This window comes from Artemia franciscana, chromosome 3 (assembly GCF_032884065.1).
Source record: "Artemia franciscana chromosome 3, ASM3288406v1, whole genome shotgun sequence".
In the NCBI taxonomy this organism is placed as follows: domain Eukaryota; kingdom Metazoa; phylum Arthropoda; class Branchiopoda; order Anostraca; family Artemiidae; genus Artemia; species Artemia franciscana.
Genome location: NC_088865.1, coordinates 41,593,845 through 41,707,765, shown reverse-complemented (window position 1 = coordinate 41,707,765; position 113,921 = coordinate 41,593,845). Strand labels below are relative to the sequence as shown.

General features: G+C 34.5%; 1 protein-coding gene across 1 annotated transcript; it reads left to right on the top strand.

The window, feature by feature from the left end:
* Positions 1-14,915: 14,915 nt before the first annotated feature.
* Positions 14,916-112,541, top strand: LOC136025275 (sodium-independent sulfate anion transporter-like). The gene is made up of 11 exons (XM_065701155.1): positions 14,916-15,049; positions 28,200-28,414; positions 32,552-32,747; positions 34,958-35,178; positions 44,244-44,403; positions 82,795-82,876; positions 84,673-84,791; positions 93,873-94,175; positions 104,995-105,140; positions 110,595-110,750; positions 112,279-112,541. Exons 1-11 carry the CDS (start codon positions 15,037-15,039, stop codon positions 112,444-112,446), a joined length of 1,779 nt encoding a protein of 592 aa, XP_065557227.1. The 5' UTR covers positions 14,916-15,036; the 3' UTR covers positions 112,447-112,541.
* The last annotated feature ends 1,380 nt before the right edge of the window (positions 112,542-113,921 follow it).

Genomic DNA, 113,921 nt, shown 5'->3' with positions numbered 1-113,921 from the left:
TTTTAATTTGGTGAGATCTGATGCAATATGGACATTATCATCTAATACCGAACCAAGTTGCTTGATCGTAGAAATTCTTAAATAAAGACAATATCTCTTAATAAACTGGAAAGAGTGTATTAATGCTTTGAAAATTCAATTACAGATCAAATTGCAAATCTATTTGAATGGTGCTAATATTGGTATGGAATAAAATTGAAAAAAAGTCTAATGGCTAGTAAATTAATTTTAATTACTTCCTTTTTTATAAATGATTCTTTAAAAATGATAAATAAATTTTTTAATATAATAAATGTCGCTTAATAAAAAACAATAAAGAAAATACACAAGACAATACGGTAGTAGTATTGGTATTTTCTTGAAAAATATAACAAATTCGGAATTATTCTACACTTCCCTGAAAAATATAAAAGATAGAGTTTTATCAATGTATAATGATATGTTTAAACCCTAAACAGAGATAGTAAGAAATAGAGGTATTGAATACAGGAAAGAATTAATCGACTTAAATAGAAAAAAATAGGGGATGTATTTAAAAATGAAAAACTGATGAAAGGAGCTATTGGAAATAATAAAAGGTATATAGATAGAAGAGGTTGAGATCTCTTAAATTCGTTGATTACAGTTGTTGCTCCTCATTGGCATATATTTGAAAAGCCTATTGTTGACGATTCAACAATAAAATATGAATTTACAGAAATTAAAGAAAAAATGTTAATATTTCAATATTATCTAATTTTAACTTTATGATGAAAGATTTATAATCTTGGATCCTTCCTAGTGATAGCTACATTCGTGCAGAAATAAAAATAATAAGAGATGATAGGTCGAATATGAGTGCTGAAGATATGACTGCTTTAATAAAGAATGGGTATTTTGTTTAGAAATGCTGAAAATATAATTAATGATAAATTAATCTCTTCACTATGCCGATATATCTACAACTGCTAAAAATCGATTTGAATTTTCTGATGATTATTCAAGAAGTGCAGCCACAAATATGTTTTAGTATAAAAAATACAAACAATTGGTTCATTTACATAAGAAAGTGAGTTTTTAAGTTCTTTTAAAGCTACTGCAAAAGCAGTTGAAAAATCCAACAATTAAAACAAAGAAAAATGATGAATTTAACAGCGGTCTATGGAAAAGAAATCATAAAACAAAAGAAAGTCAGCTAGTTAGTATGTACTTACCATTATCGAGACTATTTGGATTTTGTCAAGATGTTAATCGCGCGTTTAGAAGTATTACACACTAAATTGCGTCGAAAAGAAATAGTAACAATGATACGATAATAGAAAAGGGTCATAAAATATTAAAGTAAATATAATGTATTTATCTTGGATTCTACCAACACTAAATCCTAGTTTATTCATTAGAAATGACTTAGAAGGTAAATTAGTTAAAAAGAGTTAGAATCAAGATGGGAAACGTGTAATTCTTATACAAGTGATAATAGAAATAAGAAAGAATTAACATGGAGAGTTGTTTCTGAAAGATAGTGTACAACTAAAATTCTTATAATATTACAGATAACAGAAAAAAAATGATAATGCTTCAAAAAATAATATGGTATTTGATCTTATGAATGTGATTGGAATTGAAGTGAGAGTGAATGGATATAAATATCCATAAGAAGATTAAAAATGCGATTTTATTAAGAATAATGAGGATTTTTCCGATGCTTGTCAAAGATTTTTAGGATACAAAGATCGAAACGTTTATGGTGGAACTATTGTTAACTATAATGATTTTAAAATAGCATATCCATTGTTTTTAAACTGTTTTTAGATGAAAGGCCTGATAATCCATACAGTATTTACTCCGTTATTTTTTTCAGAAAGAAAAGCAAATATTTATGTCATTAATCATAAATTACATGTTAATCTATAAACTGTTTCCGATTCAGAAAAAAACAATCTAATAAAATTCTCGCCTAATAAATGGAGGAACTTTAAAGCAAAATGAAAATGGAAAATAAATATAATTGAATCATTAGGAAGGTAGATTTAGACCTTGAAATTGAATACACGGTTAAAGCAATAAAATATGATACAAATAATATGGAAAGAAAATTGTTATCATTATTCATTTTAAAGGTGAAATGGCTGATCTATTTGCACCTAAGCGTTTTGATTTTAGAGCAGCTGATTTTGAAAAGAAACTCAAAACATTAGCTAAACGTATTGTTTTAAAGTTTATAGAATGAAAAGGGAAAGATAATAATAATTATTTAGATATTGACATCGAATTATCCGCTAAATATCAAATCATATTAAATTATAACATTTTATTAGGAGTTTAAGAAAATTGGAATATAATTAAACTCTAATTTCACAAATTCATAAAATTCTTCTTTCATAAGACGGTATTGATCTTAAAGCTCATGATGGGAAGTTGTAAAAATGTTGGAATTTTCATCTAAAGTGGTGTGAATTCAAATGAAAATGGGGTAAATTGATGGAATGATCTAGGTGGGGCCGGAATTCATGTTCACATTGTGAAAAAGTAAAAAATGAGACCAAACTTTGATTTTCAAGGACATGTCGTGATAGAAAATGCTTAAAATGTGTAATATTTGATGTTAAAAGGATATAAAATGGACTGAAAATGACATAAATTGATGGGCCGGTCCAGGTGGTCCAGAATTGGTAATTGATATACTACTTACAACAAAAAATTATACAAACTGATTAATTTACTGCAAAATCATCGTTATATTCCGAAAACTCATTGAAAATTAAATAAAGATTAATATCGTTTGTCAGATAATGTATAGTATTGTATTTTAAATCGTAAGAGAATTAAAAAAAAAGAATGAAGATCTAAAAAAAAGAAAAAAATTACCGATGATGTTTCTCTGATCATCTTAGCACCCTGCTGTCAATACAATCACAGTATATCTGATTTATCAATTAAACCGTATAGATAATAACTATTTATGTTTTTTTTCTGCCTGGTGTTGTAATTACATAAATTTGACTACTAGGAAAACGACCCCCCTCCAGTTTAAACAAAGAAACAGGAACTTCTTCGATGTTAATTTTAGGCTTGAAAATAAATGCTTAAAAAATAATTCTTCAAGCTAATTACCGGACATAATTAAATAGGGTTTGCGGAAGGTATACTTTCTAATATTATTTAACCAACTTCTATTATCAAAGGGCAAATCTGTCCTTAACTAATTAATATCATTTTGATGAGAATTGATTTAGGATAATATCTTATAAGGCTCTCGTTAAATGTTAGTTGTGTTGTAATATTATATGTTTCATCTCTAAATCTTATCAGTTTCTATTCTGCAGTTGTGGCTTTCTATCTAATTAACTAGGGGACAATCTATTTCTAAGGCTACCAATTAAATTCTATCCCCACAGCCTAGGAGATAACTTTGGTTCAGCAATTGATATTATAAACACCGTAGCGTATATAAGTTTATGTATTCTAAATTGGTTACTAAATATCTGGCCTCACTAAACAAATATGCTTAAGGCATTTAACAAATGCCTTTAAAAAAAATTATTTTTGGCCTACATATATGAATACTGATGTGGAACGTAATCAAAAGAAATATAATAAATTACTGGAGTCTAATATCAACACTATTATTCCTTTCTTTCTGAAAACAAATGCAACAGCACAATATTTTAAAAATAAATTTTCAATTTTTACCAGAGAGGTTCAAATTCTTGATTAAGGAATGTTTTTATTTTCCGAATCTTTTAATATCGAAAGAAATTTATGTATAAATTTTTTGGTGGAACACGAAATAAGACAGTTGGGAGCTGCTAATGCTGGAAAGCTGGTTGGAAATTGCATATTTTTTTTCTGAGTCTTTTTTGGAAAATGTTTTTTTTCTGCGTCTTCTAATATCGGAAGAAATTTATGTATAATTTTGTTTGGTGGAGCACAAAATAAGAACGTTGAGAGCTGCTGATGTTGGAAAGCTGGTTGGAAATTTCATTTAATGATTAAAGTAGTGTTGAAAGTACGGGCGATTTAAAAAAGTTTTAATGTTGAAAAACATGCTCTTGTCCACAAAATGAGAAATCAAATTTGGTTAATTACGAAAAGCACTCAAAGATAGATTTCAGACTTTGACAGTTCCTGGACATTTTCCCTAATTAAATAAGAAAACAAGTTTTTTCAACTGAAAGTAAGGAGCAACATTAAAACATAAAACGAACAGAAATTGTTACGTATATGAAGGGAGTTACTCCTCCAGAGCACCTCGCTCTTTACGCTAAAGCTTTGTAGTTCTTAAAAAAAGCTTCTTTCTGCTCCAATTAAGCGAAAACTTTTTTATTTAAATTCTGATCGTTTTTTGAATAATGCCAGGAAATCTGACTTTCCCTTCACCGAAAAATCCCTCCTCCCCAAGGATTTATTCTCTACACAATTCAATCTCTGTGAAAATTCACCCCGGACACTTACCCTTAACATCTCCAAGCGTAAAATTCAGTCGGCAAAGAGAAAGCAAGACATAAGAAGAATTTCGCATAAGAATTCTGACAAATTCGCCCTGTGTAAACTGGGCAAAAACTGAAAAAATTGAAGTTAAACTCTAGTGTAAATTTTTTTTTCAATTTTCCCTGAAAAATTCACCCCTGGAAACTTCCCTCCCCATGGAAAATTATTCTCGTGGAAAATACCACCAGCAGAATTCCCCCCCCCCCGAAAATGTATGCATACTTCGCAATAATAAATACTATACATAAACCACTGGGAAATTTTATGACTTAAAGACCTTTCTCCAGGGGCTATGAGAGGGTCATGATATCCCCAAAGGTATAGTTATTCGGCCTTTCAAATATGCTGAATAAAATACCTGTGTCAAAATTTTGATCAGACAAATTTGAGAAAAAGGGGGGTGGGAGGGGATATCATTGCCCTCCAATTCTTTTGGTCACTTAAAAAGGGCACTAGAACTTTTAATTTCCGTTTGAATGGGCCCTCTCACAATATTCTAGAACCACTGGGTCGATAAACTCACCCCTTGAAAAAAATACAAACAAACAAATAAACACGCATCCGTGATCATTTTTCTGGCAGAAAAATGCAAAAGTCTCTTGTTTTAGATAAGCGCTTGAAACTTCCACATTAGGGTTATAGGATATGCTGAATCTGATGGTGTGATTTTCATCAAAAATCTATGACTTTTATGGGGTGTTCCCCTTTTTTTTCAAAAATCAAGAAAATTTTCTCAGGCTCGTAACCTTTGATGGGTAAGATTAAACTTATAAAAACTTAGATATTCTTTTGATATATCTATTGGTACATTACTTGATACACCACCGCAGAAAAATCCCCCACAAAAATTTCCGAATATTTCCCAATAACAAATACTATCTGCTTGCAATGAACAAATCACAAAACTTAAAAATGTACTTGAGCTTCTACAATGGGGTTCTCTTATTGTTTTGTAGATTGATTCACCAGATAAATATAAAATCAGTCCTAAGGGAAAGAAGAGGGGGTAAGGAGTAGAAATTAATGTACGATCTCCAGTAAACAGGATTTTCGTTTGTGGGAGAGGGGGGGGGGTACAGAAGAAACTTTAAAAAGCGCATCAAAAATATGAAATTAATGTCCACTCCCTTGTGATTTATGGGAATACTTCTGGCTTACATTGATATTAAATAAACAAGAACAAGTTTTTTTTAACTGAAAGTAGGGAGTGATATTAAAACTTAAAACGAACAGAAATTACTCCGTATATGAAAGAGGCTGTTTCCTCCTCAACGCCTAACTCTTTACACTAAAGTTTGACTCTTTCTCTCAGCTCTACTTTTTGAAACAGTAAAAAACTTTAGCGTAAAGAGCGGGCTTTTTTTACTTTTTCAAAAATCAAAAATGAATCGAGGTAGACCAACACCCCTCCAATGTCCCCCCCTCAGCCTCCAAAGCCATTCATTCATAACTTTGAGACGACCATTTTGTTCAAGACAGTTGAAAGGTCCAAAAACCGTGGCTCTAGATATGACATGACCCCCAAGATCATGGGGCAACGAATGTAAATTATGTGACTGTTCAAATATTAAAAAAAAAAAAAAAACAACAAGATTTTTAAATGAAAGTAAGAGCGACATTAAAACTTAAAACGAACAGAAATTACTCCGTATATGAAAGGGTCTTTTCCTCCTCAATACCCCGCTCTTTACACTAAAGTTTGACTCTTTCTTTTAACTCTGTTTTTAAAACAGTAAAAAACTTTAGCGTAAAGAGCGGAGCGCAAGGGGGTTTTAGGGGGTGTTTCCCCCTATTTTCTGAAATGAGGCAAATTTACTCAGGCTCGTAACTTTTGATGGGTAAGAAAAATCTTGATGAAACTTATATATTTAAAATCAGCATTAAAATGCGATACTTTTGATGTAACTATTGGTATCAAAATTCCATTTTTAGTGTTTCGGATACTATTGAGCCGGGTCGCTCATTACTACAGTTCGTTACCACGAACTTTTTGATATTTTTATGGCACTTGGTATTAACCAAGTGACATATAGCAATCCCAAATTCTGTCGGTCTGTCTGTCGGTCCCGGTTTTGCTACTTTAGACACTTCCAGGTAAGCTAGGACGATGAAATTTGGCAAGCGTATCGGAGACCAGACCAGATTAAATTAGAAATAGATTAAATTAGAAAAATCTAATTTTCCCGATTTGACCATCTGGGGGGAGTGGAGGGCCACTCCCCACTTCAGAAAAAATAGAAAAAATGAAGTATTTTTAACTTATGACCGGGTGATGGGATCTTAATGAAATTTGATGTTTGGAATGATATTGTGTCATAGAGCTCTTATTTTAAATCCCGACTGGATCTGATGATATTGGCGGGAGTTGGAGGAAGGAAACCTAACATCTTGGAAAACACTTAGAGTGAAGGGATCGGAATGAAACTGGATGGGAAAAATAAGCTTAAGTCCCATATATATGATTGCATCGGAACGGATCCGCTCTCTTTGGGGTAGTTGGGGGGGGAGAGGGTAGTTCTGAAAAATTAGAAAAAATGAGGTATTTTTAACTTACGAACGGGTGATCGAATCTCAATGAAATTTGATGTTAAGAAGGATATCGTGTCTCAGAGCTCTTATTTTAAATTCGGACCGGATCTGGTGACATTGGGGGGAGGGGGATTTGGGAGGGGTAAACCTAAAACTCGGAAAACACTTAGAGTGGAGGGATCGGGATGAAACTTGGTGGGAAAAATAGTTGGGAGAGGGGTTAATTCTGAAAAATTAGAAAAAATGAGGTAATTTTAACTTACGAACGGGTGATCGGATCTCAATGAAATTTGATATTTAGAAGGATATCGTGTCTCAAAGCTCTTATTTCAAATCCTGACTGGATCTGGTGACATTGGGGGAAGTTTGGGGTGGGGGAGCGTAAAATCATGGAAAACGCTTAGATTGGGGGGATTGGGATGAAACTTGGTGGGAAAAATAAGCAGAAGTCTTGCATACGTGATTTACACAATTGGAACGGATCCGCTCTATTGGGAGGGGGGTTAATTCTGAAAAATAAGAAAAAATTATGTATTTTTAACTTACGAAGGAGTGATCGGATCTTCACGAAACTTCATATTTATAAGGATCTCGTAACTCAGATCTCTTATTTTAAATCTCAACCGGATCAAGCGTAAATGGGGGGGGGGAGCAGTTGGGGGACCGGAAATCTTAGAAAATACTTAAAGCAGTGATATCAGGATGAAACTGGATGGGAAGAACAGAAACCTGTCTAAGATACGTGACTGACATAACCGGACCGGATCTGCTCTCTTTGGTGGAATTTGCGGTTGGGGTAATTTTGAAAATTGAGGTATTTGTAACTTACGAACGGGTGACCAGATCTTAATGAAATTTGATATTTAGAAGGACCTAGTGCTTTAAAGTTCTAATTTTAGTTCCGACCAGATCCTGTGTTATTGGGGAGAGTTGGAGGGGGAAACCGGAATTTCTGGAAAACGTGAAAATTGGGGTATTTTTATCTTACGAATAGGTGATCGGATCTTAATTAAATTTCATATTTAGAAGGAATTCATGTCTCAGAGCTCTTGTTTCAAATTCTGACCAGATCTTTTGACATTTGGGGGGAGTTGGAGGGGGAAATCTCGGAAAACACTTGGAGTGGAGGAATCGGGATGAAGATTGGTTGATAGAATAAGCAAATGTCCTTGATACGTGACTGACCTAACCGTACTGGATTCGCTCTATTTGGGAGAATTTAGGGGAGGGGTTCAGTGATTGGGCGAGTTTGGTGCTTCTGTACGTGCTAGGACGATGAAAATTGGTAGGCGTTTCAGGGAGCTGCACAATTTGATTTGACAAAGTGATTTTCCCAGATTCGACCATCTGGGGGGCTAAAGGAAGAGGAAAAATTAGAAAAAAATAGGTATTTATAACTTACGAGTGGGTTATCGGATCTTAATGAATTTTGATATTTAGAAGGACATCGTGACTCAGAGCTCTTATTTTAAATCCTGACCGGCATTAAGGCTCTTATTTTCCTTTTTAAATCAATCTATTGATTCATAGAATTTTGTTAGAGCTCATACCATATGATGTTTTGGCTCTTAGCTCTTCTCGCCTCGTCACAAGTGCCATATGAGCTCTTAGCTCTTGTTCATTGTTCGGATAGGAGATTTGTTTTATCCTGCGGGTCTGAAAAGGCTATGGCAGTTAGGTTAAGCCTTCAGGAAAGGTTGGGGAGTCAAACTAAAAAAAAAATGTCAAACTAAATGTCAAACTAAATAAAAAAAAAATACTATATGCATATATGGTGTCGGAAGGGGATACCTGCAATATCTCAGTAACAGCTAAGGTTATGAAGTCGAAAATTCCAAGGCATTTTGAAGGGGATATTGAAAGAAATCAAAAGCCATGACATGATCCAGATTTTCAAAAGGGCATACCTACGATTTTTAGGAACTAAGGGTATTAGCATGGTTTCTGAACTAGTTGATGGGGACGTTGAAATTAATTAAAAGAAAATATGTATATCCAGTTTTTTTCAAAAGGGCGTGTCTGCAAGATCTCAGAAATGGCTAGGAGTACCAATTTACACCTTTAAGAACATGTAGAGGAGAATGTTGAATTAAATAAAAATAATGTTGAACTAAATCTCCAATATCTCAAGAATGGCTAAGAGTATCAAGTTCAAACTTTCAGGGGAAGTCGAGGAGGATGTGTAACTAAATTAAACGGCAACATGTGCATTTTGTTAGTCAAAATAGTGCACCTACAGTAGGGACCGTATTCAGAATTTTTTCGGGGAGGGGCTGGGTTGAAAAAAAAAACTATTAGAAACACATCAATAATTTGCTTATGTTCATTTTTGTTACGCTTTTACGAGTCATAAAAACCTTTTTTTTCTGGGGGAGGGGTCGAAACACTCCATTCTCCCCTCCTCCAGATATGATCTTGCAAGCATTATGGCATGGACGGCTAAGAAAATGAAGTTGAAACCTAAAAATGGTGAAGGTGAAGTGATCCGAAATCAAAAGACACTCTGTGCTTCTAGGTTGTCAAAAGGACATATCTACAATATCTGCCTAACGGCTAGGGATAGAAAGGTGAAGCTCTCAGGGAAGGGTGAGGGAAATACTAAACTAAACCATAGACACTAAGTGAATCAATGTTAACAAAATTGCAAGGGTGCAATATCTCAGGTACGGCTATGTCTTTTAAGTCGAAACTGCAAGGGTGAGTTGAAGGATCATTGAACTAAGTCAAAAGACACTATGTGCACTGTATGTACATCAGGATATACATTATATGTAAATCATGATTCAATTTCCACAGGAATCTGTGATATCAGACTCAGAGGTAAACTTTTATTGATAAATTTAATCCAGATAGGGGTAAAATATGAGTAAAAAAAATCCTCACAGGATAAGTAACTGCGGTGACATATTTTCCTCCCTAGTTTCTTTTTTCTCTCAAGACAGAAAACTCTCTGCCTGTGAAAGTGAGTTCTGAAAACACCGAGTTACACCTGAACGTGGAACGTGTTACTAAATCACAAGAATTATGATCAACAAATATCAAGTTTCTTCAGCAAATTGGTACACTTTTTTCCATCTTTGTTAGTATATAAAACCTCAACTTTGTGGAAATCCCAATCACTTTGTTTTGTAGTCATGATGATCCAGCAGTCTAAGAACTGGTTTTCACATTTTATCATTTTTTGTCCAGCTATCAAAGGCGATTTTGAAAGAAAAAAGGTTGAAGTGTTTATTTCAATAGCTCCCTAATTCGGATTCTTATTATTAAAATAAAAAAAACAAGTTTTTTTAACTGGAAGTAAGGAGCGACATTAAAACTTAAAACGCACAGAAATTACTTCGTATATGAAAGAGGCTGCTACCTCATCAACGCCCCGTTCTTTACGCTAAAGTTCGACTCTTTCTCTCAGTTCTTCTTTTTAAAACAGTAAAAAATTTTAGCGTAAAGAGCGGGGCGTTGATGAGGTAGCAGCCTCTTTCATATACGAAGTAATTTCTGTGCGTTTTAAGTTTTAATGTCGCTCCTTACTTCCAGTTAAAAAAACTTGTTTTTTTTTTATTTAATTTCTGAACGTTTTTGAATCAATGCATGTTTTGATTTTGGCTCTCCGCAGAGGAATAATCAAAACGAAATTTGCATGTTTTGTTTTTTTTGGCTAAATAGCTTTCTCATAATTTTGATCGAATGATTTTGAGAAAAAAAGAGCGGGGGACGAAGCCTAGTTGCCCTCCGATTTTTTGGTTAATTAAAAAGGCAACTAGAACTTTTAATTTTTTACGAATATTTTTATTGGTAAAAGATTTACGTAACTTATAAATTAGCTTACGTAAAGAACTTTTGTATTCCCATGTTTTTATTACATATATGAGGGGATTCGCACCATCGTCAGTACCTCGCTCTTTACACTAAAGCTTAAATTTTATCCCAATTCATTAAGAATGACCCCTGAATCACAAAAGCCGTAGAATAAATAGTTGAAATTACTAAAAATACTTTAACGTAAAGAGCGAGGTATTAGAAGGAGGTGAGCCCCTCATATGGGTAATAATTTCTGTTTGTTTTAAGTTTTATTGCTATTCCTTACTTCCAGCTGAAAAAGCTTTTCCACATTTATTTTTTAATTGTTTTTTTTTAAATAATGCTAGTAAATCCTGCTCTCCCTTCATGGAAATTTTCTTCTCCCATGACAAATTCTCGATGGAAAGTTCCCCCAGCATATCCCTCTCTTCTCAACCCCTCCCCCCAACCAAAAAAATCCTCCTGAAAACCCCTGTATACTTCCCAATAACCATTACTATATGTAAGCACAGGTCAAAGTTTGTAACTTGTTGCCCCTCCCACGGGGACTGTGGGGGAGTAAATCGTTCCCAAAGACATAGTTATAAGGTTATTCGACTACACTGAATAAAATGGCTATCTCAGAATTTTGATCCGTTGACTTTGGGAAAATAATTAGCGTGGGAGGGGGCCTAGGTGCCCTCCAAAATTTTTGGTCACTTAAAAAGGGCACTAGAACTTTACATTTCCGTTAGAATGAGCCCTTTTGCAACACTCTAGGACAACTGGGTCGATACGATCACCCCTGGGAAAAAAAACAAAAAAAACAAAACAAATAAACACGCATCCGTGATCTGCCTTGTGGCAAAAAATGCAAAATTCCACATTTTTGTAGATAGGAGCTCGAAACTTCTACAGTAGGGTTCTCTGATACGCTGAATCTGATGGTGTGATTTTCGTTAAGATTCTATGACTTTTAGGGGTGTTTCCCCCTATTTTCTAAAATAGCGCAAATTTTCTCAGGCTCGTAACTTTTGATGGGTAAGACTAAACTTGATGAAACTTATATATTTAAAACCAGCATTAAAATGCGATTCTTTTGATGTAGCTATTGGTATCAAAATTCCATTTTTTAGAGTTTTGGTTACTATTGAGCCGGGTCGCTCCTTACAGTTCGTTATATATACTAGCTATTGGGGTGGCGCCAATAGCTATACCCATTGGGAATGGGTATAGAGAGAAGGAGGGTATGGAGGGCTGTAATCATACAGGACTACATCTGATCTAAAGTTCCAATTAAAATTGTTACAATATGTTCGCGTTTCTGCTAAGGTCTTTCAATTGCCCCTTGGGCCCAAAATAAGGGGTTTGCATGAAAAATGGATCGTCAGTACGATCTCATGTTCGATTCAGCTAAAATGTGTCATCCAATCCTAAAAAAAAAACATTTTCACATTTCTAACACAACTAAATGGTGATCTCCTTCATCTTGAATTAGCCCAAGCTGCTCCTTAAACTGTACACGATAACTTAATGCTTTAAAGCCCTCCAAGCCCCCCGCGCCCGTAAGTCGTTACGCGCCATATTAGTTACGCGCCATTGTAGTTGTGTCCCTATGTCCCACCTGTGATATATATATATATATATATATATATATATATATATATATATATATATATATATATATATATATATATATATATATATATATATATATATATGTTTTCAACCACGTAAAACTTGCGAATATACAACATTCTTTGCTGTCCCATTGTCTGTGCGTATAAATAGATTGTCAGGTTTACCGACTCTTGAACTTGCAACATATAATGGTCCATGGGAAAACAATCCGTATTCAGATCTATACCTCATGATTCTAATGATTGCCCTTGAGCTTTGTTGATGGTGATTGCTAATCGACCATTCCCTGTGTCGCCGTCGTCATTTATATATCCATCCCCCTGTGCCCCCCGGCGTCCCCGTTGTAGTTGTGTCCCTGTGTCCCGGTCGTCATTTATATTCCCTGTGTCCCGGTCGTCATTTGTGTCCCGGTGTCCCAGTCTGTGATTTCTCTTTGAGTGTCCCGGGCGTCATTTATATTCCTTGTGTCCCGGTATCCCGGTCGTCATTTGTGTCCCGGTGTCCCGGTCTGTATATACATTCGTTTTTGAATTGGTCTTTTTTTTAGTTTTTAGTTTTTTACCTTTTTTTTAGTTTTTTTAGTTATACCTCATGATTCTAATGATTGCCCTTGAGCTTTGTTGATGGTGATTGCTAATCGAACATTCCCTGTGTCCCCGTCGTCATTTATATATCCCCCTGTGCCCCCCGGCGTCCCCGTTGTAGTTGTGTCCCTGTGTCCCGGTCGTCATTTATATTCCCTGTGTCCCGGTCGTCATTTGTATCCCTGTGTCCCGGTCTGTATATACATTCGTTTTTGAAATGGTATATGATGAAATAAATTTTTGTATTTTCCCCCATTTTTTTCTTTTTAGTTTTTTTTTTGGTTTTTACTTTTTTTCAGTTTTTTTTTTTTTTTTTCTTTTTTCTTTTTAGTTTTTTTTTATTTTTATTTTTTTTTTTTAGTTTTGTTTTTCTACTTTATTTTTAATTTTTTTTCCTTTTTTTATTTTTTTTCTTTTTTAGTTTTTTTAGTTTTTAGCTTTTTTAGTTTTTTATTAGTTTTTAGTTTTTTTTTCTTTTTAGTTTTTTTGTAGTTTTTACCTTTTTTTTAGTTTTTTTAGTTTTTTTTTACTTATGTCCTGGTCGTCATTTATACTCCCTGTGTCCCGGTCGTCATTTGTGTCCTGGTGCTTTGTTGATGGTGATTGCTAATCGAACATTCCCTGTGTCCCGGTCGCTTTCTCTTTGAGTGTCCCGGTCGTCATTTATATTCCCTATGTGCCGGTGTCCCGGTCGTCATTTGTGTCCCGATGTCCCAGTCTGTAATTTCGTCAGTCGAAAACATGACGTCAGTCGACACACAAACATGACGTCACTCGACAGACACACACACACACAGACAACTTATTTTTATATATATATAGATATATATATATATATATATATATATATATATATATATATATATATATTATATATATATATATATATATATATATATATATATATATATATATATATATATATATATATATATATTATATATATATATATATATATATATATATATATATATATATATATATATATATATATATATATATATATATATATATATATATATATATATATATATATATATATATATATATATATATATATATATATATATATATATATATATATATATATATATATATATATATATATATATATATATATATATGGAGGCAATATATATTTGCCTCCTCTCCTATTATGGAGGCAATAGGTTTTTGGATTTTAATACTTTATTTCAAAAGACAAATACACTAGATGAGGTCTTTCACAAAGCACCTTTCTATTAAATTTCAACTTTTGTTTACAGTTTAAAGTTTGAATGAGTGCAGTTAATGTACTTTATGGATAACTACATGTGTTAATTGACTAAATGCTTTTTAAAACATTCAATACGAAAGTTTTGCTGTTTAAAGCAAATACATATTAATAAGCTCTTGCGTTCTTGACTAATTGTGGGAAATTATTTTTATTCCATTCCATTTGCCCTTTTGTTTGAGCAGTCGTCCTTAAAGCATTAGAAAAAAAAAAAACTTTAGCGTAAAAGTGACTAAATTTAACAACAAAAATAAAATAAACGATCGTGTGTGTGCTTGTGTCTGCGTCTGTCTTTATGTATTTGTGTATCTTTGAGTGAGTGTGGGCGAAAGGGGATTGGCATTAATCCTGGATTTTCGTCGGTGGTAGAGGATTGACTGGACACCCTAATTCCTTTTTTGAACGCCAAAAATATGCAAACAAACACATAAATTTTGTTATATATTCAAAACTAATGCCGTTCATCTCGAAACATCCTTTTACAAACTTTGGCTTACCCATTGGAAATGTTTGTGGGTTTGGACCCCCCATCCTTCCATTACCTGGGAATGTTCCAGTAGATATCTTGTCTGTGAAGCTCATCGGAGCTTGGCTAAAATGACTAATTTCTTGATCTCATGTGCCTTAAATAACACTACCATTTGCTATTGTGCCTTGGAACCGGATTGAAGGATCCGTTAGATATACTAGATATACACGAAATTCCAGACAGAGCGTTGGCAAGATTTGTATTTTTGAGGACATAAAAAACAGTGGATAGTAATGGATCCTTTGGGTACGTTTTTTTTTATTTATTTTAAATAGCTGCATCTTTTTATCAGTTAGCATCTCTGTGTGGGCATGTTTAGGAAAGGGTAGAAAATATGGTAGGCTTACACCTTCGCTTGAAGTTTTCAATTAGTGCTTACAATTCTATATAATTTTGGCAAAAAAGATTTTGCTTGTTGTTGCAATAATCTTCACAATCCCCAGCTTTAAACAAAGGCGCAATCGTGGTCTTCTCAAATAAAATCGTAAATATGCCATCTTTAAAACAACCATTCACCATTTTTATAAGTATAAGTAAAATTGATTGCAAAATAGACTTTAAAATTTTCAAGGACACACGATCAGAACCAGTGCCATTATTTCTAATTTCGTTAACAATATTAATTACTTACTGACCGCGGGTTTGCCTAAGTTAAAGATTAGTATGACTCGGGAAAGGTACGAAACGTTTCTCAGAAGTACCTTTATTTGCAACGCCTCTGATAAATGTACATTAGTACCAATCTGGGGAAACTAATTATAGTAGCTGTTTCATCATTAATTTCCACAAAATTAGACGATTCACGTCCTAAGCTTCTAACAGAGTTTCCACTAGCCTTTTCAAAATGTTGGACAGAGTAATTCCCTTTGCTTTTCTTAGCAAGCTATTTATAGCAATACTATATTTTTCCTAAAATTTCACAGTCAGTAAGATTGTTACTTATTATTCTTATATGGTTATGAATTATGGTTATGAATGGTTATGAATTATGGTTATGAATGGTTATAAATTATGGTTATTAATGGTTATGAATTATGTTTTATAAACTTCAAAGTCAAACGCTATTCCATGACAGTTAAAGAGATTAGTAACAGTATTGCTCTACTCCAAAAAACTCAGTTTATCGTTTTTAGCACTATTCTTCGATTTTTTTTCTTCTTATTCTTCTTCGATTCTTTTTTCTTCTTCTTTTTCTTTTTTCTTTTTCTTCTTTTTTCTTTTTTCCTCTTCTTTTTTTTCTTTTTCTTCTTCGATTTTTTTTCTTCTTTTTTTTCTGAAGATTGATCGCATTGTATTAATCTTGTCTCGCTTCGAGATTGAAACATTTTTGTTTCCTGTGAAGAAAGTGAAAAAAAAACTAAGTCAGTTTAGCAATCAATGTATGAAACATGAAATTTTTTTCTTTAAAAGTGTCCAAGCAAAAAGAAAAATAGGAAAAAAGAGCGTAAAGATACAAAAGATTAGAAAAAAAACCAGACTCGGAATAAAGTATATAGCAAGCTATAATTTTGACATGTCGACTAAAATTAAATGTATCTTAAACTTAAACCATCTTAAACTGGTTTATTATTGATGGAAATCATTATGTTCTGGGCTTAGAGGCACGTATAAGTCTTAAATCACGAAGATTGATGTGGAAGGGAAATGTAACCAATTGGAATAAGTTAGGACCCCCTTTAACTCACCTATGTAAATGCTAACAAAACCATGCTGAAGATAATAAATACTTGGAATAATTCGTCATACTTAAAACTAAAGGATAACAAAGGGTAAACACGGATTTTAAAACTTTTCAAGCTGGACAACTACTTTCATATACGGAATAATTTCTGTTCGTTTCAAGTTTTAATACCGCTGCTTAATTGCAGTTAAAAAAACTTCTTTTCTTTATTATTTAATTCTACTTCAAGATCCAAGCCTTATATGAACATCAAATACAGAAATTTCCAGTAAAACGTAAAGTTTCATAAAAAACAAAGAAATTCGGTATTTAGGATTGTCCCAGAATCATTCTACAGAAATCTAGAAGAGACACGGAATTTTACAATCTCAATACTGAGTTAAATAATATCATGCTCAATGTGAATTGGATCTAATATTATTCGAAAGAACTTTACTTTTGGAGTTGGTATAGTTTAATTCTGCGTCTTGTTTGTATCATTTAGGGGAAAAGAAAAAACAATGATTTCTATTACTTTCTGGAAAGCTACTGGGGAGATTTTTCAAACCTCAAAGGAGACTTTCTTCCTTATCCCACTATGCTTATTTACTTATTTCTTCAAATTTTTGCCTGTTATATATTTCAAAGCAATTGACCGCCGATTTCGATATGAAATCAAAGCTACAAAGCAGTAGAATTGCCCCAAAACATAGGCTTATATGTACATAGGTATGCTATGTACATAGGCTTACAGGTACATAGTTAAATCAGGATCATTATAGGTACATAGGTGCATCAAGTACATGGAATTTTTAGGTGTATCGTCTCTCATGAGTGTATCGTCTTTTCCAGATGAAGCATCAGGTTAAGGTATACTCTTACTACGGTATTACAGGAAACTTATCTCTCTAGTTTAATAAGATTCAAGCCTTTGCTCTAGAACTGTTGAAATTATAACTTGTCCAAATCATTATTGGTCTGCCCCGCCTCCTATGGAGTGTAAATGGTTTTAAAATGGGGCCAGTCAATCCAAGAAAGATTAAAAAAAAGTTTTTCGACTGAAAATAAAGAGTGACATGAAAAATTAAAACGAACTACCTCCCCCCTTCAAAAAAATTGTAAGCTTCTTCTGCAGAAAATTTCCCCGTGATGAATTTCTCAGCGGAAAATTTACCCATGGAGAATTTATTCTTAGATAAATCCCGCCCCTCACGGAAATTTCCTCCAGGTAATTCACCCTAGCATCGGCACATGTAAATTAAGTCGCCAAAGAAAAACAAAACAAAAAAGAACTTTGTATAGGAATTGCGGCAAATTCGCCCCGTGGAAAATTTTCTTCCAAGAAATTTCATCTATGGAAAATTCTCTCCCCAAGGAAAATTACTCCCGTGGATAATACCCCACATGAAATCTCCCTCTCCCTCTCAAAAGATTCCTGTTTACTTCCTAATTAAAATACCATATGTAAAGAGTCGGAAATTTCATAACTTCCAGACCTTTGCCCAAGGGCTGTGGGGAGTCATGTCATACATCATAGCCACAGATACTGGACTTTTTAACTATGTTAAACATAATGGCAATCTGAAAAATTTTATCGGATGACTTCGGGGAAAATGGGGCTGGGAAAGGGACTAGTTACCCTCCAGTCTTTTAAGTCACTTAAAAAGGGCACTAAAACTTTTAACTCCCGTTCTAGCGAGCCCGCTCCCAATTTCTCAGGACGGATACAATCACCCCTAAGAAAATAAATAAAAAGGCACCTGTGATCTTTCTTGGGGCAAAAAACAATAAGTTCAATATATTTGCAGACGGGAGCTTGAAGCCTCTACAGTAGTGCTCAATGGTACGCTGAATATGGTGGGGTGATTTTCATTGAGATTTCTGGACTTTTTGTTTGCTCCTCACTTTTATGTTTTCCTCACTTTTTTGAAAATCTGGCAAATTTTCTTAGGCTCTTAACGTTTGATAGGTAACACTAAATTTAGTGAATTTTATATGTCTGGAATCAGCATAAAAAACCAGTACTATTGATGCACGTTTTCGTATCAAAATTATGTTTTTTTTTAATGTCAGTGACTATTAGGGTGAGCCGCTCCTTACATACAGTTTTTTATCATAAACTGTTTGAAATATTTGTCACTTTCTGACTCATTTCCAGAGATAATATGTTGACATATGCCTTATAGTATGAGCCTAGCAATATTACAAAGGGCATTTCAAAGCTATATAAATCAACGAATCTAATAAAAATATTGTATTTTTGATTAAAAAGATGTCTAGATTTGGGATTTGACTTCGAGTCTAACTTCATCTTTCGACTTTATTTTCTGTGCCGTATTCTTTGGTTATTGGGCTTAAAGTGTACCCTTTCCCTTAAAATGGGGGAAAAAATATATGAAAGACAGTCACAGACGTAAAGGATATCCTTCTAAAAAAGACTGTCCCTAAGGTATTGAAAATTGCATTTCAAAATTTCCAAAGTAACAACAGAATCTCCCCAAATATGGTCACTGTGAAGTTAGAAAATGGTGACAGTGAAGATTTGTGAAAATGGAGAAGTACTTAGGGATTTTAGGAAAATTTTAATCTAGCCCCTCCATAAGAAAGATGATAAAATGAGTGTGGTGATAAGCGTGAGGTTTTAAGAAGGGGAATGGATGTATAGACCAAATTTTATCTCTCAGATTAATAATTGAGAAGTCGCTGAGTCATCGAATTCCTCTTATCCCCAGTTTTATAGGTTATAAACAAGCATTTAACTCAGCTGATAGAAGAGCTTTAGTGAAGATCCTGTCCTTTTATGGTATACCAGATAAATACATTAGAGAGATTAAGGCTATTAAAAAAAATTTGCTATGGTTAATGTAAGAAAGAGGCAAATTGCTGCTTACCCATTAAATTAGGATGTAAGCAGGGTTGCGTTCTAAGCCCGTTCATATGGATCATTATGTTGATTTTTGTCCTATGAAGCACAGCAAAGGCAGTGGAGAACACAGAATCAATTAGGGAAGTAAACCCTCCTTGAGTTAGATTGTGATGATGGCATAAGCAAATGTTAGTAAAATGAATAAATTCTTGGAGGTTTTGAGAGTTCAAGGTGCAAGAATAGGCTTGGAAATTGTTGTCAAGAAGCCTAGATTACTAAGACTAAGAATAAGTAAAGATGAAGAAGTGATGCTGGATAACGAAAAGATCGATCAAGTGGACAGTATTACATACCTAGGTAGTTTACTATTAGTGAAGACGGTAGGTGAAGTGCAGATGTTACAAGTATTTGCCCAGGGTAGAAAGAAGGGGAATTGCTAGATGTTGTCTTAAGTTTCTAGCTACATATTCTTTTGGGTATCCGTCTGAATAACCGCATCTCTAACAGTAAGCGGTACGGAAAATTTGATTCAATGCGGACTTGCTAGGACTATAATGATAGAAATATTTAGATGGTTAGGATACGTTCAGCAAATGAAGGATGACAGATTAGCAAATAATCGTCCTTGTCGGCCTACCAACTAGGGGTAAAAGAAAAGCTGGTCTTCCCCGAACTGGGTAGGACGGTGTCATAAGGAAAGATTTAAGGGAAATGTGAACTTCTTGGGGGGCTGCAAACAGGAAGGCTTCGAATAGACTGGGAGGGAGGATGAAACTGCGTAGCTGTATTGAAATCAGGTGGGTTGGAACTGCACTGAGTTGTTAGTAGTAGTAATAGTAGTATTGTGACGGACTTTATGGTAAGGAACAAGGCAAAGATTGTAGAAGAGCATGGAATAAAAAAGGGGGTGTAAACTCTCCTAGACTTAGATTATGCCGGTTTCTTATGCCTGTCTTAGAGAAAAATTCAGCAAAATAAATGATTTTTCGAAGGTTTGGGATTCTCAGGGCGCCAGAATGATTTAGAAAATTAATGTTCTGAAGTCTAACTCATTCAGACAAGGAACAAAAGAATGTGAAGAGTTGATGCTGTGTACTTAGAAAATCATTCAAGTGAATAGCTTGACTTACATGAGTAGTACCATTTGTGGAGATAGTGGATGCAGTGAATATATTAAAAGTAGAATAGCCAAGGCCTAGAGGGATGTTGCACAGTTGAAAAAAGGTTGGAAGAATAGGAAGATAAGTCTTCAAAACAAGATGAGAATATTGGAAGCTACGTTAATAAAAGTATTCGAGTATGGTTGTGAAACGTGGGCTCTACAAAAAACAGAAGAGCATTTCTTAGATCTTATAAAGAGGAATTGTTTACGGGCACTTTTGGATATCGGTTTGACTGATCTTATTTCAAACAGTAATCTGCATGAAGAATATGGCTCCATCCCACTTTTTAGGTCTATAGTGAGAGAAAGGTTGAAATGGCTAGGATGTATTTTTCTGATGAAGGATAACAGATTGGCAAAGATAATTTTTTTTCGGTCATCCATCTAGCGCCAAACACAAAGCGCGTTGTCGCTGAATGGGGTGGAAGAAGACATATAAACTGAATTAAAGGAAATTTGAACATCTTGGGAAGGGGTGTGGAAAAAAGCTTTGAAAAGATTAGTTTGGAGGAGGAACATGTGCTGGTATTTTACCCTTCGGGATGCTTGGTGGTGCAGTGAGGTATTATTAGCAGTGAGTAAACCTGGAATAAATTACAATGCCAGTGATATTTAATCTCTATTGATCAGAACAATTTTAAGAATATCGTAACATAGGTGTGTAAAAATCTGAAACCAGATATGACCCAAAATCTTACTTAAATACCCAAATTCCCCCCTCTCCATAATTAAAAAAAATGTTTTAAATTACTGTTTTTGAGGGTCATTTAGTATTTTTTCGGATGTACTGAGAACTAATATCACTTATGCCGAAAAAAATAAGAACCAAATTGCACGGAAATAAGCCCAAGAATTCAATTTTTTTCAAAAATGTTTTGGATTATCCTTTTATACCTCGGAACTACAGAAGATTTAGGCACGAAAGACCTTAGTGTCTCATAGTAACGTAGCCGAAACTTCTTGGGCAGGCCAAAATTGAACTAGAAGTAAAAAAAAACGCATGTTCTTTAAGCGTTTAAAGTTACGCAAAGACAACATATGCATTGTGTTTACGCATTAGAAATCATTACGTATTAGAGAAACTTTTTTCTATTAACGTTTGAAAGTAAGAGATGTCTCGAAAATATATTTCTTCCAAACTCCATTTATAAAGTATGTTCCATTTTAAACCTTGACTTCTTCAGTCTTTCCCACCACTACTATATTTATAGAGGGTTATTGCTGCAAAAGATACTATCAAACAGTTCGTGGTAACGAACTTAAGGAGCGACCCGGCTCAATAGTAAACGAAACTCTAAAAAACGGAATTTCGATGCTAAAAGATATATCAAAAGAATCAGATTTTTATGCCGATTTTAAATATATAAGTTTCATCAAATTTAGTCTTTGTCATCAAAAGTTACGAGCCTGAGAATATTTGCCTTATTTTAGAAAATAGGGGGTAACACCCCCTAAAAGTCATAAGATCTTAACGAAATTCGCACCATCGCATTCAGTGCATCAGAGAACCCTATAGAAAAAATTTCAAGGTCCAATCTACAAAAATGTGGAATTTCGTATTTTTTGCCAGAAGACGAATCACGGGTGCGTGTTTATTTGTTTTTTTCACCAGGGGTCATCGTATCGACCAAGAGGTCCTAGAGTGTTGCAAGAGGGCTCATTTTAACGGAAATAAAAAGTTCTAGTGCCCTTTTTAAATGACCAAAAAATTGGAGGGCACCTAGGCCCCCTCCCGCGCTCATTTTTTTCCCAAAGTCAATGGATCAAAATTTTGAGATAGCCATTTTGTATCACATAGTCGGAAACCCTAATAACTATGTCTTTGAGGATGACTTACCCCCCACAGTCCCTGGGGGAGGGGCTGCAAGTTACAAGCTTTGACCAATGTTTACATACAGTAATGGTTACTGGGAAGTGTAACGACGTTATCAGGGGTATTTTTTGGTTTGGGTGTGGGGTTCAGGGGAGGGGGCTATATGGGAGGATCTTTCCTTGGAGGAATATTTCATGGGAGAAGAGAAATTCAATGAAAAGGGCGCAGGACTTTCTAGCATTACTATAAAAAAAAACAATGAAAATATAAACATGAAAAAGTTTTTTTCAATTGAAAGTAAGGAGAAGCATTAAAACTTAAAACGAACAGAGATTATTACGCATATGAGGTGTTCTAAAAATACTTTAGCATAAAGAGCGAGGTATTTAGGAGGAGATGAATACTTCGCTCTTTATGCTAAAAATTTTTAAGTAATTTCAACTATTTATTCTACGGCCTTTCTGATTCAGTGGTCATTCTTAAAGAATTGGGACAAAACAAGATTTAGCGTGAAGAGCGAGGTATTAACGAGGGGACCAACCCCCTCATATATATAATCAAAAATATAAGAATATAATAGTTTGTTACGTAAGTTAATTCGTAAGTTACGTATTTTTTTACTAATAAAAACGTTCGTTAAAAATTAAAAGATCTAGTTGCCTTTTTAAGTAACCGAAAAATTGGAGGGCAACTAGGCCTCCTTCCCCACCCCTTATTTCTCAAAATCATCTGATCAAAACTAAGAGAAAGCCATTTAGCCAAAAAAAGAATTAATATGCAAATTTCATTTTAGTAATTTATGTACGGAGAGCCAAAATCAGACATGCATTAATTCAGAAACTTTCAGAAATTAAATAAAAAAAAACAAGTTTTTTGAAATGAAAGTAAGGAGCGACATTAAAACTTAAAACGAACAGAAATTACTCCGTAAATGAAAGGGGTTTTTCCTCCTCGACGCCCCGCTCCTTGCGCTAAAGTTTGATTCTTTCTCGAAACTCTACTTTTTAAAAAAAAATAAAAAACTTTAGCGTAAGGAGCGGGGCGTCGAAGAGGAAAAACCCCTTTCATAAACGGAGTAATTTCTGTTCGTTTTAAGTTTTAATGTCCCTCCTTACTTTCATTTCAAAAAATTGTTTTATTGGAAGTAAAGCCACGGGAGTATTTGGGATAACTGAGTGGCTTACTTGATGCAGCATTTTATAATATATATATATATATATATATATATATATATATATATATATATATATATATATATATATATATATATATATATATATATATATATATATATATATATATATATATATATATATATATATATATATATATATATATATATATATATATATATATATATATATATATATATATATATATATATATATATATATATAATATATATATATATATATATATATATATATATATATATATATATATATATATATATATATATATATATATATATACATATATATATATATGTATATATATAATATATATATATATATATATATATATATATATATATATATATATTATATAAATATATATATATATATATATATATATATATATATATATATATATATATATATATATATATATATATATATATATATATATATATATATATATATATATATACATATATAATATATATATATATATATATATATATATATATATATATATATATATATATATATATATATATATATATATATATATACTTATATAATATATATATATATATATATATATATATATATATATTATATATATATATATATATATATATATATATATATATATATATATATATATATATATATATATATATATATATATATATATATATATATATATATATTATATAAGTATATATATATATATATATATATATATATATATATATATATATATATATATATATATATATATATATATATATATATATATATATATATATATATATATATATATATATATATATATATATATATATATATTATATATATATATATATATATATATATATATATATATATATATATTATATATATATATATATATATATATATATATATATTATATAAGTATATATATATATATATATATATATATATATATATATATATATATATATATATATATATATATATATATATATATATATATATATATATATATATATATATATATATATATATATATATATATATAATATATATATATATATTATATATATATATATATATATATATATATATATATATATATATATATATATATATATATATATATATATATCCAAATCTGTTTTAGAGGATATGTTTCATAAAGGGAAAACATGTTTCATAGCTCGTTCAATGTACAACACAGCAAAGGTACTGTACAGTAACACAAATTTCTACCTTCTCGATTAAAATTTTTAGTAACACAGCATGTCTCGTACATTTTTCTTCAATCCACCTTCGCATGTGCGCAATGAACAATATTTAGTGATGGCTGGTCATTAATTGAGGCAAGAATTTAGAAGACCTGTTTTTAAGTGTTTTCTATAGCCATAGTGCCTATGCTGTGATCTGATTGCATGTAAAGGATGAAGTAGTGACTGGAGCTATTATGGAATTAAATAAAAAAAAACAAGTTTTTTAAATGAAAGTAAGGAGCGACATCAAACTTAAAACGAACAGAAATTACTCCGTATATGGAAGGGACTTTTCCTTCTCAACGCCCCGCTCTTTACTCTAAAGTTTGACTCTTTCTCTTAACTCTACATTTTAAAACAGTAAAAAAATTTAGCGTAAAGAGCGGGGCATTGAGAAGGAAAAGCCCCTTTCATATACGGAGTAATTTCTGTTCGTTTTAAGTTTTAATGTCGCTCCTTACTTTCATTTAAAAAACTTGTTTTTTTATTTATTTAATTTCTGAACGTTTTTGAATCAATGCATGTTTTGATTTTGGCTCTCCGCAGAGGAATAATTAAAACGAAATTTGTATATTTATTTGTTTTGGCTAAATGGCTTTCATATAATTTTTATCGAATGATTTTGAGAAAAAAGAGCGGGGGAGGAACCCTAGTTGCCCTCCAATTTTCGGTTAATTAAAAAGGCAACTAGAACTTTTAATTTTTTACGAATCTTTTTATAAGTAAAAGATATACGTAACTTACAAATTAGCTTACGTAAAAAACTTTTGTATTCTCATGTTTTTATTGCATATATGAGGGGGTTCGCCCCCTTGTCAGTACCTCGCTCTTTACATTAAAGCTTAAATTTTGTCCCAATTCATTAAGAATGACCCCTGAATCACAAAAGCCGCAGAATAAATAGTTGAAATTACTAAAAATACTTTAGCGTAAAGAGCGAGGTATCAGGAGGAGGTGAGCCCCTCATATGGGTAATAATTTCTGTTCGTTTTAAGTTTTAATGCTGCTGCTTACTTCCAGCTGAAAAAAAAACTTTTTCATATTTATTTTTTCATTGTTTTTTTTTAAGTAATGCTAGTAAATCCTGCGCTCCCTTCATGGAAATTTTCTTTCCCCATGACAAATTCCTCGATGGAACGTTCCCCCAGCATATCCCCCTCTTCTCAACCCCTGCCTCCAACCAAAAAATCCTCCTGAAAACGCCTCTACACTTCCCAATAACCATTACTATATGTAAGCACTGGTCAAAGTTTTGAAATTGTAACCCTTCCCATTGGGACTTTGGGGGAGTAAGTCGTCCCCAAAGACATAGTTGTGAGGTTTTCGACTACGTTGAATAAAATGGCTATCTCAAAATTTTGATCCGTTGACTTTGGGAAAATAATTAGCGTGGGAGGGGCCTAAGTGCCCTCCAATTTTTTTGGTCACTTAAAAAGGGCACTAGAACTTTCCGTTTCCGTTAGAATGAGCCCTCTCATTTCCGTTAGAATGAGCCCTCTCGCAACATTCTATGACAACTGGGTCGATGCGATCACCCCTCGGAAAAAAAAACAAAACAAAAAAACAAATAAACACGCATCCGTGATCTGCCTTCTGGCAAAAAATATAAAATTCCACATTTTTGTAGATAGGAGCTTGAAACTTCTACAGAAGAGTTCTCTGATACGCTGAATTTGATGGTGTGATTTTTGATAAAATTCTATGACTTTTAGGGGGTGTTTCCCCTATTTTCTAAAATAACGCAAATTTTCTCAGGCTCGTGACTTTTGGATAGCTCGTGGTAATCCATTACCACGAACTGTTTGATTAATCAATAGTTATGTACACATATAGTTAGGTACCACAGTTCCTTTGAGGAGCTAGGATGTGTCCCATTTCTGAAACAAATTTTCATTACTGTAGAGTAGCTATGGTGTGGTGTAAATGTTATACCCCATCGTCCACTCTCATTGTCATGTTTTGTGAGCATCTCAACACCAATTTATTCATCAAATAAGGTGAAGTTTAATTGAAGCCAATTTTAAAATTCCCTTGATATTTTTCGGGAAGTTGTTTTAGATGCTTGAAAGATTTTAATAAGTCTTCAACTCATGCTCTTCGATCTAACTAAATCAACATTTCAAAATTTCATTCAAATACTTATGAAAGGGAACTTGCTTACAAGTGACTGTTTGACACTCAAAGATAAACGAGAAATTTCCTTGAATTTTCCGTCACGAGAGAGCTATCCTATGAATGGATTACAGAAGCTATATTCATCCAATTTAGCTGTTCAGACTATAAATATAGCGTCTATCAGAAAACTAATGCCAATTATGCAAATACATCTAAGAAAATTCAATTTTACCTCGCAATGAAAGCTACTTGACCATGCTTTAAGGCTACCCATATAAAACGAGAATTATGAATGGTTTTAACGATGATAAATATAATGAAAAAATACTATGCTCTTAAGAGGGCTGCTTAAAATGCATTAGTATTTATACGACTAGTTTATTAAAGGTTCCTGTTGTGAAAAGCTGCTCAGCTGTTCTCTCCCAAAGCTAGTATCTACATAAAAACCAAGTTGGATTTAATATAATCCCCAATGCTTGGCATGTCGATTCCAATTGGGCTGTCGTTTTTTTTTTTTTTTTTTTTTTTTTTTTTTTTTTTTTTTTTTTTTTTTTTTTTTTTTTTTTTTTTTTTTTGTACTATTTGAGATACTCCGTAGAATCTGCAGACTAAAAAACATTTTTGTCGGTTTTACTCAGCCAAAATCTAGTATAATATGTTAAAATTGCAAAAACTGCTGTCTACTTCCAGCGAACAGCGCAAGTAGATTACATTCTACGTCATTTTGTTTTTTTCTCGCGTTCCAAATGAAAAAAAAAATTAATATTTTGTGGTATTCTCGTAACCTTACATAGTGAATAATTGGTTTTGGAATACGAAAGCCGTGGTAATATTAAGCAGTAATATCTTCATTTTTTTTCAGGTAAGACGTATCCAAAAAGTTGGGTGACTAATAAGACTTTGGACTGGCGTTAGAGTCAACAAAAGAAGTCATCAATGCCATCCATTGTTTGGCGACACTTGTCATCTTTTCCAGTATAATAACAAGAATAATCAATTTATTTAGTGTGATTGGTAAAATTAGGGTATTAATCAGTGTCTGAACTCAGTTCATGACAAAAAAAAACATTATAAAACATGTGAAACGCCAAGTGTCAGCAGACGCTAGATGGCTTTGGTAGTTTTTTTGTCAACTCTAGCACCAGTTCTCACTCTTATAAGTTACCCATACTCTTTAAGACGCATCTATGACTTTTCAAAACATATTTACTTTATTGAGGTAATATTTTACTGTACCTTTCATTTTTGTTTTTATTGCAGAATTTCCATCTATTATTTTTTTTTTAACTATTTTGTTTCAATTTATAACCTTTTATTTATTCCATTTCAAAATTTTATTTCAGGGGAACAAGGCTGTCTTTCGGATGAAGAAAAAAATAAACCGTATAAATCAAAACACGTAGCAGATTATCTACAAAAGAGACTGCCAATTTTGAAATGGCTGCCAGAGTACAAAATGCCCTTTTTATTCAATGACATTCTTGCAGGAACCACAGTCAGCCTTACAGTTATCCCTCAGGGTATTGCCTATGCAGCGGTTGCAGGTCTGCCTTTGCAGGTAATTCAATCTTTCAGTGCCTTATTATTAGATTAAATAAAAAAACAAGTTTTTTCCAATGAAAGTAAGGAGCGACATTAAAACTTAAAACGAACAGAAATTACTCCGCATATGAAAGGGGCTGTTTCTTCCGAAAACGCCCCGCTCTTTACGCTAAAGTTTGACCCTTTCTCCCAACTCTACTGTCTAAAACAATAAAATACTTTAGCGTAAAGAGCGGGGCGTTTAGGAGGCAACAGCCCCTTTCATATACGGAGTAATTTCTGTTCGTTTTATGTTTTAATGTCGCTCCTTACTTTCAGTTGAAAAAACTTTGCTTTTTATTTAATTTCTGAACGTTTTTTGAATTAATACATGTTTTGATCTTGGCTCTCCGCACATAAATGAATTTCATTTAATTCAGAAGTATTTACAGGTTTAAATACTTACAAAAAGTATTCAAGTAATGTTTCGAAATATTTTCGAAAAAATATTCAAAGACACTTTTAAATTCTCTAAAAAGTACGTTTTAAAATTCTTTTAGATGCTTGATTTGTATCTTAAAAACATAATATATCCATGATAGCAAGTGCGTTTACAGAGGTTACACACGTATTTTTTGATGGTACTACCTTTGGACCATCTTTCTTTGCTTGTAAAATCATCCTGTATGACTCTTCTTCTTATTGTTCATTGGAATCGAATTATTTTAATCTTGGCCTTAATATAAATAGACAATAATAAATTCTTTTTCTTTGTTATTGTTTCCCTACAAACGCGTTTGTACTGTTACAATAATCAAAAATATTTTTACTAATTTCCAATATCTTTCTTTTGTTAAATAATGGTTCAGTTTTTGTTGCTCTTTGACATTCCCATAATCCCGGATTAGCAACAAAATTAGACCCCGAAAAGGGATCCTAATACCCCCATGGGGTGATAGATAGTAAAAGAAGAAGCGAAATGGACGTCACTTTTATCCTATTGAGTTTGATTTAAGGAGAGGAACCTAGAAAAGGTCTAATTGCATATTCACTGACATTGCGAAAGGGTAAAACTGGTAATATACAACCATTGTAAATGTTGTGGAGATTATTTGAGCCGGCGCATAAATACTATTTGAATTGATAATGAGCAAATATTGGTTATAAACAAGGTATTAGTTTAACTTAAAGGAAAAACCAATAAGCTGGTGGGTGAGACAAACTAATTGACTGTGAGTTTCAGTTATAAAAGTGTAGAATAAGAGTTAGTCTACCCAAGAAACGCTACTGAGGCAATAAATGTTTTCCAGTCTTAAGAAAATAGGTCGGAGTCCTGAGGAAATGATATTTTTTGCGGCAAATTTAGGCAAAAAAAAGAACCCCGTCTCTTTGATTTTCCTAATCCTTTTACTTTTTTTCTTGTTTTTTAGTTATTTAAAATTAGTTAAAAATTCTTAAAAACAGATATTATTGGCTACTCGTGCTCTGAACTCTTCCATTGAAGAATTTCTGTTTTGTTGAAAGTTTCATTTTCGAACCATTTAGTTGAAAAAATAATTGGATGTGATTTGAATCTTTTTTATTTCAACAGTATTTTTTGTCTTAACTGTTCATATAAATATTAATGGTCAATATAGCTCTGTGATTATCTAAAATAAAGAGTTTTCAGAAGTTTTACAGAATATGACCAACCCACCTAGAAATCGCTTGACGGTCCATCCTAAATTCAACAGATTAAATAGACTGATAAAAAATGATTATAGTTAACCACATCAGCGGTTAGTTTATTCATCATGAACAGTCTCATGATTCAGTTTGCTAACAACAGATCCCTGAAGTCATTCCTCTAAATACATCGACTGGAATTCATTGTGCGTTCTAGTTACACGCTGAATTTGGAATTACTAGCAAGAAAACGATACCACAGAGAAAAAATCAGTCTGCTTCACCAAAACTGCCTGTTTCACTTCCTGGGAAGATGTAAAGAGGAAGACTTTAAAAAAATTGGGATGGAGGAGGGCTGTACGTAGCTGTGTTGACCTCAGGTGGGTTGTTGCTGAGTGAGTTGTTACTAGTAGTAGTTGTTTTTAAAAGAAAAAAACAAAAGTTTGTTGCTGACTCTGGAAGGGTGCCAGTAGGGTCCATGCCCCTATAAATGTCAAGATTTTTCCTTTTCAAAAATGTTTTTCTATGTTACTTTTTTTTTCCAATAGCGAATCTCGTAATTCGGAAAAATTTGATTAAAAGACTAAAAAATGATGTTAAAAAAGCAAAAGTATAACTTTTTAATTTATCAAGAAGTTGGACACTCAAGAAATGAATATTTTCATTTTTTCCATATCATTCCTACAAAGATAAGCACGACGCTAATATGACTAGCTTCATTTAGTAATTAAATAAAAAAAAATAATTTTTTTAGCTGAAAGTAAGGAGCGACATTAAAACTTAAAACGAACAGAAATTACTCCGTATATGAAATGGGTTGTCCCCTCCGCAATCCATCGCTCTTTACGCTAAAGCTTTTAATTGTTTGAAAAAGTAAAATTGTGGCAAAGAGTCAAACTTCAGCGTAAAGAGCGAGGGATTGCGGAGGGGACAACCCATTTCATATACGGAGTAATTTCTGTTCGTTTTAAGTTTTAATGTCGCTCCTTACTTTCAGCTAAAAAAATTATTTTTTATTTATTTAATTTCTGAACGTTTTTGAATTAATGCATGTTTGGTTTTGGCTCTCCGCACATAAATTATTAAAATGAAACTTGTATATTAATTCTTTTTTGGGCTAAATGGCTTTCTCTTAGTTTTGATCAGACGATTTTGAGAAATAAGGGGTGGAGAAGGAGGCCTAGTTGCCCTCCAATTTTTCGGTTACTTAAAAAGGCAACTAGAACTTTTAATTTTTAATGAACGTTTTTATTAGTAGAAAATACACGTAACTTAAGAATTAACTTACGTAACAAACTTTCATACCTTATATTTTTATTATGTATACGAGGGGGTTTGTACCCTCGTTAATAGCTCGCTCTTTACACTAAATCGTAAGTTTTGTCCCAATTCTTTAAGAATGACCCCTGAATCAGAAAGGCCGTAGAATAAATAGTTGAAATTATTAAAAATACTTTAGCATAAAGAGAAAGGTATTTATCTCCTCCTAAATACCTCGCTCTTTATGCTAAAGTATTTTTAGAACCCCTCATATGCGTAATTATCTCTGTTCGTTTTAATTTTCAATGCTACTTCTTCCTTTCATTTGAAAAAACGTTTTCATGTTTATTTTTCATTGTTTTCTTATAGTAATGCTAGAGAACCCTGCGCCCTTTTCATTGAATTCTTCTTCCCCCATGACAGATTCCTCCAAGGAAAGATCCTCCAATATAGCCCCCTCTTCTCATCCCCACCCCCAAACAAAATAAAATCCCCCTGAAAACGTCTGTACACTTCCTAATACCCATTACTATATGTAAACACTGGTCAAAGTTTGTAACTTGCAGCCCCTCCCCCAGGGATTGTGGGGGAGTAAGTCATCCCCAAAGACATAGTTATTATGGTTTTCGACTATGTTGAACAAAATGGCCATCTCAAAATTTTGATCCGTTGACTTTGGGAAAAAAATGAGCGTGGGAGGGGGCCTAGATGCCCTCCAGTTTTTTTGGCCACTTAAAAAGGGCACTAGAACTTTTCATTTCCGTTAGAATGAGCCCTCTTGCGACATTCTAGGACCACTTGGTCCATACGATGACCCCTGGGGAAAAGAAAAAAAAACAAAAAACAAACAAATAAACATGCACCCGTGATTTGTCTTCTGGCAAAAAATACAAAATTCCACATTTTTGTAGATAGAAGCTTGAAACTTCTATAGTAGGGTTCTCTGATACGCTGAATCTGATGGTGTCATTTTCGTTAAGATCCTACGACTTTTAGGGGGTGTTTCTCCCTATTTTCTTAAATAAGGCAAATTTTCTCAGGCTCGTAACTTTTGATGGGTAAGACTAAACTTGATGAAACTTATATATTTAAAATCAGCATTAAAATGCGATTCTTTTGATGTAGCTATTGATATCAAAATTCAATTTTTTAGAGTTTTGATTACTATTGAGCCGGGTCGCTCCTTACTACAGTTCGTTACCACGAACTGTTTGAAATGACTTAATATATTTTCTAATTTTTTTTTTAGTATGGCCTCTACACAGCTTTTGTTGCGCCATTTATCCTGGTGTTCTTCTCTACAGTACCTGCAGTCACCCTTGGCCCAACAGCTGTTATGGCACTAATGAGCTTACCGTATGTGACAGCCTTAGGGCCGGAGGCAGCAGGGCTGATGTCTCTCCTTGCCGGGATGTTTATTCTACTTTGTGGCCTTCTTAATTTAGGTAAAACAGTCAATTTACATTCACGTAACCATTTCATATTCATGGGATACATCTCGTAGGTTTTGAGGGGTGTGAACCCAATATTTTATATTTTATTAGAAGTATTTCAATTCAGTCGTATTAACGCTTTGGTGTCAAATGCCTGTATATTTTTACCAAAATCCTTCATCGGTTTTCCGATTATAATTGTTTGTGTGTCATTATTTTGTAATTGCACCGTATGTCCTTTCACGAGGATTTTTAGGTGAAAAAGAATTTTTAGTGTTTGATTCCAGGTTGGCACAAAAATTGAATTTGGAAAGAGCAAGTTATATTTCATTATTTTAATCCTATGCACAGATTCTATAAAACAATTGCAAGATTTCTGAACCTTTATGATACTCTCGAGCAATTGCTCGTGTTTAAGTCTAATCCTCTAGCCCCTAACGGCCATCAGGCTACTCGGTGCAGCATAAAGTGTTGAAGTACAAAGAAGTAAACACAACGTATAAAAGGAAGTTAATATTTCTTCTTTTATTGCTGTTATTCAGGGCAAGTTAATGAAAAACACAAGAATTTGTATGACTTTCAAAAACAAATAATTCAAGCATTGCAATTTGCATCGAATAGGCCCCATTCGCCGAAAGATTTACTTGTTTGCCAAGAAGCTTGTACTGCTTTACTTGTTTACCAAGAAGCTTGAATAGATTTACTTGTTCGCCAAGAAGCTTGTACTGATTTACTTGTTTGCCAAGAAGCTTGTACTGATTTACTTGTTTTCCAAGAAGCTTGTATTGATTTACTTGTTTGCCAAGAAGCTTATATTGATGTACTTGTTTATCGCGTTGAGGGTGCAAATCTTTGGTTCTCCTTCTTCTTGATGATTGTTATTCTTATTTATGACACATATTTTATTGTTATAGCGAGAAAGTGGTAAGGGTCTAAGCTCAAAGGTGTATAGAAAAGTGTGGACCTCCGGCCGGATTGATAAATATGATTTCACATTTTTGGAAGAATTTTGTTGTTTTTTTTTCCAGGGGCCACGTAACATAGTTTTACTAGTCCTTAGGCAAGAGCCTGTGTAGATGAAATTGAGTCTTATGTTCTCTGTCAAAGGGGAGCATTTAAAATTGGTCCACCCAGCTTTTGTTTCTTCGAATCATGTTTCTTTTAGCGAGTGAAATATAAAACAAGCAGGCACCAATGTCCAATCTTTGAGTATTTAACATGCGTGGTAACCCCTTATTCTATTTTGAAATTGTTTTCTTAGAATAATAACTAGAAAAGTTTATATATCAAAAGAGAAGCATTTTCCTACAGCCCCAAAAGTGCTACCATTTCTTTTGACAAGCCGTTTCTGCTTGTTATTCTAGTTGAGGTGGATTTTTGAATCTTCTTTACCAGGGACCGAGACAGAATGTTTCTTCTACGCTTTTATAGTTTTTCGTATCTAAGAATATTCAACTTATCCAATGCTCCTTACTTAGTGGCTATATTAGAAAGTCATCCCACGACAAGAAATCGACTTTTTAACCAAGTGAGACGAAATTTCTTTTATCACTGGTAAATAATTTGTATAGAGCAGATGAAAGAAATTTACATCAGTTTTCTTTTAATTGTTATTCTGATACGCTATTTTGAAAACTTCCAGGGACTGAAGACTTCTGTACTTTGGTATACATAAAAACAGGTAATGAATGAATAAGCAATCTAAGTCCTGGGCTAGTGTAAAGCTAAGAAATGATCCCTTAGAAAGTTCGCTTCACCTTCACTTCCACCCAAAGAAAGTTTAGCAGAAAGTTAGGTATATCGTATAATGTCGAAAACAGGAATAAGCAAATATTTTTTATCTGTATTGTTGTTTTAAAAGTGCGGGGCGGGCTTACGTTCCCTTCAATAAGTCATCTCCCCAAACCCTCACAGTGCAAATTCTTTAATGAAAGTTAAGGACATTACACCTTGTTTGAACCAGAACCATGCCTTGATTTTGAAGTTGTATGATTAACTTGCCAAAGGGGTCAAGAATCCTCTCATAAACCCTTTCAGCTGAATTTTTTATGTGTCAGGAATAGGTCATAAAGCCTTAGGCTGTATGCTAGATACATTTTAAAGATAAATGACATAGATATTTTAGTTGTAAAACACAAGGTATCTTCTAAATCCAATTTTGTAATAATTCATGATATACAATATGACTACTAAATTAAAGTTTAATTAAAATTTTGTTTTAGGTTTTCTGACTGAACTGATATCTGGTACAGTTCTAGCGGGATTTTGTTCTGCAGCTGCAACACGCATTATGACTATGCAGTTCCGGCAGTTGTTAGGGCTCAAGATTCCTGGAAATGGATTCATTGATGTTCTTAATGGAATAATCCTGAATATTCAAGATACAAAGATAACCGATTTTGTTCTGGGAATAATTACGATTTTAGCCATCATTTTCTTAAAAGTAAGTAGGCTGCGATTTCCAAGACTTTTTTTTTAATGGGAATGACATTCAAATAGCCTACGTTTTATTTTTAATAAAATTATTTCATAAAAGTTGGGGGGAGGAGGGGTTAGCTACTTGGTCGGAGTTAGTTGCAATTTTGTTTAAACCAGGAATTAGTGAAATTATAAATTCCCTTTCCTATATTGGACTGTAAAATTTCATAAGAATCCCCCTAAACCACAGTTTATTGCTGGAACAGCTAGATGTCCAACCCGCATTGCTGCTACTGACCTCCCTTTAATTTTAAAGGAAATTATGAACAAACTTCTTTTGTTCTGGTATTACAAAATTTTCAAATTTTAATCCATATTGGAGTGTTAATAATTTACTGCAGGTGATAGAATCTTTAACAATAGTTTCAGCTAAAAGAATTGAGTCTTTCGATTTTGCGACAATGTATACTAATTTATCACTCAATGTAGTGTTAGAAAATTTAAAAACGGTTATCTAGTAAGAGGTTCTTAAAAATAGACACTTATAATAAAAAAGCTATGGGCTATGGACAAACTGCTTTAAGATTTTCTTCAATACGTTTTTCAAAACATTTAAAGTTTTCTTTTAAGATATTTTCTTCAGGCGTTATTCTAGACGTTTCAAGACGTTTAAAGATGTTTTTAAGATATTTTTTTCAAGATATTTTTCTTCAAGATTTCTTTAAATCTCACGTAATAGGGAATGTTTACCAGTGTTAAGAATGATGCATCCTCGCGTGACTTGATTCTTGATTCAGGCTCCGCGTAAAATCCCTATTTGTAACTGAGAAGGTCATACGCGTGGGCTTTTACATAATGAAAATGCTCCTTTCGAATGCTATGATTTCATTTATCTTCAAACATATATTTTTTTTTCTTTCAAGGTTTTTATATTCCGAAGATTTTTCTCCCTTTTAGGAATCGAAAGTGTTTTCCCCTCAACAGGACGGCTAGACAGCTGGACCACGAAAACCAACCTTACGGTTGATTTGGGGTAAATTCCGAAAAATCTATGGACCGCGTGTTCCCTATATCTGCAATAATTGACATGTTGGGGAGAAAACCAATTACTGGATATCTTTTACACTAGATGTGTACCTTTTTTTTAAGTAACACCTTAGAGGGTATTATCAGACTATATTCGGGACTATTCTTAGCATAGTTTTTAGTAATAGGGTCTTTTACTCTATTGGAATTTGAATCACCTCTGGCGGTTGAACCACTATGAAATCACCTCTGATTTTATAATCAGAGGTTAAATAAAAGCCAGAGCATCATTATGGTTAGAATATTGCTTACCTTCATTTACGATCAAAATTCTATCTTTTCCTCTTCACTACAAAAAAATTTACACTTATATTAGAGGCGATCTTGAACGTGCATACCTATGCAAATAGGCTGAAGTATGCCTAAATACATTAGTGAAACAATTTGAACTTTTACCCAGGAACAAAAAATCTAGAGAATGAATGCTTTTTTGAACAAACAAGTCTTATTAATAAGAAAATATTTATAAGCATTATTAAAACACTATATTCTTAGGACACTGAAATTAATATTATATAGGTAGGAGACAAGTATTTTCAACTAGAAAGTCGTTCATTCGAGGATTATAAACATAAATACTGAGAAATTAGCAGTAAGTATTTCCACAACAATTAAAGTACAATACTGGATGAAAATCATTGCTTTTGACCAATAAATCTAGATTCTTTGAGAGTAGGGGTGACTTAATAGAGATAAATTAAAGAGGGTACGGAATATGTGACATAGTTTTATATTTTGTTCATTTTTTGGTATAGTTTTCTGACAATTACAGTCTGTAACGCTCAGTGGCGGACACACATCCCCCTCTGACAAGCATTATCACATATATGAAATTTTCCAGCACTTTCCTGCAAAAATACCCTTTCACACAAGAGCTGATCATTTAAACTTAATGAAAAATCCCCAATAGCGTTTCTTCTGATGGCTCCTGGCAATTTAGACCAGCGTGGCACAATGTACCAGCCTGACGACACGCTCTGGCGCACATTATCACACCGTGTTTTTGTCGTAACACTTTAAGTTAGGTTTTATTTTCGTAGATCACACTACCGTTCTATGATGATCATATAAATTTTCAAATGGGATAAATTTATTTATTTAGATAGTGAAAAAAGATGTACTAAAGTTAAGATATTTCGTTTACATATACATCGATTACTATCAGTAGAACTACAAAATAATATAGTTGAAACTAGCATATTTATAGACAAAAAAATAAATAACTTTTCGGGTCATTCACAAAATAATCAACTTCCAGATTATTCACTAGATTGTTTTCATAGAGAGTTCACTGAAAAAATTCCTCCCAAGTGTTGATGTAAATTTTCTTCTTAAATTTTAGTCGAAAAGTAAAGCAAATTTCTAATGAAGGTGGTAAAGCCTTCTGTGTGTTCTAATTGTGAACGGAATTTGGAGTTTATAGTTGTTCACTTGGTTTGTCTTGTTTCCCCAATGTGCGACGTATTTTCGAAGTAACACCTTAAGTTCTTTGACGAGCAAATAAATTTACAAATGAGGATAAATCAATTTATTTAGAAAGTGAAAAAAAACAGGTACAAATATTCAGATATTTTGATCAAATATTCCTCTATCCTCATTCAGTGAACACTCCCAGTAAACTCTCCCTTTCAGTAAACTCTTTCAGCAGCTTTCAGTAAACAGAATGAAAAACATTAATGAAGGAAATTTGTGTTAAGACTTCGAATGAACTTTTTCACTAAACTCTCCATGAAAATAATCTAGTGAATAATCCGAAAGTACTTTATTTAGTGAAAGACCAGAAAAGTTATTTATTTTTTGTGTATACACATGCACAAAGGGTCTGAAAAACCCTTAGGTGTGACAATGTGTGCCAAAGGGTTTGTTTTGCCACGCTTGCCTCAATGGACGGGATTCATCAGAATAAACCTGTGTTGGGGTTTCTCATGATTCTAGTGTAAACAGATATTTTTACAGGAAAATGCCCGACAAATTCCATATGTCTGATAATGGTTGCCGTAGGGTGCCCTGAGTCAGCCAGTGTGTATCAAACGCTGAAAATTGTCGTTGAACATCACAATCTAACAATAAAATAGCAATTTCAACCCGTTCAAAAAAAAATAAAAAAGTTCATTAAGTTTTATGCGGAGAAAAGATTTAAAACACTTAGGTGTGATAAGGTGCACAAGAGGGTGTCATCGATGGGTATATTGTGCCACACTAGATTCAATAGCCAGGAGTCGTCAGAAGAAGCGCTATTTGAGATTTTTATCAAGTTGAAACTATTGATTCTAGTGTAAACTGGTATTTGTACAGAAAAATTCCCGAAAAATGCCATATATGTGATAATGCTTGCCAGAGGTCGCAGTGTGTCAGCTATTGGGTGTTACAGGATTGGAATTTCCAGAAAATAATACCAACAAAAAAAGAGCAAAATATAGATTAAAGTTACATGTCCTGTGACCCCTTGAATACATCTCTAATAAGTCACCCCCTCCCCTTAATAGATTTAAATTTACTAGTTAAAGGTAAGGTTTTCATGCAGTATTATATTTGTGATGTTTTGGATATAATTATGGTGAATTTCTCAGTATTTATGTTGACAATCCTCGATTGAACGGCTTCCTAGTTGAAAATATCTCGCTTCTACCTAAATTAAATACAAAAAAACAAGTTTTTTCAACTGAAAGTAAGGAGTGACATCAAAACTTAAAACGCACAGAAATTACTTCGTATATGAAAGAGGCTGCTTCCTCATCAACGCCCCGCTCTTTACGCTAAAGTTTTTTACTGTTTTAGAAAGAAGAATTGAGAGAAAGAGTCAAACTTTAGCGTAAAGAGCGGGGCGTTGATGAGGAAGCAGCCTCTTTCATATACGAAGTAATTTCTGTGCGTTTTAAGTTTTGATGTCACTCCTTACTTTCAGTTGAAAAAACTTGTTTTTTTGTATTTAATTTCTGAACGTTTTTGAATCAATGCATGTTTTGATTTTGGCTCTCCGCAGAGGAATAATCAAAACGAAATTTGAATATTTTTTTTTTGGGGGGGGGGGGCTAAATGGCTTTCTCATAATTTTGATCGAATGATTTTGAGAAAAAAAGAGCGGGGGCGAAGCCTAGTTGCCCTCCGATTTTTGGTTAATTAAAAAGGCAACTAGAACTTTTAATTTTTTACGAATCTTTTTATTGGTAAAAGATTTACGTAGCTTATAAATTAGCTTACGTAAAGAACTTTTGTATTCTCATGTTTCTATTACATATATGAGGGGATTCGCCCCATCGTCAGTACCCCGCTCTTTACACTAAAGCTTAAATTTTATCCCAATTCATTAAGAATGACCCCTGAATCACAAAAGCCATAGAATAAATAGTTGAAATTACTAAAAATACTTTAGCGTAAAGAGCTAGGAATCATAAGGAGGTGAGCCCCTTATATGGGTAATAATTTCTGTTTGTTTTAAGTTTTATTGCTGTTCCTTACTTCCAGCTGAAAAAGCTTTTTCACATTTATTTTTTATTTTTTTTTTAAATAATGCTAGTAAATCCTGCTCTCCCTTCATGGAAGTTTTCTTTTCCCATGACAAATTATCGATGGAAAGTTCCCCCAGCATATCCCCCTCTTCTCAACCCCTCCCCCCAACCAAAAAAATCCTCCTGAAAACGCCTGTATACTTCCCAATAACCATTACTATATGTAAGCACAGGTCAAAGTTTGTAACTTGTTGCCCCTCCCACGGGGACTGTGGGGGAGTAAGTCGTCCCCAAAGACATAGTTATAAGGTTTTTCGACTACGTTGAATAAAATGGCTATCTCAGAATTTTGATCCGTTGACTTTGGGAAAATAATTAGCGTGGGAGGGGGCCTAGGTGCCCTCCAATTTTTTTGGTCACTTAAAAAGGGCACTAGAACTTTTCATTTCCGTTAGAATGAGCCCTCTTGCAACATTCTAGGACAACTGGGTCGATACGATCACCCCTGGGGAAAAAAAAAAACAAAAAAACAAAAAAACAAAAAAACAAATAAACACGCATCCGTGATCTGCCTTCTGGCAAAAAATGCAAAATTCCACATTTTTGTAGATAGGAGCTCGAAACTTCTACAATAGGGTTCTCTGATACGCTGAATCTGATGGTGTGATTTTCGTTAAGATTCTATGACTTTTAGGGGATGTTTCCCCCTATTTTCTAAAATAACGCAAATTTTCTCAGGCTCGTAACTTTTGATGGGTAAAACTAAACTTGATGAAACTTATATATTTAAAACCAGCATTAAAATGCGATTCTTTTGATATAGCTATTGGTATCAAAATTCCATTTTTTAGAGTTTTGGTTACTATTGAGCCGGGTCGCTCCTTACTACAGTTCGTTACCACGAACTGTTTGATAATATTGATTTCAGTGTCATAAGAATAAAGTGTCTTAGTAATGCTTGTAAATTTGTTTCATTTATAAGACTTGTATGTATAAAACAGCCTTCATTCTTTAGACATCTTGTTTCAGGATGAAACTTCAGTATATTTGACTAATGTAATGTAGGCATCCTATAGCCTATTTACATAGTTACACTCGTTTAAAACTGTCTCTATTGTTAGTGTAAAATTCTTTCTAGTGAAGAGGAAAAGATATACTTTTGACCATATATTAAGGTGCACCATATTCTAGTCGTAATGATACTCTTGCTTTTATTCCACCTATGATAGTGCATTCAAGTGCCAATTGAGTAAAAGACTCTATTACTAAAAATGTGCTAAGAACAATCTCCAATATTGTCTGATAATACCCGCTAAAGTATTACTTAACAAGTAGGTGCACATCAAATGTAATCTATTTCCAGTAACCCATTTTATCCCCCGCATGTCAATTGTCAAAGACATAAGAAACACACGATCCACAGAATTTTCGAAACCATTCAATTAAAAAATATTCCCCGAATTAAAAAATTAGGAAGGCTTTCTTAGTCCAGATGTCTAGCGCACCATTTAGTTGAGCATAAATCTCTTTTGATCCCCAAGGGGGACACAAATCTTTGGAATATAAAGGTTCCCCGAGCAAAAACACCCTTGAAAAAAACGCCTTGAAAAAAATGATATCCTGAAGAAAACATCTCTTATAGTATTATGTAATATCCTCCGTTCGCCTCGTCATTACGTAGCACCCCACACGTTTGCCCACCTTAGTTACAAGCGTTGATTCCCCACGGGGCCTGAAGAAACAAGTCGTGCGACAATGCGTCATCGTTAACACTAGTAAACATTCTCTATCAAGTAGGAACTGATGAAATCTTGAAGAAAACCGCCTTAAAACACCTTTAAATGTCTTGAAACGTCTTGAAAGAACTTCTTGAAGAAAAATGTCTTAAAAAACATTTTGAAATGTCCCAAAACGTCTTGAAGAAAAAATTCCTAAGACACTTCTTGAAATGTCTTAAAACGCCTTGAAAAGGATCTTAAAAACCCTTTGAAGAGAAACTTATTAAAAAATTGTCTTGAATTCTCTTGAAACGTTCTTTAAAAACGTCTTGACGGTGAATTTGGATGCTGGGAGCCCGATGGATTTTGCTGTTAGGCCCCGTTAGAAATCACTGCTAGGGGCCCCCACTGGAATTGGTGGCAAGGGTGCCCCGTTGGAATTGAAATCTAGGGGCCCCTGACGGAATTCCTTAATAGTGCCCCTTTTCGAATTGGATCTTAGTTCCCCAGTGAAATTGGATGCTAAGGCCCTGGTACTGATAGGGTCCGTTGATAGGGTCCTGATGGAAGTGGATGCTAGGGTCCCCTTTGGAATTTTAATCTTGACTCGAAATGTGAATTTCACCCATTTGAGTTTGTAATTGGCAATTTTTGAACTAAATATCTTACCTAGATATGAATCTTAAATGAAAAAAAGATCATTCTTTTTGTTTGTAACCAGTTTTATCAATCTCCTTGAAACTCGAAGCATTTGGATCTATAACAGGGGTTAGGGGGGAAAGTTAAGTGTATAGTTGTAATTTAAACTGAATAACTGATAATCCTTTAAATACGATTCATAGTTTTACTGCAGAACCATTTTTTTCGCCAATATCAAACAGTTCGTGGTAACGAACTGTAGTAAGCAGCGACCCGGCTCAATAGTAACCGATCTCTAAAAAACGGAATTTTGAAACTAATATTTACATCAAAATAATTGCATTTTAATTCTGATTTTAAATATATAAGTTTTATTAATTTTAGTCTTACCCATCAAAAGGTACGAGCCTGAATTTGCCTTATTTTAGAAAATAGGGGAAACCCCCCTAAAAGTAATGCAATCTTTCCTAGGGGTGATCGTATCGTCTCAACGATCCTAGAATGTCACGAGAAGGCTCATGCTAACGGAAATTAAAAGTACCAGTGCCCTCTTTAAGTGACCAAAAATTGGAGGGCACCTAGGCCCCCTCCCACCCTCTTTTTCCCCCAAAATCACCAGATCGAAATTCTGAGATTGCCATTTTGTTCAAAATAGCTATAAAACAAAATAACTATGTCTTTGGGGACGACTTACTCCCCCACAGTCCCCGTAGGAGGGGCTGCAAGTTACAAACTTTGACCGTTTTTTACATATACTAATGGTTATTGGGAAGTGTACAGACGTTTTCTGGGGGATTTTTTTTTTTGTTTTTTTTTTAGGAGGGTTACATGGCAGGATCTTTCCACGGAGGAATTTGTCATGGGGGAAGAAAATTTTAATGAAGGGGGCGCAGGACTTTCTAGCATTATTTAAAAAAATAATGAAAAAATTAATATGAAAGCTTTTTTAAATGAAAGTAAGGAGCAGAATTAAAACTTAAAACGAACAGAAATTAATACGCATATGAGGGGTTCACCTCCTCGTAATACCTCACTCTTTACGCTAAAGTGTTTTTAGTAATTTCAACTATTTATTCTACGGCCCTTGTGATTCAGGGGTCATTCTTAAGGATTTGGGACAAAATTCAAGTTTTAGTGTAAAGAGCGAGGTATTGACGAGGGGGTTAGCCCCCGCCCATATACGTAATAAAAACATACGATAATGGATGTTTGTTACATAAGTTAATTCGTAAATTACGTATATTTTTTACTAATGAAAACGCTCTTAAAAAATTAAAAGTTCTAGTTGCCTTTTTAAGTAATCAAAAAACTGGAGGGCAACTAGGCTACCTCCCCCGCTTGTTTTTTCTCAAAATATTCCGACTAAGACTATGAGAACGCCAAAAAAAAAACAATTTAAATGCAAATTTTGTTTTCATTATTTATGTGCGGAGAGCCAAAATCAAAGCTTGCATTACTTCAAAAACGTTCAGAAATTAAATAAAAAAACAAGTTTTTTTTAACTGAAAGTAAGGAGTGACATTAAAACTTAAAACGAACGGAAATTACTCCGTATATGAAAGGGGCTTTTCCTCCTTAACCCACGCTCTATACGCTAAGGTTTTGTACTGCTTTAAAAAGTTAAGAGAAAAAGTCAAACTTTAGCGTAAAGAACGGGGGGTTTAGAAGAAAAAGCCTCTTTCGTATACGGAGTAATTTCTGTTCGTTTTAAGTTTTAATGTCGCTCCTTACTTTCAGTTAAAAAAAATTGTTTTTTTATATTTAATAGCTATAGAGACAAATATAGCTAAGCGTCTCTCACTAATAGATTACATTTCAATTAATTGTCATTAAAAAGTATCATTGTATAGATTGAAATGGTGGAAGAAATAAAATTTATTTTTTCTTGGCAAAATGTGAAGTTTTTACATTTTTGTAGGTGGTGGTGATGGTTGACCAATTACATCTACTCAACGGCAATTAAAATTAGATGGTAGTTTTTTTGTAGATACTATATTTTTGTTAAACTCCAACGTGTCCACTAACGGTATACACATTTTGAAGTTAAGTAAATTTCAAGTAAGAATGTTTTTAACTATAATCAAAATGATGGTTTTGCATGCTAGCGCATCTCTTTATATAGGGTAGTTACCTATTGCCATAGAATCTTTCAAATTTTAATGTTTACATTATTTAAAATTTGTTTTCTTCCTATGTAGAATCTCTCGGCCCTGCTGCGTAAATGTCAGGTTCGTGACCCGAGGATACACAAGGTTACATGGTACCTCTGTGTAGGAAGAAATGCTCTGGCTATCGCAGCTGGATGTATAATCAGTTTTTACCTCTCATCAGGCGTGTCGAGCAGTCTCACTCTAACAGGTAGGTATATTTGCATCGAAGGCTTTAGGGCAGGCCTAATTCTTTGCAAAACATATTTAGGATTCTGTTTCGGGTGGGTGGGGGGAGAAGAAGGGGAGTCCCTATTCATGTTAATGTGAGTTTCTAAGACTTTATAGAATTTCTTAAGATTTTTTAAAAGAAAAAAACTCTAACCTATCCACCACGAAAACCATAAATTACCGTTATTACATTACTGGATCTCTTTTATTGTGGCCTTTTCTTTCGCGAATCAATGCAAACCAAATATACCTATAAAATCAACCATGCAGTACCTAGGTGTTTTAAGATAAACTAAAACCCCATCCTATTTCTGTCTACTTTTACGTTTTATTTCTTCTCTTTTTCATTTTATTTTATTCTCTTTCTCAATTTTCGCTTCTTTTTGATTGTTTGACACAGATTTAAATCGGTTTTGACATAAAATTTTCATTAGTAATACGATGAAGCTAGTAAACGCCACCAAGACTGTTTCAAAGGATTAAGTTCAATTGAATTTGCTTTTGAAAACATAAAAAGAGCTTATCTCTCATTTTTTATGAGGTAGAGAGTTTATCTCTAAACCTTTCTCTTATTACAGCCCATGAAAGCAGGATTGAATCAAACTTTTTGTAAAGCTTACTGATTGAGATTACTGATTAGGTAGCTGGTTACCAAAAACAGGCCTGAAGTTATATCTCTGAAGAACATCTAGCAAATCCTTCTGCGTTTCTACTAATACCTGAACTTCAAAACCCCATTTGACCACTGCAGCCTCCAATATTCTAATCTTGGCTTTTAGGATTTTCTTCCTGAATTCTATGCAATTTCGATACTTAGAGGAGAAATGAAAATTTGAAAAGTATAACTCTAGATAATTATTCTTAAGGTAATCTAAAGGGGGAAGGGAGGTAGTTTGGACTAATATTAGGAGGAAACACTAATATTAGGAGGAAACGTGTCCCTGCATAAACTTATAGGAGGATTATTATATCAGTTAGTATTTTTAGACTTAGAAAAATTCACACGAATTATTCAACGCTCTTAAAAAAATCATCTAGTTGCTTTTACCATAACAGCTGCTAAAAATCATTTTTATTTCTCACTCTTCTAAAGCCCACTTTTCTTACTAGTATTTATATTTTCTGCTTTTTCTATAAACAAACTAAATTTATATTTTTCCTATATTGTGATTGAATAAGCTAACTTATACGTAAACGTTATACGAGTTGGAAACATTAAAAACTATACACCTAGTATCAAAAATTATTCGAATATTAGTTATAATACCTCCTTTTTTTTCTGAACTGTTATCCTACTTTCTTTGAATTTCTCCCTTGGATTGGTTTATAAATAAAGAATTAAACATCCAAAAATAGAAATTTCCATCTTCAAATTTCATAGAACTAAAAAAAATTCTTGCTATGCAGAATAAACGAAGAATTTGATTGCTAAAACCGAAAGCAATTTGACACTAATGACGTATTGCTCAACTATTCAACAACAAATTTATATCATATTATTGCCCTGTGCTTTTATATTTGGTCTTGAAAAATTTTAATTTTTATAAACAACAGAGAAAAATACCTGTTGTTTCTATTTTTCTGTACTTTTTGGGATAAGGCACTTTCTCGCATTTTGTCTCATATTTTCATTATATTGTTTTTAGTATTTAGCACTTCTTCTAAAATATGAAAGTAAATTATTTCACACGTCAATCAAACAATGTGTAATTTATACCAATTTTATTACGTGTAAAACTTCATGCCGGTATTGCGCCTGTCTCTACTTCAAACAACTCATAATCATACCTGAGCATAGTGTATGGAACAATATAGCCTGTAAACCGGTTTTTATATTCTTCCAAAATACCATCTTTGAATATTTTATTCTCTGAACAGACAAAGTTGAAAAAAGTGCCATTTCCAAGCATAATGCCGATATTGTATTAGGTGTTGACAAAATAAAGCCTTTTTCCATTAGAGTTAAATATTTATTTCAAGTTATTTCTCATAATATTAAATCTACATTGAATAGAACTTACGGAATAAAAATTTGTCTCTTAGTTTATAATCCGTTCCATTCTTAGTGATCTTTGAAGAATAAAGCTTGCTGAATGGTCAAAAAGTTCGTGGTAACGAACTCTAAATAAGGAGCAATACGGTTACTCAATAGTAACCAAAACTCTAAAGACGAGATTTTGATACCAATAGATATAAAAAAGGATTAGATTTTTATTTTGATTTCAAGTATTTAAGTTTCATTAAGTTTAGTCTTACCCATCAAACGTTATGAGCCTGAGAAAATGTACCTTATTTACGAAAAAAGGAGAAACACCCTTTAAATGTTATTGAATCCTAATGAAAACAAAACTATCAGATTCAGCGTATCAGAGAACCCTTTCGTGGAGGTTTCAAGCTTCTATCTGAAAAACCGTAGAATTTCGTATTTTTTGCCAGAAGAAAGATCGCGGATACGTGTTTATTTTATTTTGTTTCATTTTTTCCCCAGAGGTGTTCGTATCGACCCAGAGGTGCTAGAATATTGTGAAAAGGCTCAATCGAATGGAAATTAAAAGTTCTAGTGCCCTTTTTAAGTGATCAAAAAGAATGGAGGGCAAATAGGCCCAATCCCCCACCCTTTCTCCCCCAAAATTGTTTGATTACAATTTGGAGATAACCATTTTGTTCATCATAGTTGAAAGGCTCAATAAATATGCCTGTGGATATAAAACGACCCCTCTAACCACAGACCCAGGGGAAAGGTCATTAAGTTATAAAAATTGCCCTTGTTTAAGCATAGTTTTCGTTATTGGGAAGCACGCATACATTTTAGGATGGGAAGAGGAATTTTTGCTTTTTTTCACTGGGGAACTTTCCATGTGGAGGTAAGTTTCCAGGGGTGAGCTTGTCAGAGGAAATTATACACTGGGGAAATTTGCCAGAATTTCGATACAAATTCTTTTTACATTTATTGCTTTCTCTTTTCCGTGGAGCTGTTAGAGGGGATTGCCCTGGGTAAATTTTCACCGGGATTGAATCGTCTTTACGGTATATCCGTAAAGAGGGTATTTCTCCGTAAAGGTGGGGCCAGATTTCCTGGGTTTATTTAAAAACGATAAGAAATTCAATAATAAAATATATTTTCAACCGTATAAGAAGGGGGTTGCCTTCTTCTCAACATCTTCCTCTTTGTGCTAAAGTTTTAATTTTGCCCCAATTCTTTAAGAACGACTCCTTAAACACAAGGGCCGTTTAATTGGAACAATAAGAAGCTTTTTTCAAAAGTACTAAAAAAGTTTAGCGTAAAGAGTGAGATATCATGGGCACCGACAGGGGAGGGGGGCGTGGCCCCTCGGATACTTTGGACTATAGAGTAAATGTAAGGAAACCAAAGGAAAGAGAGCAGAATGGGGGGAAATCCTGAAAAATGTGTGTAGCCCCATTAATGGCTGCCTGCCAATAGATTTTGACCATTATTCAAGAAAATAAAAGTTCTAATTTCTGACTGAGTGACCCCTTTCAAGTTGTTCCACAAAAATTTTTCCATATGATTTGATTGGAGCAACAAAAAATTCAAATCCTTCATAGTAATAAATGGTAAGTAAATAACGATCCTTGTCAATAACGGAGGTATAAGCGCCTAACTATTGATAACATTCAATAAAAGAATCAGCTGTTTATGGTAATCCTAAATATGTATTTGTGTATTAGTAATTAGTGCATTTATTAGCACACAAGAAAGTCTGTATAATTATAGAAAACACAAGGAGAACAACTTAATAAGGGACAATTTTGGTAAAAATATGCCGTCAACTTTTGCTTGCATTGCAAGGGTACCCATGAGCTGGTTTATACTACTACTACTACTAATAATAATAACTCACCGCAACACCAAGCCGCCTGAGGCCAACACAGCAACGCACGCTCCTCCTCCAACCTAATCTATTTAAAGCCTCCCTCTTTAAACCCTCCCAGGAAGTTCCCATTTCCTTTAAATCTTTATTTATGACATCCTCCCAACCCAGACAAGGACGACCTGCTTTCCATGTAGCCCCAGACGGTTGGCCAAAAAGGACAATCTTCGGTAATCTGTCATCCTTCATCCATAGAACGTGGCCTAGCCATCTCAACCTTTCTTTCATTATAGCCCTAGAAAGTGGGATTGAACCACATTTTTCGTACAACCTACTGTTTGAAATACAGTCAGTCAGCCGGGTTCCCAGAACAATCCGTAGGCAATTTCTCTGGAAAACATCTAGTAAATTTTCATCTGCTTTTCGGAGCGCCCATGCTTCGGAGCCATATTTGACCACTGTCATCACTGTAGCTTCCAATATTCTAATCTTGGTTTGCAGACTTATCTTTCTATTCTTCCAAACTTTTTTTAACTGTGAAAAAACACCCCGAGCCTTAGCCATTCTACTTATAACATCTTCACTGTTCCCACCATCTTTACTAATAATACTACCAAGATAACTGAAGCTCCCAACCTAGTAAATCTTTTTGTTTCCTAATGTCACCTGTTCATCTTCACTTATTCCTAGCCTTAGTGACTTAGTCTTCTTAGCATTAATTTTTAAGCCTGTTTTAGCACCCTGAACTCGCAAAACCTCTAAAAATTCATTCATTTTGCTCACACTTTGTTCTAATATAATATGATATTATATATGAATAAATATAATATAAATAAATATAATATCTAATATGAAGCTATAGTCAGAAATGCTTCCCCTGAACGAAATGCTGGAAATTTCTGTATTATAATATATAATACGTATTATGTATGAATAAATATAATATAAATAAATATAATACCTAATATGAAGCCACTATAATCAGAAATACTTTCCCTGAACGAAATGCTGGGAATTTCCGTATTTTCACCTTTTTTTGTGTTTTTCATTTACTTTTTTCCCAGGAGTGATTGTATCTCTCTAGTTGTCACTTTCAAAAAGATTGATTTTTTTTTTACAGTTATGAAGTACAACGTGGTCAAATATATTGGCTTTTGGTGTTCAAAATTAAATTAAACATATTGACTTAAAAATGTTTATCTGATTTTTTTAATCTTAGTTTTAATGTTTTACTTTGAACAAACTACTTTGATTATGCGTAACTTCTTATTAACACCGAGTCTAAAGGTATTTAATGTTTTGGCGTTTGATAGCCAAGTTCAAAACCGTCGATATTGTTAAAAAATATCCGTTCAATGCCTTGGCATTGCTCAGTAGAACCGAATGCTTGGAGTGTATATACTAGTTTGTGTACTTAGGCTATTGTTTTGTGTATTTTTTTTAGTTACTTACTTTTCTCATTTTTATATACTTTTACTTTGATTCACATGCTTTTTTCCATTGCCTTAAAATAAGGTTAGTCTGTAAGCTTCATGAAATAAAGTATTTTTTTCAACTGAAAATAAGGAGCAACATCAAAACTTAAAACGAACAGAAATTGTTACATATATGAGGGGTTTTGATGTTTTGATGTTGATGTTGAAGTTTTGATGTTGCTCCTTACTTTCAGATGAAAAAGTCGTTTTTGTTTAATTTCTAATAGTTTTTCAAATAACGCCAGGATACCTAGCTCCACATCCACAGAAAAATCCCCCTCCCCATAGAAGTATCCTCTGGACAATTCAATTCCGGCGAAAATTTACCCTGGGCAATTAATCTTTACATCTCCACACGGAAAATTGAATCGGTAAAGAGAAATCAAGACGTATAAAGAAATTTCGTATAGAAATTCTGGAAAATTCACCCAGTGTAAAATTTCTCCTGAAAAGTTCACCCCCTGGAAACTTCCCTCTCTATAGAAAAGTTTCCCAGCAGAACATGCTCCCTTCCCTCCCACCCAAAAAAAAATAATATATGCTTGTCCCAATAGAAAATAGAGCAATGAGTAAATTTATAACTTAAAAACCTTTCTCAAGAGGCTTCAGGGGGCCATTTTATGTCTAAAGACATAGTTATTTGGCCTTTGAACTATTCTGAAAAAATCTATCTCAAGATTTTGATCAAACGATTTTTGGAAAAAAGTGGCTGGGGAGGGGATCTAGTTGCTCTTCAATTTTTATTCACTCGGAAAGGGCACTAGAACTAGAGTTAACCATTTCCCAACGTTCTAGGCCCACTGGGTCGGTACGATTACCCCTGAAAAAAAAACTAATTACGCATCCGTGATCTTTCTTCTGGCAAAAGTTACAAAATTCAATATTTTTGCAGATATGAGCTTGAAACCTCTACAGTATAATTCTTTGATACACTGAATCTGATGATGTTTTTTTCATTAAAATTCTATCACTTCTTGGGGGCCTTTTCCCCTTTTTTCGAAAATCAGACAAATTTTCGCAGGCTCGTAGCTTCTGATGGGTAAAACTAAACTTAATGAAACTCATATATTTGGAATCCGCATAAGCCATTTTTTTATATATACATATATATTGGTATCAAAATTTTATTTTTTAGAGTTTCGGTTATTATCGAGCCGGTCGCTCCTTCCTTACAGTTCATTACCATGAACTGATTGATATTCCATCAAAATCCAAATAGAGATCATTGAAATATTTATATTTTTTTCTGCACTACCAAAAGCACTTTAAAGTTTCATGAAAAGTAATTGAACAAATAAAAAATTGTTTTTCAACTAAAGTAAGGAGCAAGTTTAAAATTTTAAATTAAATATAAATTACTCTGTATGTAAGGGGGACTGCCCCCTTCTCAACACTTTGTTCATTAAACAAAAGTTTTTTAGAGTTTTGAAAAAAAAATTTCCAATTGTATATTTTCTTAAAAATTTGGGAAAAAGCTAAACTTCACAGTAGAGAGTAGGGAGCTAAGGAACAGACAACCCCCTTCATACAAAGATTATTCTGTTCAAGTAGGTTCCAAATCTGTTCCATGCTTTCAGTTGAAAAGCTCTTTTTTTATTGTTTAATTTCTGTTTCTTTTCCAAATGATACCCATCCCTAGCCAAGATATTAAATAAAAAAAGCAAGTTTTTTCAACTGAAAGTAAAAAGCGACATTAAAACTCAAAACGAACATAAATTACTCCGTTTATCGAAGGGGCTGTTCCCTCCTCAACCCCCCGCACTTTACGCTAAAGTTTGACTCTTTCTCTCAATTTTAAAACAGTGAAAAACTTCAGCGTAAATACCGGGGCGTTGAGGAGGGAACAACCCTTTTCATATACGAAGTAATTTCTGTTCGTTTAAGTTTTAGTGTCGCTCTTTACTTTCAGTTAAAAAACTTGTTTTTTTATTATTTAATTTCTGAACGTTTTTGAATCAATGCATGTTTTGATTTTGGCTCTCTGCACATGAATACTTAAAATGAAATTTGCTTATTAATTTTTTTGGCTAAATGGCTTTTTCTTAGTTTTGATCGGACGATTTTGAGAAAAAAGGGGTGAAGGAGGAGGTCTAGTTGCCCTTCAATCTTTTGGTTACTTAAAAAGGCAACTAGAACTTTTAATTTTTTACGAACGTTTTAATTATACATAACTTAAGAATTAACTTGCGTAATGAAATTCTATATTCGTATATTTTTACTACGTATATCAGGGGGGTTTGCCCCCTCTTTAATACCTTGCACTCTACACCAAAGCTTAAATGTTGTCCCAATTCTTTAAGAATGACACCTGAATCATAAAGGCCGTAGAATAAATAGTTGAAATTAAAAAAAATACTTTAGCGTAAAAAGCAGGTATTTAGAAGGAGATGAGCACCTCATACACGTAATAATTTTTGTTCGTTTGTTTTAATGCTACTCCTTACTTTCAGTTGAAAAAACGTATTCATATTTATTTTTCCATTGTTTTTTGTTTTAAATAATGCTAGAAATTCCTGCGCCACATTCATAGAAATTCTCTCGTCCCATAAAAAATTCCTCCAATAGAAAGATCCTTCCACGTGTCCCCCTCCCCCAACCTCCTCCCTAAACAAGAAAAAAATTCCCCTGAAAAGGTCTGTACACTTCCTAATAGTCATTATTATATGTAAACACTGGTCAAAGCTTGTAACTTGCAGCCCGTCCCCTGGGGACTGTGAGGGCCGTCCCCAAAGACATAATTATTAGGCTTTTCGACAATGCTGAAAAAATGGCTATTTCAAAATTTTGACTCGTTGCCTTTGGAAAAAATGAGTGTGGGAGGGGGTCTAGGTGCCCTCCAATTTTGTGGTCACTTAAAAAGGATACTAAAACTTTCAATTTCCGCTAGAATGATCCCTCTCGCCACATTCTAGGACCCCTGGGTCGATCCTATCACCCCTGGAAAAAAACCCTCACCCGTGAATGGTCTTCTGGCAAAAAATATGAAATTCCACATTTTTGTAGATAGGAGCTTGAAACTTCTACAGTTGGGTTCTCTAATACGCTGTTACTGATGGTGTGATTTTCGTTAAGATTCTATGACTTTTAGGGGGTGTTTTCCCCGATTTCTCAAAATAAGGCAAATTTTCTCAGGCTCGTAACTTTTGATAAGTAGAATTAAATTTGATAAAGCTTATATATTTAAAGTCAGCATAAAAAACCAATTCTTTTAATGTATCTATTAGTATCAAAACTCCATTTTTAGAGTTTCGTTTACTACTGAGTCGGTCCTTACTACAGTTCGTTACCACAAATTGTTTAAATCTCTGGTTAATTGTTTTAAAAGTGTGCAAATCAATAATTTTAAGTTGATTAGTAGTCTTACTTTTAAATTTGCAATTTCAATTTTGGATAAAATTTGAATATACTTAAATGATTGACAATGAATAGTAGTTTTGGTAAAAGTCCTTATTTATATTACTACTAAAGAATTTCGGTTGTATGAAAAGGAGTATTATCGTTTGTATGGATGGAAATTATGTGAGATTTTTGATCTTCTACATAACTGAAACCATCACAACTTCTACAACAGTATTTTCTTATCGATAACAACATTACATACATTCGTTTAAATACATTGAAGTACTTAATATAAATAGAAAAAGAAAAATATCACCATTTAAATTTCTAGCAGTATTTGCCAGCCCAAAGAAACATTTTAATTAATTCCCACTCCCACCCCCCTACAAGAAATCACAACCTCTACAATAGGATTTCTTATTGATAACAACATTACATGCATTCGTGTAAATACATTAAAGCACTTCAATGTATGAATACATTAAATAATATTTTTCATAGAAAAATATCACCATTTAAAACTGCGGAAAAATAAGTTCCTAGTAGCATTTGCCACCCCAAAGACATCTCCTGGCGGGGCCGACGATGATCTGCCTTGCCTTTTCCATCTCTATACTGATAGATATGGGAATGTAACATTTTAGCTGTATAGAGAAACAATTTACTCAATTCCTAATCCCCCTACCTCTTTCAACATTTATCTGAAGCCTCAGGTAGAAGTCCTCAGGTGTAAGCAGTTTGTCCATTGAAATACACTTTTGCAGGAATCTACCCTACCCCCACCAAAATAATGACCCACCCCCTTTCATTATAGCTGATGTGCAATTACAGATCACCGAACGTATCCTAATTTCATTACAAATAAAGCGAATCAACTTCATTGAATCCAGTACTGCCACCGTTTGGCCTTACTTTTATTGAAACTGGGAAGCCTAAAATATAGTTATTAAACTAATAAATCAATTAGCTATTCAGAATTTGAAATTGATTGTAAACTCGTCCTCTTAAGGGTAAAGTCGTAGTTTGGTGCACTAAACCACCTAAACTGTCACCCAAACACCACTGCTATTTTGGTGTCTGCCCCCTCCCCTGGAAAATTTTCTGCCGGTGCCTTTGCGAGGTGCTGAGGAGGAGGCGATCCCATTCATATACAAGATATTCTCTGTTCGTTTTAATTATTAAAGGTGCTCCTTATTTTAAGCTGAAACAACTTGCTTTCTGTATTTAATTCATAAGAAGAAAAGGATTTAAAGCCTATGGCAAGTCTTGTTGGTCGAAGAGCTAATTTGGCTTCCCTAAAAGAGAAGTGAATGCTGTTAATCTTTTCTGAGAAATTAAAAGTGATTATCGTTTCCTGATCAACCCCATGAAAAATGAGAAATAAAAAATAAAAATTGTTTCAAAGTTTGATAAAAAAATAACCGAAACTTGATAACAGGTTAAGAACATCAAGCATAGTGAAAGAAAGAAAGAAAAAGAACATTTTGGAAAGACAGAGCTCAAAAGCTTCTGTTACCTTTGCCGCGTAATTGACTTTCCCTATATCTTTGTTGTGTGTCATGGATCCTACTTGCTGTAAAGGCTTCAACTTTGGACATTTTAGTTTTGTCGTAGTATTTATTTTAAAACATGTTTTGGGATACCTCCATTATCATTAATGATCAACATTGAGTACCCGACATTGTCGGAAAAAAGATTATATGATTCCACCAAGTGCTCAAATGATTTATAGATTTGCAAATTATATAGGATTTTTGTATCTTTCTTATATAAATCAGTTTCTGCCTTAAACTCCAATATTCACTGTAGAGTGTACACTAGCTTTGATATTTTGATTTCCAACAGCTTTAACTCTCTTCTTACACCAACTGTGCAATGGGTAAAAAGTTTTTATATTTAATAGTGATTCAGGAAATTACGGGGATGGGAAAGGGGATTAAATTTAGGGGTTGGCGATACTGTGAAAAAAAGTAAGAAAAATAAATGTAAATTTAAGAAGCTAGGAAAAATTGGAAAAAAAAATCTATATTCAGGGGAGAGTTGGGATGCGTCAATACAAAATAACTACCATAAATTATCTTATTTTCTTCTAAAAGTTGTTTTTTTGTCCGCACACACGCTCATAAAATTGGTTTCATTACTTTTTCTTATCCTGCATAATTCAGACAGAGAAACAGAAAATTTACTTGAAAAAATTGTTTGATTGAAAGACTTTTGGTTCTTTGTACAGATTTAAAATTTCATTCATAGGAACCACAAGGTTTTGTGATCTTTCTTTTTGTTAGCTCGACATAGTGACAATGGGTAAACATAACAATGGTGAAAAATGTGTTTTATTTGGCATCCGTATCTGACATACGCTTAAGAAATAAAATATCATTTCTGAAAAAAACATCAATGAAACAACTGGAATTAAAGCCATCTTTTTAACAGCAATGTATAGGAGAAAAAAAAATCTTCTTTCCTCTTTCGATTTGGTTTACTGGGAGATTTTGCTTGAATTGGTCTGTTTACAGTCCATACAAGAAAAATATAAAATAATTATAATGAACTTATTGAAGCTTTCAATATGGTTGAAGCTTTCTTTACACCTGTCAAATTATTAACGTTCTTAGCAGCCACTTTTTTTTATGATTCATGTAAATTAGTAGTGGGGGCATTGTGGATCGAATCCTGATCCCAACACATTTTGTACAACTTCTCCGAGACGCAGGTGAAACCTAAAGTACCTAATAATGCAGTGGAAATTACTGCATTATTATTGCATTACTGCAATTACATTAAGTGGTTGCCGCCTAATCCTAGAATGGGACGAAATGTTTTCGTGATATGTTATATCATTATGCAAATTCAAGTCAGAGGAAGAGTTATGCTTTGCGGCAAAAGTGAATATAATGCATAAACAAAGATTAAAAGACGCACTAAATTCATTAGTGAAATAAATTGAAGACGACGATCTGAATCGATAAGAAAAAAGGAGTAAGTTTGTTACTAGCGAGAAATAATCTTTGTTACTCTATAATTTGTAGTGAAAGTGTCAGGATTAAAAATGACTGGATTAGAGAAGCGGAAATCATTGGAAATCTTGTGACTTTGGAAAAATGTTTGATTCTACATGATGATTTTTTAGAGTTATCTCTTGAAAGAAAAATATTCTCTCAAAGAAAGCTTAACGGTGTAATGAGAAATGAGTTTCCGTCTTTGGACTATTGTATGAAACTTTCACGTTGTGGCCTAGATTCATGTAGTCAATCTATCGATATACTAATTGAAACAAAACAAAACGATGCTGTGATTTTGCTTTTAACCATCACCTAGAATACCATTTTGCAAAACAGCAAGAAATAAATTGACAATCTTTTCTTAACAAGTTCTGTGACATCACTCGATTACTCCTCGTCCTAGAAGGCATTCATTTTATTGATCGCGAGTGCAAGTTATTTCTTTTTAGCAGTGAGATTGTAAACATTGAAAATGTTTTACAAATATCCATTATGTTTGTATACAACTAGCAGTTGGTCATCCCGTGAGAATTGTACTTTTGTTGATGAATATAATGAAAAGTGTAGATTATGCAATCCATGTAAATTGCATAGAGGATACGCAGTGAAGATTAAAGACTGTAATTACTGTCTTGAAGAGATTTGTAATTCTCACACTAGAAGTTTCCTATGCTCCAATTGTCACTATGATAAATGTTATCAATGGGAAAATACAAATTAGTATGATTGCAAAAACACCCTAAACGTGATTTCAGTTTATTGTTAAGAGACTAGTATTGTCGTGGTTTTTAATTGTATTGGGAGAAATAACCTGGTCTACACTTCAATTGTTGCAAGAATAAAAGGGTCTGGTTTCTAGGACGACGCTGTGAAGATACAGGCTACTATGATTATAAGCCTACTAAATTTAATTTGGCTGTTACAGAAAGTGCTTCTTCATATGATAATTTTGTGTGTGACATTGCTTCAAATAAGCAAATTGAAACACGTGGATTTTATAATATGAATCAGAATAGTAATATTGACTTTACAAAGAGATATAATAAAAATGAAGTTACATTATATTGTAGAAAATGTGATTCTGACTTTGCATACTAAGATGAATACAAGTTGAATCCGGATGAGCTTTCGCCACTTATCATTAACGATGGTTACCTGTACATGTAAGAAAAAATCTAAAGGCCACAGAATCTTGTACACATAAGTTTCATTAATAAGCAAACTAACAAACATTTTTAGAGCATTCTACTCTCAGGGCACTGAAATTTATATTATACAGGTAGAAAAGGGTATTTTCAACAAGAAAGACGTTCAACCAAGGATTATCACCAGAAATTCTAAGACGTTTACTGTAAGTACATATGCGAAACCGTAAAATAAAGTATAATATTGCATGGAAACCACAACTTTTGACGGATAAATGTTGTAGTTGCACCCGATATTGCATAGTAGACTTTTCACTTTGCTCAAGAAAGTTTTTAATATGAGGTATGTAGAATATATACGGCAGGCCAAGAGGACGAAAAATTCAACATTCTTCGCAGTTTGAAAAATTCATAGCAGTTGGTGGGTTTCTCTTAACAATAATAAGGATGATTTTAACACTTTGGATATGGTCAAGAAAATCCGAAGGCAAGCAATAGAATTTGTATTTGCACATGTAAGGCTCCAGATTAAATACATTGGTAATTTGAGTTGTGTTCAAGGTGCCTAATAGAACAGTCTGATTGAACACTGCCTTCAGGGGTGATTTCCCAATACGCTTCAAATTGATTAATTGAGATTATTGCAAAACTCTCCACCAATAGTTCGGCAAAAGTGCACTCTAAACGTTGCTTTTCCCATTCGAACAATAGTCATATCTTAAGTACCGGACATATCCAATGCAATGATACAATGAGTTTTTGCAAACATTTCTTCGGTTATACCATTTTCAAATAATTGTGAATCTCGATATCGAGATTTATTGTCAATTCGTTTAAAGTCTCTTAGGATATATCAAAGGATAAATTGTAGAGGGGAATCCTATTTACTTTACATACAAGACACAAAAGTCCAAACATTTCAAATTTACGTGGGGAATTTGTCCGCGATTCAACGACACCTGCAATTTCTGGATTCTAAAGTTTAAATGCATTTTTTTGCATTTTAAAGAGTGAATGGCCTTGACCTTTGCTTTTCGAACTGAAGCATTTTTTACGTAGTTCCTATAAATACTCATATCGAAATTTTCCTTTACTTAGTGTGGAGGCACCCTTTTACAGACTTTTTTGATATCCTCATTGTTGTTTGCTCACGGTACATCTTTGGATCTGCAAGCACACCTTTAGATATCAAGTCGCTCCCCGTCTCGTATTTCAAAAATTCCCACATATTTTGGACCTGGCGCATCACTAGCTCCAGGTAAATGGAATCGTCCCAGTTGATGTAGTACGTTCCAGAGCTTATGTGCTTATCATTTTCCAAATCTTCCAACATATTATATGTTTAATCTTTCAACAGGAGTGAATCAACGTCTCCATAATACTCCTGAAGTTCCTCCTCTTACAGCCGATGAAGCTTACATACATTGTAATAAAATTGAAACATGAGTTCTCTAAAATTTCTAATATGGCACTGCCAGAGGCAATGTTCTTATTTAATATTATGTTTCTTTTTTCTACGAAAAAGGACAATATTGGAGTGTCTAATCGTGAACAGTGTGAGACTCGGATCTTAAATGATTTGGGCTCGTTTTTTGGGTCAGTTACAGCGTCACAGCGACTCCCATTGCGTACATTCTCGCAAATCTTACTAAAAATTGAATTGAAAGTGAGTTTAAAGATCTTCTTTTCAACATTCATCTTTGCCTCAAATCGTTTACTGACAAAGGTGTCAAAAATTGTCTTCATATATGCTTTTCGATCAAACTGGAGGGCTCTATGAATATTTGTGACTTTGAAACTGTTGGCCAGCATCGACCGGAAAAGAACGTGGTGCACCACAATATTCTGCGTCGGGTGAAGGCAATAAGCTTTTGTTTGGGAGGTGTCCAGTACCTACCCCCAGCCTAAACAAAAGATACATTGTAAGAACTCAATGAATCCCTAAGCAACGGTCTGCTTATGCACGGAAAAACAAATTCCTTTACCGAGTCATGAAGTTCCACTGGTATTTCACCGTCGTTTCCGAAAAATCTTTCTCACGGTCCATTCTCCTCGACAGTGTAAATATTGTGGAAATTTGGAGCACAAGAAATGTCTAGTCATTTGTAATTCTCACACGAAAAAGGGAAGGGAGACATTGCCGAAGGATAAAGGGAGTTAATATCCAGAAAAACCGTATGCGACTTTTTACAGGTGCTTTGTCCAGTCGGTTCAGTTTCCAGGAAATGATCCCCGTGAGAAACTCATTGATCTCTACAAATAAGTGCCGATCCACATCAGTGATCCGGCCTATTTCATCATCACTGATTTTAAGAATAAGATCCGTCACCAGATGAGGAGAAAAATAATACCCCAAATATAACCCAAATTCCTTGCAAATTTTGTCCGTATTTGTACATTCAATATTCAACAAAGTCAATACATCACTTGCCAGGTAAGTTTTACAATAATCCTTCCCATTTTACACCCTCCCTTGGCCAAATCTTTATTAGTAAATTCAAAGTCGGCTGTGGTGCATTGAAGATCGTAAAGTGAATCATAAAACGCTTCGATTGGTTGCAATTTTTTCTCACTTAGCCTCAAGGTGGAGTTGTTGTATTCACAAAGGTATATTCCCTTACACGTTAATAAATCATACATTTTATCATCTGAAAACAACGTTTAAGGAGAGGGAAGCAATTAAACTTGCCATTTTTCTGTATTTGAATGAGTGAAGGATTTGAAGAAAAACTGTAGAAATCTAAAAAACCGATATTATCCAAGTACGTTTTACCATTTTCCACCATTTTCCATTTGAACTCTAAGAGAAGCAACTTCTCAGAAGGTCTGGGTATTATGTTAAATGAAAAAGACCTGTCTAGCCATGCACCATCCAGCACTTCACTCTACAAACGTGCCAACGCTGGTAATATGAATTTCAAATCATAGTTGGAATTGTGCATGAAAACTGGTAGAAACTATTGCTGTATAACATCTAAAATAACATTATTTGTTTTCAAGTCCATGAAAATTACTCCCCCAGGTTAAATTGAATTACTTAAGTGAGCATGGTCGTGGAATGCCATATCCCTACTACCCCCAACCAATTTTTCTTGCACACCCAGTACATATCTTTATTTTTAATCGTTAACTCGACTTCTGGCGTAGCTATAACTCATCGTCATGGCGTGACCGAGAATTTAAATTATTTGCTGTTTTAATAAGTGCAACCATAGCTGCGCCTACACGATTTTCCCCACCCAACATTTCAAATACCATTGCCAATTGCATGTTTTAATCGAGTCTCTTTATGCATGCCCATAAGAGAATGCAATGGCTTCAAGTTCTTTAACACGATTCGATTTTGATGGATTACACACGTCCTGGAGTTTATCTTCGATGTCTAAAACCACCTTGTCGCTCTGCAAGAGTGAATTTTGAATTATTTTATACCGCAGAATGGTACTGTCGCCCTAAACCGTCTCCACTGATTGGTATTCATGACACTTACAGTGCTTCAATTGATGTTTTAATTTTATTTGGTATAGAAAGTTGATAGACACATTGGACAATAGTAGTTTGAAGGGTACTTTTTCCCATGACCAAAAACCTTTTTAAAACCTAAAAATCAGATTCTACAGCTAATATGTAGAATCTGAAACAAATGTCCAATTACATCAGGTATACTGGCAGGGTCGTAAGGAAGCCATATCCAGTTTTTCACTGATTTAATGGACGGTGGCCCTTACTGAATATATAACCCCCTGTTTATCTTTAATTTCACCGTCTTCATACTTTGTATCACACTGTAACACAGAAACACCAATCTATAAATGTTCGTTGGCCCTCTCAAAAATATCTATCCCCTTGAGTGTTACAGTATTATGCCCTACTAAACAGTAAAAATCTACTTTAGGAAACTCCTTTCCCCCCCCCATCAACTGCCAAATTATCCAAATTTGCCTTACTAGCATCTTTTGGAAAGGGGTATCCTGCACTGAGGACCGCGTACATGAAGTACTCTAGGCCCGTATTGAAACGAAAGTGTTTACCACATTCACAAGCCCTCAAGTCCGCATTATATTTTACACCTCTCTCCCCCTCCCTCCTGTTAAAAAATGCATTTTTAAATCTTTTTACATTTAAACCTAAATTTTCAATAAATAAAACCACAGACCCCATTTCCATCATGTTTTTCTCTCCTATTAAAAATACTAGCCAACCAATCTGAAGAAAACACCCTCAAAATTGTGTAAGTCTGGGTGAAGCGACCCTATCTAAAAACGCAGTTAACGCGAGTATACCTCGGCCGGCTTTTCATTTCAAAAATATTTTTTGGGGCGATGGATGCTTTAATTCTGTCCTTACCTCCTGCCTCCCGAATGTGTTTTCAGGAAGTGCCCAAATCTTGCTGACATAGGAGTGTGGTATGTCTACTGGATCTTTATGGATACTACCACTTGTAAGAGTATTGAAGAGGTCTTTGAACTCAGCTCTAAGAACATAAATATTTCACAAAGTGGTACCAGATAGATACAATTCAGGTAAATTTGGGACGAGCCGGAACCACTTTGTTCGGTGCCCCCATTTTACTGTGAGGGGCAGCCGCATTTTTATTTAGCACCCTCTCGACCTTGCTAGGTGGTACTTGTCTTAGAAAACTAAAATTGTTCTAGAAACCATCTAAAAACTCCGCGTCGAGGCCGAGATCTCTCACAAAACTATATATCTGAAAGTTGGGGAAAAGTGTACTAGTAGGGCTCATCTCTGGTATGTGAACCTAGAAAATAATAAAAACTTATTAGGTCACTGAAACATTCTAAATTTCATCCTGTGAAAGAATTTATATTAGGCTTAAGGAGAATACAGTATACTTCAGAGTGACCCTTCGGATGGCTTGAGACTATACTACCAGTTAAGAATTTATAGACCGTAAAATCCTGTTCGGCAACGCCCTTAAATCCCCTCCTTTCAACAATCTAAGCTTTCAGCACTAGAATGCATTATTAACAGAAGCAGGCAGAGCTTAGTTATTCCCTCTCTTATTAATCCAAAGGGAATGTCTTAGTTTTAGCATTTTCCTTGCGGTCTTTGCTCAAGAATATTGATAGGAGGCCCACTATAGTAGACTAAGGGAATGCATTACTTTTTATAGAGGGGTAATATTAGCTGTGTTGTTTATAGTTCCCTGAAAAATTTAGTTTTTATGGCACTTGATATTAACCAAATTACATATAGCAATCGCAAATTCTGTCGGTCTGTCGGTCCCGGTTTTGCTACTTTAGGCACTTCCAGGTCAGCTAGGACGATGAAATTTGGCAGGCATATCAGGGACCGGACCAGATTAAATTAGAAATAGTCGTTTTCCCGATTTGACCATCTGGGGGGGGACTGGGGCGCCCGTTAATTTGGAAAAAATAGAAAAATTGAAGTATTTTTAACTTACGAACGGTTGATCAGATCTGAATGAAATTTGATGTTTGGAAGGATATCGTGTCTCAGAGCTGTTATTTTAAATTCCGACCGGTTCTGGTGACGTTGGAGGGGAGTTGGGAGAGGGAAACCTAAAATCTTGGAAAACCCTTAGAGTGGAGTGATGGGGATGAAACATGGAGGGAAAAATAAGCAAAAGTCCTAGAAACATGATTGACATAACCGGAACGGATCCGCTCTTTTTGGGGTAGTTGGGGAAGGGGGGGGTTAGTTCTGAAAAATTAAAAAATGAGGTATTTTTAACTTATGAATAGGTGATCCAATCTCAATGAAATTTGATAGTTAGAAGGATATTGTGTCTCAGAAGTCCTATTTTAAATCCCGACCGAATCTGGTGACATTGGGGGGAGGTGGGAGGGGGAAGCCGAAAATCTTGGAAAACACTTAGAGTGGAGGGATCGGGATGAAACTTGGTGGGAAAAATAAGCACAAGTCCTAGATACATGATTTACATAACCGGAACGGATCCACTCCCTTTGGGGTAGTTGGGGGGGGCGTTGTTAATTCTGAAAAATTAGAAAATATGAGGTACTTTTAACTTACGAATGGGTGATCGGATCTCAATGAAATTTGATATTTAGAAGGATATCGTGTCTCAAAGCTCTTATTTTAAATCCTCACCGGATCTGGTGACATTGGGGGAGTTTGAGGTGGGGGAACCTAAAATCATGGAAAACGCTTAGATTGGAGGGATCGGGATGAAAATTGGTGGTTAAAATAAGCAGAAGTCTTAGATACGTGATTTACATAATTGGAACGGATACGCTCTATTGGGGGGGGGGGGGGGTTAATTATGAAAAAGACTTATTTTTAACTTACGAAGGAGTGATCGGATCTTCACGAAACTTCATATTTAGAAGAACCTCGTAATTGAGATCTCTTATTTCAAATATCAACCGGATCCAGCGTCATTGGAGGGGGGCAGTTGGAGGGGGAACCATAAATCTTAGAAAATACTTAAAGTGGAGAGATCAGGATGAAACTGGATGGGAAGAATAAAAACCTGTCTATAATACGTGACTGACATAACCGGACCGGATCTGCTCTCTTTGATGGAGTTGGGGGGAGGGTCATTTTGAAAATTGAGGTGTTTGTAACTTACGAATGGGTGACCAGATCTTAATGAAATGTGATATTTAGAAGGATCTTGTGCTTTAAAGCTCTAATTTTAAATTCTGACCAGATTCTGTGACATTGGGGGGAGTTGGAAGGGGAAACCGGAATTCTTGAAAATGTGAAAATTTGGGTATTTTTATCTTACGAATAGGTGATCGGATCTTAATGAAGTCTGATATTTAGAGCGAATTCATGTCTCAGAGCTCTTATTTCAAATTCCGACCAGATCTTTTGACATTGGGGGGAGTTGGAGGGGGAATCTTGGAAAACACTTTGAGTGGAGGAATCGAGATTAAGCTCGGCCGATAGAAAAAGCAAATGTCCTTGATACGTGATTGACGTAACCGTACTGGATTCACTCTCTTTGGGGAGTTGGGGGGAGGGGTTCAGTGATTTGGCTAGTTTGGTGTTTCTGGACGTGCTAGGACGATGAAAATTGGTAGGTGTGTCAGGGAGCTGCACAAATTGACTTGATAAAGTCGTTTTCCCGGATTCGACCATCTGGGGGGGCTAAAGGGAGAGGAAAATTTAGAAAAAAAATTTAGGTATTTATAACTTACGAGTGGGTGATCGGATCTTAATGAATTTTGATATTTAGAAGGACGTCGTGACTCAGAGCTCTTATTTTAAATCCTGACCGTCATTAAGCCTCTGATTTTCTTTTTAAATCAATCTATTGATTCTTAGAATTCTTTATAGCTTATTCCATATGGGCTCTTGGCTCGTAGCTCTTCTTGCCTCTTCACAAGTGCCATACGAGCTCTTAGCTCTTGCTATCTTTAAACCATAGCGAAGTCCTTCAAAGACTTTATTAGCCTGAAAAGAATGGATTATTTTTAGGATATGGCAAAACCATATACTATCTTTTTTATTTCCATAACCATATTTTATTCCATTAACCATATTTTTTATTCCCTCAAAGCAAATATAAATTTTTAGTTTTGAAAACAATAATAATATTAGGGCCAGTGCGTTCTCAAACTCCTCAGAAGTAATGCTGAAAAATAGAAAAAATGAGGTATTTTTAACTTACAAACGGGTGATCGGATCTCAAAGAAATTTGATATTTAGAAGGATGTCGTGTCTCAAAGCTCTCATTTTAAATCCCGACCGGATCTGGTGACATTGGGAGGAGTTTGGGATGGGGGAACCTAAAATCATGGAAAACGCTTAGATCGGAGGGATCGGGATGAAACCTGGTGGGGAAAATAAGCAGAAGTCTTAGATACGTGATTTACATAATTGGAACGGGTCCGCTCTTTTGGGGGGAGGGGTTAATTCAAAAGAATTAGAAAAAATGATATATTTTTAACTTACGAAGGAATGATCGGCTGTTCATGAAACTTCATATTTAGAACGACCTCGTAACTCAGATCTCTTATTTTAAATGTCAACCGGATCCAGCGTCACTTGGGGGGGGGCAGTTGGGGGACCAGAAATCTTAGAAAAAACTTAAAGCGGAGAGATCAGGACTAAACTGGATGGGAAGAATAAAAACCTGTCTAAGATACTTGACTGACATAACCGGACCGGATCTGCTCTCTTTGATGGAGTTGGAGGGGGGGGGGTAATTTTGAAAATTGAGGGATTTGTAACTTACGAAAGGTTGACCAGATCTTGATGAAATTTGATATTTAGAAGGATCTTGTGGTTTAAAGCTCTTATTTTAAAATCCGACCAGATCCTGTGACATTGGGGGGAGTTGGAAGGGGAAACCGGAATTCTTGGAAAACGTGAAAATTGAGGCATTTTTATCTTACGAATAGGAAATCGGATCATAATGAAATTTGATATTTAGAAGGAATTCATGTCTCAGAGCTCTTATTTTAAATACCGACCAAATCTTTTGACATTGGGGGAATTGGAGGGGAAAATCCTGGAAAACACTTGGAGTTGAGGAATCGGGATGAAGCTTGGTGGATAGAATAAGCAAATGTCCTTGATACGTGATTGACGTAACCGTACTGGATTCGCTCTCTTTGGGGGAGTTGGGGGGTGGTTCAGTAATTTGGCGAGTTTGGTGCTTCTGGACGTGCTAGGACGATGAAAATTGGTAGGCGTGTCAGGGAACTGCACAAATTGACTTGATAAAGTCTTTTTCTCAGATTCAACCACCTGGGGGGCTAAAGGGAGAGGAAAAGTTAGAAAAAATAGGTATTTATAACTTACGAGTGGGTGATAGGATATTAATGAATTTTGATATTTAGAAGGACATCTTGACTCAGAGCTCTTATTTTAAATCCTGACCGGCATTAAGCCTCTGATTTTCCTTTTAAATCAATCTATTGATTCTTAGAATTTTGTTAGAGCTCATACCATATGAGTTCTTGGCTCTTAGCTCTTCTTGCCTCGTCACAAGTGCCATATGAGCTCTTGGCTCTTGTTAAAGATGGGTAATATCATCAGTGTTCTTAATAGTTCTCAGAAAAATTTAGTTTTCAGTGTTAAATCATAGCGAAAAGTCCTTCAAAGACTTTTTCAGCCTGAAAAGAACGGATTATTTTTAGGACGTGGCAAAACCATTAACCCCCTCTTTTCAGAGGCAGCGAACAAGATCCCCTACATTCTTATTAGTTCTCCATTTGTTAGTCTGAAAAATTTCAGACTCCATTTGTTAGTTAGAAAAAGTGATAAGTTTTCTTACCCGGAATATATAAGCTTTATGAAAAAATATAAATAATTTTACTTACATTAAAATTATCATCTTGCATGGCGTTCCCCCTTGCTTGGGAGACGAAAAGGGGGCATTTTGACCTCGCTTGGGGAGCTTAGAAGGTCAAGCAGCTTCACTTGCATGGGGCGTGCGAGCCAAAGGAGTAGCATCATTGGCTTGAGGGGCAGAGATGGGCCCAACTCTTCACCTTGCGCTGGTTGGGTCAACCCTTGCCTTCTTTCAAGGGGGACGTAAGCCAGAGTTTTCCATAAAAATTCTTGTTCAAATTAGTTCTTATAAAAAGGACATATATGGTTAAAAATAACCAGAAATAACCCTATTGCCCCCCACATACCTTGAACGTCTACCCCCTCCCGTGTGTCATATTGATACGGGACTATGGTGACAAATTATGTGTAAACCCCTTTCCTCTCTGAGAAATTTAAACTTTCTTAGCTTTAGTGAGAGGGGTAATAATGGAAAAATTTGAATTATCTAATATTTTAGATCATAAGTACCTCCTTATGTTTTTATTTTTTCTATTATATAGTAAAAAGAAAACACTTGAGCTATAATAATTTACATAACTGCGTTCAAATGTAATAGGAAAAAGAAGAATAAATCACGCCCTTTGCCCTTGTGCTTAATTACTTTCCTCTTTTTTTTATCATTGGCAGAAACCTTCCCTCTTCAAATTAAATTGTTAACTTTATATGCAAGTATTTAATCTTAAAAGTAGTTTTCCCGAGGATACAAGAGTTTTTTTTTTTCAACGAAAAGTAAAAGCTTTAAAAAAGTTGGCATTTTTCAGCCATCTGAAAAATTTCAGGGCTTGAATTCAAGGTGAAGAATTCGAAATCCAGACCACAATATAGAAATCAATCGAGAATATAGGGTTTTGTTTGCACCCATGCATATTGATTTACAGTAGTTTTTTTAATTGGTGATAAAATAAGCCCTGTACAAGCTTCACAATACCTTCTTAGGACAAGTCTGTACACCCCATCTCATTTTTCTAACCTAACTCCCTTTTAGAAGATAGTGAAAAGTAGAATTATAGGAAATTTAGGGTACTCTGTTTATGAGAAATTTGTATAATAGAATACGCTAGTGGAAAAAAGCCAGACAATTACTAAACTTCAGGGTTACATCTGACCCTATCTCGGGGGAAGGTGGTTCTTAATTAATTGGATATTATTTTTTAAAAAGAAAACTTGTTTTAGATTTTTTAGCATAATGACAGAATATTATCCACCCCTTACATTTAGTGCTTAGATACCTTAACTTTTTCGGAGCATTTCCCACTAAAATCGAGGATTATGTTTAACCATAAGATCCCAATTTGCGATTCGCATGCAATATTATATTCTTCAAATTTGCTGGCTGGTAAAAAAAAAACCTTTCACGCAATTATCAGAAGAGCAGCTGTCCGGCAGAAACTTAACCTTTACATGATAGAAGCCTTCATTAACGGTGTAACATATGCAGGTGATAATGTCGTTTGTACCAATCTGCTAAAAAAGGCTTCGTTAAGCAGAAAAGTGCATCAAAACTTCAAAAAATCTCAGTAAAAGTGTACATTTTGCGAGAAAATCCGGGTTAATTTATCATTGTGAGAATCGTGCAAAAGTTGGAGGGTGGGGGATTTTAGATGTTTATCTAATATAGAGAATTATAAAATGTTACATTTGGGTATGCTCATTTTTTTTTTTTTGGGGGGGGGGGTGAGGTTACAGAAAGAAAGACTTACCAGCATGTAGGCCGAGGTCCAATCCTTTTTTAAATTAAATAAAAAAAACTAATTTTTTTAGCTGAAAGTAAGGAGCGACATTAAAACTTAAAACGAACAGAAATTACTCCGTATATGAAATGAGTTGTCCCCTCCACAATCCCTCGCTCTTTACGTTAAAGCTTTTAATTGTTTTAAAAAGTAAAACTGTGGCAAAGAGTCAAACTTTAGCGTAAAGAGCGAAGGATTGTGGACGGGACAACTCATTTCATATACGGAGTAATTTCTGTTCGTTTTAAGTTTTAATGTCGCTCCTTACTTTCAGCTAAAAAAATTAGTTTTTTTTATTTAATTTCTGAACGTTTTTGAATTAATGCATGTTTGGTTTTGGCTCTCCGCACATAAATTATTAAAATGAAATTTGTATATTAATTCTTTTTTTGGCTAAATGGCTTTCTCTTAGTTTACTCCGTATATGAAATGAGTTGTCCCCTCCACAATCCCTCGCTCTTTACGCTAAAGCTTTTAATTGTTTTAAAAAGTAGAATTGTGGCAAAGAGTCAAACTTTAGCGTAAAGAGCGAGGGATTGTGAAGGGGACAACTCATTTCATTCACGCTCTTTACACTAAATCGTAAGTTTTGTCCCAATTCTTTAAGAATGACCCCTATAAGAATGACCCTATTTATAGTTGAAATTACTAAAAATACTTTAGCATAGAGAGCAAGGTATTTATCTCCTCCTAAATACCTCGCTCTTTATGCTAAAGTATTTTTAGAAACCCTCATATGCGTAATAATCTCTGTTCGTTTTAAGTTTCAATGCTACTTCTTCCTTTCATTTGAAAAAACGTTTTCATATTTATTTTTCATTGTTTTCTTATAGTAATGCTAGAGAATCCTGCGCCCTTGTCATTGAATTTTTCTTCCCCCATGACAGATTCCTCCAAGGAAAGATCCTCCAACATATCCCCCCCCTCAGCCCCACCCCCAAACAAAATAAAATCCCCCTGAAAACGTCTGTACACTTCCTAATAACCATTACTATATGTAAACACTGGTCAAAGTTTGTAACTTGCAGCCCCTCCCCCAGGGATTGTGGGGGAGTAAGTCATCCCCAAAAACATAGTTATTATGGTTTTTGACTATGCTGAACAAAATGGCTATCTCAAAATTTTGATCCGTTGACTTTGGGAAAAAAATGAGCGTGGGAGGGGGCCTAGATGCCCTCCAATTTTTTGGTCACTTAAAAAGGGCACTAGAACTTGTCATTTCCGTTAGAATGAGCCCTCTTGCGACATTCTAGGACCACTTGGTCGATACGATGACCCCTGGGAAAAAAAAATGTCCCCTGAAAAAAAACAACAAAAAAACAAACAAACAAACAAATAAACACGCACTCGTGATTTGTCTTCTGGCAAAAAATACAAAATTCCACATTTTTGTAGAAAGGAGCTTGAAACTTCTACAGTAGGGTTCTCTGATACGCTGAATCTGATGGTGTCATTTTCGTTAAGATCCTACGACTTTTAGGGGGTGTTTTCCCCTATTTTCTTAAATAAGGCAAATTTTCTCAGGCTCGTAACTTTTGATGGGTAAGACTAAACTTGATGAAACTTATATATTTAAAATCAGCATTAAAATGCGATTCTTTTGATGTAGATATTGATATCAAACTTCAATTTTTTAGAGTTTTGGTTACTATTGAGCCGGGTCGCTCCTTACTACAGTTCGTTACCACGAACTGTTTGATTTGTATAGGAATGCATTTTCTTAAATGATGTGTCAAGTTCAAAATTTTATGTAATACTGATGGAGAATCCCATTCCAGTACCCGTTTTATACCCCCCTTCCCCGGGGACAATAGAAAATTACTCGGTTCCCGTTGGAAGAATAATAGATGGCATTTCTGTTTTCCGTAAAATGGCGGCATACCAAGAAACCTTTGTTCATAGGAAAATCAATAGTCTCTCTAGCGGTATCGGTCGTACAAAAAGGCGATGGAAATCCTTAGTTTGTTAAGACCAGACGGTGGAAAAGTATGAAAATACGGGGATGATGTTAGGACCCTGCCGTTACTTGAGAGAGGACCCTGAACTTTTTTAAACACCCAAAGAAATCTTGATTTGGCGGTGGCCGTGAAGATTTTTAGAAGAGAAACTATTAGGTAACAATCTTGGGAATCCTGAAGTAAAGAAGTCCCTGATGGTTTTTTGAAAGATTTAAAGAAACTATTTGGTAGCGTTTACATCCTGACTAGCGGATCCTGAACGTTTTTTTAGACACTCTCTATTGGTAACAAGCAAACCTTTTGACGCAACAGACACCTGCGTATTGAAGAAGTTTAAGGAAAGTGTCGAAATCGGGATTACTGGTCGCTGATGTCCACGATCCCCCCTGCTTAAATTCAGTTCTGTGAAAATGCTACTTCCAAGGAAATTTTTTTATTGTCTCTATGTGCATACTGTTCATGTTGATTTAAGCTGACCCAATCTCTAAGAAATAGTCTGGTTTTTGATCGGCCTGTTTTTATATATCAAAGGATCTCTGCAAATATTTTAAATAAAGGCTTGAAAATAGTGCCTCCTCACTTTTATAAAAGTTTACTTTACCTTCCGCACAAATACACTCTTCTAATTCTTATAGTAAAGTTGCGCCTCTTTATAATCGTTTATTTTGGTTATAAAATCAAGGTACTCCATTCTTTGTACCACATTAACGACAGTATACTAACATATTTCAATTTCAATTTGAAAATAAATTTGTAAAATAATTATCTCATTCACAATATAGTTACAAAGAAGCGTTTTATTTCATTTTATTTATTCACGAATTCCATGTTCCACCCTGCAATGTAAATCTTGTTTTATTCTCATCTTTATTGCAATCTTGGAACTTGATTTATGGAGAAAAAGAAGAAATTAAGAAAAAAAACTTTCTTTTCTCTGTTAATGTATCTGAATAGAATCAAATTGCTCTTTGAATAAAGAAAGAATTTCAATGTAAACCAAGAAAGAGAAATCAAGCTATACAAAAAGGTAAAATGATTTTTTATAGTTCAACCCATTTCATTCTTAGGAATAAATTCGATTTTATGCTTGTTTTTAACTCTTCATACAATTAGTGCTTGAGTACAATAAATGTATTTATTGAGGATTTTGAAAGCTTAGAGAGATTATATCATTATAGGTCGTTTTTAAACTTTCAATGCTCTACTATAGAAAAATAAATTTTGGATTGCCTGAAATCGCATTTTTTTTGTCCTCTTTCAAGTCAGACGAAAAACTGGACATTAAGTATCCTTAAGTTAGTTGCGCAGTTCCATAATCGGGCTAAATGTAATTTGGGCTATATTCCAACTTACAAGTAGCTTGTCGACCTTCGAAAATTTGGCATCAGATTTGGCGATCACCCAAGATTTGGCTACGTCACCTTGATTTGGCGATTTGATTTGACAGTATTTGGCAGCGATTGGTAGCTTAGCTACCAATAACCACTTTTTAAGTCTCCTAGAAAAGCATGGAAAAACAGTGATTGACAAGAAATAGTGAAGCCCAACAAGAAAATGCAAATGAACTTTGGAGGTTTACAGGAAAGCGGAAAGCTCTAGAGGAATCCTTCACATTGTATTCTTGCCAATAGAGAGCAGTTGATCAGATATATCACTAGAAATTTTTTTCCTCTCGGCAAAGTAGTGCAAGAGCAATTTTAATCTTTACTTGATGATTATTATATGGTATTGAATCAGAGATCGAGTCTGTTGTCAGTACATCAGAGATTTAGCAAGCCATTGTTCGACTCAAAAAGAAACATTCTGGAAGTGTTGATCAGTTACACACGTTACACGTAAGACATGCTAGCGACAAGCTAGTAATTAATGTTCAGCTACTTTGCCAGCTGATTTTCAACACCTGGGCTGTACCTAAAGTTTGTTTTTAATGCTTCACTTACTCTAGCTGTAAAAAAGGACAGTAAACAGTGTAGTTCATTTAGGTCCATAGCCGTATCCTCAGTGCTGTGTTAGCTGTTAGTGCTTCTGATAGTTACTGTTGCATGGTCATTGGTTAAAAGTGGTGCTTCCACCGAAGGATCTAAGTAGAAATCACCAAGTGCAGTGAAGATCAAGTGAAGGGTGTTTTCTTCCCTGTTTTCACTTTAACTATTTGATGAAGGGCTGTAGAGCTTTCGATCCAGTTCGGCTTCAGGTTGTTGAAGTCCCCACAAAGAAAGATTCCAGCGCATAGATATTTCGTTTTGACGAATTTGCAACTTTGTTGGAGGTATTCTACTAGTTGTCGCAGATATGGTGCTCTTTATGGGAAATATATCGTGACGTATATCAATGACGACACTTGAAGAGCTAGGCCTTTCGGTCACGTCCAGATCCACAAAATTCAATGTCAGGGCCCTTAGGTACTGCGACATTCAGAATTTTATGAGGTATGTTTGCTTTGCAGTAGAAACATACAACACCAATGTGTGTCATGGGCTCTCCTGATGCGCTAGAGCGTAAGGAAATATAACAGAAATAATCGTCAATCATGCTCAAGTTAGGAGATGGGATCCATGTTTCTGCCATGCACGTGATGTCAACGTCAAGTTTCCTTAAGAAAACTTCAATATCCTCTGCCTTGTTGTCAAGAGATCGGACGTTTGACAGGGCTTTTATTGAAAAACTGTAAGATTGGATTGACTTTGTATCAAAATATGTTTTGTTTTTCCCTCTTCCCAGGTTTCAGGAAGAAGGATCAGGAGTCTCCAGTCTTAGATCGTGAGTGCCTGTTCAGGTGGGATGGATAGTGATACATTTCAAATTAATTTTTGCTGTTGTCTCCGTGTTTCAACAAGTTTTTTGCACTAAACTGCTGTTTGGTATCAGATAAGGTCTCTCTGTCGATTGGTAACTGTTTGGGAAGCTGTTACCAGGGGAATATCTTTGCTGGTATGATTAACGGAATAAGATACAGTAGAGGCACCTTTGGTTGTGATTTTGTTTTCGAAAGGGTTCGAGGGGGTTTGTTCTTGTGTTTCTCAAACCGCTTTGTTGTTGGAGAAACCCTTGCGATGGCTTTTGCTAGTGGAATCTCAGCCAGTTCTGAAGAGGTCTCGCGACCTCCATTTGATTGACTCTTTCGTTTCCAGCGGGTGGTGGTCTTAGGTTTGTCTCCAGTTGTTTGATGTTTTTGTTTTATGCTGGTCAGTTTTTGGATTTGGGGCAAGTTTGATTTCTGAATGGTAGTAAATGCACTTAATCCCTGCTGCAAGTGTTTTCCCTAAACTTTTGTAATTTTCAGGATGGATCCCTCTGCGATTACTCGGAGCAATGAGGCACCCTCTATTTGTTTGATTGTATTGGCAGATCAGCGGCAGTATTTCTTCATGACTGATTTGGCATTTTGATCCCCATTTACAGTGACTTTTTTTAGATTCTTTTGGTGTTGGGGCATTCGAATTTGGGCTTTTCCTTAAAAAGAGGTCAAAGTGGGAGTTTTTAATCGCATGAGAATTATCTGTTTTGGCTTCTACTTCGTGCGACTCGGTCTGAGCTACTGATTGAACAATCCGAAAAACTTTTCTAGTGATTACTAGTTCGAGCCGTTCAGTCATTGTACCCACACTTGAGGATGTGGGAGATTTCATGGCTTCTCCTTGCTTGTAGCTAAGACTGCATTGAAGTGGATCATTGTTCCGTTCAGCATTTTATGGGATCCCTTATGATGGCTCGATATGCTGCGTTGGTTTTTCCAAGTTGAGCAATCAGCGATTTTTGCTCATTTATGAAGCGATTCTGATCTTGAACTAAATCTGTAAGCACCTCGTTCAGGTCTAAAGCCAATGATTTTGTATTATCATCCTGTTTCACGGGTGTAGATGCTGCTGAATTCTGATCCGATTTCTTGTAGGGTTCAAAAGGTGTCGTTCCTACTGCGTCACATGATAAAGAGTGACTTCCTAGACTAGCGGAAGGCTGTAGTACATTTTTCAGCCAAGAAGAATGTTTGGACGAATGGACACTGACTGTTGAAATATCAGAAAAGTGGCTTACGGGAATATCGGAGAGAGTCTTGTTACTTCTAGTGTCGATTGTCAAACGGCATCTGTAGGAGCTGATTGGAAAGTCAAGTGCATCAATAATGCTTTTAGATGGTGCTCCGACGAAAAACAAATTTAAGCAGGTGCCACCTACGGAGTTGTATTTCTCTGAATATTTTCCTTTAGGTGGCAAGGTGTTTTCGTCAGTAGTAGGATTTGGGGTATATTTACAGTTTACCTTGGAAAGTTCAGCGGGTCTGATTAACCTGCCTTCGTCCCTTGGGGTTAAGCTTTCGGACTTGACACGGCACAGATGACAAAACCTCTTGATTCCTTTTTTTATATCAGTCAGTCCGTCTGTTAATGTCAGTTCACTACAAGCCACGTGAAAAAATTTCTCACACTCGTAGCATTGCATAGAGTTCGTGGTTACTTTTTCTTGCTCATATGAAAGAAGTTAGGGGTCCTAGATGTTTTTACCACTCTCACCTATTTCCATGTTCAGGCCAGATGGCCAACTAGATCTGTAAAGGGTGTTAACTGGGTGAATTGACTATGTGCTAGAGACAGTTGACGTATCCAAATGGGGGGCCGTCTTGGTCTTTCAATGAACCAGTGTCAACCTTAAAAGGTAAAGAGGGGCAGAATCTTGGTCAGCAGGGTAAAATACACATTAAGTAAAAAATTCAAATTTAAAACTTGAGTTAGCAGGATTAAAATATTGGGTAAAAAATTCAAATTCACAAATTTTCAACATGTACAAATTTGAATTCTTAGTGGAAATTTGTACAATTACATTCGTTATATCACGCCTCTCTCTAAGTTGTAGCATCTTTCGGTTCGAAATGAAGCATACCGGTCGCTTCTTATCTCACACTAGTTGTGTCAGAAGAAAATGTTGGTGAATAATTAAAAGAGGATCCACGGTATGGAATTTTAAAGCGTGTTCCTTTGATTAAATACTAGCAGATTGTCTTTTGATGAAATTTCATCCTTCGAATGCAATGTATGATCTGCTTGTAAAATTTTGTCTCGCAACCAACGTTTCACAAAAAAACTTCAGCATCTCTTTTATTATAAGGTCGGAGGTGTCAATTAAGAAGTGTGCTGTGAATTGATTGTTTGTTGTTTTTATTTTTGTTTTAGTGTGTTTTCGCCACCTCCTTTGGTAAGTTTTTACTTCTTGAGACGGTCATTACACTGTAGTAGTTTTTTATAAACTACTTACTTATTATAATACTTATTATAAACTTATAAACTTATTAAAAAAAAACTTATTAGAAACTTATTATAATAAGTTTCTCTATCTATCATTAGTATTTTTTGTTAATAGAAGCCTGAGTAATCAATAAAAAATTGGTCTTTATAAGGCTACTAATTACTTATAAAAAAACTATTTCGCTTCTCTTCATATTCCTGAATTCACAGCATATGTATGCTTCACCAGCAATTATTCTAATTTTGACATAAAGCCAGTACCCTTCATTTAAATTACATTTTCACAGGGAATGTATACTTGTTACTTTTCCAAAAATGTTTCCAATTCTGGGTTAAAAAGAGAACCCTGATTAGAACTATACCTTTGTTATGTATATCTTTATTATGTATTTGTTATTTAAATCTTTAAAACATTGATACCTTTATTTATTATATATTTATTTACTTCTTTATGTATTTGATGTCAACCCTAAAGGTCTTATCCGACGTTTCCGTATTTCTGAGATAACTGCCAAAAACTGTTTGCTAGCCAGTTCTCAAACCAAAGATAAATAGAAAAGTATGTGAATAATCACTCTTTGATACCCTTAATCAATATTGCCATTCTGACCCATTCTTTCAACAGTTAGCAGAAGATATTGGTAATTATCATAAAAATGTAAATATTTCTTAAATCTCTGCACGTTAATGACGATAAGGTATGTTCGGCCTAAAAACGAAAAGACAAAAGATGAGTTAAACCAGTATTAATTACTGATTCTATGGCTCTGCCAAAACCTGTTCTCGAATCTAAAACTAATTATTGTGAAGAACTAAAATGTGATTCTATCCCATTCTATTGTATAAAGAAAAAAGAAAAAAATAACAGACAAGTGCTGCAAAAATTAGATAAAATAAAACTATGAAGCAGATACAAAAGCTGTTTTCTTGAGATGCTGTGTGGGAACAAAATCCATTATTATTTCAAGAAAACATCTCAAGAAAACAGCTTTTGTATCTGCTTCAAAGTTTTATCTTATCTAATTTTTGCAGCACTTGTCTGTTATTTTTTTTCTTTTTTCTTTATACAATAGAATGGGATAGAATCAGATTTTAGTTCTTCACAATAAATAGTTGTAGATTCGAGAACAGCTTTTGGCAGAGCCATATAATCAGTAATTAATACTGGTTTAACTCATCTTTTGTCTTTTCGTTTTTAGGCCGAACATACCTTATCGTCATTAACGTGCAGAGATTTAAGAAATATTTACATTTTTATGATAATTACCAATATCTTCTGCTAACTGTTGAAAGAATGGGTCAGAATGGCAATATTGATTAAGGGTATCAAAGAGTGATTATTCACATACTTTTCTATTTATCTTTGGTTTGAGAACTGGCTAGCAAACAGTTTTTGGCAGTTATCTCAGAAATACGGAAACGTCGGATAAGACCTTTAGGGTTGACATCAAATACAAAAAGAAGTAAATAAATATATAATAAATAAAGGTAACAATGTTTTAAAGATTTAAATAACAAATACATAATAAAGATATACATAACAAAGGTATAGTTCTAATCAGGGTTCTCTTTTTAACCCAGAATTGGAAACATTTTTGGAAAAGTAACAAGTATACATTCCCTGTGAAAATGTAATTTAAATGAAGGGTACTGGCTTTATGTCAAAATTAGAATAATTGCTGGTGAAGCATACATATGCTGTGAATTCAGGAATATGAAGAGAAGCGAAATAGTTTTTTTATAAGTAATTAGTAGCCTTATAGAGACCAATTTTTTATTGATTACTCAGGCTTCTATTAACAAAAAATATTAATGATAGATAGAGAAACTTATTATAATAAGTTTCTAATAAGTTTTTTTTTAATAAGTTTATAAGTTTATAATAAGTATTATAATAAGTAAGTAGTTTATAAAAAACTACTACAGTGTAATGACCGTCTCAAGAAGTAAAAACTTACCAAAGGAGGTGGCGAAAACACACTAAAACAAAAATAAAAACAACAAACAATCAATTCACAGCACACTTCTTAATTGACACCTCCGACCTTATAATAAAAGAGATGCTGAAGTTTTTTTGTGAAACGTTGGTTGCGAGACAAAATTTTACAAGCAGATCATACATTGCATTCGAAGGATGAAATTTCATCAAAAGACAATCTGCTAGTATTTAATCAAAGGAACACGCTTTAAAATTCTATACCGTGGATCCTCTTTTAATTATTCACCAACATTTTCTTCTGACACAACTAGCGTGAGATAAGAAGCGACCGGTATGCTTCATTACGAAGCGAAAGATGCTACAACTTAGAGAGAGGCGTGATATAACGAATGTAATTGTACAAATTTCGAAAATTGTAATTAGAATTTGTACATGTTGAAAATTTGTGAATTTGAATTTTTTACTCAATATTTTAATCCTGCTAACTCAAGTTTTAAATTTGAATTTTTTACTTAATGTGTATTTTACCCTGCTGACCAAGATTCTGCCCCTCTTTACCTTTTAAGGTTGACACTGGTTCGTTGAAAGACCAAGACGGCCCCCCATTTGGATACGTCAACTGTCTCTAGCACATAGTCAATTCACCCAGTTAACACCCTTTACAGATCTAGTTGGCCATCTGGCCTGAACATGGAAATAGGTGAGAGTGGTAAAAACATCTAGGACCCCTAACTTCTTTCATATGAGCAAGAAAAAGTAACCACGAACTCTATGCAATGCTACGAGTGTGAGAAATTTTTTCACGTGGCTTGTAGTGAACTGACATTAACAGACGGACTGACTGATATAAAAAAAGGAATCAAGAGGTTTTGTCATCTGTGCCGTGTCAAGTCCGAAAGCTTAACCCCAAGGGACGAAGGCAGGTTAATCAGACCCGCTGAACTTTCCAAGGTAAACTGTAAATATACCCCAAATCCTACTACTGACGAAAACACCTTGCCACCTAAAGGAAAATATTCAGAGAAATACAACTCCGTAGGTGGCACCTGCTTAAATTTGTTTTTCGTCGGAGCACCATCTAAAAGCATTATTGATGCACTTGACTTTCCAATCAGCTCCTACAGATGCCGTTTGACAATCGACACTAGAAGTAACAAGACTCTCTCCGATATTCCCGTAAGCCACTTTTCTGATATTTCAACAGTCAGTGTCCATTCGTCCAAACATTCTTCTTGGCTGAAAAATGTACTACAGCCTTCCGCTAGTCTAGGAAGTCACTCTTTATCATGTGACGCAGTAGGAACGACACCTTTTGAACCCTACAAGAAATCGGATCAGAATTCAGCAGCATCTACACCCGTGAAACAGGATGATAATACAAAATCATTGGCTTTAGACCTGAACGAGGTGCTTACAGATTTAGTTCAAGATCAGAATCGCTTCATAAATGAGCAAAAATCGCTGATTGCTCAACTTGGAAAAACCAACGCAGCATATCGAGCCATCATAAGGGATCCCATAAAATGCTGAACGGAACAATGATCCACTTCAATGCAGTCTTAGCTACAAGCAAGGAGAAGCCATGAAATCTCCCACATCCTCAAGTGTGGGTACAATGACTGAACGGCTCGAACTAGTAATCACTAGAAAAGTTTTTCGGATTGTTCAATCAGTAGCTCAGACCGAGTCGCACGAAGTAGAAGCCAAAACAGATAATTCTCATGCGATTAAAAACTCCCACTTTGACCTCTTTTTAAGGAAAAGCCCAAATTCGAATGCCCCAACACCAAAAGAATCTAAAAAAAGTCACTGTAAATGGGGATCAAAATGCCAAATCAGTCATGAAGAAATACTGCCGCTGATCTGCCAATACAATCAAACAAATAGAGGGTGCCTCATTGCTCCGAGTAATCGCAGAGGGATCCATCCTGAAAATTACAAAAGTTTAGGGAAAACACTTGCAGCAGGGATTAAGTGCATTTACTACCATTCAGAAATCAAACTTGCCCCAAATCCAAAAACTGACCAGCATAAAACAAAAACATCAAACAACTGGAGACAAACCTAAGACCACCACCCGCTGGAAACGAAAGAGTCAATCAAATGGAGGTCGCGAGACCTCTTCAGAACTGGCTGAGATTCCACTAGCAAAAGCCATCGCAAGGGTTTCTCCAACAACAAAGCGGTTTGAGAAACACAAGAACAAACCCCCTCGAACCCTTTCGAAAACAAAATCACAACCAAAGGTGCCTCTACTGTATCTTATTCCGTTAATCATACCAGCAAAGATATTCCCCTGGTAACAGCTTCCCAAACAGTTACCAATCGACAGAGAGACCTTATCTGATACCAAACAGCAGTTTAGTGCAAAAAACTTGTTGAAACACGGAGACAACAGCAAAAATTAATTTGAAATGTATCACTATCCATCCCACCTGAACAGGCACTCACGATCTAAGACTGGAGACTCCTGATCCTTCTTCCTGAAACCTGGGAAGAGGGAAAAACAAAACATATTTTGATACAAAGTCAATCCAATCTTACAGTTTTTCAATAAAAGCCCTGTCAAACGTCCGATCTCTTGACAACAAGGCAGAGGATATTGAAGTTTTCTTAAGGAAACTTGACGTTGACATCACGTGCATGGCAGAAACATGGATCCCATCTCCTAACTTGAGCATGATTGACGATTATTTCTGTTATATTTCCTTACGCTCTAGCGCATCAGGAGAGCCCATGACACACATTGGTGTTGTATGTTTCTACTGCAAAGCAAACATACCTCATAAAATTCTGAATGTCGCAGTACCTAAGGGCCCTGACATTGAATTTTGTGGATCTGGACGTGACCGAAAGGCCTAGCTCTTCAAGTGTCGTCATTGATATACGTCACGATATATTTCCCATAAAGAGCACCATATCTGCGACAACTAGTAGAATACCTCCAACAAAGTTGCAAATTCGTCAAAACGAAATAACTATACGCTGGAATCTTTCTTTGTGGGGACTTCAACAACCTGAAGCCGAACTGGATCGAAAGCTCTACAGCCCTTCATCAAATAGTTAAAGTGAAAACAGGGAAGAAAACACCCTTCACTTGATCTTCACTGCACTTGGTGATTTCTACTTAGATCCTTCGGTGGAAGCACCACTCTTAACCAATGACCATGCAACAGTTATATTACGACCAAAGTCAACAATTAAACCTGGTAAACCAACCCAGTTCACCTACCGTCTACGCACAGAACAAGGTATAATTAGCTACAGAGAATGGCTCAAATAAAAAAAGACACAAACAACATAACTGAACTCCTCTATGAGCAAACGATTCGAAAGTACGAACGATACTTCTCTGAAAAGCGAGTTTCAATTAAGGCACAGAACAAACCATGGGTTACTCCAACAATCAAAGCAGCAATGGCAGAACAAGACATGTATTATGAGACAAAGCCACACTCTGGTGAATATAAACGGAAGACATACATAGTTTTCAGGCTGCTAAAGCAAGCTAGGTGTCTGTATGGACAACCATTTTTCACTAAGTTGTCAGTCAGAGACGTAAGGAAGTTCCACACAGTTGTATGGAAACTAATGGGACAGCAGAAGTCTTAATCCACCCTGAGGGATCAGCAAGGAGGGAATATAACCGCAGAAACAATTAGTGCAGACTTTTCATATATTTGCCCCCTACCGCCTCCCCTCAAGACTTTGTCTCAGAATGGTCCAATTGAAACTATCCCTATTATCACTGTTTTCTGGGTCCAAGAAAAACTCAAAAACCCAGACATTAGAAAAAACCTCGTAAACTGGTGAAATTCCTATAAAACTGATACATGCAAGCTCCCCCTTACTGGATACACCATTGGCTATGGCGTAAAACCAGTACATACTGGAACGCATTTTCCCAGATAAGTTCAAAAAAGGCATGCATCAAATAAATTGCAAAGAAAACATCAGCAGCGTCGCCACCCAATCTCTGGCCAATTTGAAAGAATTCCATTATTTCAAAAGTCTTAGAAGATTTTATTTTACACTGGCTAATATCAGAGGTAGAGCACAAAATTGATCCTATGCAGTTCGGTTTTCGTCAAGGTCATAGCACAAAATATTTTCTCGTCACATTACTTCATTAACTACCAGAACACCTAGAAAATCCTGAGGCCCTTGCTGAAACCATCCTTTCTGGCTTCGTAAAGGCTTTTGATCTACTTGGTCATGAGTCTGTAATCAACGAAGCCCTTGTCCTGGAAGTCTCGCAGTGTCTCCTATGTAGTATTGCAAGTTTACCTTCTGGTCTTCAACAGTTCTCAGCCGACTGATGAGGCAACACAAATTGAGGGTTCGATTTGCAGATGATCTTTCAGTATGCCTGTTGCACATCCTGTAAAAAACACCCAGTCAACTCATACCCCTGGCTGCATAGCTTCAACATCAAGCTGGTCAAGTGAAGCTCCAGTTAAGCCTCAAGAAAAATTTCTGTAATGCATGTCAACTTCCCGAAGAAAAAGAGCATAGACAAACCTTCATCCCTCCAAACAAAGAAATACGTAAAAATACTTGACATCACATTAAGGGAAGATCTCTCGTTCAGAGATCACATCAGCCAAATCACAGCAAAAGCAGCTGGTTTTCTAAAATACTTCGCAAATCTGAGAACGTTTTGAATGACAGAACAACTCCTTTCGTGCTATGGGACTTTTATCATGCCCGTAATAATGCATGGCTGTCCTGTCTGGCACCCGGCGCTTACAGAGAAACACAGAAACCAACTAGAAAGAATCCAGAAGATAGCCTGCAAAATAATTCTTGAGCCAAATAAAAAAAAAAAAAAACTTAACAAAGCTTAAGAGAACTCTGGATGCATACTTTGGATCCCAACCCTGGATGAGAGGAGGCATGAAATGCTGATGAAGTTTGGAGCTGACATCCTGAAGTCCTCAACACACCGAGATATCCTGCCTCCGTTTACTTCAGAGACAAACGCACACAAAGCTGGAAACTCTGAAAGAGAGAAAAAACTATTAGAATGCCTGCCTCGACGACAAGATTTTAAACTCCTTCGTGCCCTACTACGTCAAGTATTACAACAACAGTGTCCTGAAACCGAGGTGATGGTTCATCATTTGTGTATTTTGGTGTTGTGTCTTTTTGTGTTTTGTTTGACGATACTCATGTTATTGCAGTGCGATAAAGGGAACGAAAAAAGATTACTATTATTATTATCATTATTATTATACTCTGTTACAATTTCCTAAATCTGAAGATAAAAAAAAAACAGGAGAACGGGAAAAAATGACAGTATTTTACTTATCTAAAAATTGTTTACTTAGTTTCTAGGTTAAAGTCCAAGGAGTATTTCTCCAAAGAATTGCGCAAATGTATTCCAAAGTTTGTTTTTAATTTCATTTCTTTATTTTAGGTTATATTGAGCCAGGAGTCCCCGTGGTTGAACTACCGTCGTTTTCATTCAATGTTTCGAAAGATATACCTACTTTGAACGGGTAATTTTCTTGTTTACTGTACCCCTTTCTATCAATTTATTTCTATGATATATATATATATATATATATATATATATATATATATATATATATATATATATATATATATATATATATATATATGTATATATATATATATATATATATTTGTAAGTCTATAGAAATCCAATGAAATTTTAACGGGATAAAATTAAATATTTGGTTGAAGTCAGGGATTCAAGTAAAAGTTATCTTGTTGACATTTTTGAAACAAAGCCAAATAGTTGATGGTGATAGGAGAAAAGTTGAGATAGGAGAAAAGTTTTCAAAATAAAAAGGCAGTAAGTAGGCATTCATGGTGCTTTAAGACACAGTGCTCTAAGCGAGGTTTATGAAAGAGTTTGAACTTAAATGAACTGAATATGACCAATGTTTAAACCCATATTATAATGAAGCCTTAGAAGTTTAATTTATTCAGTGGCTCCTCCGGCTTTCAGTTCAGAATTATAACAAGAATTAACCATAAAAACAAATTTGATTATATAAGTCTAATTATGCTTGCTGTAAGGAGAATACATTTTGTTTTTATTAAATAATGCTCTATTTACAGAGTAATTTCGTCAACTTTTCCTTCTGAATATTCAGCAAATACCAAATATCACAAAAATATTATTTTTTATGCATTCGGTATCATTTTTTAGTTCTGCTTTACATTTGGCTAAACATAAACGTACCACTTTGTCAAAAGTAGGCTACATAATAGGTAAGTGTGTACCACTTTTTCCTTTTCTTAAACTGGCCGATTATCTGCATATTATCCTAGCCCAAAGCACTTACTGTTCATTAATGACAATGCCATAAAAAGAAAAGAGTCTCTCTAAATTTAGAAGACATTTACGTTAAATTCAAGTGCCCTTTGACGTTTACCTGATTGTAGATTTAATTAAAACTCAATTCAAATTGTGTAATCAAGTCATGAAAATTTGAAGATTCAGTACTAAAAACATTTATATATAGTTTTTTGAAACAATTGAAAATGTATCCTAAGGGAGGAGGCATTAAGATGAGAAAAAGAGAGCCTCAGACACGATGACTAATCGGCAAGTATTGAATATTCAAGTCGTTTTTCTTTGTAGATATTTAAAGAATTCACAAAATATCTCGACAAAAAATTCGGGGCAAGATAAAATAAAAAATGGCTATTATTTTGACTTTCTGAGTAACTATATAATAAAAGAGATTCAAGTGTGTAGCCCACCCATGAAAAACCCATTATTATCTCCATTACACCAATTTAAGAAACTCCTCATGTCTTGCTCCATTGATTACCCGAATCAGAACTTGTACACATATAATAGGCTTTGAATATATACCTAGAAATAAATTATGAATTTAACATTCATCGCATAATTAAATAATTGATTAATAATTTAATAAATTGCATGGTATATTTAAGAGGAGAAAGAAAGGTTTGCAGTGAATAAAAAATGTGTACGTTTATAAAGACTATGTCTTATACTTGTATATTTCTAAGATTCCTTGTATTGCCTGTGAAAATTATATTTGTTTTTAAAATTCCGGTGATACACTATCATAGCTCAGTCCTTACAGTTCCCTCCCAATTGTCAGACAGCTGTGTTCTCAAGTTTCTCGGTTGGCTGATATTTTAAAGCAAATTATTATTGTTTCTAAAGGGAATATCAATTTCCAAGTTTGACGCAAAACATTATGGTCAAATTCTATGGTTATTACAGGTATCCTTATTTTGAGAAAAAATTCTTAGAAAGCATGATTTATAATGCTTTGCTCTTTTGCAGAACGATAACTGATACAACGTTGATTGGTTTTTTGGACAGTTTGCAGTTTTTTGGGTTAGGCATTATTCTTTTAGCAGTGGTCTCCATACTTGAGCATATTGCCATTGCCAAATCAACCTGTAAGTTCACTTGACATTTATTGCTTAGGACTAACAATTGTATTTGGAATTTATATAATTACATTATCAATTCGCTTTTACTATAGCTCTATTTATATTTTTTCTTATGTAATCATTTCCTGTTGATTTGTTAAATTTCTTTTCTAATTAAACAACTAAATCTTATTCGTTTTTTAATATTAAAATGAAGAATTTATCGTTTGCTTCGAAATAGGTTGGTCTGATTTTCCAAGAATCTCAGGCCTTAACTGAGCTTCTTCAAAGAAACTTCAGCTTGAACTGAAACAACCTGGAACAATTTTCCCACGAGGGCTTAAAAGTCTTCAGTTTATTCCTCAAAAGAAAAACCCAAAAGGAAATGACAAGCTTTCAGATACGAGACTGAGATGATAAAGTCTCTGGTGGACAAAAATAAAACAAAGATAAAGACATAAAAAGACTTTCAATCTTGAGGAAGTAATCACGGTATTGTAACACTAAAGTTACAGTATTTCGACAAGAAAACATCAAGCACATCAGCCTCCCCCTTCCACTAAAAAAAACTGGGTACCTTCTTTGTCGAAAATTTTAAGTTGGCTCAGAATTTCCGACCATTGGTCATTAGGAAACGAGACAACTTGGCAAAGTTAGAAAGTAAAAAAGAAGAAAAATTTGTAAATTCTAACGAGCAGTAAACAATTATACCGGGTCCTATTTTTCTTAGAAAAGACTAAATCTATACGCTTAACCGGCGTCAACTCACAATATCATCGGATTAATTCTTACTTGTTTATTTTTTTATCTGAAAATAATACTCTATTAAAATATCAAGAAAAAATTTAACTAGCAAGTCTAATGTCAAAGGCTCAGAGTTATAGAGGATAGAGAAATCCTTTTCCCAGTGCATAAATTAAATTCTTTTCATTTTTAATCTTATTTGTTTTAAAATGACAGGATGGGTTTTCTTCAAATTTCAAGCCAAATCAAGTGTGATTTCATGTATGCAATCAGATCCATCCCATCCCCCCTGTAGCAATTTAAAGAAGGTGGATTGTTGCTAAAATTAGAGATTTTGTTGATGTATGTTCTGCATTTGTAGACTTATTGATTAGCTACAACTTTTCGTTTCAATGTTACTGTGGTTATTAATTATTTGTTATTAGTCATGAGCAATATGTTCAGCAAAGTCTGAAGGATACCCTCTTCAACTATTTTTTTTCTGTAATTTCCTGTGTCTGTTCAGTACTTTGATTCTCGTTCGCTGTTGTGTGTGTAATAGCATATTTAGGTCTTCCAACAGGGCCCAGTTATCAAAATAAGTATTTTGGGCTGGGCCTGAGCAAAATTTCAATGTAATTTGGCACTGCCGACCCCACCAAAACCCAAAAGAGGTAAAATGCCATTTGTTGTTTTCAAAAAATAATTTCATCTTCCTTAATTAGAAAGTGTTTTTAAGCTAATAGATTTTTAGACATTTGAAAAGAATGGAATTCAATAAGTAACTTCGAACTTCCCTACACGCTAACTTTGGTAAATATTGAGCGTCATTTATTAGATATACATGAATTGTGTTTCACTTTTCCTCTTCTATAATAGCCTTTTATTAAACCTGCTAAGAAATCCTTGGTTAGCGACTTTGGCGGAAATTGGAAAGTATTTCTAGAGAATGTAAGCACATTCTATCGGAAGTCAGTAAAGTGGGTAATCATCAATTTTTTACATCAATGATTTTTACATATTTAATACTTTTGGTTATTCATAAAAAGCGAAAGTTTTTCATTAAAGTTAAAGATCACAGCTTTATTCTAAAGCGAGTAGAAATCAGCAGTTGTAAGATGTCAAATTGAAGCCGAAACGAACTTTCTCTCTAACTGATGAAATCAGCCCCAAAACAAACAAAGGACAAAAGCTTAAGTTTGCACAATAAGGTCAAAATTAAAGCAAACAGGAATTAACAAAGATGGCTATTGTGTTGCTACCCTTCTGAAGCCCCTAAGAGTCAAGGATGACACTTACATTTTCCTAATAACTATATTGTCTGGTTGAATTGATGTAGAATGAAGATTTAAAAAAATGGGCCGCAAAGAAAAAAATATTATAAAATATGTTGTATATTAAACTCTTGAATTAGTTCTCGTCGGGACAGAAAAAGCAGGAGTAGGAGTGACTGGAGTAGTTAAAGTGGAAGTAGTTTGGTTAGGTACTAATTAGAGCGAAAAATCTCGTAACAGACACTTGTATGTTAAGAATAGTCCTGGTGGTCATAATCGAGGTAAGAATAGCCGTGGTGTAAGTAGCCGTGGTAGAAGTGGTCATAGTAGTAAAAACCAGATAGTAATTTTGGAAGCTATGTGCCGTTTTTGTGATAAAATTAATATATTATGGTAAGCTTTAGGAGTTCATAAAATTGCTGTATAAATTGAAAGACATTTGTAGAACATATATTTTTCATTAGTTTTTTGTTCCGTTAGCATCAAATTAAAATCTGTGTCTCGTGTTTTTAATAAATGACTTGAAAATAGTTAAAATCAACGTGATAAAAATCAAAACGTTTTTGAGATGTGATCTTGCAGTGTTATGATTTCTAACCTCTAAATTACAATATTTTTTTATTGTAATTACACCCTTAGCACGGAGTTAGCATAAAATATATTCTTGAAATTTGGAACCATTTGTGAAATTTGCCAACCCCTTACTATGTTTTGTGAGTCATGCATATTGGAGGGACCTTAAAACCCTTCTAATACCTAAGTTTCTTGAACATAAAACATCATTTCTGAAATTTGAACTTATTGAGTTATTCTACTGAACTTTCGTATTATATCATTTGTCTCAGATTTATTATTAAAAGATCAGAAATCATTTGATAGTTGATAAAATTTGATTTATTTTTGGGGCATTCTCCAATGTATATGATTCATATTGGATTTTGTTCTGAGACACTCGAATGACAATCTTAATCTCATATTGAAAAGTAGTTATTTCAAAGTCCCTTAAATACTTTTTGGTGTATTTAAAAAATTTTGGATTAACTCCTTACTTATTGTATTCGGCTTTTATAGTTCTATATTTTATTTGTACTTAAAGAAGCACAGAAATTATTGGTTAAACAATTTAGTAGAAATTGAGTTTAAATTTAGTGACAAACTTTAGTTTGCGTTTTTTAGAAGGCTTGCATTGTAGTTTAAGCATTTATTAGTAATCAGTATGTAAAAAAAATATTAGATAAGAATTTTATGGAGATCAAACAGTTTTCATAAAACAACTACTAATCATGTTTTGCTTTTTCGACAATTTATTACAAAATGACCCAAAAATGCGTGATCAGCAAGTAGAGAAATCCTTCATTTCAGACTTGTAAAAATCGGAAGTCATTTGTAAAGCATACAGGTTACATTCAAGCTTATAAGTCAGATCTAGCCTATAATTTATAACTAGCCAAAGAGCCTGTCAGACAACAGGTATCCTCGAACACATCCACTTTCTTGTGAACAATCGAAAACCAGCAGAGAGTTGTATGTGCAGTGCTTTCTCTAAATGTTATTCTAAATCAAATCCCAGTTTCTTTCCACCTCTTGCACACTACAGATAACCCTTCAAAAAAGGAAAGACGTCTTAGTCTCAACATGAGATTTTCCAAACACTCTCGTTCTCGAGAGAGAAGCTTACTCCTAGGAGGAACTCAAAAGCGTGCCATTCGGGGCTGGTAATCAAACCCTTATCGACTCGTGTCATAGTATCAACATCTAAATTGGATATTGCATGGACATTATTAATTCAGTAAGTTTTTTTGTGAAGAAAATCCAAATTTCGCAATAGGGATTATAGTGACGCATAAGTATGTATCACTCGTGCTCTTTGACCAGTTTGACTGGTTTTTCCCAGTAAAGGATAATGGATAACAGCGAGTATGTGCATTGCCCGGTAATGAACTTTTTGCAAAACAACTGGGAAGAAGGTATTGAAGACGCTACTATTATTCAACACGCAATAGACTTTTTTGAATGCGGTGTTATTGCTGATGCGAAAAGCGAATTTTGGGCGAAGGTTGCGCCTAATGATAATTACCCCCGGCGCATCGGTGCGAAAGCTTCTGCGAACAATGTGAAAGATATTCTTGATTTTATTAAGAAACTGGACTCTGAGGAGGTATCAACTCCGATTTATGTGATCAAGTCTCCAACCGAGGTCCCGCTTTTGCCCGCAGTCGCGTATTCTAGGCTGTCAACAAAGGTGAATCGTGTGGAACAACTACTCAAGGTTGTTGCCACCAAGCTGGATGCTTATGAACTGAATTACCCGCAACTGCCGAAACCTGCAATTCCCGACTCGCATGCTACTATTGTTGTGTCGAACCTTCCATCTACCCTTTCGGACCCAATAAAACGAAAAGATCTGATAGATCAGATTGATGGACACGAATCAATCACTAGCATTCGCCCCGTTCGTGACAAACTGTTTATCAATATAGATAAGTCAGTTGCTGAAGATTTCCGCTTATCGGTGACTGGTGCGTTTACTGGCTCTTCTGCGAAAGTTCTAACCAAGAAGTTTTACGGACTCCTGAAGGGAATCCCGCCTGATTTTGAACTGTCCCACCTGATATCGTGCCCTGGTGTTTCTGGTGCCTCTAGGCTAGGGAAATCGCTTGCAGTAAAACTTGAATTCTCCGATGCAACATCAAGAGTCGAAGCATTTAGATATGGTCTCAAAGTTGGATACGAAATCCTAAGTGTTTATGAGTTCAAAGCGATTCGCCGGTGCTGTAACAATTGCCGATCCCCTGACCATCTCCAGTCGTCTTGTCCCAGTGTTACACCAAAATGTGCGCGATGTGCCGGTCCTCATGTTTCAGATAGAGACTCGCCTTGCAATTTGTCACCTAAGTGCGCAAACTGTGGAGGTGATCATGTTTCGTTTAGCCTCACTTGCCCTAAATTGAAAGCAATTGTCAGTCGCAAGTTACCGAAAACAAACTAATGTCTGAATCAGTATCACTCGTGTCCTTCAATATTAATGCGACGAAAAACAAGGACCTGACCATTGATGAACTGTACAGTAAGTTTGACATTGTATGCTTTCAGGAACTTCTTTTGACCGCAACGAGTGTTAATTTCCTGCGCCGCAGTTCCGCCCACTTTGTTTTCACAACAAATGCTAAATCTTCTTTTGGAAGGCCTTCAGGGGGTTTAGCATGTCTTATAAAACAAAAGCTCAGCTTTCTGTCCCCGTCATTCTATTTCTCTGATGAACATTTATTGGCTATAAGACTTGGTAAAACCGTATTGATAAACACTTACCTGCCTCACGATGGGAAGAATATGACATCGCTTAATAAATTCTCCAAAGCATGCTCTAGTTTGAAAACTCTCCTTCAAAGTATAAGCAAAAATGGGTACGAATTTATTATTATTGGAGATATGAACACTGATGTAAAACGTGATTCTGCTCGTACTGTGAACCTACTTGATTGTCTCCCTGATTACAGAATAATTGCGAAGGATCTACCTTTCTCGTATGTGCATAATTCCGGCAGCTTATCGGATATTGATCACGTGATTTGTTCCCCGTTCATTACATCTTCAACAGTGCATGTCCACGAAGATGAGCAAGATATTGATCACCTTCCTTTATCGCTATGCTTTTCGATTAGAAAAGATAGTACTGACCAGGCTTGTGCTCCTGCCTCTAAATGGTTTGTGCGGAGTAATTGGAAAAATGTTAATATGCCATTATATATTTCAACCCTGGCCATTCTCCTTGGTTCTTTACGTGTACCTTTTCATCTACTCCAGCTGAGTGTTAGTACTACTAAAAGTAATTACGATCTGAATCATTATTACAACCAAATCGTGTGGTGTTTAAAACGCGCTGAGGAGGTTGCTGTCCCTCAGGAGCGAGTGCGGAAAAGTACGAGGAAACCAATCTGGTCGTGTGACCCTGAGCTGAAAAGTGTGAAAAATAAAAGCCAAATTGTGGCTGCGTATATGGGTTGCTAACGGTCGACCATTAGCTGGGAATGTGTTTGAAATAAAACAAAAAACTAAGCGTGAGTTTAAGAAATGTCTGCGATCGAGCTGTTACAAAGGGTTAGACTATCCTACCAATAAGAAAGAATGGGACGAAGTGATTAATTCAGCTAATTTAAATAGCTCGGCAAATCCTAATTGCCCCATTACGCCTTCCGCATGATCTGACCACTATTCAGTTATATTTTCCAAAGTGAATTATGCAGTGCACGCGCTTTATTCGAAACTGCTTGATTCGGTTCTCCCGCCTTCCCTGACTCAGGCACAAGTTATTCCTGTTTCAGTTGACGCTGTAATTGCATCTGTTAAGAAATTGAAATCAAGTTCTCTTGATATTGATGGTATCAGTGCTTGTCATCTAAAAATAAATTGCCCGTCTTTGTTTTTCCATTTACAGTGGTTTTTCCAAATGTGCCTTTGTTGTTCCCTCGTTACTGACAGCTTTTTGTGTGGAACTGTCACTTCTGTACTTAAACGAGGTAAGACTCCTTTGGATTGTTCTTCTTACAGGCCTATCACGGTTGCTTGTAATTTTAGTAAAATCCTTGAACACATCCTACTTCCTTTCATAAGTATGAATGCTAATTTCGGGGAGAATCAGTTTGGTTTTCGGTCTGGCATCGGGTGCCAGCACGCTCACCGTACTCTTGCTTTCCTTCTTAAAGATGCTTCGGCTAAAGGGTATGGTCTTCATATTTGTGCTCTTGATCTTTCTAAGGCTTTCAATAGTGTTGTACATAGTCAGGCTCTTTACTCTTTTTATAGTCACGGTATTAACCTTTCAGTTATTTTTCTTATAAAGTTTTGGTATAGTAATTCTTATCTTCGAATTAAAACTAATGGTGCCCTTTCATCTTCTAATGTTCTTGTTCGTCGGGGCGTACGGCAGGGTGGAGTGTTATCTCCTAGTATTTTCAAATTTTGTATCTCTTGTATTCTTGAGAATATTTCTTCTATGTGTTTTGTTGGTTTGAGTGATATTTCTTACCTTGCTTATGCTGATGACATTCTTCTAATTAGCCGGTCTAAACTCAGTCTATCGCAGATGGTTCATAAAGTTTCTTCTTCTTTTACTAAAATCGGTCTTTCGCTTAATGTTGATAAATGTGAGTATCTTTCTTTCAATGTTCCCTCTTCTCCTAGGCCTCTAATTTTTCAAAATTTTTCTATCGCCTCATGTAGATTCGATCCGGTGGTTGGGTATTACACTTACAAAAAATCTTAAAACTCTTCGGGAGCGTGCTGTCTGGGATGCTAGAGTGAAAATCCAGATTGGTTACTCTAAAATTGTAGCCAATCGAGGAAAATACAATCGTATTGCCCTTGGTAAGCTTTATTCTACTTTTTCCGATCATTCTGTTCTTTACCTTTCTGGGCTTTACCCTATATTTAAGAAAAAAGATATTATATAGCGATATTCGATCCTCTTATTTCCGTTTCTGTAAATTTCTTCTCTATCTTCCTCTGTGGTATAGGAATCGAAAGATAATCAAAAAGCTCCATCTTCCGAACATTACTGAGAAGCTGACTGATCTACACAAAAAGCTCTCAGAAACGGCGTATTGGCGTCTGTCGCCTCACCACGGTCTGATCCGTTTGTATGATTAATGTCTATTGTTGTCTCTCGTTTTTTTTTTTGTATCACATTTTTTTTTTTTTTTTATTTGTTTTCCGTTTTTCTTCAAGTTTTTACTCCACTATTTATCTTTTTGATGTAAGTGGGTTAGAAATAAATATTATTATTATATATTATAGAGACAAGCAAAATTTTGGTTTAATTTGTGGAAACACTGTGATTAGCCACGATTCGGCATCTTAAACGATCTGCGCCACAGAACAAAAAGGAAGTTCAGGAAGACTCTTGTCTTCCGTCGGAAGGTACTTGTCAATCTCTTTTCTTGAAGGGCCAAGCACGAACGCACCCTCCTTTTCAAGCTTATTTCTCAAACCCTTAATAACGTGTCCTTACTTTATCTCAGTGATATTCCTGATGCGCAGTGGTACGCTCATTTTGAGTGTGCCAGTTTGGAGCGTGAGTTTTAGAAAGTGCCTTTTAAAGTTATTTGAATTTTTTTTCCTGTTTTAATATCACATTCAGGGTTATCCAAAACATAAACAAGAGCTGTCACGCTTTCGAAAACTTGTTCTTTACACTAATGTTAAGCTTTTCCATTACAGTATTGCGAAAATAAAACATCCCACTAAAAAGTTGTAAATTGCAAGTGACATCGCAGCGAAATGCCACAATTATATATTTAAAACTAAATTTATTAAAGTATTAAATAATTACAATTTAATTAGAACGGTATAATCGATTTTAGTTTTAAAGTTAAAATAATGAGTGATATGGAAACTGAAACTGAGAGGAAGTATTCTGCATTTGAGAGGGCTGCACCCTGCATTATTCTGCCTCTTGCTCTTTACGCTGATGCTTTGCTAGTGCTTTACTGAAAATATTTTTGAGTGTAATGAGCATAGCCACTTGTTATTTACAAGTATTATACTTACCGGTTTACCTTTCATAAGATTTGAACTAAAAATTTTATTGTCGAATTGAAATAAACATCAATAAGGTCCCTCTTTTTTGGAAACTTAGTAAGAATTACTTTTATCATGTTGGCATGGTCCTTCTGCTGGAGCATTTATTCTTGGAGCATTGCAAAAATGGATCAAACCTACGAGAGAATTGAAAATACAATAGCTTTGAGTTTTAAATAAAATTCCTGAAAACAAAAGTTAATGCTGACTTCTTATATGATCAGGGCCGCTGGCTGAGTTACATAGTTATTAAGAAACGCACTTTTTACACATGGTAACTGCAAAGATTGTTGTGCAAAGTTGGGAATCACTTGATAAGAGTTCACGCACATTCATTCCAGAATGGGATCCTGGCTACAACCCTAACTTCAGCAGTAAAATGGTTTCATCCGGAAAGCAAGAACTTATGAACGCAATCTTCAAAAACTTTTAAAAGAAGCATTTAATTTTAGAAAAATTTAGTTAAAAATGTGTTTGGTAATTTTTTAAAATCCTAACTTACGAAATTGGAGTCTTATCTAAGTTTTATTTCCAGCTTCCGGGAAGAGTGTTGACTCATCGCAAGAGCTTTGTTCTTTAGGAATTGCAAATATCTTCGGAGCTTTTGTCGGTGCATTTCCTGTAACTGCATCTTTTGCTCGAAGTGCTGTCCAGAAGTCAAGTGGTTGCAGAACTCCGTTGTGTAATTTCTTCGTCTCAGCAATAGTACTTCTATCAATCATGTTTATGACAGACATCTTCTATTATATACCAAAAGCGTCACTTGCAGCAGTAATCATTTCAGCAGTTGCTCCAATGATTGAATACCATGAAATTCCATACCTGTGGAAAGTATCCAGTAAGTAAATTATTTTTCATTTTCCAAGTTAAAAAACTTGTCCGATTTAAATTTTCGCTAGATTATACAGATATATTCATGCACATATCTTTTATGAGAATGCAAAAGTTTTTTTTTTTATAAAACTAACATTTATCTCCCCTCTAAATTTAATTCATATGTATTGACAATACATTTATTTCTGAGTTTCCAGAGATTTAATTGAACAATAAGAGAGAGGGGAAAATCTGGAAATTAAAAAAAGAAACAATAGAAAATAAGATTCCGAAAATTAGTAACACAATATTGTACTGCAATGCTAATTTCATGTTCGTTTGTTACTTTTGGGAGTAATGGTACATCACCTTATAGATTTGTAACGCAATGGATTTTTTTCAAACAGTTCGTGGTAACGAACTGTAGTAAGGGGCGACCCGGCTCAATAGTAAACGAAACTCTCAAAAATGGAGCTTCGATGCTAAAAGATATATCAAAAGAATCAGATTTTCATGCTGATTTTAAATATATAAGTTTCATTACATTTAGTCTTTGTCATCAAAAGTTACGAGCCTGAGAAAATTTGCCTTATTTTGGAAAATAGGGGGAAACACCCCCTAAAAGTCATAGGATCTTAACGAAAATCACATCGTCGCATTCAGCGTATCAGAGAACCCTATAGAAAAAATTTCAAGGTCCATTCTACAAAAATGTGGGATTTCGTATTTTTTGCCAGAAGACAAATCACGGGTGCGTGTTTATTTCTTTGTTTTTTTTTTGTTTTTTTTTCCAGGGGTCATCGTATCGACCAAGTGGTCCTAGAATGTCGCAAGATGGCTCATTCTAACGGAAATGAAAAGTTCTAGTGCCCTTTTTAAGTGACCAAAAAAATTGGAGGGCACCTAGGCCCCCTCCCACGCTCATTTTTTCTCCCAAGTCAACAGAACATAATTTTGCGATAGCCATTTTGTTTTGCATATTCAAAAACTATAATAACTATGTCTTTGGGAATGTCTTACTCCCCCACAGTCCCTGGGGGAGGGGCTGCAAGTTAAAAACTTCGACCAGTGTTTACATATAATAATGGTTATTGGGAAGTGTACAACCGTTTTCAGGTTTTTTTTTGTTTTGGGGGTGGGGTTGAGGGGAGGGGTCTATTTGGGAGGATCTTTCCTTGGAGAAATATATCATGGGGGAACAGAAATTCAATGAAATGGGCGCAGGATTTTCTAAAATTACTATAAAAAAAACAATGAAAAAATAAACATGGCAAAGTTTTTTCAATTGAAAGTAAAGAGTAGCATTGAAACTTAAAACGAACAGAGATTATTACGCATATGAGGGGTTGTAAAAATACTTTAGCATAAAGAGCGAGGTATTTAGGAGGAGATAAATACCTCGCTCTTTATGCTATAGTATTTTTAGTAATTTCAACTATTTACTCTACGGCCTTTCTGATTCAGGGGTAATTCTTAAAGAATTGGGACAAAACCTACAATTTAGTGTAAAGAACGAGGTATTAACGAGGGTACAAACCCCCTCATATACATAATAAGAATTAAAGAATATAAATGTTTGTTACGTAAGTTAATTCTTAAGTTACGTATATTTTTTACTAATAAAAAAATTCGTGCAAAATTAAAATTTATAGTTGCCTTTTATGTAACCGAAAAATTGCATGGCAACTAGGCCTCCTTCCCCATCCCTTATTTCTCAAAATCGTCTGATCAAAACTAAGAGAAAGCCATTTAGCCAAAAAAGGAATTAACATGCAAATTTCATTTTAATAATTTATGTGTGGAGAGCCAAAATCAAACATGCACAATTCTGCTTTTTAAAACAATTAAAAGCCTTATCATTAGCCATCTGGATTTTTAGATACTTTTTGCGATACCCCAGAAGGGACTAAATTAGGCCCGCTTTCTTTTCTAATTGTCTTTAATTGTATTTTAGCAACAGTTCAAGAGTGTTTCAAGTTTGATTATGATTTGACTGTTTTATCACTGCAACTAATTCCTCCGACTACCGGACAGTCTGACTTGACGAGAATTTTTAATGAGCTAAAAGCTGAATTAGGAAAGGTAAAATTGACGGTCATCGAAGCTAAGAGCTCTTATGTGATTTTTCCCTTCCTAAAGGTTGTTAGCCACTCTTCTATTTCCCTACTGCCGATAAAGAAAACTGTTAAAATACTTGGAGTACCTTTGGGTGAAGATTTAAGATTGTAACTTGCACGTTGACTAAAAAAGGCGCCTCACTTTTACAATCGTTATCCAAACTGAAGAGATTTGGTATGCCAGCTGAGGTTTTGAAACCTTTATACTGCAGCTATGTTATACCTTCTCTTGAGTATGCGTGTCCAGCTTGGCATCCAGGTTTGACGAAAGATCAGTCAGATAAACTTGAGATGGTACAAAAAGAGCAGTAAAAATTATACTTGGACATAACTACTCAACTTGAATTCACTTGACAGTCGTAGATATAAGTTGACATATCGATTTGGATTAAATTGTTTGAATTCCCCAGCTCATCGTGGTCTACTACTCGACCTTGAGAGCCACTCCACTGAAGGACCAGTCACTAGACTCTAACATATAAAAAAATTTTGTTCACAGTTAATGACTTTCCCAGTCTTTAGTACCGAGATATATTTCAATTCATTTGTCCCCTTTTGTTCGGCATTTTAATAATATTACCTTGACAAATATTTACTGTTTGATACAGTTTATTTCAGGTATTTATTTGCCCGTGAGTGTTTTTGAATATACCAACCATTTATATACGTAATTATTCTGATATATTCTGTATAAACGGTCGCGATTTTAAACGTGAAAATAGATTCTTGACATAAATTAATTTTTTTATGACTCCTTTTAATTTATTGACCTTGAAGCAGCACTTGCTACCTTAACTTTTTTGTGTTGCTGTTTAGTTGTTTTAGTTACTTTTTTTGTGTCACAATATGCTCATGTTAGCTCCAGCTATTGGAGTGAATAATATATATCCTATTCTATTCTAAGAAACCAGCAAAAAATATCATTATTAGGGCTGACAAACCCCATGTGTTCTCAAGACCAGAACATAATTTGCACTTTACTTAAAAAGAAAACAACAAATGACAGTGGATTGTCAGTTTAGTACCATATACGCGTATACAGACATTTATTCCTTAAGTCTTAATAATATTTGCTTTATTAATATAAAAAATGAAAACATTTAAAATGTATTTGGTCTGTATTTGTCTGTATTTTAAAATTTATTATGCATTTTAGCAAGTCTATATTATCACCCTTTCCAGAAAAATCTTAAATGTTAACAATGAGCAACTAGTATAACCTATAGCCCTTGCCCTGAGGGCCGTGGGGGTTGTCATTCCCAAAGACGTAATTACTGGTCTTTTCAAATATTCTTACCAAAATGGCTATCTCAGAATTTTGATTGGATGTGCTTAGGGAACACCTGCTAAATGGGGAACTTGTAAATGGGGTTTTGATGTATCTTAGTGGATGATACCCAACTCTTTTTCAGTGAACATGATTTTAACATACATTCAAATATCTTATTGCTATAAGGCTCAAAATATTTGGTTCTATATTATGGATCTACCATTTAAAATATCAGAAAAATTTCGAAAACTGGAATGTTTTATTTTAGTTACACTGACTGTAACGAGTTCTTTAAATTATATTAGAAAATAAACATGCCCCTTAAAGTTGCTTCATATAGGAAAATTTGGGCTCTGATGGAAACCTAGAGGAACACTCCCAGCAATTTTTCAATATTTATTTTATATACATGATATATATATATATATATATATACATATATATATATATATATATATATATATATATATATATATATATATATATATATATATATATATATATATATATATATATATATATATATATATATATATATATATATATATATATATATATATATATATATATATGAAATTTGAATAAATAAAATTGATAAAAATCAAGCAGAGGATTAGTGGCTACAGTTGGCGACTAGTAAGTTGGCTACACGCTTCTGACTTGCTTACACTATGTACAAGTAATATTTGACTAATATTAATGAGTAAAAGAGACTGGCAACACCTCTAAAAAAATTGCTGAAAAAAATGGTGCAGACCATGCTAGTGGTCTGCACCCAATACTTCTTCTAAATTTTGAAATAACTTTCAACCCTTACCCTGAGGGCTGTTGGGGTTTGCCAAAGTCTAAGACATAATTTTTGGACCTTTCAACTACGCTGAACAAAATGGCTATCTCAACATTTGGGTGTAATGTGTTCTGGGAAATGATGGATGTAGGGGGGGGGGGCTGATTGCCCACTAATCAATTTTACTCTTAAAAAGTGCACTAACACTTCTTATTACGAATTTAAAAAGCCCCCTTCGAGGCTTATACGACCGTCCTTCCTATAAAAACCTCGTATTATCCCAGGGCAAAATTTACAAACATTGCGCTGAGGACTGTGGGTGGTTTTCATCCTCAAAGATATAATTTCAGGACCTTTCACCGACGCTGAACAAAATATTTATCTCAGGATGTTGATTAGATATATTTTGTGAAATGATGGGCTTGAAAGGGGGAGGGGTAATTGCCCTCCAATCACTTTCAACTATTAAAAAGGGCACTAGCCCTTTAAATTTCTAATCGAATGAGCCCCTTTTTAAATTTCTGAGACAACTTGTTCTATACGAAGTGCCCTGGTCTAAAAAACCTAAAAACCTAATAATAAAATAAAATAACAATAAATTGTGCCCACGTCACTCTTTAGTTAGGCAGTGCTATTGCGCTGCCTATGGTTATGTGGAAAATCTTTTTGTACACTTTCTAAGGTCAATACCTGCCCCCCCCCCCACCCAAAAAAAAATACTGCGGGTTTTGGGTTGCCCAGCCACTTGGCTGGAAGAACTTGAATTTGAAGGGTGTAGTTCAAAGAAAGGTAGCTCGTTAAAAAAAAAAGAGTAAAAAAGACGATTGGCCCTTTTGGCCAACCGTCTTGGGGTAAAACGAAAAAAGTTCGTCCTTGATTGCGGTGGGAGGATGTCGTAATTATTCAACAAAAATGGGGATTTCCTGGGAGGGTGTTTCAAAAATGAGTTTCCAAAAGGGTGGCTCTGAATTGATTACGATGGAGGAGGAGGGTGTGTAGCTGTGTTAGCCTCATGTGGCTGGGTGAGCCATCAGACTCCAATCCATAACCTCTGGAACAGTAGGGAAGGAACTCTGCTCCAGATGGCTAATTTTTATAGCAGATTTTTAATCCTTTTGCATTTTTATCCGAGAAGTCAAATTGATGGATAAATTTATTTTTTAGTTTACCTTTTTAGCTATTTTTCTTATGGATTATAAGAAAAAGATAACAAATCTTTTCATACCCTTTCTGAGCCTCTGGTAAAGTGGGCAAGTAACTCTCCCCTATATGACTAATTTTATCACATATTCTTACACTTGTGCATTTTTATTTGAGATACTCGAGAAGTCAAATTGATCTACTCTAATTTGTGCATCTTTTGAGAGTTCTTTTGAGAAATTCCAATTTCCCTCAGATATTTCGTTACAACATGTTCGCATCCCAACTGAGGACGACCCGCTTTCCATTTAGCCCTTTTGGCCAACCGTCTCGGGGTAAAACGGAAAAAGTTCGTCCTTGATTGCGGTGGGAGGATGTCGTAGATATTCAACAAAAATGGGAATTTCCTGGGAGGGTGTAAAAAGGGTGGCTCTGAATTGATTACGATGGAGGAGGAGGGTTTGTAGCTGTTTTAGCCTCATGTGACTTGGTGAGCTGTTAGCAGTATTAGTAGTAGTAGCTGGCCTATACCACAGTGAGTCTAACCCACACTGATGATAAAATCTTCATAATAAACTTGAATAATAATCCCATGTGTCATCAATCAAAAATACAGCTGAGTAAACCTGAATAATTAAGGCATTTTTTCAGAATTTATTCCATCTTCACCTAATGGATGTTAGTTCTATATTATACCTTGTCGCAATTTTGCTGCTACAATCAAGAAAGAAACCTTCTTATCCTGAAATATTCATTTTTAGGATAGAAAGGGAGGATTCTTTATAACATTCCTTTTTAAGAACTGATTGCAGTTGAGAAGAAACAAAAGATAGAAACAAAGTTTAAATTTACTTTTCTGCTTAAAATAGAAACAAAAGAGTTTATTCAAATCAGAAGGGAAATATACGCCTCTAACCTTTTCCTATGATATTTTGATGATATACATAATCTATTTTTACTTATTTTTAATTTGAGAGGAATGGGGGAAAGCCTTTACTCTTTGATGAATTGGTTTGACTTTGGAAAGGCTTTATCCCCCCCCCCATACATAAAAAATTATAGCTTTTTGATAGCTTTATTATTTTGAAAGTCTTGGAGGTGAGGGAAATTTTGGGGGAGGGAATTGGACGGAAAATTTACCTACGAAACCTTTGACTCTCTTCCTATGTTTTGAAAAACACCTTTTTTGGTGTATTTTCAGTAAATGCAAATTCCTTTTTTTTGTATTTTCATTAAAAAAAGAGAAAAAAAAAAAAACTAACCTGCCCTACTAGGCTTTAAAAAACAAATTACCCCAAAATTTTCATAAATTGATATTTCTGGGAATGAGGGGGGAGTATTGGGTAGGAAAAAGATATAGCCCTAACTTCATCGCAAAGAATATTCGTTTTTCACTCACACAAGGAATAAACGTTCTGTAAGGAAGCCATGGATGGTTTAAAAATATAAAAGATATTAACCATGAGAATCAGACTCCTAACGGGGAATTAAGCTTTAAAGTCAGTTTTTGTTGATTTCTCGATAATTTAGTGAATACAAAGTAGGTTAGGATCAAAACACCTCTCGTCAAAACCACAAAGAATTTTGTTTTATTTTTCAGAACAGTATGTCATCTTTTGAATGAGAAAAAACATCATTTGTATAATCCCTAAAAAATGTCGCTTAAAATTCAGTCTCTAGAAAATATAATTTTTTTTTTGATTTTGATCACTCTGATTCAAGTTCAAACTGGTAAACTTGCACATCGAGATAAGTTGGTAAGAAGAGGAAAGAGATAAAAGGAGGGGGAAATGCTGAGGGCGAGATAGGGAGAGGAAGAGAGAAAGAGAGAAAATCTTGATCGAGATAAGTTGGTAAGAAGAGGAAAGAGATAAAAGGAGGGGGAAATGCTGAGGGCGAGATAGGGAGAGGAAGAGAGAAAGAGAGAAAATCTTCAAATCATGTTTTCTTACGAGCATGTACGTAACCCAGGTAATTGATGCTCCCTGGTGGGACTTCCTGAAGTTCAATTAATCAGATTCATCATAGTGACTATTGGAACATAGGAAACCCCTAATGTGAGAGTCACAAAATCACTTCTAGACTAGAATTACAGTCTTTAATTTGCACGGCGTGTCCCTTATTCAATTTAAATGGATTGTATAATCTACTCTTTTCATTATATTCATCAATAGTAGTTTGAACTTTGGACTCCAGAAGAGTTTGTACCAAACTGATGGTTGTATAACTTCAGGACATGTTTCATTCAAACAAAAACCTGTAAGTTTTAATGCCCTTTTTGAGAACTAAAGTAGTTGGCGTGCAACTTTGTTCCCAGTCACACCTGGTTTTGCCACGAAGGCCCATTACAATCAAAGATGGTGCTTTAAATTTAAACATAGTCGTTACAATTGTAAGGGCCAAATACAAAAAAAAATATGTCACCCAAGGTGCTGCAATTAGTACAATCCCCAGGGCAAAGGCATTGAGTTATGAAGAATTCACAATCATAAATAAAATGATTCTTAGCTAAATCTTTGAAAACGATTTAGATTTGTCTTGCCTTGCTAAAATTAGTGTCATAAGGGATTTTTTTTCAAACTTGTCTTAGATTTTCTAATTGAATCTTGAACAGAAAATCTTAATTTATTCTAATAGCTAATTTCAAATGAAAACAGTTTGTCAGTAAATTCCATGAAAAGGATGAGAATCTCTTAAAGAATATTGTTGGAAATCGGATCACATTGAAATTTTATTCACCAAAAATTAAGATTCATTGGATCCCTCCTTTTTGTGCGAAAAAACAAATTAACGAATGCCACATTACTGAGTCAGGGACTAAGTGATAAAATTTAGGAGAAAGATCATTATATTATAGCATTTTCATTTGAGCTTTGAGAGTAGACACAGTCCAGCATGGTTGACAGACAATATGCACAGACTATATGCATACATACCTTAAACTCTGATCACAATGGCTGTTCGAAACAAAAGAAAGGGGCTCTTCTAAATTTCAATTGTGAGTTCTAGTACCTTTTTTTTGTGTTTGAGGTGGATTTGCTTGTTGCGGGGGATAACAAACCCCCTCCTTTTACATTTCTTTTGTTCATCTTTATACCATCGTGATAAATCAGGACTTAGGATTGGAAGTCAGTACAGTTGACGCTTATCTATAACTAAAAAAATATATTCAACTAAACGGCCAGTTCCCACCCTGACGATGGATGTATTGGGGGCACATGGTGCGAATGGGTGATGGAAGGCTACCTCATGACATATGGTGTTGGATTCCCCCTGGCCTCCGCAAGTCAGGGAGACCCAAAATGACCGTTGGCAGGATGTTAGAGAAGGAGGCGAAGCTGGCGTGGTCTTCGATGGAGGAGCTTTGGTCGAGGGCTCAGGACAGGTCGTCGTGGCGAACCACTGTTGCTGCCTTATGCGCCCTCAGGCGTGAGAGGACCTAAGTCTAAGTAAGTCCCACCCTGAGAAAGATACAATAATCACGTGCGATTGGGTGGGCACTTAATTATAACTAACTTTCTAAATGTTAATAACTAAAAAAAGAGATATAAAAACGCAATAAAAGATTACGTATCTCTCATCAACTCCTAACAGTTGCAGCGAGAAAAATAAAATAGCAAAAAAGAAAAAGACTAACTATGAGACTTGACATAACGGATAATTTTTTAACTTACTTTTTTAGAACCTATAATACATACGAAAATACTACAATTTTTCAGGCAAACTCTCTTAAAAAAAACCTACAATGTGGCATTATGACCAAAGAAAAATTAATTCCAGAAATCATGTTTATCAAAAAAATGAACAGTGATATTAAAACTCAAAATTAACATAAATCTTCCTGCGTATGAGGATCAAAACCCACAATTTTTCGATTTTTAAGTTTGCCTTTTTTTCGTCTATCTTTAAGAATGAATATTTTAAGACATGAGTAATGGGATAAGAAGTTCATTTATTTTCCCTCAATGCCTCGAGTGCAAGGATTTAGTTAATGGATTAAGTAAAAAATTGTAATAAGCAATTGGCGTACTTTTTTTGCAGTTTCATATACTTTCAGTTAAGTACTAGTCAGACACTTCGTGGTAACAAACTGTAAGGAAGGAGCAACCCGGCTAAATAGTAACCGAAACTCTAACAGATGGAATTTTGATGCCAATAGATACATCAAAAGAATTGAATTTTTATGCTAATTTTAAACGTATAAGTTTAATCAATTTTAGTGCTATCCATCAAACATCAAACATTACGAGCGAGAGAAAATTTGCCTTATTTTACAAAAAAGGAAAAGACAGCCCCCAAAAGTCATAAAACCGTAATGAAAATAACACCATTAGATTCAGTGCATCAGAAAACCATACTGTAGAGGTTTCAAGCTCCTGCATGCAAAACTGCGTAATTTTGTATTTTTTGCCAGAATAAAGATCACGGATGCGTGTTTATTTGTTTGTTTTTTTCCCAGGGTTTATCCTACCAAACCAGTCGTCCTAGAATGTCGCAAGAGGGCTCATTCGAACAGAAATTAAAAGCTATAGTTCCATTTTAAGCGACCAAAAGTGAGGAAAGTTCAACTAGATCCCTTTCCACGCTCATTTTTTCCCAAAGTCTCCGTATAAAATTTTTTAGATAGATATTTTGTTCAGCATAGTCGAAGAATTTAATAATTAATTCTTTGATCACGACTTAGTCCCCCAGAGTCCCAGGGGGAACGGCTGCAAGTTATGAACTTTGCCCATTGTTAACATATAGGCTTGGTTATTGGGAAGCATACAGACGTTGTCAGGGGGATTTCTTATGGTGGGGGGAGGGTCAGGGGAGGACTTAAGTGGAAGGATCTTTCCATGGAGGAATTTTTCATGGGAGAAGAGAATTTCCATAAAGGAGGCACTGGACTTCCCAGCATTATTTAAATAACAATTAGAAATTAAATAAAAAAAACATGTTTTTTCAACTGAAAGTAAGGATCTACATAAAAATTGAAAGGAACAGAAATTATTACGTATATGAGGGGTTTCACCCCCTCGTCTATACCTGGCTCTTTACGCTAAAGTGTTTTTAGTAATTTCGAAAAAGCTATTTATTCTAATTAAACGGCCTTTGTTATTGAAGGGTAGCTCGAATTGGAAGAAAATTTGAACTTTAGTGTAAAAAGCGAGGTTTTGCAGAGGGGAAGAGACCCCTCATATGCGTAATAATTTCTGTTCGTTTTAAGTTTTAATTTAGCTCCTTACTTTCAGTTTAAAAAACATATTTTCTTATTCAATTACTTTTTAGAGCAGAGGATTGATGGAAAGAGTTGCTTCCTTTTGATCATTTTTGCTCGTTTGATACTTTAATGTTGCTTTCTAGTTTCATCTAAAAAAAAAAATATGCTATTTTTATTTATTTCTCGACATTCCTATGGTAGAAAAATACTGGAAAAGGGTAATTGGAATAGATTATTTTGCAAATTTAATCCCAGATGAAATCCAAGCTACTTGAAATAAAACTATGTGTACAACACATAAAATATAAAAGTTTTTAATATTTTCAGGATTAGAACTTGTACCGTTTTTCGCTACATATTTTGTTTGCTTGCTGACGACTATAGAACTTGGTATAGTTGTGGGAACTGCAATTCATTTGGTTCTTGTAGCGTTCCATACCACCCGAAAAGCTCCAGAGATTCGTCATAATCAGGTAAGAAATTTGTGTCTTAAGTAAGCTTATATAATATGAACTAGTATTTTGATGAGACTTTTTCAACAAATATTTTTGAGCTAACAAAGTGAATGAAGGTGGCATCGATTGAACGATAAAAACATGCCAAGAAAGGATTTAGGCGAAAAAAGAGATCAGGACAAAAAAACCTCTAGCTCAAAGAAAAAAGACTTTCAGGGCAAAATTTGAAACATTTAAAAACGTGTAACGAGCAACTTGTACACCAACGTGCATACCAAGCATGTACACAAGCATGTTCACTGAAGAGATGTGATGAGCTTTCGTGCAGTATATATTTTTGAACGCACTTTTGAACCATATAAATATGAAAAAAAGGGAAGGAAAAGAAAAGAAGTTAGACGTGCTACGAAGTTACTAGCAAGTTATTCTTATATAAATTAAATAAAAAAAACAAGTTTTTTGAAATGAAAGTAAGGAGCGACATTAAAACTTAAAACGAACAGAAATTACTCCTTATATGAAAGGGGCTTTTCCTCCTCGACACCCCGCTCTTTACGCTAATTTTTTTTATTGTTTTAAAAAGTAGAGTTGCGAGAAAGAGTCAAACTTTAGCGCAAGGAGCGGGGTGTCGAGGAGGAAAAGCCCCTTTCATATAAAGAGTAATTTCTGTTCGTTTTAAGTTTTAATGTCGCTCCTTACTTTCATTTCAAAAAACTTATTTTTTTTATTTAATTTCTGAAAGTTTTTGAATTAATGCATGTCTGATTTTGGCTCTCCGTACATAAATTATTAAAATGAAATTTGCTATTAATTCTTTTTTTGGCTAAATGGCTTTCTCTTAGTTTTGATCAGACGATTTTGAGAAATAAGGGGTGGGGAAGGAGGCCTAGTTGCCCTCCAATTTTTTCGGTTACTTATAAAGGCAACTAGAACTTTTAATTTTTAACCAATGTTTTTGTTAGTAAAAAATATACGTAACTTAAGAATTACCTTACGTAACAAACTTTTATATTCTTATATTTTTGATTATACATATGAGGGAGTTTGTCCCCTTGTTAATACCTTGCTCCTCACACTAAATCTTAAGTTTTGTCCCAATTCTTTAAGAATGACCCCTGAATCAGAAAGGCCGTAGAATAAATAGTTGAAATTACTAAAAATAATTTAGCATAAAGAGCGAAGTATTTATCTCCTTCTAAATACCTCGCTCTTTATGCTAAAGTATTTTTAGAACCCCTCATATGCGTAATAATCTCTATTCGCTTTAAGTTTTAATGCTTCTCCTTACTTTCAATTGAAAAAACTTTTTCATGTTTATATTTTTATTGTTTTTTTTAATAGTAATGCTAGAAAATCCTGCGCCCTTTTCATTGAATTTATCTTCCCCCATGAAATATTCCTCCAAGGAAAGATCCTCCCATATAGCCCCCTCCCCTAAACCCCACACCCAAACAAAAAATCCCCCTGAAAACGTCGGTACACTTCCCAATAACCATTACTGTATGTAAACATTGGTCAAAATTAGTAACTTGCAGCCCCTCCTCCAGGGACTGTGGGGGGTAAGTCATCCCCAAAGACATAGTTATTATGGTTTTCGACTATGCAGAACAAAATGGCTATCTCAAAATTTTGATCCGTTGACTTTGGGAAAAAATGAGCGTGGGAGGGGGCCTAGGTGCCCTTCAATTTTTTCGGTCACTTAAAAAGGGCACTAGAACTTTTCATTTCCGTTAGAATGAGCCCTCTTGCAACACTCTAGGACCACTTGGTCGATACGATGACCCCTGGGAAAAAAAAACAAAAAAAAAACAAACAAACAAACACGCACCCGTGATTAGTCTTTTGGCAAAAAATACGAAATCCCACATTTTTGTAGATTGGACCTTGAAATTGTTTCTATAGGGTTTTCTGATACGCTGAATGTGATGGTGTGATTTTCGTTACGATCTTATGACTTTTAGGGTGTGTTTCCCCCTATTTTCCAAAATAAGGCAAATTTTCTCAGGCTCGTAACTTTTGATGACAAAGACTAAATTTGATAAAACTTGTATATTTGAAATCAGCATAAAAATTCAATTCTTTGATATATCTTTTAGCGTCGAACTTCCGTTTTTTAGAGTTTCGTTTACTATTGAGCCGGGTCGCTCCTTACTACAGTTCGTTACCACGAACTGTTTGATAAGAAAACTTTTCGTTGAAAAACTTATGTTTTGGAAAAATTTTTAAAAATTAATTTCTGTTTGTTTTTATTGACATAGTCTTTTTCATTTGAATAGAAAAGAGTATTTTAAATCTTTTTGTTTTTTCTGTAAGAATCCATAGTTTGGCTTACTATTTTTATGTTGGAGAAAATATTTCGGGATTTTTAATAGCATACATTATTTTGAAAATGTTAACACGCATAGTATTGTTTATTTGAGTTTTAGACCTGCTCAAGTTTTGTTCAAAATTAAACTTAAAACCATTCCTAGAAAATTGTATCTCAGCTATTTTGATAACCTGGATGCACTTAATGGTACGAATATGGATGGATTTTTTTTCCTAGCCCAAATTATTTAATTATCAATTTAGTTGAAATTCGCTCGGCTATCTGTCAGACCACTTACTGATAATTCATAAGCTTTGGCAATTATATAATTACCAACTCTATTAATATTTATCTATTCATTTTCTCTCGGATATCATAGTGCTAAATGAACCCAAATACCAAATCCTTTAAACTTCTTCCATTTAAAATTTGGAGAATTTCACCTAATTTCTGTAAAAAAAAAAAAAAATCAAGTAAATATAAAGTGCAGATTCCAAGCCTCATAAGGTTCTTAATTAATTTTAATAAGGCCTAAGACTCTTATTAAAAATTTTAAAACTTAATTTTATAATTAAAAATTTTCTTCTGCTAATTGTACAGATTTAATTTGTACAGAAATTTGTACAGAAATTTTAGAAGGCTACAAGGTATTAAGAACCTTGGAGATTATCATGGTACCTTTTTTTTATGCTTCCCAGCCTTTCAACTCCAGGAATGGAACAGAGAATTGCCACAAGGTTTTTTATGCTCGCGTGATCAATACGAATCTACAGAGATTTCATCGATATAATCAAGAAGTTTGGATTCAGCCATTATACATCTTTAAACATTTTCTTTTCATCTTTAAGAAATCAATCATCTTTAAGCATGAACCAACAAATTCTGATACTCAGTAGACCATTTATGAAACTTGTTAGGGGGCTGGGAGGCGGAGTATACTGGAGTGGAATTCCAAACCTCAGCCTAGAGGTTTTTCACCATTAAGATTATGACGGCACCTTTTTTCTTACTTCCAAACCTTTCAACAGTTCGTGGTAACGAACTGCAAGTATACATCAAAAGAATCGATCAAAAGAATCGTCAAAGAATAAGATACATCAAAAGAATCGGCTTATTATGCTAATTCTAGATATAGAAAATTCAGCAGGGTGTTACCCATCAAAAGCTAAGAGCTTAAGAAAATTTGCCTGATTTTCAAAAAAGGTTGGAACACCCCTTAAAAGTCAAGAAATCTTAATAAAAATCCGACCTTCAGATTCAGCGCATCAGACAACCCTCTTGTAGATGTTCCAAGTTCCTAAATGCAAAAATGTGGCACTTTTTGCGAAAAATTGGAAGGCAACTAGGCCCTCTCTTTTTTCCCCAAAGTCTTTTTCCCGCATAGCCGAAAAACACAATAGCTATTCCCTTAGGGGTCGCATGACCAACCACAGCCCGTGGGGAAAGGCATGTAAGTTATGAAATTTGCCCATTGTTTGCGTATAGCATTTGCTATTGGGAAGCATACAGACATTTTCTGGGGGTGAGGGGATTTGTGCTTTGTTCGCGTTTCCATAGGGAGGATTTTTCGTGTGGAGGGAAACATCCAGGGGTGAACTTTCCATGGGAAATTCTATACTGTGGGGATTTGACAAAATTCCTCTAGGTCATATTTTTTTATTTGTCTTACTTTCTCTTTGCAAGCTCAATTTCACATTTTCTGGGGTAAACTTTTCCACGGACGGTGGATTTCCTGAGTGATCGGAAAAACAATTACAAATGAAATTTTCAAATGAAAGTATGCAAAGGAGAATATTTCAGGCTGAATGGTCCGCAAGAAAATTTACGGATGGGGGGGATTCTCATCGAGGAAGTAATTGCCCCGAGTGAATTTTACGAGGAGGGGTGTATTTTAATTGGGAGGAAGTTTCCACAGAGGATTTTTCCGTGGAGGAAAGGATAGCCAGATTTACCGAAATTATTTGAAGAACGAAAAGAAATTAAAGAAAAAACAATTCATTTCAACTGGAAGTAAGGATCAAAACTCAGAATAAACGTAAATTATTCCGTATATGAAGGGGTTGTCCCCTCTTCATTACCTTGTTCTTTACGCTAAATTTTGACTGTTGGTTCCATTTTTTAAGAAAGTCTCCCTAAGCCAAGGGTCGTATAATTTGAATAGGAAGCTTTTTTAAGTGCTAAAAACTCTAGCTCGAAGAGCGAGGCGTTTAGGAGGGGAGCAACACCTTCATATATGGAACAATTTCTATTCGTTTTAAGTTTTAATGTTGCTCCAGGCTTTCAGTTGAAAAAAAAACTTCTTGGTTTTTTATATAATTTACTCCAGGAATTCAAATTTATAATAAGTACGAAGGCATAATAATCAGCTTTTAAATCGACTCTTAAATAGCTTTCTATAATGTTCCCGTGCCCTACTTGTGGTGAAGGGAAAAAAGAAATTTTTATAAATTTTGAAGTTCTTATAAAAATGTTTTCGCAATAACGTTTTATTGTATTTTTTTTACGCTTCCATCGGCTATCAATGCCTTTTTTTCTCACTAGACAGTTTTTTTCAAACAATATTTTGAAAATTTCAGTTAGTATGATCCCCGGTTGTCTTCTTACTAGTTTGCAGCTACTGCTGCAACCATGATAAATTAAATCAGTATTTGATAAAAACTGAAGAACTTTTTTTCATCTAAAGCCCAGAATATATATATATATATATATATATATATATATATATATATATATATATATATATATATATATATATATATATATATATATATATATATATATATATATATATATATATATATATATAGCATACCTTATAGAGCTCATCAAGGTGCCACTGATGAATATCCTCTGGAAATAAAGATTCATTTATTCTTCTAGCGAAAGTTGGCAACTATAGGAGAACTTAAGAAAATTAGAAACTTCCGATAATTTTGTCTTTAAGTGGATTTAAAACTATTCATTTGGGCCCAATTTGGAGTATCAATACTCCGAAAATGTTAAAGAAAACTTGTTCATTTTTATGCTACTTAGTTTTCAGTCCTTCTTGGTCACATTGATTTCAAGCCTTTCAGAAAATGAATAATGATGGATGATGAATAATTATAAGGTTATAGGAAGGTAAAATAATACTAATAATAATAATGTGTAACTGTTGTTTTCAGGATGGTGAAATTTTGGTCATCGTTGAGAGATCGTTGTATTTTTCAGGAGTGGAAATGCTTAGAAATTGTCTTGAAAAACTGATTGAGCGTGATACTCCCTGTACAATAATCATTGACATGAACAGAGTGGCTTGCATTGATGCAACCTCAATGAAGGTAATTATTATCACTTGTTTTTATAAAGGTGGTGTAATTATTAAAGTAACCTTTTATCTAATGCGATCGGCACTAAATTTTTAGCCCATTCTTTCTCCGCATATCAAGAATGATGCTGGGTTGACTTTGCTACTCTATTATTTATGTTGTTTTGGCCTCTCAAGTATTGCTTCCCCTATCCTTGCATTTTTGGGTTTCCCTGACTTTCTCTAGAACAACTGGGGCTCTAGGAAATCCACCGAAAATTAAAGTTAACCAGAACTAACGATTTATATTTTATTAGTGTTCTTAATATTTCAAACGTTAATTTTCCGGTAAATTTTCGAGAGCCTATTTTTTTTTCAGATTATCTGAAAGGTAATGCCAAAAATGTACTATGAGCATTAAAGGGTTTAATAAAGCTATTTTTGTTAAGCTGCCAATTTTGACGATTATCGTACTTAGAAAGGATGAAAGGAAGCCATCCAACTTAATTTTGAGTTTTTCGTTAATCAAACATGGATTCGTTTGTGAATATTCGTGAAAATAACACTTTCTTCTTGCCAAATCAGTTTGGTGGGTAGTAGCAAGAATCCAGAGCAAGAATCTAGTTGGTTTGGACCTGCCCCTTTTTCCAAAAAATGGAACTTGCAGGCGTTTGACTTCGGATACATTATGGTTACAAGAAAAAATGTATTATAGCTAGATGCTTGCCAGATCAGTTTGGTCGGTAGTGAAGCCAGAGCAATAATCTAGTTGGTTTGGACCTACCTCTTTTTCCCAAAATGGAACATGTAGGCATTTGACTTTGGATAAATTAAGGTTACAAGAAGAAATGCATTATAGTTAGTACTTCTTACATAAATTGAGCAAAAAAAAAAAATGCAAAAATTTGAAAGTGAAATTGAAGTTTAACAATAATAACCCCTAGATCCCTCCTAGAACATCACTTTTTCCGTCGTTTATCTACATAAACAATACTAATCAATATCATTAACTTAGTTAGTAATTAAACCAATTTGGGAAAAAGAGGCCTGCCCTCTCACAATATTATAAGAAAAATTCGTTTAGGAAAAGTTGTTTTGATTAATTGTGAGATTCAAAAAAACATTAGAATAAGAGTGCTATCTAACGAAAAAGATCAGAAACAACAGGAGGAAGGATTCATATCTCAAAGTCAGTTTGAGAAGCAGGGTGACACGCTTGTTAAACGTTTCACTTGGCAGAAAGAATTTGTTTGCAGAGAACAGGATAAATTTAGTAACTGAAAAAAAATGATGTATCAGCAACTCTACATTCATGTCCATATGTAATCAAGAATAAATACTAGCCAAGTTGTATAAAATATCTCAGAAGTATGTCCTCTGTTTAAGTGAAGCAGTACCTACAAATTTGTATGCTGAAGCATTTATTTTATTTGCCAGTGACCGTAGCTTTGGACTTTGTCCCCCAGGATGAATTATAAGAAAAAGAACAAGGTCAAACCTGGGCATTTTCCTTGTGTCCCTTGTTACAAATTTCAGTCTTCACTTACTAACTTTCTTTTTAGGCCCTTGAAAACGTCCTTGCAATCGCCCAGGGAAAAACATTTAGAATTTTTGTGGATAATCTCAAGCCTGAAATAAGAAGCTCAATACAAGCAGGTTTTGGATCGGAGTCCAAGATACTCTTTGCCTCAAGCTCAGTCCGCTCTCAGATGGCAGAAGAAGTAGCATAATCCTCGAAACTCAGCTTTTAAGATCTTATAAGGCTTGACTTTTTATTTATAGTTTTCTTATGCTTCCATTTTTTTTAAATAAAAAAAGGAATATATTTGTTTTACTTAGTCTGTCGGACAGCTCATGATAGCTTTAAGAAAAGCTTTAGGTAAAGACCAGCCCAATTTAATAGTAAAAGAAGCTCTAAGAGACAAAATTTTTATGAAAAAATATTCATCAAAATAATTTTTTTGTCATATTTCCTTATCTATAAAGTACATTAAATTTAAAGTAACTCAGAATTTATAAGAACAATAAAATTCACATAGAAGACGGGAGGAAAAAACCTCATAAGGAGAGGGGGAGGGTAATTTTGTTTCAAAAAAACGTACACAATTAAACATATCCAAGAGCACGAGACCCGACGTTTCAAACTCATGTATATAACTAAATAAATAAAAAACAAGCTTTTTCATATAAGATAATGAACCATAAGAAATCTCTCATAACGAACAGAAATTAAACTTCACATAAGTGGGGCTACTTCCTCCGTCGACCCTCTTCCTTATGCAAAGACCCCATTCCAATTTTCAAAAACGGTTTTTCATCGAAAGAGCAATGCAATAAATAGTAAAACAAGAGGATCAATGAGTTTAATTAGACAAAAATGATAGCTATATTGCCATGTTAAGCGTGAAGTTTGTATCTGAATTATTTGTAGTTAATATTTACCCACCTTAGGAATGTCGAAGAATCGCTTTTTTCATGAAAGGAAGAGTGATATTAAAACATGAAATAACCTCAGTGTTGCTTCTCTTCTAACCGCAGATTTCGTTTATGATTCGATGTGATCATTCCTGTCGATTACTTTCTAGCCGCAGATTTATTTGTCTACTATTTTCATCTGGGATTTGATGTGACGCTCATTGTCACATTTCTTCCACCCACCGATCTTGTTGTGCTTCATTTTCGTGAATCATTACCCCAGATATTTTCTCATGCCTTTTGCTTTAGCTATTCTAATCCATTCAAAAGCATGTGTAATTTTGTATGATGTCATTAGATACCAAAAAAGCATACTAAAAACAATACGAACACTCATAGCGGGGGGGGGGGGGGGGAGGATTTAACTTTTGCTTTTGGAATGTATTTAAATGCGAAGTCACTCTCATAACCTTTTATCAAACAGGCTCTAACGAATTTTTTCAAGCTCTCAACCTATCTAAATTGTTTTTCAGGCCAGATAATCCCAGGGTTTCAATTAAAAAAGGAAATACGGAGCCCTTTTCAAAAAAAAATACGTACATACATAAATACACAGTTGCTCGTTTAAAGGGAGTGACAAAGTAGCTGGTTTTGTGCTTTATGAAGCTGCCCCCTTCTCTTTTGGAGTTAATGTTAGTGGTTATAAAAAACGAGATAGAATAGTAGAAAAGCCATGAGTTATTTAGAAACGATGTAAAGCTAAAACAACTTAAACTTGTCTCAAGTAGCT

Excerpts from the sequence above, each read along its gene's own strand:
- LOC136025275 (XM_065701155.1), top strand. Across the intron at positions 35,179-44,243 it reads TAGCCATCATTTTCTTAAAA|AATCTCTCGGCCCTGCTGCG; the intron begins GTAAGTAGGCTG and ends CTTCCTATGTAG. Across the intron at positions 44,404-82,794 it reads GAGCAGTCTCACTCTAACAG|GTTATATTGAGCCAGGAGTC; the intron begins GTAGGTATATTT and ends TCTTTATTTTAG.